This window comes from Xiphophorus hellerii, chromosome 14 (assembly GCF_003331165.1).
Source record: "Xiphophorus hellerii strain 12219 chromosome 14, Xiphophorus_hellerii-4.1, whole genome shotgun sequence".
Lineage (NCBI taxonomy): Eukaryota > Metazoa > Chordata > Actinopteri > Cyprinodontiformes > Poeciliidae > Xiphophorus > Xiphophorus hellerii.
The window spans coordinates 21,519,204-21,660,641 of NC_045685.1; the positions used below are offsets into that span (position 1 = coordinate 21,519,204).

Sequence of the window (141,438 nt, forward strand, 5' to 3'; positions counted from 1 at the left end):
AAAGCAAAAATTTCTGCTCGAAAAGTAGAAAATCTATTAGAAAAAAACATTTTTTGGATTAATCACAGAAATGTTTTAGAAAAAAAGACCTGGAAACATCTGAGCTTGAGAAGTAAAACAAAAATTGCATGAAACAATGTTGGAAATTTCTGAGTTTCATAGAAATTTCAAACGTAAAACATGTTTGTTTTACGTTTGTAACTTACAGGTCCTTTTTTTCCCCTCAAATTTCTGAGTATAATCTCAAAATGTTGTTTTTTTTCTTGCAAATCTTTTACTTCTCAAGCTCAGAAATTTTCTCAGAAAAGTCTAAAATTTGCTTGAAAAAAAAAAAATTAGAAATTTCTGAGATTAATCTCAGAATTTTCTTTAGTAAAAACAAGGAAATTTCAATTTGAAAATTTGAGAAAGCTCAGAAACTAGTTGGGAGATTACCATAAATAACTAAAATAATCCAAATCTTGTGGATTACATTTGTAATAAAATAATCTGAGGTTATTTTAAAGCTGTTTGTGCAAACCTGAATTAAAGACAAAAACAGACTTTATTAGAATTTATACTTTTATTTATTTCCAGAGATGCATCATGAAAAGTTGATCACTTTCATGCAAAAGGTAAACAACCCCAGCCTCAGAGTCAAAGACTGAGCTCAGAAATGTGAAAAACATCCTCCACCAGTGAACTATGACCTCAACTGTGAGCCTTTAAAAGGCTCATTAAGTCTAATTCCACTGCAATCTTCACAAAATCCCCAAAACATCAGTTAGATTGTCTCAGCAGCGACAGCCAATCAGAGCTGCCCGTTTTTATGAACTCATACTGCAATCACATCTGGCTTGGAAAGACGCCGAGACGAAAACGAATCATAAACATCAACGCATGCGGATCAGAATATATTTAGATATAAATCTGATTTATAATCATAAAAGACAAGAAAAAGTGCATCAAAATTTTGCCGTTTGCCTGCAAAAAACAAAACAAAAAAAGAAAAAACAGTGTTTTGGTTTATGAAAACTACAACGTAGCCCTTTAATCACAGACCTCATGCATAGGTTTCTGCGACGTGTCACAGCACATGACAGGCATTCCCACAAAGTGCACGTCTTAAATCTCACTTTTAGATGACACAGTAAAAAACAAGTAGAAGCCACAACAACTAAAAATATAGATTTCTTTGAACAATAAATAATTTGCAGTAGTCGTTTTCTTCTGGTTTAAACAGCGAGCGCTCGTAGCTACTCCGTTTGGATCTGTGCGAGTCGTTGCACAACCAAAAGCTAAATTTTTCACCCCAACAGGCTCGTGTTCCTTCACACAACAAACCAGCAGAGAATCGGTAACCTTCGTCGGACACGTCCGGCCCATCAGCAGTAGCCCTTTTCAGAAAAGAAGCTTTGAAAGAAATCCTTCGAGGTACAGAGATTCATTTATTCACAGTCTGAGCGAAGTTAAATAGACACTATGTACAAGCAGGGCTCCGTTCAGGCGGCGCTAAAAGAGCCGGGTTGGAGCCATCAGCAGCTCCAGAGGACACTTTGGACCAGGAGCGCTGACTGGAACGGGTTTCTGGCACTTCTCAGAGATGAAGCTAGGAGATGGGCGACAGGGAGACGGGGCACTGGCCGTTGTTGTTCATGAGGTCGTCCAGGTCTTCGTCGTCCAGATCCACTGTGGAAAAAGAGCAAGACATTTTAACTGAGCGAAGCTACTTGTGTTAGCTTCAGAGACTAGCTTACTAGCCATTAGCTTGACTCTAAGAAGACACAATCTGGATTTGACGCTATGTGTTGATGGTGTTAGCAAATATCTACTTCAAATCTAATGAGATTTTAGCCTCTGCAGTTCTGCCTACTTTGAGCCTCGTCACTTTAGATGTAATTTAATTACATTTATTTGATTAGGACAGTGCAGATTAATCAACATTACCACAATTTATGCCAGTGTAAATATGGAGGAATTAGCACAGCTACATTTCATCTTTTGTCCTAAAACAATTAAGCACAAAAACAAATACAGTTAAAGAAATAACTAGCCAACAGACAGAAACAATATGAAACAGGACACAACACTCTACACTATCAGCAGTGGAGACATTATAAATGTGTACATAACTGGTTTGTTTCTTTTTAAAAATTGCATAGTTTTCAGCATTTCTGATATATTTTGGTTGTCCACTCAGTGAATGTTCGCCTCTAATCGACGCCACCTTCTGGCTAAACTGTGCAGTACGCCTCAGTATGTTGCAGACTCCTCTGGGTTGTGCTCCGTTTTTTATTTTATGATCCATACAGCTTTAAAACCAGCTGACTAAACATCCTGGAGTTCCGCCTGGGTTGCTAGGCAACGGGCTGGGCTTGGCTGGGGGTTGCTAGGTAACGGTGCAGTGCCAGTTAATTTTAACTTAACAGGTTAAAACAGCTTATTTTCCAGACACCAAAAACATGAACTTGTTACCAAAAAAGGTTTTGTTAAGCACTTGGCGTGGTTTTTAGAAGCAGTTGAGACCCAAATGGAAGTACAAAAACATACAAAACATGAATTTTTCATAATTTCTTCTTGAACTTGACAAGTTTGGTCAGTATGAAGCTTGTAAACAAAAATTGGACTGGTTTCCAGTTTGGATTTATGCTTTTTTTCCTGGGAGGTTTCAATGGAAAGCTGTCTCCGTCATTCAGTTCACCACATTTGCATGAGGTGAGTTCAGAAATAGAAACATCTCTGTTGCAGAGTCAGATGAAACACAGCGATTTAAAAAAACTGCTGGCTCCACAGCAACTCAGGAGTTTTACTCTGATTCTTATTACGCATTTTCTGCTGAATGTTGTGGTTTTTTTATGCAGATGCCTTCATTTTCTTTCCCAGTACCAAAACAATCCAGGTGGCATAAAAAAGGAATAAATCTGTGGGGAAGCCCTTTTATGGCAACTACAAAGAATGACAGAGGATTGGTGATGCTGTGGGCCTGTCAAAAGAGAGAATATTACCTACCATATTTTTATGTTCTTTTTAGCTACAAGCTTAGTCTTTTTATAGGATTATATAGATCAGGGACAAAAAGTCATGTTCCATTTTGAGTATTGTGTATCTATATCTATTGTAACTAGAGAACCAAAAAAACAAATCAGACTTACAAAATATTATATTAGAATCATGATGAATAACTGAAATAATTTTACTGTTGTAGACAGAAAAAAAGTAGCAAGCAGCATTTTACATGCAGTTATTGACTATTGAAGCAAAAACAACAAGCTTGTCTTCACCAAAAACTCACATCTGCAGCTTTTGTTACAGCTCCATATGTTTTATATTGAAAGAAATTGACTTGGAAAAAATTCTCTTTTGCGTGATTTTGTTACTTTGTAATTATTTTCATTTTTAATCAACTAAATGCTAAGATTTCCACATAACTCTATATGGTAAATGAAAAAAACAGTAAATTTCTGTCAAAAAATTCAAATGTTGAGTCTAGGAGTTTGTCCTAGATGTTTTAGAAAGCAAACAAAAAACAAACAAACAGAAATTTCTTAGTTTCATGTAATTTTTAAATATTAAAAAGATGTTTCAATCAGTTATTCAGTACTTGAGTCGCCTTGAGGCACATTGAAGTTTCTCTCACCTTTTTTGGACCGGCCGATCTGACCCAGTTTCGGAGCCCTCTGTCCGAGCCTCTGGGGGTTCGCCCCGCCGTCGTGTCCGTCTGCCTGCGGGTGTCCCGGGTTGAACTGCCCCGCCGGGCCGGGCTGCCGGGGCGGCCCGCTGTGTGGGATCAGCTCGGGGATTCCTGAAGCTCCGTACATGCTGCGGTTCTCCGGTTCGGCCGCTAGGTGTCAGCACAGACCCGAGCGTGTCGCTGTCGCGTCGAGGAGAAGACTCACTACTTCCGCAATGGTTCTCAACACCGAAACGTGTAGAGGCTGAAAAATACAAATAAAACGCCACCAAAATGTTGGTAATAACAGTTGGAAAAGCCCCAAAAGCCCCGTCGATGAAAGTAGAATCGACCGTTAGGTTTAAATCCGGGGCGGTTAAATCAGCGTGTGTGTCATAAAACAGACAGTTACTCGATGTTTTAAAACAGAAATAACCGAAACTATTACTACTAACAGGTGTAAAATGATTTCATCTGCGTCACACCGACAGCTAACATAAAAACAACACATTTTCACGTCGATCTGTGGGTCGAAACACTTAATTTCCGTTGGATTCTTTCTCAACAACTCTCCACGGATCCGTCCTAAATAACAACAAACAACAGCTTTAGCTCACCCAGGTTTTCCAAGCGCCGCGGTAAAGAGCTGAATCAGTGAAAATGTGCCCGCTGAGAGCCGTGGCTGTGTTGTTGTTGTTGTTGTTGTTGTTCGGAGCTCTCAGTCTTTTCTCTGCCTCTCTACCGTACTTGGCACCCTACCAAGGAGGAAGAAAATGCGTCGATTTAAAGGGGCCTCCCGTCTCTTTCTCTCTCTGCCGTGGGGATTTCCTCCCGTGGAGTCGTGAATCACGTCACAGCGCGGTCGACACGATGAGGACAGCTGTGATTACAGACTAGTTTACCCGGTGGAAGGGAGATTTTGCGCTGCTACGCCTCCTTATAATGACAGAGTGAGTCAGAGGCCAGCCAATGACAGACTCTACTGTCAACCGCACAACAAGTTGGTGAACTTTACGCAACACCACAAGCTCATTTACAGAGATGCAAATGAGCTGACTAGTCATGAAAAACTTCCCGAGTAATTTCTTTGTTGTCACTTGATCAATGGTCCGTTAGTCTTGTTAGTCCTCATTTTCAGACGTTAACACCGATTACAGAGGTTAGAAATGAACCCAGAAGCAGAATTGTCTTGTGATACAACATTAAAGCTGCTGTATGTAATTTAAATTAAAATATATATATATTTACATGTTTGTTAAATCTGTCACCATGTTGTGACAGTTTATTGTGAAACAAATAATCTGTGAAAATGCCAATCTCCTCCACCCCCTCCTGGAGCTACTTTTGCCATCTGAAGAAATGAACCGCTCCCAACCGAAAGCAACCAATCAGAGCCAGGAGGAGGGGCTTAGCGCCGTCAATCAAAATCATGTGCTAGCTGCTAAATGTGGTAATGGAGGAGAAGCAGTTTACCTTTACAGGAAAACTGTTTATACACCATTATCAGTGCTATACTAACTAGAATTAGCATTAATGACAGGCTAAGTAGCTGCAACATAGCAGAGAGCTAGGAGGGGATGAACTCTGGGTCAAGTTCAAGACTTCAAAAAATTATGCAAAATTAATATTTTGCACAATTTTATACTTACATTTGGGTTTCTACTGCTTCTGAAAAAACATCCTAATCACTGAGGAAAAACCCTTCCTGCTGTTTGTTAGTAACAATTTGTTTTTTGGTTTCCAAAATGTCCCTTTTGCTGAGTCAGACCATGTCGTTACCTAGCAGCCTCAGTCGAACCCTGATTGTTACCTAGCAACCACAGTGAAACTCCAGCGCTTTCGGACAGTTGGTTTTATCTCTATTTGTTCCGATGTACAATGGCTGCTGGAAAAGACAACTGTTTTGTTGTTGATGGTCAATTCACCCCTTCACCAATTTTGTCCCTTCCTGCCAGCCAGCCAACCAACCAACCAACCAACCAACCAACCAACCAACCAACCAACACTTTATCCCTTGTGGGGTTGAGATGGGTGCTGTGTGCCTGTGTTTTCCAGAGTTACATTTTATAGCACAGAATGGTGTCTGTTAACTTCAATTGTTATAAAAATGCTAAAAATATCAAATATGACTAAAGAACTTTGACTTTGTAGTTAAACACCTTTAAATTTTGTCTCTGTCTCTTTAAGAAGCTCCTGCTCTTTCTGAAACTCCACCTTCAGGAAGTCATCACAACATTGCTCCTCTATTAACCCTTTAATGTTTTTATCAGTATTCCACTGAGAAGTAGCTTGTACTGTACATTTCACCAGGTGTTTGCTAATTGCTGCTGGCTAGTCTGAAGGAGCAGAGTGGGGGAGTTGGTGCTCTATGAGGCGGAAACTCAGAAAATGCACCTCCAGGTATGTTTTCAATGAGGTAAGAACACAATAGCATGATGTAAAGCTCAAAAAAGTTACATTTATATAATACCGCCCCTTTAAATAACCACACATTTTAGGATTTACAACCTTTTCCTTCAAGACAATCTGACCACTTTAATTCAAATATTACAACTTCAGTTTATAGTTAGTCAAGTAAGTATAAACAATCCATTTTTTAAAATGAATTTAGTTTTTTAAAAATATATACTTTTGAGCGTGTGAGTAATTTTGACTTGATGATTTTGGTCTATGTGACAAAAAGTTTGGACACCAAAACATAAACATTGTAATATTTATAATCTGAAACGGTTGTTTAGTAATTTGTCTTTATTTGTTGACTAAAATGAAACCTCACTACCACAACCAAACAGAATTATGCCACAATAAATTCAGACCCGCTCATCCAATAGTTGTTTTTCGAAGCTGTTTCTGTTGTATATCCATTGATTCTTCCACATTTAGAACATGCAACAGTTAAATATAAATCATTAAAAGACAAACTTTAATCTGACGTTCATCCAATAATGGATGGATGTAAATGTATTTGTCAGTAGAAGCAGAAGTTGGCTGGTTTTGCCGTTTCTGCCTCTAAACAAGTCCACAGATCGCAAACTTAAAGTCGGTCCTCTGAGTGGGATGATGCTGTCAATAAGCTGCAGACCGAGCTGAGAAAGGTCATCTGAGGTCGCTGAGTCTGAAAAAAGAAACTATATGGATGCAATGTTAGTGAGCGAACGAACAGTAACAGAGTTGTGGAGAGGTTTAACGTGAACAGTGGTGGTAATTTATCATGAAAGGTAGATATTACAGGAGTCTTTATGTAGACGAAAACTTTGTGTTGTACCTAAAATTTTCCATCGCAAGGTAATTTTAATTTGTCTGTTATCTGGTAGCGCCACTCACCAGAGCCGTAGCAACGCAGCTTCACAGAAAACTGAATTAAAACAGTTTGTAAAAAAACGCAGCGGCACCTGCAGAAAAACATGACGTCATCAACATCCGTTCAAAATAACACAGTTTAGTTGTCAAAATAATTGTTGTAATGTTCTTAAAGGGCCGGTTGTGCCAGAATATTTTGATAAAACTCATTCACAACTTGTTAAAATATCAAATAATTATTCAGCTTTAATAATATTGAATATCCTTTCAGTCCCTCCAGGGTTTTATGATTGGTTTGTGATTTTTTGCAATGAAAGTCAAAGTGTTGATGGTGCTAATTTGGAAATATTAGCGCTTGTTTATGACGGTAAATGCGACTTTTTTACTACTCACTGTATAGATCATGGACTATAATCTGACATCAACTAAAGCTGAGGCAGCTGATTAGTACAAGTAAGAAAGTTTTTGACAAAAACCTGCAATAATCTCCCAATTATGTATTAGTGAAAAAGCAGTGCAGGGATTTGTTGATTTTGTGTGAATTTCCATGATAATTCCCAAGAAACTGGGGGGACTGATTGATGTAATTTGGAAGTAAATGGATAAAAACTGCATTAATTTGATTGATAACATAATATTTAAGCACACTTAGTGTTTAGTCTAGAATCTAGAGGGCCAAAGAACAGCTATGGCGGGCCGGATTTGCCCCACAGACCTCAGGTTTGTGACTCATGGTGTAGAGGAATGGATGTATTTAGAGAAAAACTGAAAATAGAAACCTGATCATGTGTTTGCGTTTTAAAAAAAAGCCACGTTAGGGTTTGATCACCATGTAGGTTCAGTTTCTCACCTGTTATTTCTGCGTCCTGCGAGGTGAAATTCCTGTTTTTGCTCAGTAAAGTGAAGGTTTGTTCCGGCGATAATGTCATGTTATTAGCTGGACACGTTTGCTGCGTTTCATCCTGTTTACTGATGGAAGTTCATCAGAACTAAGTCATGTTTGTGCAGGAGTTTGCACTATCTTCAGGTTCATCGCATTTAGCAAACAAACTGAAGAGATAAACTCTGTTCCCAAAATAAAGGTTCATCAGACGTGTCGCGACCTATCCAGGACTCTGCAGCCAAACGGACGAGGAAACTCTGCTGCTATAAAAGTCAGGATTTCCAGATTTATTCAAACCATTTGGAGCGACGATGGCTAAGATTATAGCATCAACTCTGCTGCTCGTTGCTCTGACTAATTGCTTTTCCGACAAAACGGGTACGTCCGAAAGAAAAAAAACAACTTCTAATGCTAATTTTCTACTATATCTCACTAAAAACATTGTTTAAGACGTTTAACTTTGACTACATATTTATGTTTTTACAGCTTATTGTGACGAATTTCACTCTGCTGGATTTACAACCAGTGAAATCCGAAGATGCAGATGCTCAAGTGAGTAAACATGGTTTATTTTTGTTGTTTTTTTTATCAAAAGAAATGTTTATAATTATATGTTTGTAGATTTCAGAGCAGGTGTTGATATAAATGTTTTTTCCATTGCAGCGATTTCCCCTGGCATAATAAAGTGTCCCTACCCACTGATACCCACTGATTGTAAAGAAAAGCAGGTTAAACTTTCTGGAGGAAATGAAAATGGTGAGTAAAATTAATCGAAATTAATAATTAATTACTTTAATAGCATTGTTAATACATCTAAAAGCATTAATCCTGACACAAGAAATACTTGAAAGCTGTTTTTTTTAAATTTAAATTAATGGTTTAAAGATGTTTTTTATTTAAAATTTCATCTGGATTTCTAATTTTCTTGTATCAAAACTGATACATTTACTATTTCCCAACCAAAATGATTAGATATTTTATCAAAATAAAAAGGAAGAAATCAATTAAAAAGCTTGAAATATCACAATTTATGCACACATTTTCACCAGTTCTTTCCTACATAATTGATACTGATGTTGAGTAAAGTTGCAGTTGTTCAAGAGGTCAGAGGTCGCAGGAACATTCTTTTGAAAAATGATACATTTAGAGAAGGAGTTTAGCAAAACAACTATCAACCCCTGTTCCTTTTCATTTCTTTCAGGTTTACTCAAAGTTAAAAAATATCACCAACCACAAACAGGCAAATATCTCCAGGAGGAAAAGCAGACGCTGAAGCTTTGCCTCTGCTGCAGGATAAAGGGAAACCCGAGACAGAGTAAGTCCAGCTGTCTGCGGACGTTTTCACTGGAATTTATTTTAAAATGAATCAAAATGTACAAAGAGAAGTCATTTGCCGATTGTTTTGTTCCTCTGCAGGATCCAACGCCATGAAAGCGTACTGCGGCTTCTCGTGTTTTCCTTCAACGCCATTATAAACGACGGCGCCATTCAATCAAAGTCAGAGACTTTGATTGAATGGCCTAATCAAAGTCTCTGATTTTACATCTTTGTTTTGTTTTTCCATTTTCCATTTTGCTTTAACTATTTTTATTGTATTTCAGTACAATGTTTGTGCCTCAGCAGTGGTATGAATGAGGGCGGCAGCCGGAGTGAAACCATAAAGATGTGAATAGATCAGAAAATTTAAAGTCAGCTGAATATACAAGATAAATGGTGAGAAATTTGTTACTATTACAAGCTACAAGGCGTGAATTAGTCAGATGTTGTTGTTTTTTTATAATCAACTTTATAAAAACATTATAAAACATTTTAGCAAACAACAGGCTTTTCTTGACCAGAGACCAGTTCACTTTACAAAGTTTGGTGGAAAAGATGGTAAAACTGTAACTTTTCTTCCCGTCTGCCACTGATTAATTAGACGAGCCGCTAAACATTTCTCAAACACATTCAAGTCGAGTCAGTTTAGCTCATACCAGCAACAAGGAAGTTAAAAGTTTAAAAACAACAAATAAAAACGAAACTTTGCCTTATAGTGGCAGAATAAAGAGAAGTTATTAAAAGGTGAAACCCAGGTTAGAATTAATGGATGTTCCAGTTATTATTAATCAAAAGTAACTCTGAACAGACGGAGTTCAGCTTTGATTTAAAGGAACTCAGTGTTCCGGCAGGACTGAGTTTTTCTGCATCAGTGATGCAGAAAAACTGAATGCTGCTTCTCCATGTTTGGTTCTGGTTCTGGACGATGCAGAGCGGAATAAAATCAGAAGACCTGAGACGTCTGGAAGGTTGAAACAACAGCAGCAGATCTTTAATGTATTTATTTGGTCATTTATAAACTAACGGAAATATTTTAAAGTCTTTAAATCCTGGAAATGTTCTCCAGGTGATAGAAGACTGACTTTGCAACCATCTTTATGTGTCTCTGAATGTTCAGTCCATCACTATGTTCAGATTTCAGGCCTGATCGCTGGTTGACTCTGGATCGTTCCTCTATAAAATAATAATTACTTCAGGTTTATTTCTGTTCAACTGGTGAAAGTTTTTGCAGACTCTCAGCATTTAAAACATTATTAAGGTTCCCAGAGATTCAAAAGATGCAACGTTTGTGGGAAATTATTGGTAATGTTAGCTTAGCTGTTGCAGAGAACTCCAGCTTAGATGATTCAAAACATTTACTTTACGTTCCCCGAAGGTAAAAGTACAACATCAGTGGAAAATATGTGTGCATGTAAAAGTAATAAACAGTTTACCAACTATTCAAGGTTAAAGTTTATTTCTAAAGCACATTTAAAATGAAATAGTTGCACAAGCTATAAATTATCAGAAGAATAATCACTAAATTTAAGTAAAAGTAGATTAAAATCTTAAAATAGATCTAATAAGTATGAGAGTTAGCACAATAAAAGCTAAAATAATCTACTAAACTAGAACTATGTTACACTGGCAGCTGGTTTAAAGTGTTTGTTTAGTAAAAGTGTTTTATGTAATTAGATGGTAATTTGTTACTGTTTTTTATGTTTTCTCTCTTTTTGATCAACTTTGTGCTTCTTTTATTGGCTGATGTGACTTTCAATAAAGATGTATAAAAATTGGTGTTGCATAATCTTATGCAAAAAATAAATAAATAAAATATTTTCCTTTAAGTAGGAGGGGAAAAATTACACATTTACTGAAATACTAAACAATTCCCTTTATAAACAGCATTTTAAATCTAATCTATACTTTTGTGAAATTATTCATTGTTTCTAGAATCTTCTAAAATTATTTCACTCAGACCAATTTCGTTTAACCACTCTTCAAAATGGGAAAAACAGGAAATCATGGTCTTAAGACAAACTTGTGTTTATCTTAAAGCCAAGAAATGGCAACAACAAAAATCCCTGAAGTTTACTGATAGAGAAATTTATTACTATGGCCTTTGAGGTCAGAAATAAAAACCATAATCATATAATAATCATGATTATTAGTGGTAAACATGGAGCTAACTGCTACAATAACATTTTAACAGGATATGCTGGAGTGTTAAGGATTTGCTAAGAAAATAAAGTCACAAAACTACAAAAATGTAGTAAAAGATTGACGAGAATAGTCGTAGACTTTATTCTTGTACGACTTTTTTTCTCGTAATGTTATGACTTTATTCTCATATTATAACTGTATTCTTATAATACAGACTTTATTCTCGTAATATGACTTTATTTTCACATTATTTCAATTTTAATCTTGACATTCTGGTTTTGACGTAGTGTCAGAGTGTGGCTCCAATACTCCGTCGTAGCTTAATGATGTAGTTAAATTAGATAAATATTGAGCTTTTCAGCAGAAAACAAAACAAAACAAAAATTGCAGAAGGGCTTTGCACAAAACTAAGTATGACTTTCTGGAAAATCAAGGTTTATTTGTGTAGCAGATTTTAGCAACAAGGCAGTTCAAGACGCTTTAAATCATGAAAACATAAAAACAAAAAGTCACAAAAACATCATACAGTCACCAATTTGAGAACAAACATTACATTTTATGGAGCGCCATCATCAAAAACATCTTTAAGCATCATATATGTTGGTGAATATCCCATTAATTATGGTTCAAAGGCAATTCTAAACATCATACCAGCCATGAAGTACGGTGGAAGATCTGTGATGCTGTGGAGCCGACACAATCTGTGGAACAGCATAAGATTGGAAATACTACAGTGACCTCTATCTGCAAGTTTCTGTTTGTAGCTGCCAGTGCTTTGGCCAAATGATTAACAGCACAGATGATAAATAATTTACATGCTTCCTTTTAGATCTTGGTTGAATTTTATAAACGATTCAAAGCAGAGATTAGAGATTAACGCCCCGACTTCCTCCTGCCTCTTCCAACATACCAGAACTAATCTGAGAGACAAACAACTGTAGAAACTTTCGGATAATTAAATATATAGTTAATGGTATTATTCTATTTATATATATGTATTTAGTAATGAAACACGTTGTTTTTATGTGCTTATCACTTTTTTCCCACCACATTTTCATCAGTCTGCTCCTGTATCTAAGGGTAAATACGCTATAAATGATTTAAAGCAGAGATTAGAGATTAACACCCCGACCCCCTCCTGCCTCTCCCAACATGCCAGGACTGATCTTAGAGACCAAACGGACCCGGATGTGTTCTGGTATAAAACAGACTGAGTTGGTGAGGTTCTGCAGAAACTTTCAGTCACTTTGGAGCGAAAACAGAAAACATGGCTAAGCTTGTAGGAGCCGCTCTGCTGCTGGTCGTCCTGATCGACTGCTTCTCCGACAGGACGGGTAAAAAATCCTGACTTATGTTAAATTTTGTTCTGTGTATTTGGAAAAGCACATCTCATAACTCTTGTTTGTTTTATTGAAGATGCACTGAATTATTTCATGTATATTTTATGTGTTTTTTTTTTTGCAGCTCATTGTGATGAGTTTCATTCTGTTGGATTTACTAAACGTGACATAATTGACTGCAGATGCACAGGTGAGTTAGGACCAGTTTTGCAAGTTTTCATTGTGTTGCATCTGTTTTTTTTATTTTATTTTATGTTTTGGTTTCGTTTTATTGTGCGTGTTGCAGATGTAGTCCATCCTCGCAAAGCAAAGAAATGCCCAAAGCGACTCATCCCCACAACTCACATGAAAAAACAGGCCCTGAAATTCTGCCTCTGCTGCGAAACAAACAAAAATAGTAAGTGGAGCACAAACATGTTTTGTCTTTCTCTCTTTAATATTGTCTAATTTTTTTTTCTCTAACTTTGCAGAAACCCAGGAGATGAAAAGTTTCTGTGACTTCCCTTGTTCCAAAGCAACGGTTCTGTAGATGAGGGGGATTGAAGTGAGAGCGATGAAAACAAAACATTAAAACTATTTTAATCTATTTGTATTAAAAGCTATAAGCTGTAGGAGCAAATTAAGGATTTTCTCTTAAAGTAGACAACAGTTTTTTCAAAAATTCAATGATTGTAAAAGAAAAAAAAGCATCCTTTTAAGACTTTTTCAATGCTTTAACTGTTTTCAGTTTGTTTTTACTCGTTTTTGTAAATACTTTTATGATACTTGTACTTCATTAAATAATACATTTGTAAATTTACCTTTTCAATACAAATTTATTCTTAATTCTGACTCTGCTAATTGTTTTATCTGTCTTATTTTTATATTATTGTTAATAAAAACATTTTACAGAGACAAAATGAGTGCCTTTTACTTTTTTAGTCTATAGTTTGAATATAAACATGTATGTAAGCTAAATAAAGAAATATTATTTAAAAATGAGCGAATTGTCCAATTTCTATTTGTACAAAGTGAAAATATTGTTTCTTCACCAAGTTTTTAGATAAATTAAATAAAAATGATCAGAAAACACCCATCATGGTATTAGCCTCGCCTAGCTTAGCATACAAACGTAGCCTAGCCTAACAGTCCTGGTTGAAGCTAACAAAGTTCACTCAACATCTGATGCAATACTAACCACAACACACAACATCCAGTTTGTTGTCATTTTTTATGACATTTTGTAAGCTAGCCGTTTCCCTGCAGCTGTAGTGGCTAATAATGCTAACAGTAATATCTCCAGCAGCTGATATTTTTTTCCCGCCACTTTTACATCAGTCTGCTTCTATATATAACATTACATATGAACCAAAAAAACAAAATTATTTTTAACAATTCCCAAATAAACTGATATAAGCTTTTCCCATTTTGTTGAAAAGAATTTGGTAAAATAGCAAATGTTAGCTTAGCTTAAAAACCTTTGCTAGCTAATAAATGTGGTATCATTTTACCACACGTATTGGTAAAAACAATAAATGTTAGCTTACCTTAGTATAAAGACTTTTACTAGCCACAAATGTATCATTTTACAACACATACATTAGTTAAAATAAGTATTAGCTTAGCTTGACATAAAGACTTTAGCCGATAAGTGTATAATTTTACCACACTTACATTAGTTAAGATAAGTGTTAGCTTAGCTTAAGATAAAGACTTTAAGTCTTTAACAGAGAACCTAGACTTAGCTAACAAAATCCATTCAACAGCTGATTTAAAGCTAACTGGTTATTGTCTATAAGGAGTAAAAAGGATGCTAACGATCTAAAATAATGGATTTGTATGAAGATAAACCAGCTGTTATCATTCTCTAGATAACAATTTATGCTTCACTAGTGAGAGTGGGGTCATTTCATGAGTATAGCTAAGCTATTTAGCAACGTTTTGTTTATAAAATAGGCAGATCAGACATATTTGCTTCAAAGCGGTTTCCCTGTTTTTCACATGGCATGTAAAATCAGTCCACATTATTTTCTGCTACCTTTCTGCCTTTGACAGTTCGGTTTAAGTAATCAGTGCCTCCATTTGAGAGGACATGTGAACCATGCTTATCTCTGCTGTGTCATGGATGGCACCTCTGCAAATCTATTGCACAATCCTTTGTGTCAGTTCCAGTCCTTATATTTTGGGTCAGCTGAATACGGGTGAGATTTCCCTGACTGCGTCTTTCCTCTGATAGCTGCTACGCTTGCGTTTAAAAGAACAACGAGAGATCAGATATGTCCAGGCTGCGATGTGTTGTTTATGTGAAAATACAACTGTGAAAATGTAATTCAGAGTTCAGTTGATGTCGTTGTGACAGATCTTCCTACTTTGATGGTTTTCCAACTGTAAAAACACAAAATCTTACCAAGTATTTTTGTCTTGTTTCTTATGCAATATCTTAGTACACTTTAAATATGACAAAATTAACTTACAAGCAACTTTTCAGCAAAATATTGGAGCTTGTTTAAGTCAATAATAAACAAAGTTAAAGAATTATTTACTTGAAACAAACTGCTATATCTTGTTAAAAAGCTACTTGTAAATTAATTTGTCTTATTTCAAGTGTACTAAGATATTTACATTAGAAACTAGACCAGTGTGACTAAAAATAATAATTTCCCTGTTAATTATTTAAAATATTCCCTATTCTGAAGTAAGCAGTTCCTTGAATATTTCACATGGTTAGTTAACAGTTATGGGAACGTGGCGCCGTGTTTACCGTCTGACTGTTTTGTATTTATACCAAAACACAGAGAAAGACGGAGGACAGAAACAAGAGACAGTCGTTTATAAACAAGAACCAAAACTGTTCCCTGTTGGATTTCAGGACATTCCAGCTCTTAAAACGGGTAAGTCTAAGTTTAAGACATTAAAATGTTGGTTTTATATTTTCGGTTTCTGTTTGGAGAACTGGGACGTGAATCATTTCTGAGAGAACACCAGTTTGACCTGGACCCACATGCTTGGACTCTTTCTGTCCTTTCATTTTGATTTGTGGCTAAAAACCGGAACTAAAATGTAACTTATGATGGAAAAAAAAAAATCAGAATTAGCATAAAATCCAACATTTACATTTTCTACTTTTGACTTCTCTGTAACTGGAATTAATGTTTATTGGTCTTAATGGGTTACTTGGATAAAACTTGCAAATTCAAATATATTCTGCTTACTTCCTGTTTTCTTTTTAGCTATAATGCCAAATGTACGATTTCTCCTTTTATTGAACCATTTCACACTATGTAGTCTTATTGAAAAGACCGCCAATACAAGTTAATGTGTGATGCAAATTCCTGATTTGTTTCTTTAAAAACACCACAAAAGGTTTGGAAAGTTAAAATACACAAAAATTCACTCTAAAAATGTTTAACTGTGGTCTAATTTATTTAAAGGGGCAGTATTATGTGTTTTTCAGCCACATAGTGCTATTTTACAACAAAATGTGTTACCTTCAGTTGTTATAAAAATGTTATTTACATCAAATATGACTTAAAGAAAATTTACTTCATAATTTAAAACCTTGAAATTTGGCTTCTGTCTCTTTAAGACGGTCCTGCTCTTTCCTAAGCTCCGCCTTCAGGAAGTGATCCAACATGGCTCCTCTATTAACCCTTTAATGTTTTTCCCAGCGTTTCACTGAGAATATCTCCCATAGTGAGGTCAGCTGATAAACAGTTCCACCAGGTGTTTGCTAATTGATGCTGGCTAGTCTGAAGGATCTCTGTAATGCAGAAGCTCTGAGGAGGAGCTGCGTCTAGAAGGCGGGGCTAAGTACAACCAGGCGTTTTGTACAGCTAAATGGACATCAAATGATTTCTAAAACATGCAAGAAAGAATCAGAGTAAAACTCCAGGTTTGTTTTTAAGAGGGATTAACATTAAAACATGACGTAAAGTTAAATAAAGCCAATTTTACATAATTCAGCCCCTTTAATGGCTGTTGTGCTCGGTGTTTAAATCACTGACTGCTCTGGGAAAACAATGAGTAGGTACCATAAATAGCATTTGGTATAACGCAACATCATTTCAATCTATCAAGCTTTTCACATGAATGTTATATTTTATGTATATTTCTGTGGTAGAGCAGCTGCACCATGTCCAGACATGTGGTGAGTGTGCAGCCAAAGAACCGGGTCAAAGAGGCCGGAGCCTGGAGCACCGGACTGTGTGAGTGCTACAAAGACATCGGAGACTGTGAGTGAACAACATAAAACCAGTGGGATTGTTGGGATGTGTGAGGAGACTCAGCGGGGTGTGTGTGTGTGTGTGGGTGTGTGTGTGTGTGTGCAGGCTGCTTGGCCTGCTGTTGCCTCCCGCTGTTTACCTGTAAGGTAACGAACGCGGTCGGCGCCTGGCCCTGCCTGCCTCTGCTGGACTGCATCAGCTGCGTTCCTCCGGCCTCTCTGGCCATGAGGGCTTCGGTCAGGGAACGCTACGGCATAAAGGTACCACAACTCACATAAAAACACATTTTATAGCAATTTACAGTTTTATAGGCTGACATCTCCGACAGCGAATTACGGCCATTATAAACAGAAAAGCAAAAGGAATAGATTTCTGCCAAAAAACTCAGAAAAATTCAAGAAAAAACTTGAAAATTTCAAAGTTTGAACAGTTGAACATGGCCTAGAAAACAATTTCTGAAGTTTTGAGATTAATCTCAGAAATTTTCTAGAAAGCAGTTGAAAATTTTAAAGTTTATAATTTTCTATAAAAGAATCTCAAATTTTGAGATTATTTCCGGAATTTTTCTAGAAAAAAAAAACAAGAAATGTTCTGAGATTGAAAAGTCCAAAATTGGCTAGAAGAACTTGGAAATTTTCTACCAAAAAAGAAAATATTTCTGATTTTGAAAAGTCAAATACGTCCTAGAAAAACGTAGAAATTTTGAGATCTAACATTTTCAGAAATGTTCTACAAAAACCCTGAAAATTTCAAAGTCTGAAAAGTTGCAAATTTGATAGAAAAATAAAACAGAGAAATTTTGAGAATAATCTCTAAATTTTCAAGGAACAACAAGAACATCTTGGTCAAAACTTTAAAAGAAAAAACTCAGATTGATCTCAGAATTTTTTACGTGAACGTCAAACATTTTCTAGAAAAAAACCTGAGAATTTCAAACCTTGAAAAGTTGAAAAATTGGTAGAAAAAAAAATCAGAAATATTGACTATAATATCAGGGGGTTTCTAGAGAAAACAAGAACATTTCAGAGTTTCAAAAGTTTAAAATTTGATAGAAAAAAAAAATCTTATTTTGAGATTAATCTCAGAAATTTTCTAGAAAAAATACTTGAACATTTCAAAGTTGAAAATTTCCTAGAAAAAACTCAGATATTTTGGGAAAACATATGTAAAGTGCAAATATCATAAAATATTTTTAAATTAGCACCACAAAATCTGTGATCATTAAATCCAGGATGGACTGATCTGTGTGAAAAGATGTTCAGTATTATTTAATTTTAAGAAACACTTGTTGAACACTGAAACAAACAGCTGTTTATTGATATTTTAAAAGTTTAAATGGTTTTATCAACACAACCGGACCTTTAAGAACATTCATGGTTTTGGTCCAAAATGAAAGTTTGACAGCCGAGAATGCAGAGAGTTTATCAAGTAAGAGTAGCAATTATAGTCAGACGAAACTGACTTTATGTTAAAACGCCTTGCCATACACTCCATCCAACTTTCTACCAGTATAATTTAATTAGAGATATCTTAGTATGTCTAGTCATAAATAACTAATTCCAGATATCTGGAATCATGTAACACTGATTTTATGTCAAAACGGCCTGCCGTAATGCGTGACCAGAGATGATAGCCATCAGCTCTCCATGCAGATGCTTGACATGCAAATAGCAAAAAGCTGGTCAACGGCGCCGGGTCCGCGCTGCAGAAGCGCAGCGAGGCATTTTTTTGTTTTTATTTTCTGGGAAAGTGAGGAGGACAGATAAGGCTGAAAGTGTTTGCAGGCCGGGCGGAGGCTGGAGCGCTGCCACGAGAGAAGGAGGCTGGAAATGTTGGCTCCTCCGAGGGCGGAGTGGGCTGACGCTCGCTGCAGAGCGATGCCAGCACTTCTTCTGAAAACGGGTCCAAACCTGTAGGTTGTTTGTTTTGTAAAGCAGCAGATTTCCCACCAGAGGAGAAAAGCAAAAAGCCATCACGGCGCGGATCCTGTGAACAAAGCAACAGATTTATATCGTTGCTTGTTTTTGAGCAACATTATCACATAAAAGTAGAGGTTCATTTAGCTCCGGTATTCAGAACATCCAGAGCTAAATATTTCATTTACTCAGTTACATTTACTTTTGTGTACTTTTAGGAGTATTTTTTACTTTTGGATAATTTTATTATGAAGTATCGCTACTCTTATTTGAGTTAAATTTATGGATTTTCTTCCCACGGAATGAAAAACAAACATGTTTTAACCAAACGTTCACCAGACTCACACCTACATTTTCTGCTAAAATTTCATAAGTTTATAAAAAAAGATTTAGAAACATTTAATTTAGCCTGATTTTTTTGTTACTTATATGAATTAATGTTATTTCTTTCTTTAAAATACCAAAATTTCAATTTAACTTTATATTCTGGTCCGTTTGGTGATGTATTTTTTAAAATATTAAGTAATTAATAATTTGATAATTTACTCAGTACTTGAGTAACTTTTTACCAAATATTTGTGGATTTTCTACCCACTGAATGAAAAACAAAACTATTTTACACAAACATTCACCATACACAAATGAATTATTGTCATTTTGGTCCTTAAGTGACTCAAACTTCCACTCAACTTTATAATTTGGTCATTTAAATGTTAAATTATTGATAATTTAGCTTTGTAGCTATTTTGATGTCAACAAATTGGGCTTTCTGACGTTTTGAATGAACAGAAATGGAGGCTGATATCAAGATGAGATCCTTCGGTGGTCATTGATCCAACATGGCCGCCTTATTTTCTTCATTTTTTTAGACGAAATGAAGCAGTTGTCTTTAAATCACTGGACCTGTTGCTGTGTTAGTGGGCGGTGAAAGTATTCTGGGTGTTCATGTCACCTCCCACATGAAATCACAGCGAGGGTCGACGCTTTTACATAACGCTGGGAGTTTGTCACATTCTGTGGACGTCTTTAATGTGGACCAGCGTGTCCACAGGAGACGGGTAGACATGGGGAGGAGGAGACGGAGGAGAAGACGTGTCATGGTGGAGGTGAGAAGTGACTAAAAGAGGCTCAGCAGGTGGAGAGAAGGAGAGAAAGAAAGAAAAGATTCAGCTTCATCCAATCAGCCACCAGAATTTAGATCAATTTAAAACACTTTTACCAAAGTACGTACGTCCGTCCGTCCGTCCGTCCATCCATTCAGTTGCTCAAATTTAAAGAGACACATAGAACGATATTTTAACACACGTTTCAAGAACATAACTTAAAGTACAAAGCTGTGTAACAACATCCCATAGTATTATCCATAATATCCAACAATCTAATATATAATCACACCCGCCTGTATCATTAGGCAAAGTAAACGTAGCCTATGTTTTACAGTGTTTTACGATGTTTAGGTACGGTGATTCCTGCAGATCAGATCTGTGTTCATCTGAACCTGCAGACATTAAAATACCACAGAAGAGATTTTAGCACAACTTGTACTGTTAGTAACAGGACTGGTGGTGTTTAATAACAGGACTGGTGGTGTTTAATAACAGGACTGGTGGTGTTTAGTAACAGGACTGGTGGTGTTTAGTAACAGGACTGGTGGTGTTTAGTAACAGGACTGGTGGTGTTTAATAACAGGACTGGTGGTGTTTAATAACAGGACTGGTGGTGTTTAGTAACAGGACTGGTGGTGTTTAGTAACAGGACTGGTGGTGTTTAATAACAGGACTGGTGGTGTTTAGTAACAGGACTGGTGGTGTTTAATAACAGGACTGGTGGTGTTTAATAACAGGACTGGTGGTGTTTAGTAACAGGACTGGTGGTGTTTAATAACAGGACTGGTGGTGTTTAGTAACAGGACTGGTGGTGTTTAATAACAGGACTGGTGGTGTTTAATAACAGGACTGGTGGTGTTTAGTAACAGGACTGGTGGTGTTTAGTAACAGGACTGGTGGTGTTTAATAACAGGACTGGTGGTGTTTAGTAACAGGACTGGTGGTGTTTAATAACAGGACTGGTGGTGTTTAATAACAGGACTGGTGGTGTTTAATAACAGGACTGGTGGTGTTTAATAACAGGACTGGTGGTGTTTAGTAACAGGACTGGTGGTGTTTAGTAACAGGACTGGTGGTGTTTAATAACAGGACTGGTGGTGTTTAGTAACAGGACTGGTGGTGTTTAATAACAGGACTGGTGGTGTTTAATAACAGGACTGGTGGTGTTTAGTAACAGGACTGGTGGTGTTTAATAACAGGACTGGTGGTGTTTAGTAACAGGACTGGTGGTGTTTAATAACAGGACTGGTGGTGTTTAATAACAGGACTGGTGGTGTTTAGTAACAGGACTGGTGGTGTTTAATAACAGGACTGGTGGTGTTTAGTAACAGGACTGGTGGTGTTTAATAACAGGACTGGTGGTGTTTAATAACAGGACTGGTGGTGTTTAGTAACAGGACTGGTGGTGTTTAATAACAGGACTGGTGGTGTTTAATAACAGGACTGGTGGTGTTTAGTAACAGGACTGGTGGTGTTTAATAACAGGACTGGTGGTGTTTAATAACAGGACTGGTGGTGTTTAGTAACAGGACTGGTGGTGTTTAATAACAGGACTGGTGGTGTTTAATAACAGGACTGGTGGTGTTTAGTAACAGGACTGGTGGTGTTTAATAACAGGACTGGTGGTGTTTAGTAACAGGACTGGTGGTGTTTAATAACAGGACTGGTGGTGTTTAATAACAGGACTGGTGGTGTTTAGTAACAGGACTGGTGGTGTTTAGTAACAGGACTGGTGGTGTTTAATAACAGGACTGGTGGTGTTTAGTAACAGGACTGGTGGTGTTTAATAACAGGACTGGTGGTGTTTAGTAACAGGACTGGTGGTGTTTAATAACAGGACTGGTGGTGTTTAGTAACAGGACAGGTGGTGCACATTAAAATGACTGCAAACAGATGCGCAACTACTGTACATGTTTGAAAAGCACCAGTAGAGCCTCCTGAACAACCAAGGAGAATTCAGCAAGTGTTTTCTGCATGGTAAAGTAAGCAATAAAACACTTGTCTTTCCAGCAGCCATTGTACACCACCAGTTAAACTAGCTGACCAAACGTTCCGGAACTCTGCTTGGGTTGCTAGGTAACGGGTTAGGCTTGGCTGGGGTTGCTAGGTAACGGAACGTGACTCACCAATTATAAGGTTTTTGAAACGGCTCAAACAAAAAATTATAAATTATTACCATTAACACAGCTGGATGCTTTTTCCAAGCAGTTGAGACTCAAACTGAAGTATAAAAACGGGCACAAAGTTAATTTTGCATAATAGATCCCCTTTAATAGTAAAATATTGTTGTTGAGGGGCAACAAAAGCTCGTTTTCAGGTAACCAGCAGAAGTGAACGGTGGTTCTGCTGCTTTATAAAACAAGAAAAATGTGTCTTCTGCACCTGAATGTAAATGTTCACCTTTCTGCCTGGGCCTCCCACTGATGTTCAGCTCTCTCTCTCTTTCTCTCTCTCTCTCTCTTTCTATCTTTCTATCTCTCCGTGAGCAGGGAAGCGTGTGGAGCGACTGCCTGTACGGATGCTGCTGCTACACGCTATCTTGGCTTCAGATCTCCAGGGAGCTGAAAAGAAGAGCAGCATCCCACGCCGCCTCCTCTCCGCCGGCCTCCTCCACAGTCAGATACACTGCTCTGACCTCCCTGCAGGGGGCGCACTTGGTCTAGACGCCTCGGGGAAACTTTCTTTCCCTGATGGCAGGAAGTCAGGATTTAATCACACTTCATTTGGCCTGCAGGGACATAACAGACAAAAGTCCAGTTTGTTCAAATTATTTAAACTTTATTTAAAGTCTTTCTGTTTTTTCTATACTGTTTGGATTCTTTATAGCAAAAAAATTTTTTTCTTTGGTCAAAGTGTCTCTAATAAATATTACTTGTGAATATATTGCGTAAGTAGTCTGCAAATAAATATGCAGAACTATTTTTGTTCCTAGTAGCAGGTTCATAAAAATGTTCACTTTGTTGCTTGAAAGACCGAATCAGGTATTTGTGTTAAATTTATTCTTTAGGGAATTGCTCTGCTCTGAAAACTCACAGAAACTGTTTTTATTTCAGGAATATGCTTCAAATCTTTGTTTGCTTAATAAATTTTTTTTGTCTCAATTTCAGTTTGCAACATATCTTGAAGCTGTAATAAAAACCTTGATTTATACAAATAATGCAGAAAAAGAGGCTAAATGTTTTTGTAAGCATCTGAAACAATGATAGAAATTGAATTTTAAGATTTTACCCTAGTTTCTAATAACAATGTAAATAAATATAATCGCGTCGGTGGAAAACTCTTTGAACAAAATAGTTTTTGTGTCAAACTCAGTTGAAGTTGAGAGATCAGTTGTTGTGTGGAACAAAAACCATGAGTTGTTCTGGAAGTTCATGTTTTACTCAAACACGTTTCTCCATATTGTGTTCTTGGTGTAGCAGGGCTGTTATGGCGCCCCCTTGTGCTGGCGGAAGTCTCTAGCAGTTCAACTCGGATCTAAAGTGTTTTATGTTTGTCACTACCTAAAGGATTTTACTTAAAATATGGTTAGCAGAGAAACTGAGACGGACATAAATAAAACTAACAAACTGAAGCTAAATGTTCAGATATTTCTGTCCCAGTTAGACACTGATGCAAAGCTAGCTAGCAAGTTATAAAAATAGCAGTTTAAAAGTCACACAAACTTCAGGTGCTTCAAAAATTATGAGCATGTTTACTATCGGGTTTTGATGGGACAAAAAAAAATCTTGCAAGCTAGTTATTTGTTAGTTTATTTCCTTAAATGTTTGAAGTTAAACACATAGCTGCTACAAAATTACTTTTTGTTGTACGTGCAAATGTTAGCTCTCCGGGACAATGCAGCTAGCTGCTACGCACAGATAAGTCCCATTTTTAAATTCTTTAATAACAGCAGATATGCCACAGGTAGTGGTGACGTACTTCTGTTTAACTTTGCGCCACATAGATGGTTTCCGGTACCGCTTGCTCCTACTGTTGTTAGCCATATATGCAAGAGCTGTACCACGAACAAAACTTCAAATATCTTCGAGCTACTGGTACAACAACTTTGTTGTGTTGTGTTCAGTAATTAGCCGGTACCATCCGGTGTTTTCAGCAAGATCTTTTAACGATTCTGGCTCCTGTAAAAAACCGGCCTTGCTGCTTTGGAGAGGGAGAGCAGGGTAGGACGTCACACTTGGTGTTTACTTCTCATAAATGTAGACAAATCCCCTTTCATGAATGTCTTGCTTGCCGTGGCCACCTGCAGGCCTAACACCGTCGTCATCAGCCTTGAATATCTGTTGTCCACGGATCAGGTAGGTGTGGAACTGGGTCAGCTCCGAATCACAACAGATGATGGAAGAAAGATGGTACAGCTGATTTCCACTTTGTCCGGGCACGTCAAGCGTTGCATTTGGAATCACTGTTGGACTCCAAGACCTGGCCGACTGTCGCAGGAACAAGACTATCGCTTCATTGTTACTTAGGAAGTGTTTCCTCTTAAAGACTGACTTGCAGTTTGAACAGTGAGTTTCCCTACTGTTATCCATCCAAAACTTAAACAGAGAGGCGATGTTGCTGAAAGGAAGTGCAGGCAGAATAACAAGGGGACTGCTGTTCAAGAGGTCTAGGAAATCTCCCTTACACTTTACGCAGGTCTTCTCACTGTTCATCAGCATATCCATGTTTCTGTCGCTTGAATTTAGCCAGTCTAAAATAGCTTCCAGTAAGTTTGAAGTTTGATAGTCTTTACCCAAGTCAGACGACAGTTCACTTTCTCTCAGTTCCACCTGAACCCGGGACATTTCCAGTGGGGAAAAATATTTCCCCGGATTGTGAACGGCTGTAGAGATGAGACTGGCACATAACGGTGTGGCTGATGAAGATTCAAAAAACTTCTGGGGATTCTGAGAAAGGCACTTTCTGGTAAAATTCAAGTTCAGTATTCCTTGAAAACTGGCGTTAATCCAACCATTTTTTGAAGAGTTGGAAAACGTACAAAAATTGTCAATGTCACTTTCTTCATTTTTGTGGACTTGGTTCTTTAAAACATCTGTTGTTTCTGAGAGAACTTTCTCATCGACAGAGCAAGCAACCCCAGCCGGGGAAGTTGGTTCCATTGAGAGATTGGAGAAATTGTTCCCTTGGTCAGCGCTCTCTTCATGGGTACTTTCTTCAAATGTTGCCTTCTTCAAAGCAAAACTTGACTTTTCAGACTGGCCCGCCAGGCTTATAATGCACTGGGGGAAATCCTGCTGTATATATATATATATATATATTATTTTATTCTATTTTTTTCAGAAAGGATGACATGTTAAACTTACTGTTTCATAAAAGATCTTTGCAAACTGACTTATTGCACTATTTTTGTTATTTTTAGAAGGCATTTTAAAAAGTCAGAAATAGTCAAAATTGTTGGAACAAGGCCAGTTTAAATGTTGGCTAATAGCTTTACTACATTTCCATCCAATAGCTGCAGCATCAAGCTACTTTAGGTGGGATTATTTTGATGCACTCTTCAGACACAAATGTACAAACTGCTTTTTTTTTCGAACAACTACAAACAAAACATCAGCACTGATGTGAGAACACAATGACGTACAGTAACTCCAGATAACCTCCTTTTATCACTGTTGTGGATGCCATGATGGTGGAGAACATTGTTTTCCACTATCAGACATCTTTAACAATGAAGACAGTAAGATGGGTTAAAGCTGTGGCTATTTAAAAAGAACAAGATCTCTGAGATTACAGTTAAAAATACTTCGACGGTCTCATTGTCTGACGTTGGACTGTCATTTTGATGATCTCTTTCCAGCTGGACAAACCAGTCATTAACAGGCTTCCTCTGCCACATGTCATGTTTTCGTCTCAGGTGTAAGACTTTCTGGACCACAGGTGAGGTAAGACTCAAAGAGAGTAACCTTACATTTCTGAATCAGGATTAGGCTTTAGATTATTTCTGTGTGTTTTGGATTAATACTTGGAACTTCTGCATCTTGTTTGGTAATAAAAACCCTTCAGAAACAGAAGTTGTTGGCACAAACAGTTTTAAATGTGTTGGGTTGTAACTTACCCTCAAAGGGCAATTATGTTTTCAAATAAAGCCAGGTTGGTTTGGGTTGCTTCTTTAAAAAAAAATAAAACTGCTGGTCTGATTTTTAGTTAATCTGATGTTAACATTTGTTAGGTTACCTGAAATTTTAAAGAGACAACAGAACAAAAAGTAAGCTAAACTATTTACTCTACAAATAAAATGAATATAAAGTATGTCTCCCATTTATTGAGTTAGTCTGCAACATGTTCCTACACATGAGTAAAATGTATTTAGAAACTTAGGACTGTTATTTCCTTTTTATTTCCTTTTGTCAGGAGCAGAAGACATGTCTGCCGACGTCCAGGCGACCCAACCCCGGGCGTACACCATGACCTCTGCGTCCAAACAGTGGTCCTCTGGCATCTGTGACTGCTGCCAGGACAGCGCTCTCTGTGAGTACGAGTCAATAAGAGTAACCGCTAGCTCAGCGTGTTTAACAAGCTGAAGATTTTAATAAACCAGATAAACCAGAATTAAAACAGAATGGTAACGCTGGAGCATGCAGCTAACACATGATGCCAACCAGGCTTTTTCCCTTAGAGTCAACTTGGCTGAGCAGAAAGTAGAAGTTATTTTATCAGTTTCTTTTCTTTGACAAAACTTGGTTTCTGATAAAAGTGTCACTAACGATACAGAATGAAACATCAAACTACGAGAAGACGGAGGACAAATAATGAGCTCCTTTGATTTCTAACCACATCAATACAAATGTTGAATTTGGGAAGTCAAACTGAAAGTATCAAAAGTCTGAGGAGAAATACGGAGACCTCCAAACCTAAAGAGCAAAGAGTGAAAGGATGGATTAATGGACGGACGGACGGATAAACTGATGGTTGAGTTGTTAGACAGACCGTCTGCTGACTCAGCTTCCTCCAGACTGATCTGGAATCAGGGCGTCCATCTTTAGATGATAATCAACCCGTCCTCATCTGAGGACAGAAGCGTCTCGTCTCTGATCTCTGAAGTCATCTGTAACCTCCTGGGTTCACCCAGCAGCCTGACCTTTCACCCCGACATCATCAACCCGCCTGTCCTTCCTGCAGGTTGCTACGCCTGCTGGTGCTTTCCCTGCTTCGCCTGCCGGACAGCGAAGGAGGCTGGAGAGTGTCTCTGTCTCCCCCTGCTGGACGCTTTCGGACTCATCCCGCCCATGGCCACGGCACTCCGGGCGTCCATCCGCCAGAGATACGGCATCGAGGTTTTTCATTATAATTATATTGCATGTCTGTGACTTTTTGTTTGTCTAATACAGTTAGTTTATTTAGTTTTTAGAGTGTCTGCTAGTTTTTTATTAAATGTTATTATTAGTTTTAGTTTTTTTCAGAAAGGTCAAAGTATTGTGATTAGGCATTGATTGGGTATTCAATATTCAACAGAAGATACCATTAAAAAAAATGTATTCAATTATTGTTGAAAAACAAACTGCCTGGTTTTTCCTCCCAACCTTTACTGCCGCCATTTTGTGGACTAGCGTCTTTGCCGCCAGGTGGATTATGGAATGCCGTAAATTGCCGACAGCTGACGTAAAAAATTATTTCACATCAGTACGAAAGGCTAATAAACAGATTAATAAACACAAAAACAATGGATATTAATCTATAACTTCAGTATGTTTTAGTTAGTTTCATAAACTCATTAATTATTTACCGTTTCTATTTACCCCAGTAAATGGAAATATTCTCTCAGTTTCAGTTTTTGTTATGTTCTTAGTTTTAGTTAACTATAATGACCTTGAACTCATCCAGCCTCTTTAATAATTTGTTTATTTACAGAAAAGAATCAAAGTGTTCCCGAGACGGCGGCAGTGTTTATCTGACCTCAGATAATCTGAAACCTGTTCCAGCTCACATCTTGAACTCTTGTAAACTCTTTCTGCTGTGTGGTTTTTACATTTTGTTCTCCGCAGGGAAGCGTTTGCAGCGACTGTGTGTATGCGAGCTTCTGCGGGCCCTGCACCTGGTGTCAGATATCCAGAGAGATCAAGACGAGACAAAACCCGGTGGTGTTTGTCAGCGCGACCGCCTGATCAGAACTAATGGTCCGCTCCCTCATCAACAACCCGAGAAGCTGACGTCACGGCCGTCATCGGAGAGAGCTGGCGCCCAAAGAGTCGCCACGCTTGATTGGATTAAGAGAGACTTTCACATGTTTCCAGGAACATCTGATTGAACATTGAGTGAAAAGGAACAAAGGATGGAAAATAGGGAAATATTTAACTATCAGCCATGCATTCACATTTTTTTCTCTTTATTGTAGAAAATACTGCTTTCTTCCACACATTTACTTCTGTTTACCATTTTTATGTAATGGTTGAACAAATATGCATGTATATCTGGAAATATAAGGCCTATTCTTCGCCTTTTAAGTTAAAAATATTCAATATGCAATCGTTTGAAACTGTGTATATATCCTAATAAAAACTGGAAATAAATATGAGTTATGTTTCTATCAAGATTTAATATGTACACAATAATCCTACGTCCAACCCTACAGACTCCTCACTGACATACCGACATGACATCGGTATGTCAGTGGGGTCAGAGGTGTCTTCCATCCAGGTTTCTGAGGTCCCTAAAATGCTGAAGGTGACAAACCAATCAACCCTACCTCCAACCCTACAAACCCTCAACCCTACACCCAACCCTACCCTAAGCCAACCAACAGACCCTTGACCCTACCTCCAACCTTACAAACAGACCCCAACTCTACCGACAAACCCCTGGTCCTACCTCCAAGCCTACAGTCTCCCCTGACCCTACCTCCAAGCCTACAAAAACTCAACCCTACCAGCAAACCCCACCTCATACCGACATGACATCGATATGTCGGTAGGGTTGGAGGTATCTTACATCCAGATTTCTGAGGTCCCCCAAACACCGCTGACTGCTGAGCATGATCTTAGGCTGTATTTCGTTTTTTGAGTGATGGTGCCAGAGACTTGTGGGGGTTCTGGTGTGTTTCATTTAACATGTAACCAAGTCACAGTTCATGCCTGGCGTCTGAGTCAGCTGTGTGAAGAGCGATATGGGAGCTGAACCGATCCGTTTCATGATGCTGAACAATTAGAGGAAGGAAAAGCCTCAGAGCTGAACTGAGTGTCTCCAGGGAGATTTGCTCACATATCTGGGCTCTGTGTCAAACTTTGTGCAAGGTGTGGCAAATATGGAAAGAACCGCTTGAGGAAAACAGTAATGATTGTTTTTATTTGCAGGCCTTCCTTTGATTGAGTAGTCACCATGGCAACAAACATGTACGAGTGCTTCAGTTTCCAGTACTTCGTTATGAGACTTTAAATGTGTGAAAATGTCTCATTGGAAGACAAAAACATCCTACAGAAGAAGAAACTGGCGATTAGAAGGAAGTTTAACAATTTTTACCTATTAAATAAATTGTAAATTTCATAAAATTGGAGATACATCATAATAAAACAGTTCAATGAAACTAAAAGGTAGTTTTTGCAGTGCAGAGTTTTATCAGTTTATTCTTGGTTTAATCTTAAAAGTTTGACGTGAAGGAATTTTATCAACTTTCTATTTTGGGAGTTGCGTCGCCTCTCCAGCAGAGGGCGGCGTCACAAATCAGCAGCTCCGTCTCAACTTGTTGGGCCTTATCTGAGGAAAAGATTAGATTTTAAACATATCCTCACAAAAAAACATGATTTAAAACAAACTAAAGGTGTTTTTAGATGCAGTGCTGTGAAAATCTGTTCTATTTTTGCTTTTCTGTCTCACATATTTCAGATAATCAAACCATTTTCAAATCAGATAAATATAATCAGGGTGAACTCAACATGAAGTTTCAAAAATAAGAATTTCAAATATTAAGTAAGAAAAAAACAACTTAGACATTCTTCTCAGAATTGATTTTATTCAAGTCAAGTCAGAACAAAAACAGAAGAAAAGCATCAGATTAGGGGTGTCCAAAGTGTGGGTCGTGGGCCATTAGTGGCACTTAGAATGATTTTGTGTGGCCTTTGACCTCAGTTCAGAAATGGTACAAATTTAGGTCATGGTGATGCACTTTAAAGAAATTAGGATAAAGTTTTTATGAATCAAAAATGATGCAGACAAATTAATCTTTAATTAACCAGAGTTTTGGGGTTTTAATTTTAAAAACCCAGAAATATTTACACAAAAACAGACTTAGAGGCACTGATATATCTGATTAAATTAAATGTTCTCTTTTTTTAAGAGTTCTAATTCTTGGGAATAGAGCTATATTTATTTCTCTCCACTTAGAAATGAGACTGTAACATTTCATTAAAATATTTTGTATTTAGCATTTTTTACATGTAAATAATAATAATAAAGAAAGATAAAATTCTGTGTTGGCTAGATCCTTTTCTGCAGCCCGGTGTTGGATGGATGTAGCGATCCAAACATGAAAATGATTTTTAATGATGAAATTCATCCTTTAAGCCTGACTCATTGTTGAGAGGAGGAAGAGCTGCAGCCTTCACAAGCAGCTCCCACTTCTTCTCTGAGCTGCAGCTATTTTTACTTCTTATGCAAAATGTCAGCTTGCTCTGACTGTGGATTATTTTATGGCGTCTAGATTTGATGTGAAACTTTGGATTACACATGCACAAACTATCCATGCTGTTTATGAAAACTATTTGTTCCTGTGGAGAATAAATAATGATGCAACTTAAAGTGAAGACTGAGTAGTTTATGTTGTATGTTTAGTGGGAGAGTTGTAGTAACTGGTTACATTTGTTTTAGTAACTTTTTGGAAAAAAATAAGCTTTACTACACTATGCTTTTATTTTTACTTTAATTTCTTTTTATAAAGTATCGCTATTCTTATTTGAGAAAAATTTCTGGATCCACTGCAAAAACTCAAAAACTTACTAAGAGATTTTTATTATCATAGCAGATTATTTCACTTATAACAAGACATTTTCCCCATGTTATAAGTGAAACAATCTGCCAATGGAACCAGTACTTTTTTCATCAATATTAAGGAATTATTGACTTAAAACAAGCTGCTATATCTTGCTGAAAATTTACATATATGTTAGTTTTGTCTTATTTAAAATGTTTTGCACTAGAAAATAGACTATTTTTAGTCTTAAAAACATGTTGAAACTTTTGCTCGAGTACAAAACTGTTACATTTTCCATTTCTTTGTTTTGCATGTTTATTCCCATTTCCATCCACCAGAGGGTGCTAAAGCTCCCACCACACTCAAACTCACCCTTACCGTTGATTCAGTACCAGTTCCTGCTGTAAAGGGAAGAAAGGCCTACGCTTGAAACATCTGTTTAAAAAACTGAACTGCATGACTAAAACTGATTACATTAGACCACATTTTGTCATTATTAGTTAAATTTTTAATGTTCAAACAGTAAATGACACCTACATGCTGACTATTTTCTTCATAGATGCTTCTTTTAAGCTGATTTAAATCACTAGTTACATTTACTCAGTTTCACTTACTTGGAAAAAATTTACTTTTAGGAGTATATTTACTAAGCTGTACTTTTTACTTTTACTACAGTAATTTTATTACGTATTGCTTCTCTTTAATTTAGTACATTTTCTGGATTTCACTGTGAATAATTTCAATGAATGAAGGACAAAACATATTTTAACCAAAAGTTCACCAGACACACACCTGCAGTTTTTGTTTAAGTTCCATAATGATCTAGAAAAATGTTTCTTTTGCCCAATTTTGCTATCTATATGAATTATTTTCATTTTGGTTCCACATAAATGTACATTTTTATCGATCTGATTATGTAATTCTTAAATATTAAATAATTTTATCAAATACTTAGGACTTGAGTTGTGTTCAAATACTTTTTTACTGTTAAGTAATTTCTTGGCTACTTTTTACTTTTATTTTGTACTAGTGCTTTTCTTACTGACTACAATTCTTACTTCACAGTAACTTGAAATTTCTGCATAAGTTTTATTTCTTAAAAAATCACCATAGCTTTAATAATTACTAAAATTACAGTAAGTATGCATCCTGTACCTGTAAGATGACAGATGCTAATGCTAGCTTCTCCTCAGGGTTAATAGTTAACCGTAAAACCTTTACAGCAGCCACCTTTTTATGATCACCTTTGTCCCACTCTTGTTGTGGTTTGTGTAAATCCTCAGAGGGCGAGCGAGCGAGGGGAGGGAAAGGCTGCGGCTCGCTGATATGACTGAGCTGGGACTCGATCTATCGCCGTAATCACGAACGCCCGTGTTATTTTCCCTCCGCTGTATGACCTTGCTGCTTCCTCCTTCTCTCTTTCCCCTGCCACTCCCGTCTCTTTGGAAGGTTTTTGTTGTGTTCCAGAAGCATTTTTTGTGTGCAACCAAAAAGGATGTAAGAGCGTGCTTTGGATTCAGTGACCAGTTTGGAAAAATACAGAAATATAACCTTCCAGCAGGGCCGGCCAAAGGTTATATAAGGTCTGGGGGTAAAATTTGATTTGGGGCCCCTCTTCCTTTTCAGAGCATGTCTATCGCTAACAGTGTCCCAGAACCTGGGAGAGGGGGTGTAAGTTACATTTTCTGAGTTGCCTTTGATTAATGTTGACTGAAAAATAATAAATTTTAGTCTATAGTCCAATTTTTCTTTATTTACCTTTATTATCCCATTGCAATGTATTGTTTTTGTTTTCATCCTGTAAAGCACTTTGAACTGTCTTGCTGCTTAAATGTGCTAAACAAATAAACTTGCCTAGTGTACTTTTTGTGCTAAGTTCATGCACATCATTTTGCCAACCAATGCAATTTTCATGATAAGTGTTTGTGTCTTACCTTTAACCCAAAGACTGGACTTTGTTTCATTCAAGGTGTGTAAAAACTGAGTTGTGTGCAAATTAATTCAGCCTGACAAACTGAACAGGCTGACTGGGGAAATAACATGAAACAATAAAATACACAACACCTACTAACTCAAAGAAATACTCCTTTATCAAATCTCAAAAGGAAATTAGTGAATAAATCCATTGAACTACCATGTTCACGAGTAATATTTGATGTTAAACGTGCCATGAACTCTGATGACTTCACCTTTAATCTACAAACTGGACTTTGATTACAAACTGAGGTCATCTTTGTACAAAAGCTCAGCTGTCTGAAAATAAGTATCAAATATTATCCTGGCTCACCGAGGACTGGCAGCACAAATTATACTCTGGGAATCGGGTGCAACAACAGTCAGGTGAGTTAATTAACGAACCCTTTATATGTATAAACAAACAGCACTAAACCAAACTGAGTACTGATCAGTTATGGATCAATTATGCTTTAAAATTTACTATTTTTCCATATTCACTGGTGTGTATATTGTGTGCTGTGTTTCTTTATAGTAAATTTTAAAAATGTAACAATTACAGAAATGTAAGAAAAAAACAGAATATTTTAAAAAATACACATACATACTGGTTTTTGGCACTGCTTATGACCCATGAAAAGGAGGTGCATTACAGGCACGTGTGTTTGTACGGTCTTAGTTAATAAATTACGGTAGGATAATTTTGAAAAGTTAATTTATTGTATTAACTAAATTCACTAGAAATGCATTATATAGATCAAGGTTGTTCAAAGTGAGGTTCGGGGGCCATTTGCGGACCTTGATTTTTTTTTGTGGCCCACCAGACAGCAATTTAGAAAATTAACTAAATAAATTAGGACAAAGCTACGACTTTTAAATTTAAATCACAAAGCGATCACTTTTTTCAAGCCTTCGGGTTTTCTTCTGTTGTCATGGTAACTAGGACCAAATCTACTCATTGACATGCTCTAAAATTATACCATGGTGCACCTAAATCTGCTTTTAATTGCTCTATTCAAACTTTTCAGAATACACCAAGTGTCTTCAAACAAAAACTGACCTAAATTTTGTTTTTACTGCTGAGAATTGACAAAATAGGTTTTCACTTTCTTCATACTAATCCATCTGAGTTACAGAGTAATAACATTCACCTATATGACTCAAGGCAGGTGACCTAGCCTTGTTCCAAGTGGAAGTAAATGAGATAAACAGATAAGTTTGGTTACTCCGTTTACAGCTGTTTTACCAGTTTTAGCTGTTTGCAACTTCCCTCCTTTATGGGGTTCTCTATAAAATACTTGTAATTTGATAGTTCTGATGTTTCATACAAGATAGAAAAACATATAACACAAAAGCTTTTCAAAATAATTCATATAGGTGAATTTTTTTAATTTATTTGTTTAACTAACAACCTTGGTATTTTTCTACCTCATTTGTTCACTTTTTGTTTACTTGCCACTTACTCAAAGTGTCTGCAAAAAGACAACATGAGGAGAGGAAACAGAACTGCTGTGTAAACAGACTCCAAAATAAGAGCATGAATATAAGCGTCTAACAACTCGAATTATTAACAGTCAAACTTCAACATAGAACAACACAACTTGTTCTATGTTGAAGCAAGTAAATAAGCAATTTAGAATTTATCTGGAAAATTTTAATTGGGCAAGTGCACTAAACATTTTTAAAGTTAGAAAATATGCTAAAAGCTAAACAATTAATTAGCTCTGCTATAGCATATTATTGGAAGTGCGTCCACCTCTACATATCATTCAAATATAATAGAGCTATAGATAAAATGTGCTACTATTTGACTTTTAAGGTTAACTAACAATTATTTCATTTTGTGCCTTTTTTACCCCCAGGAAATGTCCACCACTGCCTCTGTATTCCTGGCACTTCTCTGCATCTTGTTACTCCCATCCACTTACTGTGGAGGCAGCAAGATACTGGTGGTGCCTGTTGATGGCAGCCACTGGATCAACATGAAAATAATCCTTGAAGAGCTTCACTCCAGAGGCCATGAAATCACAGTTCTACGCTCTGCTAAGAGTTGGTACATCCCCAGTAACTCCTCCATTTATACCTCCATTAATGTTCCAATGTTGGAGGATGACGCAGACAGAGACTTTTACATTACAATGATCCAGGATGTCATGTATCGACGAAGCTATCCCAATTTTATACGCACATTTTATCAACAACACTTGCTCACATCTGCCTTAGGAGATGGTCATACGATTCTGGCAAAATCAGCTGGTAAAATTTTGGAGGATGTTGTGCTAATGAAGAGGTTACAGGATACTAAATTTGACATAGTATTGACAGATCCAGCACTTCCTTTAGGCGTGATTCTTGGTAGTTACCTAAAGCTTCCAATGGTCTATAATGTCCGCTGGATGAATACAGGGGAAGGTCATCTAACTATCGCTCCATCTCCTGTCTCCTATGTTCCTATATCTGGAAGTGAACTTCACCATAACATGGATTTTCAGGAGAGGATAAAGAATATGTTGCATTATCTCTACAGTGTTTATGAACAGCACTTCATCATTAACCCAGCCTATGCAGATCTCTTCCAGAAATACTTCCCTCCTGGGACTGACTTGTTGTCTTTGGAGCTCTCAGCTGATATTTGGCTTTTCAGGGCAGATTTTATCTTTGAGTTCCCTCGGCCCACCATGCCCAATATGGTTTACATAGGGGGCTTCCAGTGCAAGGAGGCTCAACCTCTGCCTGATGAGTTGGAGGCATTCATGCAGAGCTCTGGAGAACATGGGGTGGTGGTCATGTCACTGGGAACACTGGTGTCAGCTCTGCCTCATGGGATCACAGAATCCATTGCTGCTGTTTTTGCTGAGCTCCCTCAGAAAGTGATTTGGCGTTTTGTCGGTGACAAGCCTTCATCTTTGGGCAAAAACACCAAGCTGGTGAAATGGCTTCCCCAGAATGATCTCCTGGGACATCCTAAGACTAAAGTCTTCATAGCCCATGGAGGAACCAATGGCATGTATGAGGCCGTCTATCATGGTGTTCCTGTTCTGGGTTTGCCCCTCCTATTTGATCAATTTGACAACTTACTCCGACTGAAAGTTCGCGGAGCAGCTAGGGTGGTGGAGGTCCGATCGCTGACCAAAGACAATTTCCTGGAGGCTCTGAAGGACATCTTGGAGAATCCATCTTACCGTGAAAACATCCAACGTCTCTCTCAGCTACACCGTGACCGACCAATGTCTCCATTGGACACAGCCATCTTCTGGATAGAGTACGTCATCAGGAACAAAGGAGCCGCCCACCTGCAGTCCGCAGGTTTCAGCCTGCCTTGGTATTCCTACTACTGTCTAGATGTAGCAGTCTTTGTATTGGCCATAACCGGAAGCTCCATCTGGGGTTTCATCTTTGTCTGTAGGTTACTCTGCTGTAAGAGGTCCAGCAAGAAGATCAAACCAGAGTAATTAATCAAATTACTTCAGTTTTTATAAATATACAATTTTGCTACAGGGTTCTGCCTGTAGCTGAAGTAAAAACAACAAGTTGTGCAATATACCAACATTTCTTCCTCATATTCAATGTTGCGTTAAGATCATAAAACTCATCTAAACTACATTAAAATGTTAATGCTGGACATATGAATTGAGAAAACTAAAGTGATTTTGCCACTGATCTGTTACTGAAACAAAAATAAGTGTTTTCTCCATATCCTTATTTGTCAAATCTGAAATTTTAAATTCTAATTGATTACAAAAAATGTATTGCGGAAGATTTTCTGTCCACAACTAATTAAAGATGTTGAATTTAATACTTTTTTTGAGTGTGACGATTCTTTCACCCATATTATTTGATTCTTCAAGAGCCATTCTAAAGGCCTTTCTTGTTCTCATCCATCACAGGAACATAAATTAATTCAAATTACAGCATGAAATACTGTCCCTTCTGTATTCAGTAATTTTGTTACTCCTCTGTGGAGATCAAGCCTCCTTCCTGCCTCCTGGCAGCAAACACATAGCCATAAATGTGTGCACCAATTTAAAATGGACATATGAGAACAGAGAGCAGTGAAAATGTCAGTAAATGCATACAGGTACGCTCTGTAATTAAAACAAACACCATGTCAGCACAAGCAATAAAATCTTTGTAGCTTACCTTTTGTACACATATTGCACTTTGACCCACAAGCTCAGACTTGCTGGTTGAAACGTGAGCTGAGTGTCAAATACAATCCTGCTTCCTGACGACGGGCAGCTCAAGGCAAACATCTGGAATTGGATTAATCAAGATTCAGGTTTGATTTTTCAGTTTACCTGAAGAAAACACAACTTCATATTCATTGTTTTCATTTTTTATTTTAATCTGAGTGAATTAAATATGTTTGGACTCTGACTACTCTTTTTTTTTTTACATGGTTGTTAATGTACAATGAATGTTTCATCATATTTGGAGTACACCAGATACACAAGCTGAAGATAAACATGCACATCAGAAGCTTATCAACACAGAGGAGTGAAAAACCTATTAGTAATTCTCATGTTTTATATGGAGTCCTGAAAATGGATACAGTATTCTTTTTTTTTGTTTTCCAAGAAAATTGGAAAATATTTGCTGCTAAACTCCAAATACCTTTGGATTTTATGTAGAGATAAACAACTACAAAAGAAAAAGTCAAAGATATTAATAAAGTTGATGAAAGAAAATTTGTTCAGTTATTTTAATTCATCCAAATTTTTTGGATTGTTTGTCTCACTGCCAGACATAAAATCATATTAACCTTTTCCTGTTTTCGATCAAACAGAATTACTGGAATGATTTCCATCTGAAAATTTTTGAACAACAGGGAATTTTTTTCCCTTCTTAGTTTTTTTATTTGCGAAGTTGGCATAAACTAAGACTACTATTGCTTTATATAATTTTGGGAGCCCAGGTGATGACTGGATGAGATATATAAAGTCTTCAAATCCATAAAGTTTCATCAAGTCTTTATAAGTCTTGATGAGACTTTGCAAATCTCATCAAGACTTAAAAAGTTCTGATGACACCAAGACTTTTTAAGGCAACACCTTTAAAAATATTTTGTGTGACATTAATCAACTAATTAATTGATTAGAAGACGGTTCTCCACAAATCTGGTTCATTATTTGGTTACTAATTCTAGACACTGTAAAATTATACGTCTTACTGGTCAAACAATTATATTCAAGTATAAACAAAATGAGAATTTTTAGTCATCATTCTGTTCAGAAAGGATCCTAACATATTTTTGGTGTGAAATGTGCAAATCAACCCGGAACAAAAGCAAAATACCTTCTTATGAAAAGTTTGGTAAGACAGCATCGTTTTCTGTGTCTTGTATTGCCATTGGCTGAAAGGTCACTCAGAGTGGAAGAGGCCATTATTTTAAAAGCAACATAAAAAGCCACATTACAGGTTCCAAATGAGAATGGGAACCTTAATTTTTGGAGATATATCCTTCGGTCTGATGAGACCAAATGCAATTGTTTGAGCATAAAAACTATTGTTCCATTTACAGAAAAGGGGAGAAAGCTCATCAAATGTCTTAACTTTAGTCTCATTGATCAAAAGGACATTCTTCTAGAAGAGGGACGAAAATTTATCCTGGAATGTAAAGTCTGAAACGTTTAGTGTACTCTATAGAGACTTAGATGAAACGTTTTGTTTTTCCTTTGCAGAAAATGTCCAAGACTATCTCTGTATTCCTGGGAGTCCTCTGCTGTCTGGTGCTCAGATCCTCTTACTGTAAAGGCGGTAAGATCCTGGTGTTGCCCCATGACTGGAGCCACTGGATCAACATGAAAGTTATCCTGGAACAGCTTCACTCCAGGGGTCACAAAATCACCGTTTTGCACTCTGATAAAAGCTGGTACATCCCCAATAACTCCTCCATTTACAATTCAGTTCATATTCCATCACTCTTGGACGACCTGAACTCGAACTTTTATGTGACAATGATGCAGGATGTCATGGATTGTCGTGGACATTCTACTTTTATACGCTCATTTTGTCAACACAGTTTGATTACACTGATGTTAAAACATAGCCATAAGAGTTTGGTGAACTTGGCAAGTAAAGTTTTACAGGATAAATTACTAATAAAGAAGCTCAAGGATACCAAGTTTGACCTCATGTTGACAGACCCTGCGTTTCCTATGGGGGTTATTCTTGGTGGTTACCTCAAGCTGCCAATGGTCTTTAATGTCCGCTGGATCAATAATGGAGAGAGTCATCAATCCATAGCTCCATCTCCTGTCTCCTATGTCCCTGTATCAGGAAGTGAACTTTATGATCAGATGGATTTTCTAGAGAGGACAAAGAATATGTTGCATTATCTCTACAGCCTTTATGAGTTGCACATTGTCGTTAACCGAGCATACGCAGATCTCTTCCAGAAATACTTCCCTCCTGGGACTGATTTAGTTTCTTTGGAGCTCTCAGCTGATATCTGGCTTTGTAGAGGAGATTTTATCTTTGACTTCCCTCGGCCCACCATGCCCAATATGGTTTACATAGGGGGCTTCCAGTGCAAGGAGGCCCAACCTTTACCTGATGAGTTGGAGGAATTCATGCAGAGCTCTGGGGAACATGGGGTGGTGGTCATGTCTGTAGGGACAATTGTGTCAGTTCTGCCCCCTGAGATCACAGAAGCCATTGCTGCTGCTTTTGCTGAGCTCCCTCAGAAAGTGATTTGGCATTTTGATGGTGACAAGCCTTTATCTTTGGGAAGAAACACCAAGCTGGTGAAATGGCTTCCCCAGAATGATCTCCTGGGACATCCTAAGACTAAAGTCTTCATAGCCCATGGAGGAACCAATGGCATGTATGAGGCCGTCTATCATGGTGTTCCTGTTCTGGGTTTGCCTCTGCTATATGATCAGTTTGACAACTTACTCCGACTGAAAGTTCGTGGTGCAGCTAGGGTGGTGGAGGTCCGATCACTGACCAAAGACAATTTCCTGGAGGCTCTAAAGGACATCTTGGAGAATCCATCTTACCGTGAAAACAGCCAACGTCTCTCTCAGCTACACCGTGACCGACCAATGTCTCCAATGGACACAGCCATCTTCTGGATAGAGTACGTCATCAGGAACAAAGGAGCGACCCACCTGCAGTCCGCAGGTTTCAGCCTGCCTTGGTATTCCTACTTCTGTCTAGATGTAGCAGTCTATGTATTGGCCATAACTGGAACCTCCATCTGGGGTTTCATGTTTGTCTGTAGGTTACTCTGCTGTAAGAGGTCCAGCAAGAAGGTCAAACCAGAGTAATTAATCAAATTACTTCAGTTTTTATAAATATACAATTTTGCTACAGGGTTCTGCCTGTAGCTGAAGCAAAAACAACAAGCTGTGCAATATACCAACATTTCTTCCTCATATTCAATGTTGCGTTAAGACCATAAAACTCATCTAAACTACATTAAAATGTTAATTCTGGACATATCAATTGAGAAAACTAAAGTGCTTTTTGCAACAAATCTGTTTCTGAAACAAATATAAATAAATGTTTTCTTCCTATTTTTAATTGTCAAATTTGAATCTTTAAATTCTAATGATTACAAAAAATGTATTGCTGAACATTTTCTGTCTGCAACTGATTAAAGTTGTGACTTTAATACTTTTTTTGAGCATGACAATTCTTTCATCCACACTACTTAACCCTTCAGTGCCGCTGATTGTGACATCAGCCGCTCTCCTCTTGACTGGTTGCAAATATATAGCCATAAATGTGTGCAACAGTTTTAAATGGACATATGAGAACATAGAGCTGAAATGACAGTGCTTGCATGCAATAAGGTGACAAGGCAGCATTTAACCATAACTTTTGAGCTTTTTTGTGTCCATCGCTGTTCTATGGCATAGCGGTACGCACTTTGTAATGAACATGGCAATCAGTCAGATTTAATGAGGAACTCATTATGTCGTAACACAGACATAATGAGTTCTTGTTTTCTGATTATAAAAAATGACATGTCCAGGAAAAAGGGATATTGGATCCCCTAAATTATGTTAGACAAAATAAAAATGACATTTGTTGGGTATTTAAGAGATTATATGAAAAAGAAAACACCCACAAATTATCGACTAAACTCATACAGATATGCAACGTAAGTAAAACAAGCAGCCTTTCAGCACAAGCACAAATGTTTTGTAACTTACCTTTAGTACATGTATTGGACTTTGTCCCACATGCTCAGGCTTGCTGACTGAGACGTGAGACCAGTATAAAATACAATCCCGCTTCCTGACGATGGACAGCTCAAGGCAAACATCTGGAATAGGATTAATCAAAATTCAGGTTTGATTTTTCAGTTCACGTTATTATGAAAAACATATTTCATTTTGTTCATTTTCTAACTGCTTTTTAAGTTGATCTGAGTGTGATTAAATACATTTGTCTTCTGCCATTTTCTTTTACATTTCTGTTAATAAGTAGTCAGTACTTCATCGTATTTGGAATGTAACAAAGACCATTACTCTAAAAGCAAGATAAGAAGCCATATTGCAGTTTGCAAATGTAAATGCAGTCCCTAATTTTTGGAGTGATATTCTTTGTACTGATGAGACCAAATGTAACTGAGTATAAAAACCATTGCTAAACTTGTCAGAAAAAAAGAGCTTGCTAAATATCTCGCCTTCATTGATCCAAAATACATTTTTCCAGAAGAAAGAGGAAAATTTCTCCTGGAAATTCCTAGAATTTAAAACATGAAAAGTTTAGTAAACTCTTCAGACACTTAGATTAAACTGTTGGTTTTTTAACCCTCTGGGGGACTTAAAAGACCATGTCATTGGACCCAGTAAGCATTTTACCCTGTGAGGGATCTGGAGGGGTCATACTGATACAGCAAAGGTTTTTCTTTGTGGGTCATTTCGCAAACTGTCGGTCTGATGGGAAAATCCTCCCGCTTCCCCACTGTCTGACTGTGACATCAGTCGCGCTCCTCTTGAGCGTCACACTTACCTTTTCAATCTGAAGTAAATAAACATAAGTCATACCCTTTTCCAAAATTCATCTGCGTGATATAAAAAATCGTTTTGTTTTTCCTTTGCAGAAAATGTCCAAGGCGGTCTCTGTATTCCTGGCAGTCCTTTGCTGTCTGGTGCTCAGATCCTCTTACTGTAAAGGCAGTAAGATCCTGGTGTTGCCTGTTGACGGCAGCCACTGGATCAACATGAAGGTTATCCTGGAACAGCTTCACTCCAGGGGTCACGAAATCACCGTTTTGCACTCCGCCAAAAGCTGGTACATCACCAATAGCTCTTCCATTTACACCTCAATTCATATTCCAACAGTACTCGATGAGATGGACAGGAACTTTTACATGAAAATGATGCAGGATGTCATGGACTGCCGTGGCCATCCTACTTTTATACGCTCATTTTGTCAACACAAATTGATTACAATGCTGTTAAAAGACATGCATAAGATCACATCTATAATGACTAATAATATTTTTGAGGATGAAACACTAATGAAGACACTCAAGGATACCAAGTTTGACCTCATGTTGACAGACCCTGCGTTTCCTATGGGGGTTATTCTTGGTGGTTACCTCAAGCTGCCAATGGTTTGTAATGTCCGCTGGATCAATAATGGAGAGAGTCATCAATCCATAGCTCCATCTCCTGTCTCCTATGTCCCTGTATCAGGAAGTGAACTTCATGATCAGATGGATTTTCTAGAGAGGACAAAGAATATGTTGCATTATCTCTACAGCCTTTATGAGTTGTACGTTGTCGTTAACCCAGCATACGCAGATCTCTTCCAGAAATACTTCCCTCCTGGAACTGACTTGGTGTCCTTGGAGCTCTCAGCTGAAATCTGGCTTTGTAGAGGAGATTTTATCTTTGACTTCCCCAGACCCACCATGCCCAATATGGTTTACATAGGGGGCTTCCAGTGCAAGGAGGCCCAACCTCTGCCTGATGAGTTGGAGGCATTCATGCAGAGCTCTGGAGAACACGGGGTGGTGGTCATGTCTGTAGGGACATTTGTGTCAGTTCTACCCCCTGAGATCACAGAAGCCATTGCTGCTGCTTTTGCTGAGCTCCCTCAGAAAGTGATTTGGCGTTTTGATGGTGACAAGCCTTCATCTTTGGGAAGAAACACCAAGCTGGTGAAATGGCTTCCCCAGAATGATCTCCTGGGACATCCTAAGACTAAAGTCTTCATAGCCCATGGAGGAACCAATGGCATGTATGAGGCCGTCTATCATGGTGTTCCTGTTCTGGGTTTGCCCCTCCTATTTGATCAATTTGACAACCTACTCCGACTGAAAGTTCGTGGTGCAGCTAGGGTGGTGGAGGTCCGATCACTGACCAAAGACAATTTCCTGGAGGCTCTAAAGGACATCTTGGAGAATCCATCTTACCGTGAAAACAGCCAACGTCTCTCTCAGCTACACCGTGACCGACCAATGTCTCCAATGGACACAGCCATCTTCTGGATAGAGTACGTCATCAGGAACAAAGGAGCTGCCCACCTGCAGTCCGCAGGCTTCGGTCTGCCTTGGTATTCCTACTTCTGCCTAGATGTAGCAGTCTTTGTACTGGCCGTAACTGGAACCTCCATCTGGGGTTTCATCTTTGTCTGTAGGTTACTCTGCTGTAAGAGGTCCAGCAAGAAGATCAAACCAGAGTAATTTATTTAAAAATTACTTCCGTTTGAATAAATATACAGCTTTGCTACAATGTCCTCCCTGTAGCTTAACCAAAAACAACAAGCTGTGCAATATACCAACATTTCTGCCTCATATTCAATGTTAATACCATACAATTGTTAACTATCTTACATTAATATGTTATTTCTGGACATATTGAATTTAGAAAAAAAGGGATTTTGCAACAGACCTGTTTCTCAGTAAAATACAACATTAATACTAACATTAGAAGATGGTAGTATTAATGTTTATGAAGGAGGCCTGTCAAGAAAAGATCATAGGAAAAAGCCACTGGAAAAACATCACACTTTCAGGAATATTTGACTTTTTATATTAAGGGGGGTTACTTTTAACAAAAGCTTTTTCTCTGTGTAGTTGATCGCTCCTCTACAACTTCTATGACATTTTCTGTACACAACTTATAAAAGATGTTGGCTTTAATCCTTATTTGAGAGTGGCAATTCTTATACCCACATAACTTTGAGAGTATAATTGAGAACGACTTTCTTGCCCTCCAAGGAGACTTAGTAATTTGCTTCTTTGCTCAGAGAAGTACAGGTTCAAAAATGTTTATGTAATCTGAGTTGCGAAAAGAGGGTATAAAGATCTTGTAAGAGTAGCAAGGCCTAGAAAAACTGTCTTGTATTCTTGAGATCTGTGTTCATTGCACATCGTCCTGAAAAAGGTTCTGCTGTTGCACGTTTTTACTTCGTACTAATACATGATTGGCCTGTGGTTTTCCCAACTGAAAATGGTTGTACAATTCTACTGATTTTATTCGGTATAGTCCCGAAACAATGGAAAGTTAAATACTGTTCAATATGAGTCTTCTGTAAATTTGTATACAGGGAAACAAAAAAAGTTATGTTGATGGCTGAGATTTAAACGCAAGACTTACATGCTGAAAAGCAACCTGAATTTTTTTTTGCCTCTGTCACAATAAATCAGTCTTTGCAGTTTCTCTACTTATTGTCTTGCTGTCATTCTCTGACTCCCGACTGGATCAAACATTTTGTTCTTACGAAGAGGACATGTCAAGGAAAAAGGGATGTTGACTCAGCTTAATTTTGTTAGGTAAAATAAAACTCAGATTTGGTCTTTTAGAGATAGTGTGAAAAAAAGGAAATGTAACCACACTTTCCGCAGCCCAGCTATTGACTAAACAGATACAGATATGCTACATAATTATACCAAACAGCCTTTCAGGACAAGCAATAAAACTTTGTAACTTGCCTTTAGTACACATACTGGACTTTGTCCTACAAGCTCAGACTCGCTGTGAAATGTGAGGCGAGTGTCAAATACAATCCGGCTTCCTGACAATGAACAGCTCAAGGCAATCATCTGGAATAGGATTCATCTAGATTCAGGTTTGATTTTTCAGTTTACATTATTATGCAAAAACAACTCCATATTGTTCATTTTCTAACTGCTTCCCGAGATGATCTGAGTGAACTAAATATGTTTGGATTCTGCATTTTTTACATGATGATAAATGCATAATTGATACTTCATCAAATTTTAACATAACAGAGGCAATTACTCTAAATGCAACATAAAAAGCCATACTGCAGTTTGCAAAATGGGGCAGACACCTTATTTTTTGGAGTCATATCCTTTGGTCTGACGAGACCAAATGTAATTGAGTATAAAAACCATCGTTAAACTTGTCAGATAAAAGAGAAAAAGCTTGACAAATACCTTGCCTTCGTCGATTCCAAGTAAATTCTTTTAGAAGAGGGAAGAAAATATCGAGTGGCAACTCTTGAATTTTAAAACACAAATGGTTTAGTGGCCCTGCGACAGACTTGCGACCTCTCCAGGGTGTACCCCGCCTCTCGCCCGGAACGTAGCTGGAGATAGGCACCGGCAACCCTCCCGACCCCATTAGGGACAAAGGGTGAACAGAAAATGGATGGAAATGGTTTAGTGCACTCTGTCTTAGATAAAATGGTTGGCTTTTAAGCCTCCTGCAGTCTTAGGAGACATGGTCCACTGGACCGATGAGCTTTTCATTATGTGTGCAGTCCAGCAAGGTTTGACCCCCGAATACACTTTTACAAGGTTTTTCTTTGTGTGTCGTTTCGGGAACTGATTGACTGATGGGACGACACTTAACCATTGTCTGACGGTGACATCAGCCGCACTCCTTCTGGGCGTCATGATAACACCGTGGGAGGGTTAAATGATTGTTCTTACCATTTGTATCTGAAGTAAAGAAATTTGATACGTTATCCCCTCTTTTAAAAGTTCATCTGCTTGGCATAAAAAAACCTTTTTGTTTTTCCTTTGCAGAAAATGTCCAAGGCGGTCTCTGTATTCCTGGCAGTCCTCTGCTGTCTGGTGCTCAGATCCTCTTACTGTAAAGGCAGTAAGATCCTGGTGGTGCCTGTTGATGGCAGCCACTGGATCAACATGAAGGTTATCCTGGAACAGCTTCACTCCAGGGGTCACGAAATCACCGTTTTGCACTCCGCCAAAAGCTGGTACATCACCAATAACCCTTCCATTTACACCTCAATTCATATTCCATCTTTCTTCGATGAGGCAGACAGGAGCATTTTCATGAAAATGCTCCTGGATGTCATGGATTGCCGTGGCCATCCTACTTTTATACGCTCATTTTGTCAACACAGTTTGCTTACATTGATGTTAAAACACAACCATAAGAGTTTGGCACGATTGTCTAATATAATTTTAGAGGATGAAGTGCTAATGAAGAAGTTAAAGGACATGAAGTTTGACCTCATGTTGACGGATCCTGCTTTCCCTATGGGTGTTATTCTGGGTGGTTACCTCAAGCTTCCAATGGTCTTTAATGTCCGCTGGATCAATAATGGAGAAAGTCATCAATCCATCGCTCCATCTCCTGTCTCCTATGCCCCTGTATCAGGAAGTGAACTTCATGATCAGATGCATTTTCTAGAGAGGACAAAGAATATGTTGCATTATCTCTACAATCTTTATGAGTTGTACGTTGTCGTTAACCCAGCCTACACAGATGTCTTCCAGAAATACTTCCCTCCTGGGACTGACTTGGTGTCTTTGGAGCTCTCAGCTGATATCTGGCTTTGTAGAGGAGATTTTATCTTTGACTTCCCCAGACCCACCATGCCCAATGTGGTTTACATAGGGGGCTTCCAGGGCAGGGAGGCCCAACCTCTGCCTGATGAGTTGGAGGAAATCATGCAGAGCTCTGGGGAACATGGGGTGGTGGTCATGTCACTGGGAACACTGGTGTCAGCTCTGCCTCATGGGATCACAGAAGCCATTGCTGCTGCTTTTGCTGAGCTCCCTCAGAAAGTGATTTGGCGTTTTGATGGTGACAAGCCTTCATCTTTGGGCAAAAACACCAAGCTGGTGAAATGGCTTCCCCAGAATGATCTCCTGGGACATCCTAAGACTAAAGTCTTCATAGCCCATGGAGGAACCAATGGCATGTATGAGGCCGTCTATCATGGTGTTCCTGTTCTGGGTTTGCCCCTCCTATTTGATCAATTTGACAACCTACTCCGACTGAAAGTTCGCGGAGCAGCTAGGGTGGTGGAGGTCCGATCGCTGACCAAAGACAATTTCCTGGAGGCTCTAAAGGACATCTTGGAGAATCCATCTTACCGTGAAAACAGCCAACGTCTCTCTCAGCTACACCGTGACCGACCAATGTCTCCAATGGACACAGCCATCTTCTGGATAGAGTACGTCATCAGGAACAAAGGAGCCGCCCACCTGCAGTCCGCAGGTTTCGGTCTGCCTTGGTATTCCTACTTCTGCCTAGACGTAGCAGTCTTTGTACTGGCCGTAACTGGAACCTCCATCTGGGGTTTCATCTTTGTCTGTAGGTTACTCTGCTGTAAGAGGTCCAGCAAGAAGATCAAACCAGAGTAATTCATCAAAGATACTCCCTCATTCAACCACAAGAACTGTTAGAATGCCCCACGTTTGGAGGCCTTAGTCCTCGACGCGGACATCGCGGGTTCGACTCCCGGTCTCGGCGACCTTTGCTGCATGTCCTCCCCCCTCTCCTCGCCCTCTTTCCTGTCTGCCTACTGTCGCAAAAAATACGAGCCCATAGCGCCGCAAAAACTCTTCGGAGAAAAAAAAGGAAAAAAAAAAAGAAAAACGAGCCACCAAAGCATCAATGACGTCTTGTTGGTCTCAGAGTGACTTTTTTCGACTTAAACAGCGACTAGTCCAGAGATTTTTTAATTCAGACAAGTGATGTAACTATGATAGACACACATCTGGAGAAATCTATTAAGGCGAGTCCTGATTTTATACCAAGTCTTAGATTTAGATAAAAACTTTAATCTCAACATTAAACCATAACACCTCATTAGATTCCCGAGGGATCAGTAAATTTAATTAAATTGTGTTTTGAGTGTTCATTTGCTCATTATTGAACTATTTACTTCTTAAGTGTAAATATAGAAAATAAATTGTAAATCTTATTGTGCTTGCTTTTTTTGTTTAATTATTTAATCATTGTGTGGTAAGTTTGATTATTAGTAACTGTAATTATTAATAGTTGCTTCCGTTGATTCTTCTTACTTTCTCAGCTAAAATGAAATTATCTTTGTTGTTTTAAATAAATCCTGAGAATAACAGGAAATCTTTGTGTGTTATATGCTCCCATGCAATGATTAGTCTTTCTGGTGTTTAAAAACTGGACATGGCCAATTATAAACAAGTTATTGAGATCCATTGTTGTCCCTAATATTCCAGGAAATCAGACGGTTTGCTCCTAATTCAGGCAGAAATCAGCTTTCTGACCTCAGTTTGCACAGCTTTTAGAGATGAACGCATCTAATTTTAAAGTCATCAGGTCAGGAGAAGATAATTAATGATGAATTTGTTTACAACGCTCAAGTTTGTACAGTTTATGAAGGGACAGAAAGACTTAAATGTTATCTATATGAATTAATTATAAACATAAGTACAAAGTGGCAGCAACTGTTGAAAAAAATACAACAGGGAAAATTATTCAAAGTCTAATCGGAAGTCCAAGAATGAAGCTAGAACATGTTATTAATGATTCATTCATTCTGAAGATAACAGAAGATTTTAAATGAAATACATTTTGACAGAAGTACCTCCCATATTTAAATAAACTACTAGAAACGGTTTGTCTTGCTGTCGCCATGCCGGGTTGGACTCGAGGTGGAGGTCACATTCAGGTGGCTTCCTGTTTAATCGTGTTTATGTCCGACTGCAGGCTGAGCGAGGTTCACACCGGGGAACAGAGGGAGCTGGAGACGGGTCGAAAAGTCTCACAGGACTTTCGGCTCACTAGGTACCAACTGGGGTTATTCAATAAATCAGAGATCTGTGACATTTAGAAGGAAGCAATCTGAATGGCCCTGCTCCCGTTGAATCTGCGTGGTAAAAATACAGCCGCACACTTATTGTCTCAATAAATCCATTCTCCACTCAAACAATTTCAATTGTCTGGGATGTTTTTCCTCCTTTTGGTGAGAAAAATTACTCAGGACAGAAATTTAGCTCACACAGTGTCTATAAAACTGTTTTGGAGCTAAAAATATTAATAATTACTGCTTTGTTCTCAAGCAGGTTGAACATTAATCAATTTCTGAGGTTGGACTTGTACACAAACACACCACAGCTTTCATTTTTCTATGTTTCATCAGTCTGAGTTGGGTAGTAACTACTTACATTTACTCAATTACATTTACTTGAATAGTTTTTAGGAGTTTTCTTTATTATGCCTTACTTCTTACTTTTACTTGAGTAATTTTATTATGAAGTATCACTGCAAAAACAAAATCTTACCAAGTATTTTTATCTAGTTTATATTGCAAATATCTTCACATATTTAGAATTAAACAAAATTAACTTTGAAGTAACTTGTCAGCAAGAAATTTGAGCTTGTTTTAAGTTTTAAAAAATTCTTAAAAGGGACCTTATCACGCAGAATTCACAATTTGTATTTCCATTTGAGTCTCAGCTGCTTCTAAAAGCAGCACCGGCGCTACAAAGAAACACCCAGCGTTTTTTTGGCAATAAGTTTATGTGTTCTGATGTTTGGAAAATGAGGCATTTCAAAAACCGTCCCAACTGTCACAGTCAACAGGTACCGTGCCGTTACCTAGCAACCCAAGCTGAGCTCCAACATGTTTGGTCACCTGGTTTTACTGCTGGAAAAGGCAGCAGCCATTGTTGTTGACTTATCCAGAAACCACTTGCTGCATTCTTCTTGGCTGTGCAGGAGGCTCCACTTCTGCTTTTCAAAAATGTACGGTTGTATAATTGCGAATTTGCGTTTCGACTCCCACGGTTACACTCACATGCAAGTGTAAACAGTGAGCAGTGAGGGGACGTGGCAAGCAGCAGCTAATTTGTATTTAAAGCAACAAGAGGCTCTAAAACAAAACTGAATAGACTAAAATCTAATTATCTAAGAATGATTTTATGCAAAACCTGTAATAAGCATGTTTTCTATAACTCCTAGACCTACCCTAACCTGCTCAAAAAAGCATATTAGGCCACCTCTTGAAACAAGTTCCTTTTGCTGAAAAGTTACTTGCAAGTTAGTTTAGTCTTATAAGATATTTGTATCTTAGTTTCTTAGAAACGACGCCAAAAATGCTTGGTAAGATTTTGTGTTTTTTCAGTGAGGTCAGGATGTCTCAGCGGTCCACCTTTGGTGATTGTGACTACAGGGTGGCAGAGAAAAATAGAGAGAGCGTATGTTTTTGTTCTGTGGCAGAAAGGCGTTCTCCTGCCTCAGGATGTTGCCTTTAAATCTGAAGAAGTGAGCTTCCTGTGGAGGAAGCGATCACAGAATAGACAAGGCCCAGGCAAGACACCGTGTTCCCAGCGTTTCTCCGGCTCAGGTCACCCATCTGCAGAGTGCAGAACTCAGACTCTGACACAGAGCTGTGGGAGGTGAGTGGAAACTATTGATATTTATTTCTTTTCATGCACCTGCAAGTATCAAACTATCTACACTGCAAAACAAACAAAATCTTATCATTTTCTTCTAGTTTCCAGTGTAAATACACTTGAAAGGGGATAAAACTAACATACAAATAATGCTTGAATATTGATGAAGAAGTACTATTTCCACTGGCAGATTTATAAACTTATGACCTGGTTGTGTCAAACTGTCTGCACTGCAAAAACACAACAGTCTAGTTTCTAGTGCAAATATCTTTTTATACTTAAAATAGGACAAAATTAATTTACAAGTAGCTTTTCAGAAAGATGTAGGAGATTGTTTTAAATCAGTAATTGTTCAATAATGATTTTTAAAAATTACTAGTTAAACTGACAACACAGGAAAAATGTCTTGCTCTAAGTGTAAAAATCTACCAGTGAACTAGCAATTTTTCATCAACATTAAGCAATTGTTTCCTGAAAATAAGATTATATATCATGCTGAAAAGTTACTTGTAAGTTAATTTTGTTTTATTTCAAGTGTACTAAGATGTTTGCACTTAAAACAAAAAAAAATATTTTGTAAGATTTGTGTTTTTGCAGTATAGATAGTTTGACAAATGCTGGTTATAAGTGTAGAAATCTGCCAGTGGAGATGGTACTTTTTGATCAATATTAAATTATTATTGACTTAAACATTACCTTTTAGTTAATGTTGTCTTATTTTAAGTGTATTCATACTAGAAACCAGAAAAATATAGATAAGATTTTGTGTTTTTGCAGATACTTTAACAATAAGTGTATAAATCTGCTTATATGATTCAATAATATGAAACAATTATTGACTGAAAACAAGCTCATATTTCTTATGGAAAAATTACCTGTAAGTTTTTGTCCTAGTTTAAGTGTATTTACACTAGAAACCAGCCAAGAAAAGATAATATCTTGTATTTTTGCAGTGTAGTGCTCACAGTGTCCTCTTTGCAGGATTTTTATATTTGTGGATGGATCCAGGAGGCTTTTTGAAGATGTTTTTTTTTTTCCTCTGCTGGGTGGATTTATGAACATTTCAACATGAATGTACTAAGCAGCTTTCTGCCTTGAGTGAGTCCGTCGTCGTCTCCAGTGTTCCATGTCCGGACCTTAACCAGCAGAGACATGTCCAATGACACCTGCAGCCTCCCTCTGGACACAGATGTCTTTGCCCTGACCTGTGTCTACAGTGTCATCTTCTCCTTGGGCCTGCCCAGCAACCTGCTGTCTCTTTGGGGCTTGTACCACCTCGGTCGCTCGGGTAGCGGGGGCTGCCAGCTTGTTTACATCCTCAACCTGCTGCTGTCGGACCTCCTCCAGCTGCTCACCTTGCCCCTGTGGATCCTCTACCTGCAGGGCGCCCACCGCTGGCCCTACGGCCGGCTCACCTGCGAGCTGGTCGGATACGTGTTTTACGTCAACGTCTACGCCAGCGTCATGTTCCTGTGTCTGATCGCCATGGACCGCTGCCTGGCCATCGTGTACCCGCTGAGCAGCCGCAGGGTGCGGACAGTGAAGGTGGCGGCGGTGCTGGGAGTGGCAGTGTGGATCCTAACCTTCCTGTTCTGCCTGAGCGGGTTGCTGCCGTCCGTGTTTGACTCTGAGCGGCAGCTGTGTCTGGAGAAGTACCCGGTCAGCCCTAGATACGCTCACTTTAAGATCATCACTGTGCTTCTGGGTTTTCTGCTGCCATGTACCATTCTAGGGTAAGTTGGTACTTCTAGTTATGGTAACAGCGAGTTTTCACTGTTTCACATGTTTCTTATGGCTGCATTCACACTGCAGCCTGAAGTGACCCAATTCCGATTTGACGAGGTCTTTCACACGTCCAAATATATGCGACTTGTATGTGATCTCCAGTGTGAACTTCTAAAGACATGCACAGTAGAGGAGCAATAACATCACATAGAGCATGCTCAGTGTTTCACAAACTGCCATAAAAAAGAAGAAGCAGTGCTCAGTGTTTGCAGAAGTAAACATGGATGGTAACTTATTGTTCGACCAGAGCCAGCACAGCAGCTTAATCTTTATCATAGTCCACCACGGTTGTTGTTTTTCTTCCTGCTTGCGCGCATCAGGACGCAGGATAGTGACGTTTGTTGAGTATCAATGACGTTCAGGTCGGATGAATGTGACCTGGGCGAACAGATTCGTTTCACATTTGAAAAAATTATAAACGTATCGGATATTCAAGTGGCCTGGGTCGCATTTGAAATAAATCTGATATGTTGTCAGACTGTCACGAAAAGATCGGATTCAGGTCACTTTAAGGGAAAAAATTTAAATTGGGTCACTTCAAGCTGCTTCTACTATCACTTTTAAATGACTTTATTCTCTGTAAAGTCATAAAGTATGATTTTATAGTAGTATTAAGTTACTACTATAAAGTATGACTTCATAGGAGTATAAAGTCATACTACTATGACTTTATTCTCATAAGATTATCACAACACAATTTTATTCTTTTAATTTTTATTTCTTGTTCTCATAATTTTCTTTTGTTTTTGTATGGTCCTAATCCTCCGTCATAGCAAATATCTCAGTACACTTCAATAAGACTAAACTAATAAATAACTTTTAAGCAAGATATAAGAGCTTGTTTTAAGTCAATGCTGAATATTGATAAAAAGTGCTAGTTCCACTGGCATTTTTTTTTTACTTATACATTCTGACTTTATTCTTGTAATTAAAAGAAATAAATCTTATCCTGCCCTGGCCCTAATATTCCATCATAGTGAGTTGAATTATTAGTTTTAAATAAATAAAAGCTTTAAAACACACTTGTCAATAAGTTGATAGCCCTAGATGTGCTAACATCAAACCCAAACCCCAAAATTTAATATTTTAAAGCCAAAAATGTGATTATTTGATAATACATTTATTGTCCAGTCTAAATTAGATGCTTAAGTTTGTTTTTTCAAACTGGGATTGTGTGAAATAGTTATGATCAGTCATCTTACCTGCAGCCGACAGCAGCACTCACTTTATAAAGTAATTTTATGACTTGTAGGCCACATCTGGCCGTTAGATGTCCGTCAGTAGCCACATAAAAATATGAAATTAAAAGCTACGTTCCTCCACAAGTACACTAATGTCTAATCATCTCACCGATCGACCCAGAGTCAAGCTAACCGCTAATCTGTTGTCGCGCCCAAGCTAACAGCTAGTCATAGTCAAGCTATGCAGAAACAAGCTAACACTTGCTTAAAGTTTAATAACTAACAGGAACTTCTTTTTAAGCTAATTACTAAACAATCATACACAGAGGTATGCAGAGACAATCTAACGGTTGAGCAATAGAGCTACTTATTGTAAAGCTAACTGCTCGGTTATGCTAACCGCTACGTGGAGAGCTGCTCAATCTCAGCAAACAAAACAAATAAAACTTCTCCTACTTTGTTTTTAACACATTTCTACTCTGTTTAGACAAAACTGAACTCTATAAACATTTAGGCAAATAATGCATGATTTTATTTGCACCTCAAGCACAGTATTTTACACTCTAATATTAAAATAAATCCACAAGAAAGTTTCTTTTTCTCTAACCAACTGCACTTCTGTGTATAAAATGGCTCATACCATATTCATTCAGTCAAAAACAGCACATTACAATTCGTTTTTGAAAAATATTCACATTAGCAATAGTAACGAGGAACATAAACAAAATGATGTAAAAATGACAAATAAATGTTTTTGTTTGTTTCACTGTGTACCTGGAGAAATTTTGCTGTTTTGTATGACAGCGTACTAGGCAGTTGAATATTTTCTAGAAAAAACAATAAAATTTCTGGATTGAAAAGTTGAAAATTTGCTAGAAAAAAAATTCAGAAATTTTTTGATTAATCTCAGAAAATTTCTAGAAAAAACAAGAAAATTTCTGAGGTACTTCTCTGTTAACAAAATAAAAATTATATTAATCTCAGAAATTTTCTAGGAAAAGATTTTTGTCACAGATTTAGAAGAAACTCAGAAAATTTCAGATCAATTTCAGAAATTTTCTAAAAAAAAGAAAAACAAGAAAATTTCTGAGTTTGAAAATTTGCTAGTTTATTAGAAAATCTCAGAAATTTTTGTATTAATCCCAGTTAGTTTCAAAAGTTGATAGCTTTCGACTTTTGAAACTCAGAAACCTCTTAAAATTTCTGCATTTATTTGCAAAAGTGGGGAAAAAAAGCTCTTTTTTTGTTCTTTTACATTGTCAGAGCTGTATGCTTTATGCATTTAAACAAACAGGTTCATGTCTGATCTGAATCTCTTCTTCTCCCCCCCAGCTACACCTCAGCTCACATCGGGGTGACATTACGCCGGTCTCCATCTCTCTCCAACCACGAGCGCTACAAAATCGTTGGCATCCTGGTCGTGATAACATTCAACTTTATTGTAGTCTTTGGACCCTACCACCTGGTAGGCGGATACAGGTTTGTGTCCCTGTTGGAGACCGACGAGCCGTGTCTGTTTGAGCAGTCCATTTTCTTCGTCTACCGCCTTTGCTACGGCCTGACCAGCCTCAACACTTTACTGGATCCCCTGTTTTACATCTTCCTCTGCCCTGACGCTCGGCTAGAGCTGCAGAGATCCCTACCCTGCCTGAGAAGAGGACAAAAAGGCCATAAAAACATGAGCATGAGCACCAGATGTCACCTGGACAAACAGAGGGAGAATGAAAACAGACATAGCAACTTTGTAACAATCTAAACCGGACTGAACAGGTGTAATATCAGAGCAATGGCGCCATCTAGTGGAAAACTGCTGCTGTTTCAGTATCCTAATGAAAACATGAATATGCTCCAGTAAAGTACAGAAGACTTGTGGAAGGATTTTGTTTCAATTTGTACCTCCAGCACATTTATTTAGACTGCAGATATGCTTTTGACTAGATTGGAGGATTTTTTCTGTAAAGCTACAGTATGTAACTTCCATAAATATATATATATTTTCATATTTGTTAAAACTTTCACCATGTCATGACAGTTTGCTATGAGACAGATAATTTGTGAAAAGATCGATCTCCTCCACCTTCTCCATGACCAACTATTGCTGTCTGAAGAAATGCACCAAAAACAACCAATCAGAGCCAGGAGGAGGGGCTTAGCGCTGTCAATCATTCTCAAGTACTCACTGCCAAATGTGCTAGTTTCGGAGAAACAACTTACTGTTACAGGAAAACAGTTTAACTGCCGTCATGCTAACTAGCCTAGCAGTCATAACAAGATCTGCTGACGGGGAAAAGCTGCATTAGAGGGGGATGAGCAGAGCTGCACGAGATTGATTGACAGCACTAAGCCCCGCCTCCAGGCTCTGATTGGTTGTTTCTACTTAGAGACGGCAGAGCAGCTTGATTATTTGTGTCCTACTGTCACCACATAATGACAGTTTCAACAAATATGTAAAATATATATATATATTTTTTTATAAACGTTAAATACTGCAGCTTTAAGGATACACCACGTTAAAACTTTGACTAGACCACTCAAAAACTTTCAGGATATTTTGCTGGCGTAAGAGATGAACTTCTGCTGCTGCATTATCCGATTTATTTTAAAGTTAAAATGTTTCGGTTTCCAGTTGTACTTAAAAACAGAAATGTTGTGCTGTTATTCGTTGTGTCGCCTCGCAGCAACACAACGGCATCAATCTCAGCTCCGCGGAAATGTCTGTTTTCTCCATCTACTCCGATTTCCTCCCACAGTGAAAAACATCAGTATGAAGGTCGTTTCCATAAAGCTGGTGTAGAAAATGAATCATCTCCAATTGAAACACATTGCTGTTTCCTCTTTTTTATTTTTTACAGTATATATTTATACATTTTCTTTTTAACACTAAAAACCATACAGAAATATAACATGATGCAGATTTACGGGCAGATTCTGAGTCATCCATTACAAAAAGACAATCTATTTGAAAGAAACTTTATGGAAAAAAAATCAATTGCATAAGCACCAGCAACCCTGATAAGATCTATAATGTGACATCTACACACACACAAAAAAAAAGCACATGGTAGTTTTGACTCAGCAAACCAAACCAATAAACATTCAAAACAAAATGAGGAAATGGCATGATGTTTCTCTTCGGTACAATAATAATGAAAGATTTAAGTACATCCTGTACAAGACTGGAGGCACCATTAAGTATCAAAATAAACTTTTTCTTCCTTTGAACAGTAAAAAGTACAAAAGTAAGGAACGCCACACATCTATAATGATTAAAATGTTTTAAACCATCACTAAATATGGGCAGGCTTTGTTAAGTTTTTTAAAATGTCTTCATCAATAGTTATCCAATGTTTCTGAAATGGTTTCCACAGAGTCAGAGAAAAAAAATGTTCGAGATCAACTCTATGGAACTAAATTGGTGCCATAATTTCGTTCAAAAGAGAGAAAAAATGAAACTTAAGATCTGAAACTGAAAAAAAACTGAGTGGTTTCTTCTTTTCATCTTTAAAAATTCACATTTCAGATCTCATCTGAGGTGCTGACATTTTCTGCCTGGCCTTTCGGATTTAACGCAGAAACTGAGTATTTCTTCTTCATGGAATATTCAGAGTTGCTGATGGAGCTGCGAACGGTGCTGCGACGCCGTGCCAACTCGGCCAGATCCTCGGCAAGGACGCTCTCCATGACCGCTCCGAGGGAATGTTTGATTTTACGACACAAGTCAGGGCAGCTGAAGACGTATAGGATGGGGTTGAGGACACTATTGAGGAAGCCAATCGTTGCTGAGATCGCAAGGGCGTTGGTTGCTACTTTCTTCGCAGAACTGTCTTTGGGAGCCATCACTTCTATAACAATGAAAAGGTGGTACGGAGCCCAGCAGAGGACAAAGGTCACCACCACAGCTATCACAAGTCGAACAAATCGGAAAGATCTGCGACAACCTCTTTGTGCTAAGCTGGAATTCACAACGACATAGCTGAGAATGATGATTGTGAGAGGAATCAGGAAGGCAAAAAACAGCTTCATAAAAGCCAAACCCACTTTGCGCTGCCTACATAGAGCTTTAAGGTCAAAGGGTTCGCTTGGGAGATACTGGGAGTAACTGTAGTAGCACAGACACTTGCCTTTTCCAAAGGTGATGGTGTCACGGAACATAAAGAAAGGGATAGTGAAGAGTACAGCTAAGGCCCAAATCACGCAACAAATCTTCCCCACTAGCTGTGTGCTTCGGTAGTTTTGAGCCCAAACGGGTCGCACCACCACCAGGCAGCGGTCCAGAGAAATGGCGGCCAGCAGGAAGGCGCTGACAAACATGTTGAGGAAAAAGACGGAGGAATAGATGCGGCAGAACGTCGAACCCAGGATCCAGGACGCTCCGCAGGCATGGTAGAGACTGAAGAAGGGCAAGGTAAATGTGGCCAGGAGGTCCGACGCTGCCAGGTTCAGTATCCAGATGCTGATGATGGAGCGACTGACACGGAAGCCCACTACTGCCAGGATGAGGAGGTTTTCTATGATGCCGATGACAGACACGATTCCAATGAGAGAGGAGGTAAAAATGTGCATTGAGGTCAGGTTTTGTGCGACACATGTTTGGCTTGGTATAACAGAGTTGTTGGGAGGAAGGCAGGCCATCTTGGAAGGAAGAGATTACTTGGAATTTCCAAGAACTCTAAAATAAAAAACACAAGTAATTAATCACGAGAAGTGGTCACATAGTTTAAGCTATAGATTATGTGACAAAAATAAGCTTGCATTACTTCTGAATACAGTCCGTACAAGTTTTAGATTTATAGTTATAGTAAAAATGCATCCATTGTCTTCTGCCTAGCTAGGGGTGTTTTTACACCTGATAGTCCGGTAGACTCGGTTCGATCAAAATTCCAACATTGCTACATTTTCAGCTGCTGCAGCTCATTTTCACAGCACACTTTGAGCAACCTGCTTTCCCTGTCACCTGCACCAAGAAGCACCGAACGAAACGACACAAAAGCCGCAGATGAAGACACAAAGAGAAACGTCCTTCTTCACAAAATGTAAACAAATGGAGTAACGTCAGATTTTAGCTGTTGTAGGATTTCTCTCTTGTATTTGGTAAAAGACCACAAGTCAATTCTCCTGCTGTCGCTAGACTCACGTGTTTGTTTTGGTTGTATTTACCCAGAATGCCCTGCTCTGTAGTTTCTGGTTTTGGAGCGGTCTCCGGCCAACTTGGCATTCACATATGCCTTTGAATCGCACCAGAGTTCACTTCGACCGAATCAAGAGCTAGGTTTGTAGAGAGGCCAGAGTTCATCGCTCAAACAAACCAGACTTTCTAGGCAAACGAACACGAAGTTTGACATTTGTGTTGAAGTTTTAAGACTATTAAGAGTTTTTCAGGTAGTTAAACATTTATATTCATGCTCTTATTTTGAAGGGGTGAAGACTGTTTATGCAGCAGTTCCATTTCCTCTCCTTGTTTTCTACCTTTTTCTCCCCAATGATGTTTTTTCAAACAGAAACTAAATAAAACATGGACAGTAGAGAACAAGATATAAAAATAAATAGAATATCTAAAGGTATTTCAAAACATGTAAATTATAAACTCAAAATTAAATTAACACTAGAGGGTTGTAGTCTTTTAAGAGCAGATATAATTTGAATGGTTTTCGTATTACTTGATATTAATAATACAATAATAAAACGTAAAAGTTCTGTATCACTAAGGTCACATGTTTCTGTACCCAGAATGCATTGCTGTAGAGTCGCACCATGTAGCTCTAAACTCTAAAACTGAAAGAGGGTGTACTTTCTTTTTTTGCTGTGACTGTATCCAATTCTATTATTGAGTTAATTTAGAAATAAGAACAATCAGAGGGGGACAGAGTATCCAAAAACAATGTACGCCATGTAAAAGTAGTACTATTTCAACATATTTTTACTGAAGTAAGAGTAAAAAGTAGCCGTCCAGGAAATTACTCAAGTATTTGGTAAAAAGTCTACATAAGTACTAAGAAACTGATCAAATTATCAATCATTTAATATTTAAAAATTACATCATCACACGGACCAAAATATAGTTAAGTGGAAATTTTGGTATTTTAAAGATCAAAATTACAATAATTCATATAAGTAACAAAAAAATAACAAAATCAGCAAAATAAAATGTTTCCAAATCAGTTTATTTCAATAAAAAACATCGTATGAAACTTTAACATAAACTGCAGCTGTGTTTCTGTGTCTGGTGAGTTTTGGGTTAAAACATGTTTGTTTTTCATTCAGTTTGTAGAAAATCCAGAAATTTTACTCAAGTAAGAGTAGAAATACTTCATAATAAAGTTACTCAAGTAAAAGTAAAAAGTACATTGTAGCAAAAATACTCCTAAAAGTACTTTTTTTTTTCTTCAAAAAACTTATTCAAGTAAATGTAACTATTTACTACCGAACTCTGAAATAAGAAGAAAACTGAAATAACACTGTAATAAACATGACATAACACATGTTAACACATGAAAGAGTCTTTATAACTGTTGTCATGACGTGTGACTCCATAAATAATAACTTTTTAAAGCAAAGTTGTATTAAAACTTGCATTAAAAGTCCATTAAAAGAGTCAACTTTGCATTAAAAGTGTCATTATTTACCGAATGAAACTTCCTGACAACAGTCATAACCGATCATAAAGAGTCCTTCATGTTCATGACTGGGGTTATATCAGATTTATGACAGTATTATGTCAATCTTATGCACATATAACAGTGTTTAGTTTTAGGTTGTAGAATCCCACTTGCTTTCTATGTATCAGTGCAATGGGGAAATAGCGCCCCCTCTCTGTGTGGCTGGTTAAATGTTGCTGGCCCCTGTACTCAGTGCCAGTCTGTGAAAGCTGCACGAGAAGTGAGTTGCATTCTTCAGCACAAAGTGTAGAAAAGTGTTAGCAACATAATAAAACATCATTTTTACTAACTTAGACAAATGGTGTGTAGTGACTATTTACTAGATGTTTGCCTGGCACCAATTTTTGTACTTTTAGTTTAGTTAATATTGTAAAACACTTCGTGTGCTAAGTTAAAAGCTAACATAACGCTCTGTTATAGTGTGCTGAGTGAAGCAGAGCCGTTGCACTGATTCGAACCCCGATATGTTTTTATTCAGGAAATAAACTGCCTGATCACCCAGAAACTCCTCGTCTTCATTAAAAAAAAATCTACACAACGCAGAGTCAAGGGGTAACTTGGGCCGGCCTGGTACAGTGGAGTGAAGCAGAACCCGGTTACACACACCCCTTCAAATAAATGTTACCAAATATATTCTATAGCTTATATATATTCTATACTAAAATAAAGCGAGGCAGAGATGTGGTATAGGTATAGAAACCACAGGAATGACTTCATCAGAGATGTTGTCTGTTCTTAATTTCAGATAATATTTAACCTTCAGCTTGGTGTTTCACAAGCGGCTTTGTTATCCTGACCTCAACTTTGAATGAACAAAACATGGACAGGAAATAGCATCTGCCAAAATAACCCGATGAATGATGGACAACTTTGGGTCAGAATTAAGAAATGATAATAAAAATAATAATGATTGTTGCTATAAATGACACACAAATGAAAAGATTTACTGAATATTGTTTGTATTCTTTGTAAAATCGTTTATTTCACTTAGTTGTGATACTTACAGAGTAAAACTGAATGATCTGGGTTGGGATGAGGCTGATCCAGTCGCTGTGAAGATGAAACATAAGCTGTGATGTTCGCTCAACGAATGTGGTTAATCACTATCTCTGCAAACCACAACATTTAGTTTTTTAGTCTCAGCTTTAAGAGGGGGATTTGTTTCTGCAGAAACGTACAAAGCCTTGCAGGCTGCTCACATTCTGAGGGGTCGAAACCACAAGCCTCAGTTTATTTACGATTATATTTGATAGACAAAAGTGGTTGGGTAGAGGAAGGAAAGTAAGACATTTGTTCTTTTTCTTGCTGACGTGGTTTTGTATTCAACTTCCCAACTCAACTTCTGTTTTTTGAAATTCAAAATGTTTGGATATTTTTCTATAGCTTCCCTGAATGTCCCTCCTTAAAAAAATTAAAGCAATCAGCTGCGATAAACCAAACAGCAGATGTCTGCCACGATAAAATGCATGATGCATTCATCTCCCGCAGGTTTTCTCTGCAGCTTTACTCTGGCTGGGCATCCTCTGCAGCCGAGGGGAGAGTTGATGAATTCATTAGCTGCTGGTGCCCTAGCTCTTCACATGTTCATCTCTCACTTTACCCGCATCCTCTCAATATTTATTCACAGCATAACAAGGCTTTGTGTCAGGCAGACCACAAAGTAAGAAATGCAATTTATATAACAGCCTCGCCTTTTGTCTCAAAGATCTTCTGTTAACACACATCGAAATATCAAGGAGAAGCTACGTATGAAAAAATATACATGTTAAACAGATCAGACTGCTAATTGTGTTGCTACTATTATAGCATAAACCAGATAAAAGTACAAAAAAATGTAAGTCTGAACTACAATTAATTGAAATAAATAGAAATTATCCTCATAAGTGATTCTGAGAGGGGCTGGAAATCATAAGAGTTTGTATTTTCTACCTGCTCCTATTCAAACAAATAATGTAAAACTGGCATGATAATTAGCTTTATTTTTAATTTTTTTCTGTTTTTTTATATTTTTTCTGTCCAAAATAAATAAATAAGTAATATAGTCTCATTTCCAGGATGCATTTTTCAAAATTCAGGCCTATTAACGACACCAGGACGAATATTTAGCTGTCATCCCATTTGTTTTCACATAAGTGTTCAAGTTCAACCTTTTGTTGTCATAAGCACAGTAGCAAACATTTTTAGCTGTCTGCAAGAATGCCTGAAAAAAAGTCAAAAAATAATAACAGATAAAAATATTGCTAAATACTTTCTACGAACACAAATAAGCAAGAGAAAAATATGCATACTAAATACTGCAAATAAAAAATGAGCATAGTTTTGTTCGTGGGGAAGAAAGAGTCGCCTCAAGCTCGTCATGCAGGTAAAAATTTAATTAAATCATATCAATTAAAATGCCTCACCGGTGAGCTGTGTTTGCTGCAGCGCCTGCTACAGAGTGATGCAGCGACTGATACTCGCAATGGGTGTAAATATGTAAAGCAATAGGAAATCTAAAACCTCAAGAGGAACAAAATTGTCACAGAAGACGTGAAACCAAGAGTCGAGGACGTTCAAGAAGAAACTAGAACTGTTCGAGCTGAAGCAGGATGGGTGTAAAAAGAAATTCAAAGTAGTTTTAAAAATATGTTTCACACTAATTCCACTTCCTGTTGATACTGATCTCAATGTTTTGTTCTTTTCTGAAGCTGCTTAAAAGTTCACTTCAAATACTCTTGACCATTGCTGTGCAAAAGTCAAGGGTTTGTTTAAAAACTGATTGCATGAATTTGTGCAGAAATCGAACGAATTGCTTCGTTCCAAAAACAGGATTGAGGCAATGTGTTGTTTTTCTTATACTGGAGACAAGCAACGCTACAAAGATGCTGATGTCAGAAAATATTCAACCACAGAAATGTGTTTGTCAACCTGAGTGCTGATGCATCACCAAAGGTGTTACTTGAGTTGTGTAATTGCAAGAATGCAAAGTTTCTGCTGAAGAATCGATGAGTAGCTCAAGTTTCTTGATTTTGATCCAGCTAGCCGTTATGGTCTGAGCATCTTTGCTGCTTTCTGCTTGCTAAGTTGGCATTTTTACGTTCTATCATTACTAGACTGCTTTTAAAATTTACAACAGGGTTTCTCAGGAGCTGATTGACATGAATTCAGTATTTGATCTAGGTGGATTCGTCTATAAGTTGCTAGATGGGAGCTCCACAGGAACTTGACTGGGTCACCACTACTTTCTCAGAGCAGCACTTCTCAGTTCAGCTTCTGCTTTTTACCCTTTAAGTTATGGTTTAACAGTTTTTGTAAGGTTTTGTTTCAAAACTCGGAATAGCTCGTAACAATCAGCACATCACTAGAAGTAAACTTGGCAACTGTAGCCTGGTTGGGGACTGTAGTGAGTTTGATTACATTTGAATCCTTGGAAAACACTAAATCCCATGTTGCTCCATGAATCTGTGTGTGTGTGTGGGGGGGGGGGGGGGGGGGGGGGGGGGTATGTGTGTGTGTGTGTGTGTGTGTGTGTGTGTACATATGGAGTAATGTGATTTTTTTTTTGTACAATCTGTTTAGATTGTGCAAAAAACCCCAAAACATTTATTTGTATTTTGATTTGTGTACATATGATAGCAATACCACCGTATTTGACAAAAATATATTTAAAAAAAACTCTTCAGGAACATTCTAAGAGAAATATTAATCAGAGTGAAGTTTACCGTAAATCAGAATCAAGCTAACAGCTAATCAAAGTCAGGTTACCTGATAATAAAAGCCAGGCTAGCAGCTAATCACGATGACGTTTACAGTAAATCAGGGTCAAGCTAACAGCTAATCAAATTCAGACTAGCTGTTAATCTGAATTAGACTAGCAGCTAATCAAAGTCAAGCTAACAGCTAATAAAATTTAGGCTAAAAGCTAACCAGAGTGACTTTAACAGCTACAGTCAGGCTGGCAGCTAATCAGAGTCTGCAAGTCAAGAATGGTACAAATGTGGCTCATCTGCCCAGACAGTTAATGCAGATGGAAAGATTTAAAAAAGGATTTAGGTGAGATTTTTACTGCTAAATAAAAATGTTATAATGATAAATGTTAGGTGCAACACAAACCATTAGCATTTTAATAAATAGATTTAATTGATTGATACCCAGTAGATTCACAATATAAATATCACGTTGACTCAACAAACAGAAAGACACATAAGGAGTGAAGGTGTATCAGAGTAAGAGGGAATCTGAACAGGACATACAACACAAGGCAGAGATGAAGTTCAGTCCTCACGTTCACTGATGCACCGGCTAGTTTTCCAGTGATATGCATTTTGATAGAAGCTGCTCTAACAATGGTTTTGTGGTGTAAACTGAAAGCACTGCTGCAGTTCGTGACTTGCAGTCAGTTGAAAACGAGCAGACTCGATGATGACATTTCTCCGTTGCACTTTGGCTTATGCTGTGTCGCAACTTTAAAGACTTCAAGAAGTTAGGAAACATGAGGTACAGCAAGACATCTACATGATCACAGACGAGTATTGACAGTCCCTAACATTAACCTGTTGGTAAAAAAACAACCTTTTGGGCTGGATGAAGTGTGGGAATCACACTGCCACCTGCTGTTGGGTTGGTGTATTGACACCACTAGGACTGTTGCCTTTCTGAGGTACTCTGTTTTCTTCCAAATGTAGATTATTTTACTTTCCATTGAAAAAATGTCATAAGCATAAGAATTAAGTGTTAATGAGAAAGAACATTTGAAGGCTTTACTTCTGCTTTGAGGCGTGCTGCAGTTTATTTTGGGGTATAAAACTGCAGCACTTGCTGACTGTAAGAGCTCTTACACAATGCAGAACAGGAATTAGCCACTACCCTTTAATTTCTCTCAGTCACAGTGTCAGCCTGCAGACGCTGTTACTGTCTGCAGGCTGCTTCGAGGCATGCTGCAGTTTGTTTTGGGGTATAAACTGCAGCACTTGCTGACTGTAAGTGCTGCAGTTTATTTTGGGGTATAAACTGCAGCACTTGCTGACTATAAGTGTTTTTACACAATGCAGGATAGGAATTAGCCACTACCCTTTAATTTCTCTACTCAGTACACTGTGACTGTCTGCAGGCTGTTGAACTTTGGTCTCCTCCCCCAGCACAGCGAAGCAGCTGCACTTACTCTGACTTTAATAAAGCAACATTGTTAGCGCCATATGTGGAGACGTTTGAGAAAACACCAATCCATCTATATATTTATGTTTTTATTTAAAAACATTATTATCGATGTGAAGTTTGTCCAAATTGGTTTATTTACTCTTCAAATAAAATTTGCCTAGTCAAGAAGTTATTTTCTCCTGATTTTATTGCTGTATAAGTTTTGTTTATCCTGCTTTTTGGCAGTTGGTGGCTACCGTAGCAACCAGTAGCTGACAGCTCCACCCACTGTGGTCTGTTGCCGTTTGAAACTGTGGTCTGTTATCTCTTAAGCAGTATTCAGTTTTGAAGTACAGTACATTTCAGACACATTTAATTGTATGCAGAGTTCCATGTTTGATTTTGCTATGTTTTGTGTCCATTTTTTAAATCGTTAAAATTAATGTCAGCTGTGTTACAACAACTGCTATCTGCCATCAACTGCCGAATGGGAACCATTGATCTGTAGTTTGCTCAGGGTTATTTATTTTATTCTACTTAATGAGAGACTGGGCAAAAATAACATGTTAGCAGCCGCCATGACAGTGAGTTATGGTACCTACCAAGATGGCCGTCAGCTACAAAGCTCCTTGAAGTGTGACGTCACTTGTAGTGTTGTTTAGATTTGCTTTTGAACCATATTAAATGGAACATTGACCAACATATCTGATGTTTGTTGATGATTGTGATGATGGCAGTCAGCAAAATGTAATATTTGTTACTGGTTTCTCAATTGTTGTTTTTATAGCTTTTTAACAGAGCAACTTAACTGCTTTGTTGCCAAAATGTGCTATACAGATCAACTTGATTGGTTGATTAATTGTATTTTCTATTTACTGAAGTTTTTATCATTACAAGTATGTTTTTTCTTGTAAGTTGATGTTTTTATTATGCTAATATTCTGGTAATAAATAACAGACACTCCATCGTGGATTTTTGTATGTTTCTTGGGTGATAAATTCAAAACAACACCAACAACACTGTTCAGAGGTGATTTGGGGGGGGGCGCAGAATTTGGCGGCCCCTGTTGACCCTCATTTATCCGAGAGCCGCCACTGCAGAAAGCTACACACACATTTACACTGAGCAATACACAGAGGAATGTGGAAGGATGTCACGGTGACACGCATGCGGTAAGAAAACACGCAGACTCCACAGAAACAGCCGAGATTTGTAGAAGCGGAGTCGACAGATTCCAGCCTCTTTCACAACATTTTATGACCGTGAGATAATTAATAACACAGCATAAAATACCAGCAGTAAAACAGCTGTAAATATGAGCTATTTGGCATGTAACGCAAATAAAGTAAAGCTAAACCTCCAATGTCCCCTCGGATGAAGCAAGTTAAAGTTTGACTTACTGCAAAAACTCGGTGTGATGAAAGTTGGAGGACTCGGGTCTTTCCGCTTCAGACTGTCTGCGGGTTGGTGTTAAAAAAAACAGGCGTTTCCTCAAAACTTGCTGATCATCCAAATAAAGGTTCTACTGAAGGGAAAACGAGGGGAAAAGGTGTTTTTTTCTCCATGTTTTTCCAATAGTTGATTCATAGATAAGAGGAGATCTTCCTGCCTGGAGAGAAGTGAGGAATGTCAGGAGAAATTGCTGCAGAAATCATTATTTCTGCTGTTCAGCTCAGACGTTCAGCTCTTCAACTCTAATTTTGGTGCAGAAGATGTTTAATGACAGCAACCCCTAGGGTAGCCCCCAGGGGGCGCCACAGCTGCATCCATCTCACCCTGTCTGCACATCTCTACATATCCAGCTTGATCTAAACATTGACATTCTCATATTATGGATAAAAATTCTTCTTAATTGATATTTTTAAGTGATCAGAGAATTGTCATTTTCCTCCTTTCCTGCTCAGTGTTTGTTATATTCTTTCTAGATGACTTTTAATCAGGCAGGGGTGTCCAAAGTGAGGGTTGGGGGCCATTTGTGGAGCTTGGAACTGAATCTGTGCGGCCATCGAAATTTGTAGTTCAAGACCGCTGCAAACTTGGCACTCTAGGCGAAACTTTTCATCAGTGATAAACTTAATTATTCCATAATAGAAAGCATTAGGCACAATTTTTTTTCTTTTATTAGCCGCGTTTTCTTTTAATTTCATAGTAAATGAATGTCCAGCAAGTTTCTACTTAAACATAATAAATAGAGCATATTTATTGTTTTAAACCTGGATAACAGAAGAAGCATTTCTTTGAAGGAAGTTCTTATTTTTGTTGCTGGGAATAAACAAGAAATAACTGAAAATGGTTAGAAAACAGTCCAAAAAAAAAGCTGAAACTTTGTTTCATTAAAATATTACATGCTTAATTTATTGATAAGCATAATTTTCTTTTAAAAACAATTCACAACCAAATTATTTTTCTTCCATGACAGATGGTACACATCTCACGGCTTTTGTGGCGTTCGCCATGGCTTGCATGATGACATATCCCATGATTTGGTAACATGATGGAAGACACGGCGCATGTCCAAAACCAAGGCGTACATCACAAAAGCCGTCTTATGTCACTACCACGGTTTGAGTTTGGACCTGCTGCATTTTATAACCTGCCAAGGGGCTGCAGATGCAAATTAGTTTATGCTATAATCTGGTACAGCACATTTATGTTTTAGCTGCATTATCACTTTCTAAATAAAATTTATATATATATATAAAAAAAGATGCTGCAGAAAACGCTCCATAATGTTCTCAAATTAAACACACGTCTGAACACATATATTTCTATTAACTGTGACGTCATGAAAAGTTCATCTTTATCTTTCCATTTTCATATAAAACAACAATCATTTCCATAATTGTTTAGTTCCAACTTTAAGTCGCTGTCCATAGTTTGAGGTGAGCTGTAAGATTCTTTAAAAACAGAAAAAAGCACTTATATTGGTTTGTGTTTGGCTTCCACTGGAAAACACCAGTCACTACAAAGAAAGAGCAGTGCAAAGCGGAAACACGTCTCACTTCTGCTCTCCTTTACTTCCAGACAATAAAATCAACCCAAATGGTTTTGTCATTCTTTCACCCAAAGGAAACATGACTCTCCATATTTAACCTGAACTTCCAGCTTTATATGTCTGCATTTCTTGCCGCAGAGAAAAATGAGACTTACCTAAGATGTTAACTGGCCCTCACTAAATGCACAAGAGAAAACAATTTCTCACAGGTGTGAGCAGCTTGTGCAAATCTCCAAAAGATGAAAAGCAATTTTAAAAAAGAAAAACTACACAGGAACGCAGAGAGGAAATCTAATCCAACCTTGACATGCTCACAGGAAAAATAAGAAGCGTTCGCTTGTTTTTTCCTGCTATTCAAATAGGAGTTCCCTAGAGAGCTGAAGTTTGAATAAAAACCCACCAGAACATCATGCAGCCCACCGTAGACTTAGCAGAGAAGAGTTAAAACAAACTCATTTTCTAAGTTTTAAACAGGAAGCATTTCACAGAACCTTCTTTGCGCTGTTCTCTGTATGAATTGTGACTAAGGATTTTCATTAATGCCGTAAACTTTAGCAGCAGTTTGTCAAACGTTTTTGAGAATCGCTGAGGGAGGCGCAGCACTACTTCCATCTATTTTTACTCCAGCAGAAAAGTTATAAAACTATGCAGATGATACACAAATCTGTTACAATGTCTCCAGGGGACCACGAAGCCATTCAAGCGCTGAAAATGAAGCACCATAAAGTTTTTTTTACCTCAATAAAAACAGAACTGAAGTTATTATCTTAAGAGGAACAATCTAGAGGAACATCTGTCAAACTCAAGGCCCGGGGGCCAAATCTGGCCCGCCGTGGCTTTTTATGTGGCCCTTTAGACTCCAAATGACATCAATAAGTCCCTCCAGTTTTCTACAAATCTGCAAAATTCACACAAGATCAACAAATCTCCAAGTTTTGTTCTGATTTTGCAGCAAATTTCTCTCAAAATTGGTCAAAAACTTTGAGTTTAAGTGACTTGGTGATCAATTAAAAAAAAATCACATTTAACATCTTGCAAACATTTCTAAATTGTCACCACAAAATCTGCAATTTTGATTGCAAAAAAACACATCCTGGAGGAACAGCTACTTATTGATATTTTAACAGTTTAATTGGTTTTATTAACATATTCTGGCACAACCGGCCCTTTAAGAACATTCAAATTTGTGAAATGGCCCAAAATGAAAGTGAGTTTGACGGCCCTGATCTACAATCAGCGCACAGCTTCAGTTATTACAGCTGGAAACATCCAGAGCCACATAAAGATGGTTACAAAGTCGGCCTTCTGTCGCCTGAAGAACGTTTCCAGAATTAGAGAACTGAAGTCTCAGAAAGATCTAGAGAAACTCATCCGTGTGTTTATCTTTAGTCGCACTGATTATTGCAACTGCAACAGCGTCTAAAACAAAATCAATCAGATCCGGAACGCTGCTGCTGGTGTTCTCACTAAAACCAGGAAGATAGAGCACATAACACCAGTTCTAAAGTCCCTACACTGGCTCCCTGTAGCTCAAAGAATAGACTTTAAAATACTGTCAGTTTATAAATCACTCAACGGCTTAGCACCACAATACATTAAAGATCTGCTGTTGTCATAGCAACCTTCCAGACCGCCCAGGTCTTCTGATTCTGGTTCTGCTCGGCGTCCCCAGAATCAGAACCAAACATGGAGAAGCAGCATTCAGCTTCTATGCACCACAAATCTGGAACAAACTTCCAGAAAACTGCAAAACAAGCGAAACACTGAGTTCCTCTAAATCTAGACCAAAAACCCACCTGATTAGAGCTGATTTTGAAACATCATAAATTAAACATTAATCAATATATTTGATGCTTATTGATGATTTTTATGATGGTATTCCACAAAATATGTTTACTTACTACATAATTAGTATATTTGTATATTTTCATGATGTAAATCACTTTGAACTGTGTTGTTTCTGAAATGTGCAACACAAATAAACTTGACTTATGACGCATTTTTCCTCTGCTCCCTCCCTGCCCTGCTTGCTCTGGTTTTGTCTTTTTCTCTATTTTTGGAACTTTTTTCTGCACATCTTCCAAATCTACAAATTATGGATCTGGCCAACCGGTCTCTCAATGCAGTGGATGAAATTTTCTCGACGAGAAGACTGGGCACAGGAGAGCCCTGTTGTCCTGCGGTTTACACACCTGGCAGGATACACACCTGGCAGGATACACACCCGGCGGTTTACAAACCCGGCGGTTTACAAACCTGACAGTTTATTCATGATCACAGGATTTCTGCTGTTTGGAGCTTGCAGATTCCTGGCTTATCAACACATTTGTGACAGACTCTAGAGACTCTAGTTTATTAGATTATTAGTCACTCTTTAGCTTATATTTTAGAAACTGTACTCACTATTTAGATCAATATTAGGTTATTTTTTTAGATTATTATGCAGAGAGACGCCTATTATTGCAGCCCAGAAAAGGAATTAGAACAAACTTAGAAACTTAGCAACTACTTTAGACCAGAAAACCAGAAAAGGAATTAGACCAGAGATACTTATTTGCACTTATCTACCAACCCTGAATAAAAGTATCTAGATTATTTACTTTGGATCAACATTAGATTATTTTTCTTCCTTTGCTCTTTCCTTTGGTTTGTTATTTTGTTTGTATTTCCTTTTAATTCCTGTAAAGCATTTTGTATTGCCTTGTTTCTTAAAATGTGCTACATAAATAAAATTACCTTTATAGAAAGCCTTTATTATTCAGGTGTTTCCTTCGCTGCGTTAAGAACTACATCTCAGAAACGCTGTGTCATCACTTTTCAGAATTACTATTATGAAATTAAAAACGATTTCAGAAGAAATTGCTCATTTCCTCTTTTTTCTTTTGTCCAGTTGTTTGAGGAATCATTTCTGCTGCGTCCCAGTGAACTGCAGAGTAAAACCTGGAGCCCTGATGATGCAAACCTCATTGCAGCTGCAACCCGCAGGCCCAAATCTCACAAAATACACAAAATGTTCATTTGGTTGTGATTTTTTAAGTGAAATAAAAATGAATTGACTGTTGATATTAAACGGCAGGAAAGGCAGAAGGAGAATTTATATTTTTACTCTGGGTAGCATTTTCACCAACATAACGATACGAAACTAATTAAAACTAATATTTTAACCAGACTATTTTACTGAAAAACTGACTTTTATTCACACACATAAGCTTTTATTTAATTTATTAAACTTGATTAAATATAGAAAGCATTCTGACTCTGTTTTTACAAGTGAGAATAAATTTGTGCAAATTTCTTTCAATACAGCAAACATGCAAAATCATTTTCACATTCTGGATCAAACATTAGTTTCCTTCAAAACTGGGTAACTTTATTTGCCTAATTTTTGTTTTTTTTATTATTATTTTATTAGCCTGTGCGTTCTTTTACTTTAACAATGAAAACACTTGGCAGTGTAAATATGTAATATCCTTTAATTACTGCATTTAGTAGTCTAATTTAATTAATTACACAACTAACTTTGTGCAAAATCTTTTGTTTTTGGGCTTTATTACAGTTTAACGTCCTATAAATGCCAAACTGCACAAACTTCTGATTCCTGAAGTTTTTCTGACTTAGATTCAAATTCATAATGAGAATTATTTCACAAGTGAAGATGAGGAGATTAAATTAATAACCACTGCGCCTGATGTATAATTTTTCACCTCAAGCAGTTTCACAATATTTACCCACACTGCAAAAAATAAATATATATATATTACCAAGTATTTCTGGTTTAGATTCCAGTGCAAACATCTTAGTTCACTTGAAATAAGACAAAACTAACATATAAGTAACTTTTCAACAAGATAGAGGAGCTTGTTTAGAGTCAATAAATCCTTAATATTGATGAAAAAAATACTTATTGCAGTTGTAAATTATTTCACTTAAAACATGAGAAAAATTTCTTATTTTCAGTGAAATAATCTGTAAATGGAACAAGTAATTTTCCCATCAAAATTAAGAAATTACTAACTTAAAATAAATTCTGTGAACAGAAAATGGATGGATGGATAAAATAAGTTCCTATATCTTGCCGAAAAGGTATTCATGGGGTAGTTTTGTCTTATTCCAAGTTTACTTAGATATTTACACTAGAAACTAAAATTACTTGATAGTTTTTTGTTTTTGCAGTGTACTGGTAATTTAGCTCACCAGAGAAAACTCTGGATTATTCAAATCTCTTGGCTCTGACATATAATGTTGGCATTGAGCAAACAAAGATGAGTTTAGTTAAGTTTTCCACTAAATTCACGGTACTTTACTGTTTTATTTATTAACGTCTATGTTCAAAATGTTCAAGAGTTTCACTGTTTTACTCAGATACTATGAAACACAGAGACTGAATGCACAGTATGACAGATATTAATTTACTCTAAACCGCCATGCAGCAGATCCTCCATTTGATAAATATAACCCGTCAGAAGTGAAGAAATGTAAAATACTTCTGAGAAAATTTGTGAGAAAGCAAAGTTTTCCCCTACCATTCGTTTCAGCAGTGTGAGCTCATGACTCAACAGAGGAAAAGGACCGTCTGTAAACTGATTCCTTTCTTAATCAGCCGTATCGGCTCTAGTTTCAGTTCCCCAAATCATATGTTGGAAAACTTTTTACAAAAACCAACAATCAAATGTTCGGTTTTCTGCTTAGAAAAAAAGAAGACAGGTCTACATCAATATATCAACAACTGTTTTTGTACATATAGTTTATGAGAAAATGAGACGTCTAGTTTCTGTTGGATCTGTAAACCTGTAATTCATTTATTAAAATGCTTATTAACAATTAAGAGTATTTTTTATATATTTATATATAATTAATGATATATTGATTAATACACACATTGAGTACAGTCTTATTTTGATAAAGAATTTGCAATATATTTTTTACTCAAAAGTAATCTGGTTAGAAAAGTTCACTTAAAGTGGACAGTAGTAAAATCAATGTCCATATTCACCCAGCAGGTGGCAATACTCAATTTAGATGTTTAGCTTAAATTGGATTTTTTTTTTCTTTTCCTAAAATATATTGTGGAAAGATTGAGGTGATAATTATTATTAATAATTTATTTATTTATTCATTCAAGATCACTTTTGGCAAAAAAGAAGCCATTATTTTAGGAAGATACATGAATTTCCCGCCTCCGACTTCTTCTGGCGCAAAACTGAAAGGTGTCTGACGTCAATAACGTAAAAGTCGGATAAAATGGGACATTACCAATCAGACAGCAGATGCTTTAAAAACTACAGGACATGATACGAAGTGGCTCAGATCGGAATTGGGCCGAGAAAAAGTTGAACATGGGGAAATTTTTATCGTTTACTCTCTTTCTACCCTATTACAGATTCAGGGATGATCTTATTCATTTACAGATTGTGAGAACTTCTTTTGTACATCTCGATGTACAAAAGCAAAAAAAAAGGATAAAAAGTGACAATTTAAACATCAGAATGCTTCAAAATCAACTTTATTGGTGCAATACTGGGAAACATTTCTAAAGTTCTTTATACAAGTTTACAAAATTAATGTTTTAAAAACCTACTAAAACAGAGCAGCATTTTTAAAATGAACATAAATGTAAATATTCATCCTTTAAGTAACTTCATGTAAAGACGGGAGTCAAAACATGCCATGATGGAGACAAATCCGAGGCAGATCGTTGGGATCTATAGAGCTCATGTGAGCGCTCCTGGAGTACAGTACAGCTGATAAACTGTCCTGCTCAGAGCTGGACCCAGATTTCTGAAACATAAATTATTAAACATGTTTAATGTTCCTAAATTAGTCGCTACGCATTCTGTCTGGATCATTTTTAACCACCTCTTAGTCTCACAACAAAAAAGAAAGCTTCAAATAAAAATCACTGCAAACCTTTTTAGCTTTCCGTATCGAATGCAGGAGAGGAGTTTCTCTTTCTCAGATTCACTTCCACACTTTTCATAAGCTGCCAGGAGACTGAGGGAAAAATAAAAGATGAACAGCAGCAAATTAAGGATAAAATAGAACAAAATCCAGACCAGTGAGGCAGTTGAATCCTCATCTAAAGAATAAATAATCTGCCTTTTGATTGGTCATAACTGTCACCATACCGTCAGTTTTATATATTTTTGATTCGTTTCTGTTATCGGAAGTTGAGCATTTTTCTTCTTCTATGGTTTTGCTTCCCTTTTGATTCGCAGATTTTTCTCTACACAATCTCTACTCACGCTTTGGTCCACTTTTCACCAATTCATTCTCAAATGGTTTAAAATGTTTGAACACCAATACTCTGCTGTCTCTTTAAGAAGTTATTTAAAGGTTTTGACATACCTGTGGGGCGTGCCGTACTGCTCCAATATGGCGGCTGCTTTGTGTCCAGACAAACCGCTGATCTGCATCAGCTGCCTGGCAAACACTTCCCTCACCGTCTGACACTGCAGAGGAAGAGGATGTGTGAGTTTACAGACAAGACAAATTCCTCTTCAGATTGTCGACAATGTGACGGTTTCACCTTGTTTTTGACGGCGCCGTGGTTGAACTCTGCAAAAGAAATGAGGGAGCAGGAGGGGTTCCCTCTCTCCTCTTCATCGCTCGGTACGTCTCCCTCCAGCTCCCTGGAGCGACAGACCAGCGTTTGGTTCTGGGATTTAAAAAAATTAAATAAATAAAAGCAAACTTTATTTTACAGGCACCCGTCTATTCATGTCTTATATTGTTTGTTCTGAAATGTCAATTTCCCCTCTGTGGATTAAAAACGTAAATTAATTAATTCATTCAAAAAAAGACGACAGAGTTTAAAGCAGCTCATAAATTCAGGGCTTCATTATTTTTCTCCACAGTTAAAGACGACAGTAAGATTTTGAACTTTCAGGTTCTTTCATATGCAGATATTTGTAGTTAAAATGTTGGATTTCTACAGACAAAGGCAGAAATCTAGAGCTGCAACTAATGATTGTTTTAGTTATCGATTAATCTATCAATTATCTAAACTGATACCTTGTCAACAGTATTTCAAATCTTAAATTTCCACTTCTTAAATTAGCATTGCCACTGCCCTTCTTTGTCAGACTGATGGCATTTATATATATTTCTATTGTTTGTTTTTGTTTGTCTTGTCTATTTGTTAAAAACAAAAAGAAGTGAAGCAGACAGAAAGATGCTTGTTTAACTGAAAGTGAAGAAGAAAGCAGGTTTTATCAGTTTGTTTCCCACCTGGTAGAGTTTGCTCAGGTAGCGGGTCATGACTGTGAGGTAGGCGGCCGACTCCCGAACGTCCTGGACTCGTTTTACAAAGAAGCCATCAAGAACCTAACACAAAAAAATTTAAATATAACAGCAGAAAGCTTAAAGAGTGACCCCAGATTAACTTTTTTTTTGCAGATAAAGTGTATAAATTGATTCTTAACAGTTCTATCTTTATGTTTCTGTGCAAATTCTGACATTTTCATGCAACTTTGATGTAAATATTTGAGCTAAAACAGCCTCAGTGCTGCCCCCTTCGGGCTGAACAGTGGCTACTGCAGCTGAATTTTCCTACCATTCATAAAAGTAATAAAAGTAAAAAAAAAAACAATAGAAAAAAGTCACTAGATTTGAACAAACATTTTAAATAAGTTTGACCTGAAACAAAGTGAATATTCAGGGAAAAACATTTCCATAATCAGTTTCTCTCTGAAAGGCTTTGGAAACCTTGAAGCACTGAGCACAATAAATATTCTCAAATAATCAATTAAATTTAAATAAAAACATGGCTTCCTCTTTAAGAAAACTAAAAATAGGTCATCATTGGGTTTTTCAGACAGATATGGATAAAAAATGGGCAAAATAGTTTGTATTTATGTTCATAATATAAAAACAAGTCATTTTTGTTTCTATATAGTTCAGATCTAACATAATAAAAACTTAATACTCTATTTATAAGCCCTGTTATTCACTATCTGTTACTAGAAAACATTTAGTTTCAGTTTCTTTCTTCCGTCTCACCTGTGTGTTGACGATGGCCTGCTGCAGAGTCGCTTCAGGTAAACTCAGGTGAGCCGCAGACGAGCTGCTGCCCTCCACCAGGTAGATGGGCCGACGAAGACCGCACCGCTTCAGCCGAAACTGACAAGAAAATCACAGTTTTAAAAACAGTTTACGCTCATTTATTCTTGATTACATGTTCACTTTAACTTGACGCTTATTTATGAAAGACGCTGAGCAAAAACAAGCAGTGTGAAAAAAATATCTGAACTTCTTTGGGAAACGTTGATGGATCCACATTTATCACTTCTGATATCTGAGGTTTTAGGATCGGATAAAAACAGCTGGATTCACTTAAAATGTTTATTTTTTTAAAATCCAGACATGAACATACATTAATACAGATTTATTTGATAACTCTACACAAGTGCAGCTCATTTAAATACACCGATAGTTTAGTCAAAGATGTAGAAACAACTTTAATTTGTTGAGTCAGTAGATAATTAGGAGGAAAACAGCCAATATAAAATAAATAATAAACTGACAAAACAATAAGATGCATGTAAAAATAAACTTTCCTTCAAATGGTTCAGAAAGTGGAGGTAAGAATAAATATTAAAGCATAGAATTAGACTGAATAGATCCACCCTTACGGATCACATCGTCACCGATACTCAATCTAGGTTTTCTTTCTAGGACCAATACAGATATTGATATCGGATCACTGCATCTCTAATGTAAATACTATAAAAGTTGATTTTTCCACATTTTTACGGTTCAAACTCAGTTTAAAACGTTTTCATAAAACACTAAAGAACAGAATAAAACTTGAGTTTTAACAGAAAAGAAAAAAAGAAACAACATTTTATTTTGGAGAAACATATTTTAGTGTTACCGGTTTTCAGAAAAACTCGGTTTCAATAAAAATAAACAAACAAATTTTTAAAAAAAGACTCTTTGTGGGTTAAAATGTACATAAAAACAGAGATGGAAACAACATTCCTGTGCTCACCTTCTGCTCCCTGAAGCGTCCGTCGATGATGCTCCCACACAGGTCGTCCATCCTCTTCCTCTCTATGATGTAATCCAGGACGAGCTCTCTGGCTGCAGGCGCTCGCAGCCGACCTGGAGGTGAAGATGAGGAGAAACCAACACTAAACAAAGACTGAAGCATAGAGAGAATAATAACCTACAATCCACTACTGACATTCATTCTTTTAGAAAACGGTCAACATTTTGAAATTAACCATTTTTAATTTTTTATTAATTTTGGGGTTTTTTTTTGCAACTAAAGTATTTCAGTCTGAAGAGACAGATATTTATCTTCTTAGAGTCATAATTTGCTGTGCTTCAGGAAGTGCATGTGCTTCAAGGTCAAACCAGTTAATCGGACGACTTTTGGCTGAAAAATTCATCAATATAAAAGTGTTTTGTATCAGTCGATATCGATAATTATTGATCTGTTTTCTTTGTTTGTTTTAAATATCTGAAATGCTGCCAAACTGGTGGTTTTGATTTTTATCCAGTTTTCTCTCCATGCCGTTGTGTTTTTATTTTAAGCAGTTATGAGACGAAGTGGGGGAACTTTAAACTGCTGCTGCGGCAGCTACTTAACAAGTTGTTGCTAGGCGACCACTTGAGTGAGTTGCTAGGTAACTAAAGAGTGAGTGAGTCGGTTGATTCTACCAACCGCTTATAGCTTCATTCTATACATTAAATATTCAATTAGACGTATTTTGCTCTTTATTTATTGTCCAGCTCGACTTGTGACTGACGTAAAATTGCAAACATCGTTCCAGAATTAGTTTTTGTTTATATTTGATTTGCTTTTCCATATTCAGTAAGTACATATACTTATTTTATTGTTAGTAACAATAAATATAATACAATTATATTAAATATGACAATATTTACATAGCTAAATATTTTTTCTATTAAAAACTGAATTAAAAAAATTACTTTTCAATTATAAAAAAATGCTAATACTTTTTAAATATTCTTTTTTTAAATACATTTTTTATTAAAATGTTTTTATATTGCTATTATAGCATAATAATCAATATTGTGTAATAACAACAAATTATTATTTATTATTAAAATATTGTTATTTTTATTGTAAATTAATACAGTAACTTAAAAAATAGTAGAGTTGTTAAATTTTGCTCTATAGTTTGAATTTTTTATGTAGTAAAAATAATTTTAAAGTGCATTCTGAGTTCATTTTTGCTCTGGTGTTTCGTGCGTTACCTGGAACAGGTGCGACCTTTTCCCGCGCCACCCACAGGAAGTCTCCGACGTTCAGCTTCCTGACGTCGAAGCCGACTCCGTTCCGCTGCAGCTCTCTGACGAGCTCCTGCTTCCTGTAATGGCTGCCGCTGCACAAACCAGGGCGGGAAAAAAAACATAAGTAATAAAACAAAACAAAAAAAAAAAATCACTTTTCTTTTTTCTTTCAGCTGCACAAACTTTCAGAACAATGTTTCTCACCCTGTCGTCTCAATGAAGTCAACACACAGGACGACATCGTAGGTTCCAGGTAGGAGACAGTCTCTGTTTGGCTTCCTGCTCGTCGTCATGGTAACCTGTGTTTTCCCCGGTAAAGACAACCGGCCGGCATCGCCGCTGGACTGAGTTTCACCGCTGGCTCTTTCTGGCAGACTCTCACGCTCCTCCTCTTCCTCATCATCACTTGCGGTCAGATCAACCACGGCGTCGTCCTCTTCGTCCTCCGGTCCAGCTGCTCCCCTCCTCTCCTCCACCGGGACGTTTCTCCTCTCCTTCTCCACCGATTCAAGTCGCTCGGCCAAAGCGAAGCCCTCATCCGTCAGAGAATACCTACAGCAGAGAGAGACGCTGAAATCTACAGGCTGCCATGTTGAATCCAACTCTAGTCTGTTTGTCGCTACCAAGGATGCAAAGAAACTTTTACAGTGTTTTTATCCACTATTCAGTTATTATTACATTTATTTAGAATAAATGTTGCCTTATAGTTTGGGAATTTAGTTGGAATTTATTACCAGACAATAATTTTTTTTCATCCCAATTCATCCATTAGATTTTAAGAAAATGTAACATTTTATATGAATCACATCATATTTTATTTTCAGTTTTTATGGGACAGTTCCTTTGGTCTTTTTCTATTTCCATGATGAATTTGATGAATTTGACTGACAGCCAATCAGAAAATGAGCATCAGAAAAAGATTTTAAATTAATTATTTTAACGTATATTTTAATTTTAAAAAATTATTGAAAAACAGTAAAAAAAAATAATTTTTTGAATTTTTTTCCTCCTCTTCCCTCTAACTTTCTGAGAAGGTGTCCAAAGTGTGGGCCGCGGGCCATTTGTGGCCCTTTAAATAATTTTATTTGGCCCCTGACCACAAGTCAAGACAGATAAAACTTTACACAACAAAATGGAGACAATTAATGACCAAAAAGTTTGAGAATTTTCTGTTTTTCTTTTAATAAGGTCACAATTCAAAGCTTTTTAAAAATGTTTGGATCTTAAATGATGTATAGATTTTATAAAAATGTTTTTTATGAAAAGAGATTAATAATTTTGCCATTTTTAATTTAATGAATTTTGTCCATCAGTGCTTTAAATTTGCCATTTTGCCAGGGCCATCCCAACATTCATGTGTTGGAATGGCCTAGTCAAAGTCCTTCCATAGCTTCAGATATTCTGCAAAGTGGAATGAGCAAAAATGACCACATGAGATATAAAAACAGGCCACACTTTTCAGCTTTTACTCAAAAGCTCAGTGAAATGCGCAGAACTTTGTTGTTTTAATGTGACAAAATGTGTAAAAACCAAATGTTTTGAATAATTTTACTACAAACTGAACATTTAGTATGTAGTTTAGTAACCTGGCAGGATTGTGAGTCTTTATGAGCAGGTTTTTCTGGATCAGAGTGCTGACTGAGGACCAGGCGGTGTACTTGCTGCCAAGATCGGGCTGCAGACAAACACAAAGAGGGGAAGTTTTAGAGGAGACAGGCGGAGGAGCAGCAGCAGATCTCATGAAAACACTCACCACAGAAAACGATTTGTCACAGAGAGGCTGAGCTTCCGACTGCAGCTCCATCTTAAACATGTAGCCTTTACTGCCAGGCATCTACAGGTGGATAAAAGAGTAAAAACTGGTCCAGGCTCAAAGTATTTTAAATTAATTTAACAACAGAATGGTACCTGCTGCTGTCTGTAAAGAGCGAGCAATACAGCAAATCCTCCAGATCGCTGCAGCGGAACGTACGCCCTCTTCTTCTTCTTCGTTCCTCCATCTTCTCCTCTGACCTTCCCTGCATCATTCCTCTTTAACAGATTAATTACATGATGGCTTAATTTGAAGTTATAGCATTTAAATAATCATTATAAGTGTTTTTATATACATTATATTTAATTTAAATATTATTTTAACGATTTAAATTAAATATAATTATATTAAATATTTAAATTAAATATTTACTTTAATATTTAATTAAAATTATATGTTAATTTAATTGTTGATTAAATTAACTAATTTAATATTAAATGTTTAATATCTAAATATTTAATTTGACATTAAATACTTAAGCTGAATATTTAGATTACGTAATTTAAATTTTATTTTTATTATTAAATATTTTTTGGATTTAAATAAAAAATATTTAACATAGTACTTTAAATATTTTAAGTATATTTAAAATCTTAATTTATATAACTAAAACGCCTTTTAATGCGCATCAACAGAAAGCTGATTAAAAATGTTTCTAAGCTTCAATTTATTTATTTGCCGACAGGAGAGAAAATGGTCACACGGCGCCCTCTGGTGGACGGCAGAGGACATGCACCTCAATATTTAATATTTATCCCATTTAAAGCTTTTATTTCCTATGGGAGACGATTAGGGCCACTGAGAAAAAAACAAACAAAATAAGAAAGTCAGAATTCTCAGATTAATATCAGAAATCTGAGAATAAAGTCGCAACTTTGAGAAAAAAGTTGTTTTTTTTAGTGGCCCTTATCCTCTTCCATATACTTCAAACAGTGTAAATTATGTTTTCCTATCTGTGTGTTCAATATTCTGTGTGCTTTAACACAATGTTTCATATTTCATCAGTCTGTGAACACTATTTTCCCATTTATGTAAAAATATAAACAAACCAAAATATAAGAAAGTTGTTTTAATCACCTTCCTAGAAGGAGCCAGAGTGTTACTGCTGTTGTTGTTGTTGTATGTTCGGCCAGGAGGGGGCGCACCTTTGGGCAAGCTGTGTATTGAAGCGTTGGGACCTGAAAGTACAGAAGTCAGTAAGGAGAGAGAAGCAAGAGCTTCACTTGTATTTGATGAAACATTTCAACCAGAATAGCATTTTGTACATTTTTATTCAGTTCCTATAAAATTTTTATATGTTTCTGTGTTAATATTTAGAAAATATTGCTAGAATGTCCCTGTTTTAAACACTGATACTTTTTAAAATATTATTTTTCTTTGCTGTGATAATGTTTAATGTTTGAAGAAACAGAGGATGGAGCGTAAATATTTTTAACTACAGTGAACTCAGTGAAACCTGCAAGCTTGGCTATGATTTAACATTATGTTTTCTTTTTAATCTACAAATCCATTTATCTCTTTGCCAACTATTTACCAAATCCATTCATTTATCTATTCATCTGTCAATCATATCTGACATCATGCATTAGGGCCTTTGCAGCTAGAAAGAGACGTAAATTTCCACCAAAAAACTTTTAGATTAATCAAAAAAGAAATTTCTAGAAAAAAGTCAAAAATTTGCTTTTGTTTGAAAGTTTGTTTCAAAAATAAACGTTTGAAACTCAGAAATTTTTATGTTTTTTTTTTAGAATTTTTTTTTTCAGATTAATTGAAAATTAATTTTTTTTTCTAGCAAATTTTTGAATTTTCAAACTCAGAAATTTCCGTTTTTTTCAAGAAAAGCTCTTAGCTTAATTGAGTTTTTTCAGGCAAATGTTTTCTTAACTTTTCTCGCAAATTTTTGACCTTTCAAACTCCAAAATTTTCACATCTTTTCAAGAAAATCTCTGACATTAATCTAAGAATATCAGCGTTTTTTGGTAGATTTACTTTTCAGTCCTAATACACCATCCTCCAATCAGTCCGTACTGCTTTTGGTCTTCCTTTCGTCGGCCCGTGAATCCAACCATTCATCCCTCCACCTATCCTTCCATCCGTTCAACCATCTGTCCGTCCCTCCACAGACCCAGCCCTCGCCGTCTGTTTCTTACCGTTTTGTCTGTAATGTCGCTGCAGTTTGTCATCCAGTATTTTGCAGATTCCGTCTCCAAAGTTTTTAAGGATTTTTGCCTCTTTAGCGTTTTTTAGTGGAAGTGGATATTTATTTAAAGAGTCGATAGCCTGAAAGAAGACAACAAACAAAAGTTATTTGAATCAAATATTTCTGTGCAAACATCTCTTGCAGTTTTACAAAAGACTTTGTGTTTGTAGTTATTCTTTTAAATAAATCTAAAGTTTTCATTTTGGTTGACAAAGAAATTACATCATATTATTTCTCTTTTTTCTAGTAGCACTGATCAATCACAATTACACAGGCACATTTTGTTGATTTTTTAAAATTGACCTACTCAGTTGCACATTTCTTTAACTCTGAATATCAAGTTTTTAATAACTGGACTGTATTTTTTTCTAATGTTATACTTTTTTACTAAGCTACATGCTTCAGCTTTCCTGTCATTTTGCTGCTGGTATTGCTGAATTTCTCCACAGGAACAATGGAGGTTATATCTAATATTTTCATTCACTCATTCAATTTTTGATTGTTTGCTTTCCTTTAAAGCAAACATTTGGTTAGTAATGCAAAAATTAACCATTTCTGAAAGTCTTGCCTTTAAAAAAATGTTAACTTAAATCTAGCAAATAACGGACACAAGACCAGAGAAATGGATCTTAATCACGTCCAACAGGAAGAACTTTCCCCTAATGAGCCCGGTACCTTCTGGTAGGTGTACTGGATCTTCAGGCCTTTCTCCTTCGCCTCGTCTCGGAGCTCGGTGAGCCACTGGAAGAACAACGGGTTCGGACAGGACGGCAGGGCGCGTTTCCGTCCGAACCGAACCGGCTCCGAACCGGGCATCCCTGTAGAAACACCAACAGGACACGGATACTAGCGGTAAACTCACTGAATAACGCGAGAACAGAGCGAGGAAACACGGTTTAAATAAGCTACGCTAACATTTTAGAGTATTTATCTGAATGTTTTCACAAAGAAACAACAAGCTATTGAAGTAAATACCAGTAAAAACATACGTTTTATCAGAAAAAGTTCTAATAAGATAGTTTTGTGTCTGTTAATGTTGCTCACCGTGTTCTTTTCTTACTTACTAAGCTGCTGGCTGGCGCCTTGTTTTCAAACGTACCGAAGCACTTCCTTATTGACGTCGGTCACGTGACCCACGGCGCTGTGGCGCGCAAACGGAAAACAGCGACACCAAGCGGTGAGGATGGTCTGATACCGCCGACAAAACCCGAAGATGTTTATGTTTTCTAAAAGAAATACTCTTCTGGGTTTTTCTTTTTTATGGCGATGATGTTTTGTTGTTCTTGTTTTTACGTCTTTTTGTAATTTTTGTTATTATTCTGCATAATCTCACTCTAAAAATGGCTTATATGCTTACGTATATGCAGCGAAAAATAAAATCAAAGGCAACAAACGTAGCTCAAGCATTATTTTTGATTTATCATTGAATATATTAAACTGAGAAGAGTTGTTGGGAACTTTTAATCAATAATCAATTTAATTCACGGCTTCCTGCATACCAGGATGTGGTCTGTTGGTCTTAGCTTCTGTTCAAACATGGCAAAGACAAGAAAACATAAAATTCTGATGCAGCAGATGTGATTATGACTTGTCAGAAAGCTGTGACAAGAAAACCTAATACGTTAAACATCAACAGTCAGATCAAGTGATTTGAGTTTGTTACATCATCAACTGCTGAGGATGTCAACGTGCAATAACAAAAAATCACCTGCAAAAAGATGACCTGCTGCTGAATATGCAACATAGACTGAACCATAATCCAGGAGTTTATCCAGCATTTAGGACAATAGGATGTGTCATTTTAAAATTGTCCAAACGCCCAATCAGTGCAACAATTTCCTCAGAAATGGGCCACACCCAGTATAAGAGTGGGCAGGTCGCAGTTTGTGTTTTTGTTTTTTTTATATTTCTTAAGGCGGAATTTATTTTTCTATCACTGAATACATAAAATTATATTAAAGGTTGGATTTTTGTAATTTTTTTCAATGTGAGTTTAATGAATGAATTATTTATTTTAGGTCAAAGGTGCTCAAAATGTGGCCTCGGGGCCATTTGCGGACCCTGGATTGATTTTGTGCGGCCCCTCAGGCCCTAGGCCACAATTCAAGGATAAGTTAAAGAAATTAGGACAAATACTTAAAAAAATATTTTTTTTCCATTTTGTCTCCAAAGAGTTTTTGCGGCACTAGTGGCTCGTATTTTTTGTGACAGTAGCAGACAGGAAAGAGGGGGAAGACACGCGGCATTTTAATGCACCTAAATCTGCTGGTAATTACTGTATTAAAACTTGGCTAAGTACAGCAAGTGTTTTCAAATTAAATCCTGTTTTTCTTGATAGACTAAATATTTTTTTCAGGTTTCTTTTACCAAGCCTAAATTAATAAGAAAACTACAGTTGCCTTTCATTTAACAAAGAAAAACGTGCAAATATTTTGAATCTATGAAAAAACAAAATCACGTTTTTGGTGATTTACATTTTTAAAATAATATTTTTTGACTCTAAAGTACTTCTGAGCTGAAGATTTTGGCCCATGTGACAAAAAGTCTGGACACTGCAGTTTCTGTCTGCTATTGTATGTTTTGCAGTTTAAAATGACACAAGAAAGAAAGTCCAAGATAATCAGAAAACCTTCTGGAAACATCAAGAAAACGCTAATTTCATAAAAACAGTGCATAAACCTGATTAAAATACATTACTTTTGAATGATTCCATTATTTTCCTACACCGTCTGTGTCTGTTACCTTTCACAGACCGTTATCCGCCTGGGTTTTCCTCCCTGTATCCCCGGGCTGACAGCAGCTGGAATCCTCCGACAAGACTCGACAGGGATCAGGAATCCAACCTCTCCCCCCAGCCGCAGCCCTTCTTAGACACACAGTCAGTCCAAAGCTTGGCGAGAAGCAGGAGAATGGGAGGAAGAAACTCAGGAGAGACAAAGACAGAGAGAGAGAGAGAGGGGAACGGGTTTGGGGAGCAAGAAAAGAGGCAAAATAACTCTTCACTTTCTCTGACTGCAGACCGCCTCGTCAAACAAGGAAAAAAATTCTTCTTTGCTTCTTTAAAATAACTTTAAAGGTGACATATTATGCTTCCTTTAACAGGTTAGGATAGGTCTATGGTCTATCCAGAACATATTTATTACATTTTTCTTTGCACAAAATCATTCTTAGACATTGAGATTTTAGTCTGATCAGTTCTGGTTTAGGGGCTTTGTCACTTTAAATCCAAGTAAGCTGCTGCTGGCCACGCCCCCAATTCAGTGTTTATGCTCACACATGAAAATAGCAACAAACTGATGCACTAACCACAGTACCTCTTTGAAAAGCATTAGTAGAGCCTGCTGCACAACCAACAAGAATGCAGCAAATCGTTTCTGGATGGTAAGACAACAAAAACAAAAACAGCATACAGAGAGACTGGAAAACAAAACAAAACACATTCAGCTACAGTGCATACTCACAATAAACATAAACTTATAAATGACTCAAGTAAAACAATTACACATCTGCAACTCGCCATACTGGGATCTATCAAAGTCTTAAATACATTCAAAACAAAACATTTGTCTTTTCCAGCAGCCATTGTACAGTGCATTCAGGGGTAAAACCAGCTGACCAAACATGCTGGAGTTCTATTTGGGTTGCTAGGTAACAGGCTGGGCTTTGTTGCGGTTGGAGTTGGATTCTCGACACCAAAAAACATAAACCTGTTGCCAAAAAAACGACTGGGTGGGTTTTTTTAAGCAATTGCTTTTAGAGGCAGTTGTGACCCAAATGGAAGCATAAAAATGTGCAAAATGTGAATTTTGCATAAAAGATCCTCTTTAAAGTTAATGTAGCCTCTGTTTTCTTGACAAAATGGTTCAAAGAGGCTGGATGTTTTGTAGAACCACATTTTTATCGCAACCTCAACTGAAAGCCAAAATATGTGAAAGTCAGTCATTTTGGATTTGGATCTGGACTTTGACTAGGCCATCAAGTGGTTTTTGGACTTTCTACAATGGCTCATAATAACTTTGGCTAAAAACGATAAACGACCAAGTGAACTAAAACGTTTGTTAAAATTAAGAAGCCAAACTTTTTTCTTGATTTTCTTGGAACAACTGCTTGGTCAGAAACATTTAACCTTTAACCCCCTGAGGAGTGAAATGCTTCAGTTGGTGTTTGTTTTACTCCGACATCGTTGTCAAACATGCAGTTATGTGTCTAAACATGATCTAAACCAGGACTGTGTGTGTTAATCCAACTCTGAACGGGAGCAGATAGGATGTTGAAATGTTGGTTTCTCAGAGAATACCATCTGACTCAGGCTAGCATCTTTAACTCCATATTATGCACTGCAAAATCACAAAATCTTACCAAGTATTTTGGTTAAAATATCTATAATTGACTGAAAACAAGCTTGTATTTCTTGCTGAAAAGTCACTTGTAAGTTAGTTATGTCATATTTAAAGTGTACTAACATATTTGCATTAGAACCTAAACTAAAGCTACTTTGTAACATTTTGTGTTTTTGCAGTGTATCATAATGGCTTAACATCTTCAGTGACCAATGAAAATGTTGCAGTGACCAGTTTAACGTTGCTGCTTTGCTGTGAAAGGTCAGTTTTTAAGTGTGTGAGGTGTTATTTAATTAAAAAGCCAAATTTCTCACCCTGATTATTTGTTTATATACTTAGAAATGAACGAGTCAGCAGAAACAATGCTTGTTGGGTTCATTTGAAGATTGAGAATTTGGAGGTACTACTCACTTCTTCTTCTTTATTCCACTTTGTGTGACACACCAGAACCACCAGCGATGGCACAGACCCACCATGAAGCTGCCGCCACCATAATTACCCATAATTCCTACGATGTTCTCGTTTTTAAAGCCTCATCTTGACTCATCCAAACGTTTTCAGCTCGTCGTTGCCTATTAGGTCAATTTGGTCATCAAATTTTCCAATTAGAATAAATGGACGGTGCTTTATGTTTACGCCAGGACACCAACATTTACATGAACAAATGTAAATGTGTTCATATTAGTGCGGCTGAGACCCAGTTTGAATTTGAAAATCCAGAATAAATTGAAACCTGTTCATCCAATTCATCAGTTGTATATTGAATTACCATTTTAAGTAAAAAATAATAATTTTTTTTGGTTTTAGTAGTTTATTGCAGTTGGTCTGTGTTGATTTTTTTATATTATACTTAAAACAAATAAATATATACCTTGGGTCGGCAACCATTTCAATTCTAGGAGCCACTTCTGTCCCCACTGCTATAGAAAATATTACTTAAAAATGGTTCTACATATTTAATATTATTATTTTAAAATGGAATGAAACTAAAGTAAACTCAATGTTTTCATATTTTAGAACAAAAATGAATCATTAACTTACAAAGGAGAAAAATATGTTTATTTTTTACAACAAGGCCAGTCCAGTAGCCCACTTAAAAATATAAAGAACACAGTTCAAAGCTAGAAAATCTATTATTATTATTATGTTAAAAGCTTTGTACCATTGGTTTCCTTCTATTGGAGATATTTTATGTAGGCATTACATAAAACCACACAGAATAACTGCTAAAATACCTTTTATTATTGCCTTTAAAATTAAATAAACAATTCTTACTTGGTTTAGTTAAAGCCACGTGCTCAGAGTTACACAAATAAATTAGTATTGGACTGAAATTCATTATTTTTCTATCTTGAAATAATAAGAAATGGTTTAAATTCAGATGTTGGAAGCCCAGAATTTAAAATTCTGACCCATTTTCTTCAAGATTTGCTTCATTTCTGTCAGATTTTCCTGTATTTATTTAGCATAATCTTAATCGATGCTTATCCAGCCTTTCTGAAGAAACTTTTATTCAAGTTACTTTATTGTTTAACAAATTTTAACACACAGAGCGTATTGCTGTTTATTTATTCTTTTAAAAAGTCTCATTAGACGGGTTGTTAAACTCCTGAGCTGCAAATGTAAAAAACAAAAAAGAATTTATTTAAAAGAACGAACAAAATCAAGTCGATGTTATGTAATATATTACTTGCTTTAATAATAATAATAAAGTTTTTTCCATTAGAAAAATTAATCTCTTCTGTTGCACAGGGAAACCCACTGGTAGCATAGTGTCATACAAAAATATAAAGATGAGCCAAAACATAATGAGGTGAACAAAGTCTGCGTAGTTGGATGAAAGGTTCTGATCCGGAGCGTCTTCTGAGAGGGTTCCACCCTGTTTGAGGTTCTTCTTGGAGCGATAAAATAAAAATGAAAAATTAATCCCTGAGGATGAAAGTTGAGACGTCATAATGTTTTGACCCAGTCAAGTCAAGCTTACTCTTCTTACTGCATCAACATTTTACCAATTTTCTTACAAAACAAACCCAAATCCAAACCCTTTCCATCAATATAAATATAGAAACTAAACACTCTACATGTCCGTGAGAGAACACATCCCTCCTTCATGCATCCTGTCTGAGTTTTTGGCGGCGATCTACTGCCCGGCTGACCCGTTGGTGTCGTCGCTGTCGGCCTCCCGGGGCGAGCTGGGAGGGGATCCTCCGACGGAGCCGGTGGCCGGCGCTCCCGGCCCGCCGGCCCGCCGCGCGGCCTTCCCCTTCAGCAGCTGGCTGTCCGGGTGCAGCGAGTGGAGGTGGCGGACCAGCTCGTCCTGAGTGCCGGCCGTGTGGCCGCACTCCTCGCACACGTACAGCTTGTTGCGGCGCTCCTTGTAGGCGTACTTCAGGGTGACGCTGTGGATCTTCTTCATGTGGGACTCCAGGGAGCAGCGCTGGGTGAAGGCCTTGTCGCACAGCGAGCATTTGTACGGGCGGACGCCTGGAAAACATCAATCAATCAATCGAGTTCATTTGTATCGCACATTTCAGCAACAAGGCCGATTAAAGAGACGAAACTAGTAACAAACATCACATTTTGTCTGTACACATCAAATATATTAATCAATGTTCCATTTATTATGGTTCAAAAGCAGTTATTTAGTGTTCATGTGGTTGAACTCAGTGTTTCAGCTGTTTGCGTAGCTGAAAACTGCAAAATCACAAAATCTTACCAAGTATTTTTGGTTTGTTTTCCAGTGCAAATATCTTAGTACACTTAAAATGAGACAAAACTAACTTGCAAGTAACTTTTCAATGACATATATGAGCTTGTTTTTGAGAAATTTGCCTCATAATTAACTTTACAATGAATAACACCAGGGAAAATATATATGGATGATGCTTTAAAAATGTTTACGCCAGGAAATCAATATGATATATCAATCACTTATATCAGCAAATGTTGAGACACAACATGAGACAAGACTTATAATTAACAATTTTATAAAACATGAAAAATGTCTTGTTTTATGTGAATTAATCTGTCAATGTAACTAAAACTTTTTCAACAATATTAAGGAATTATTTACTAAAACAATCTCCCACATCTTGCTACAAAAGTCACTTCTAAGTTGGTTTGTCTTATTTCAAGATTAATGAGATATTTGCACTAGAACCACTAGACCAAAAATATTTGGTAATATTTTGTGTTTTTGCAGTGAATTCTGCTTCTCCATGTTTGGTTCTGGTTCTGGGGATGCAGAGCAGAACCAGAACCAGAAGACCTGGGAGGTCTGGAAGATTGCTATGACAACAGCATATCTTTAATGTATTGTGGTGCTAAACTGTTCAGTGATTTATAAACTAACAGTATTTTAAAGTCTGAGCTACAGGGAGCCAGTGTAGGGACTGTAGAACTGGGTGATGATCTCTAACTTCCTGGTTTTAGTCAGAACTACAGCAGCAGCGTTCTGGATCTGATTGATTTTTTAGGCCGAAGTGTGAAGAAACTGTTGCAGTAATCAATGCGACTAAAGATAAACGCATGTTTGAGTTTCTCTAGATCTTACTGAGATTTAGACCTCTAGTCCTGGAAATGTTCTTCAGGTGATAGAAGGCCGACTTTGTAACCGTCTTTATGTGTCTGTGAATGTTCATGTTAGAGTCCATTACTACTCCCAGATTTGATCGTTCCTCTTTAGGTCCAAAGATAATAACTTCAGTTTTGTTTCTGTTCAGCTGCAGACAGTTTTGGCACATCCACACATTTATCTGTCCTATTAACGCTTTGATGGGTTCAGAGTCACCTGGTGACATCGTAATGCAGAGCTGTGTATCGTCTGCGTAGTTTTGATATCTGATCTTACTACCTGTCATTACCTGAGCTAGTGCGAGTTTATAGATCTGTTTAAAGCCTCTTAAACCTGGATACTGCAGGAAAATCAAAGCGAGCCAGTACCTGTGTGCGTGCGGACATGTCTCTTGAGGTCAAAGGTGTCGTTGAAGCCTTTGCCGCAGAAGTTGCAGAGGTGTCTCTTGGTGTCACTGTGGCACTTGACGTGTCTGTTCAACATGCGCTGGAACTGGAAAGTCTTCTGGCAAACCTGAAACCAGCAACAGTTTATAGACCCATAATTTTTACTGAATGTCAACCTGACAGGAAGTCAACTGAGTTCTAGACTTAAAGGGTGTGTGTTGACACAGATCAACACACACCAACGCTGGATGTCACGGTGATCTTGCCCTGGTTTAATTCAATTAAATTAAAAGATAATTTATTGATCCAAATTCTTGTAATATTACGACTTTATTATCAGAATTTTATCTTTCAATTTTTTACATTCTTTTTATATGGCCCTAAAACGAAGTATATAGAATGACATAACTTTAAAACATGTATTGCTGGTTTGGAAGAATCAATAATGAATGAAATAATGAGATTAATCACTTTAATCGTGCCATCATACCTGGCACACAAACGCTCCTGCTGGTGTCGGCGCAGTGTTCTGACTTTGGCCCGCTGGTCGGTTCACCATGGATGGCGGCTCCGATGGGGCGGGGGTTTGTTTGGGGGCAGCTGGCATCACAGCGGCTTGTGGAGGTAGAGGTTGTGGACTGGGAATGGGAATGGGAGGAAGAGTTGGAGGAAGAGGAGTGGGATCAGGAGGCAGCTTTCCTGTAGTTACCTGTTAGAGAGAGAAAAATGCTGATCGAGCTGAAATGAAGAGGCGTGTGTTTCTGCTAATGACGTTTTAGCTGTAAGAAGTTTTCCTGTGACAGAGAAAATGTTTTATTCTGGACATAACTCTAGATATTATTACGACAACGTATCAGGGCGATTCTAGATAGAAAAAGAAAAAAAAGAGGAGTATATTTCCACCAATAAGATCTGAAAGTTTGAGATTAATATCAGAAATTTTATTGAAAAGAACTTGGAAATTTCTGAGATTGAAAAGTCACAAATAAGCTAGAAAAACTCAGAAATTTTTAGATTTGTCTCTGAAAATTTCTAGGAAAATATATGGAAATTTATGAATTTTCAAACTCAAAAAATTTCCAAAGGTGGAAAATATTTGACATTGAAACTTTTTCTCAAGAAATTTTCTAAAAATATTTTGAGTCATAGAAATTTTTTTTCCATTAATCTCAGAAATGTCCATTTTTTTCTAAAAAAATTTCTGAGCTTGAAAGGTAAAAAAAAATGGACTTTAGAAACTGAAAATTTCAAAAGTAGAAAATATTTGACTTTAAAACTTTTTATAGAAAGTTTCTGAGATAAATCTAAAAATTTCTAGCAAATTTTTCACTTTTCAAAATCAGAAATGTTCTTTTTTTTTCTAGAAAATTTCTAAGATTAATCTTTCTGGCATAAATCTGCTCCTCATGTTTTTTCCATCTACAGTGGCCAAAATCTTGTTTTTTTTTTTTTAATATTGTACAGTGGAAACTGCAGTTGTGTCTCCTTTCTCACCTTCATTTTGGACCGGACATACAACGACCCGCTGTGTAAGCTGCGCCTGATGTCCGACCTTCCCGGTGAGCCACTCGGACTCCGCGGTTGTCCGAGCGCGGTGCTGGACGGCAGCTGGGCGTGGTTGTCCGATGAAGAGTGTTTGGTGAGGCAGAGAGGAACGGTCTCCGCAGGACTCGCCTCGACTTCCGTCATCAGAACCGAGTTCGGGAAGATGGAGACTGGATGGACAATAAGGGTAAAAAATGATTATTTTACAATAACATATTCTAATATGTAAGATATAAGCATTTCATATCAGTCAATATTGATCATTATTGATCCGTTTGATTGTTTTAAAAATCTGAAACACTGCCAGACTCGAGACGTTTCCTGTTTCATGCGTAGTTTTCACTGAATGTTTTGTTATTTTTTAGTAGTTGTGAGGCACAGCTGCGTAACTTTAAACTGTTACATTGTTTTATTTTACCCATATACATATTCATTTATTTAACTGTTTTTGCTTTATTTATTCTACTTTGTAGATTGTGAGACTTTAACACCAATATTGTCAACGTCTGTGGTTATTTTATATTAGTTTTATTACTGAATTCTCATATTTCTCATTATGTTGAAGATCTTCTATGCCATGTTATTTGTTCAAAATAATGTATTATTAAAAAAACAACAACCACCATCAATAGCAAGGTTGAGCAGGTAAAGTCTTTCCTCTGCCTACGTCTCCCAGAATGCAGTGCGGTTCTGGAGTTATATTCTATTGATATTAATGTTGATGCAAAACCTGGCAATGTATGTTTAAAAAAAAAAAAAGTAAATCTGGTTTTAAACTGGCAGATGTGAACTGGAATACTGTTGACCAAAGGAGTGAGAGACAAACACAGAAAATTAAAAAAGAAAATTACTGCATTACTGGGTTTCACAATAAGCAGCCATCTTGCACCGTGTCCTTATTTGCACAATTGCTCTGCTAGCAAACACACAGAATTAAATAAGTGTGTTTGCGTGGTTAGGTGTGCTCCTGTTTGGGCTATTGTCGAGTAAGACTCGCTTTGCACGCAGACACATGCCTGGAAACACACACACACACACACACACACGCTCGCGCACACACACCAACCTATACAAAGACATCCCCATTACAGTTAGACTTGCTGAACCAGACGGTCTTGCAGCACCAGCTCTTTACCTTCCTCAAACAATCCACCTCCGCAGGGCTGAGCGTCAGGGTTTCTGCGTTATGGTAAAGGTGTTCACCAAGCTTATTACAGTTAACTACAGCTAAGGAAATAACTGAAATTGAGAGAACATTTTCATTAACAGATATAATACCCCTCGTTTTTGTGTTTATGAATTTATTTATTAGCCTTTTTTCCCCCCACAGAAGCAGTTTACATCTGCTGTCGGCAAATTACAGCACTCCACAATCCCTCAGGTGACACGTCGGCTAATTGGCAAAAGTTGTGACAAAGCTCCAGAGATAGTTGGTTGTTCAACAATAACTGAATAACTTTTTAAAAACGGTATCTTCTGGTGAGCATTCATTAACCAATTCGTGTAAACATAGTCACAACACAATACTTTGACCATTTTGAATTATAATCTGCACCTAAAAACCAACCAAGACACGAAAAACTAAAACATTAAGCAGTAAAAACATAAGTGAAACTAAACAATATTTAACTAATAAAAACTAACAAATACACTCTAAAAATGAACTAAAAGTAACTGAATTAGACAAAGAAAATGAAATAAAACTAAATTATAACCATGGTGTGCAAGAGCAGAGCATAACAGAAAATGTCAAAGAAAGCAACTTGATTGACAGAAAAAGCCAACGGCATGTTATAAAGGCGTGCTTGTGTGTGTGTGTGTGTGTGTGTGTGTGTGTGTGTGGGTGTGTGTGTGTGTGTGTGTGTGTGTTTCAGGTGCCCATTGGCAGGTGTGGCCTGATAGAAAACAAGGAATCAGTTTAGTTTGTCAGGCTTGAATCTGATAAAACCCAAATGTAAATGCAAATGAGGCCCCTGCAGCTAGCTTTAAAGATGAGAAGACACAAAAGCTGATCTATAAACTTACAGAGCTAACGGTTCGCTGTGACACAGTGAGGCTCTGTGCCGCCTCGGCAGCATATTTGCTAATGAAATGTCAGTCATGGAGCCCCAGTGGATCTCTGGGTTTACAGAGACGCCATCTGGTAATTATGACGTCCGGTCAACAATACTAAGTTACGACTTAGCTGGGTGATGTGGACTTAAAGTTTTATCACGATATTTCTGTCCTCACAGCAATCATCACCACAAAACAGAGACACACCTCTTGAAAAACATGATTGTTTAGAACAATAATCACATAAAGAAGTGCTGTTTGTATCACTAAACTGTACAGTTAATCATATTTATTCATGGAGGAATAACATCTGATTGTTATTCGTTTACTGAAGATTACACTTGTTAAACGGATCTGTACCACAAGTGGAAAAGTAAATAACATTTCCTTGAAATGGCCTAAAAGTCTTAATTACCTCTGTGCATTGATAGTTTCTGTGGTGACTGCTGCTTGTGGACATTTAATCTCAACTAGCATTGTTTGCTCGCCCCTCCTTCCCCCCATCACCAATGAATGAGATGTGTGTATGTCTGGGTGTAACTGGATGACGGGGTTCAAAATACCCAAAGTTCTTTCATTTCATGCTGAAGTGGAAGGAGGAACACCATGTTTGCATATGTTTTAGCGTTTTATTTTTTTATTTATAGCATTGCTCAGGTGAGAGAAAGAGTCAACAATCAGCAGATAACTTTATCAAACATTGGGTGTGAGTCAGGGTGTGTTTGCTAAAGGTGTATTGTCTGCAGCAACCGGCTGTTCATTGGGTCCGTTACATTTTCCTCCATTCAATAAATATTAACCTTCAGGCAGCTTTAGCACCGACACTGAAAGTAGATCCCAGAATACACACAGGTCATTTAAGACCCACTGATTTAACACTTGGGTCATTTTAGAGCCAGAATTTCCTATTTTTTACAGTTTCATGTTTGCTTTATAAATGTAAATGGGCAATAGTTAGCATTCGTTAGCCAGGTTTAGCATACAGGATGCCCATCAAATGTAGCTCTTTTAAACATGAGAGCAGCACAGATTTAACCTCTGAATGTATAACATTTAAAAAATCAATATAACAAGTTACTTCAATTGTGTACCTCAGCTCAGTTTTTTTTCCTTTACAAAAAAGCTAAAATTATATCTGCTTTCCTGTAAATTTGCTGATGCTACTGAAAGAAGCTAACTAGCTTGACTTTGCTTTACTATGCCTAGCATTACAACTAGTAGCCTACTTTATCAAATATAGTTTTTAATTGTAAAACAATACATTTTAAATCTCTAAAATTCAAAGAAATACGCAAGAGACTAAAAACTGCATTGAAAACAATCCAGCAGTAATAAATAATTTTTTAAGATAAGTTCAGAGCAAAGCTAACTGGTTTGGCAAATTGTGGTGAAAATAATAAAATAATATATGAAACTTTCAGTGATTGTTTCTTCTACTCACTTAAGCTGCTACTAATCTTACCTTGGCTAAGTTTAGCTTAGCATGATGGAAGTTTCTACTAATGAGGCAGAATTTACTAGCTGCCAAGTTTATGCTAGTTAGCTTAGCTTAAGTAAGTCCGGTTTGGAATGAGAACTGAAACAAACATGTTTTAATGGTAATAATCAGTTTCTCACAATGTAAAGATCATATTACATATGAGATGAGAACATTGAGATTGTGTCCCAAAACTCAAGCTTTAAATGAGACTTTTTCTACAATGTTTTTAGCTTATAAAATGCTAATCAGTGAAAATCTTATGTGCTTGACAAAAATACTTCAACTAATGTAGCTAAAGTTCTTGAAGTACTTTTTTGTTTTTATAAATTAATGGACCAAATGTGTTGCTTCAAACAAAAATACTTTAGTTCTGTGTTGAGTGACAAAATTTGATCCCTTAAATGTAAAACTGAAAGAAGAACTGGATACAAAATCTAATTTTATAAATAAAAAAAGGATAATTACGCCTTAAGTAGTAAGGTGAAATCATGATAAGTAGAGACTTCATTTGATTAATATTTCTACAAACCTTTAAACAGATTATCATTTTTTTAAGGTTTGCAGGAGCTGATGCTGGAAAAGATTAGTTTTTAAAGAAAGTTTAGCAGGACCTAAACTTTTATAAATCAGATTTTTAAGATATATACTTTATGTGAAATTTAGACCTCATCTTACATAGAAAACACAAAATCACAACCAAATCTTGTTGGTGTTAAACAGAGTGATACATCCTGTTTCTTTTTCATATCAGCTGGTCACAGTTAAAGCTACAGCACCTTATGTTTTCATTTTGCTGGTGGAAAACCCAGAACAACAACATGTATTTCCTTAAACACGTCACCTTTCACCACATATTTCTACCACTGAAATAAACATTTGACATGTTTAACCAATGAATTGATATAATTCCGAATATATCATTATGTTGTAGAGAAATACAAATGAACTAAAAGAGTGGGAGTAACACTAAAAGCAGAATAACTGGCTCTACAGGCTTTCGCTGACGTCTTAAGAAAGGCAAATTTAAGATTTTTTTTCATGTAGTTGTGCTTTACCTCTAAATAAAACCCAAATTAAACCATTTCCCAATTAAATATTGAATGGATAGTTAAATCTGAGCATTGATGTGAAGGAAAACTGCATGTTTTTGTTGCTGTCTGTAACATTAATACTCCTGTTACTCAACTAAACCCTCATCAGTTGTGTGTAATCTCAGAGGTGGGCCAAAGCAAACTGTTTTCACACCGATGATCCATCAGAAACTGGTCCTGGCACATGTTTGTGGATTATGAGATAAAAATAAAACTCCAACACACACATAAATACACACCATGTGGAAATTTGTCCAAACTGATGGCATCCTGTGGCTTATAACAAGCATTCAACACGCCTTCCACTCTCTTTCCGTCTAAGGTAATTATCATACCTTTGTCTGTGCGTGTCGGCGTGTGTGTGTGTTTTCATTTTGACTGTTCTTTTGTAAGTGTGTGTGGACGCCAACGCAATCCAGGCAGGTACATCAAGTAACGGCACATACCAGAAACTGTACCAGAGACCGTTGCTGGGTTTTGTTCAGGGTGTTAACGATGCGTCACTGTGTACAGGTGCCGCAGGTTTAGTTTTTGACATGTAGTCCTTAAATTTAAATTATATAATAGGATCTTCTACCTTTGCAGTGACTTTTTAGTAAAATTCAAAATGAGTTTGCAGGCGGCATCTTAAAAACACTTATAGTAGTGGGTGTTGATGTGGGTACCGTGGCTCTTTGCCCGGGGCGTAACTGTGTCCAAGGCAGACATGAGCATTCCAAAAAAAATTAGCATGCAGCTAGCACTCAAAATGTAAAATAACTGATGACCTTTGAACTGAAATGGACAGAAATTCTTCTTAACGAGTGAGTTTGGTAGTCCTAATACAAACTTGTTGTAACATGGGACAAAATTGGCAAAGAAAATGAAATGAAAGCTAAAGACAAGTCAAGGAATAAAATGCTTTAGTCATCACAAATCCAAAACTTTAAATAGATTTTTTTTTTACCTTTACTGTGTTAGAAGAAATGCATCTAGTTTTCAAACTTTTTTCAGCTCAATGGAACAAATTTATTTTGTATAAGAATTTAATTTGGGCCACTTTCTTTCAAAACTTTCGCTAATATTTGGCCATTTAATTGATTGAACAAAAGCTAATTCAGCTGCAGCAAAGTCGACTTTTAAGTAAAATCGCTGGTTATTAAAAAAGACTTGGTTATAAAGGACGAATAGTACGAGTTTTACTTAACATTTCCTATCGTAAGTAAATGCAATGATTTTGTCCAGATTTAAAAGAAAAAAAGAGAGTGAGACAAAATGACAAAAAGAGGAAAAATGCTGGTGCTGTTCCTCACTACTGGTCAGAGTTAACTGGAAGATGGAGATTTCAAGGATGGCAGCCCAGTTAGTGAGAAGTTAGAGAACAGAACTTTTCCAAATAAAGATATTGGTCACAGCCACGTTATCAGACGTTTAGAGTCACATAACATGAACCCGCAGGTCATGATGCTGCTTTTAAGGCCAAGTGTTTCTCAGAAAGTCAAAGGTGTTGGCATGGCAGACATTTAGAGTTTGGTGACACGTAAAACAGTAAAAAATAATAATAATTTTTTTTTTTTTTGGAAAACACGGCAGTGAAAAGGAAGCAAAGATCTCAAGCTTTGACATTTCGACTTATTGGGCAAAAGTCGCTGGAAACAAAGTTTTACTGAAATAAAACTGGCAACATAGGAAAAAATAAGGATAATGTTTGTTTTGATTGGATTTAATTGCTTTTAATAGATGAGAACCCAAAGATTAAGTAACTCAAGTAAGAGTATCACTACTACTTCAACAACCTTTACTCAAGTAAAAGTAAAAAAGTATTTGGTGAAAAAAATGAAGATGTTAAATTTAAAATCTGATGTTTTAAAGAACAAAATAAAAAAAATGTAAACAATTTTTTAATAAAAATGTTAAACTAAAACTTACAGTAGGTCACATATAAAAACATGTGTATGTTAGAAAGGGGTGAAGTACTTTCAGTGACAGTATGTGATTTTACTGTATATTCACCTGGTAATAAATAACAGTAGAAAAACAAAGATTGTTTCCAAACAAGAGGTCTCACTTTGACATAAAGTCTAAAGGTGTATTGGTGAATTTCTGGTTAAAATCTGTTTGTTCTTCATTCAGTGGAAAACAAACTGAAGGAAGTTTATATAATTATTTCTGTGCAGTAACCAGAAATGTCTAATTTTACTCAAGTAAGAGCAGCTTTCACGTTTACTCAAGTTATAAACTCCTAAAAGTACATTATTTTCAAAACGTTAGTCAAGTAAATGTAACACGGCAGTAGCCCAGATATTAAAGTTTTGGGGGGAAGCCACATAGGAGCAAGTATTTGAAAATTATGAATTTATAGTGATTTTTAAGGGGAAACAACACTAATGGACACATTAAACCTGCCATCATCAGTTGGTATTATCAGTTCATAACTAAATATGTATAAAACCTGGGCCAGATTTTAAAAAGGGCTTACAGTGGCTGTCGCCCAGGGCTCCAATTTTTGGGGGATGTCAACTGAATTGTTTGTTTTTTAAAGAATATTTTACAGACATGTACTTTATATAAAAGTGACAGGCCCAAATCAGGTGAGTTGCAATAATATTTTGGGTTTTTTTATGAATATAAGCAACAGTAAAGTATTAAATAGAAGAACTTATAGTACTTTTTGAGGTAACAACATGGATTTACTGTTTATCATCAGATCATACATAATCACCTATCAGTGAAGTGTCATTTTAATAATTTAAAGCATTTATCAAGCTGAATAAATGCCATATTTAGCATATATATTATATTTGAGGCATTCATCGAGCTGAAATCGGGTTTCCTGCTGCTGTTGTCGTCTCAAGCAGCCATGGAGGAGGATGTAGAAGTCAATGATTAAAAGTTAACGGGAGAGAGGAGAGGAAGACGCACACAAACAAACCCAGTGAAGAAGGAGCGGGGGAAGGGTCAGAGAGTGGAGAGGCTTAGGGTGTAGTCCGTTACTTGTTATCTGATACCGGCGGCCTTTTACAATAAAAACTCCGCCGACGGCAACAATGGGGATTGTTCTCAAAAAGATGAGGAGGGGGACCGGAGGCGGTGATGGTCCCCAGTTGGAGACCGTGACAGTAAGAGTGTCACTTCATTAATCCGGGTCGCTTTGCCTCTGAATTTGAAGTGTTTTCTGTTTATTTGTAATGAATCAGCAAATGCCAGGAAGCGAGCCAGCCTGGAGTTTTATAAGTCGCAGCGACTGAACAAGGAAGGAGGGCAATCAGGGGTTGAAGGTCGATCTGGGAAGCAATCGGAAAGGCCCGTTGCGAAAGGAGGCAAACATTTAATCATTATATAATTTGTTTATGTTCATTTTGATTGAATGATCTATGCTCAAGCCGATCTGGAGTTGATTTCTATGCGCAAACAAAAATAAGTAAAGCAGTCGCTGAACCCGAAGGCTCTCCGGGGGCCCCGCCGGGATTCCCGTTATTCGCATCCAGACTCCGGACCCCCTCCGTGCACCACCTGCCACACCGACACCGACACCAGCACTCCCGGTCCGACCCAAAACCCCGCCTAAAACATCCTCCAATCTGTGCGTAAAGGCACCGAGTCACGCGTTTCGAGTCTCCGGTTGCGTTCATGAAGCAGCGAACATGGCTCATTACTGCAGCAGCGGACTCACCTGGGATGTAGACGTCCCCCCGCTCATGGTCGGGCAGCTCGCTCCAGTTCCGCTTTCCAGGCGAAACGTTCGCCTTTTTCACCAGAAAGGCCCGCGGCATGCTCGATCACAGCCAACCAGTCCGTGTTGGGTTATTTGTTTTTTTTAATTTAGCGCAAGGGAAGTTTTCAGAAAAGTAGCGACGTCAGACCAGGTAACCGTTTAAAAGCAGGAAGCTGAGGGGGAAAATGGAAAGAGTGGATCCTCTTCTTCTTTTTTTCCCCCCTCTTCTTCTTGCGCTTTTTCGTCTTGTTTCCCCAAGCGTTATCTTCTAATATCTTAGCACTTTTCTTTCTCTCAAAGTCAGATTTCCAGGTTTGAAGAAGGTCCGGACAGGTGAGTCTGCTCAGGTAAGGCAGGTAAAGTCAGCGCGGACTCCGCAGCGCCTTCAAATAACGGGAGAGTGGGTTGAGAGAAAAGAAAAAGAAAACGGCAGATATCCCCGATCACACACACACACATTGAGTCACGACAGAGGTGGGTCAAACGGGAGCTCAGGTGCTCATTTAAAAGGAGAAAAAAGCAGGAAACAGGCGCCAGCACGCATGCGCGGCAGAAATAACGGTGACAACAGGCTGGAGGGAGACTGGGTTAGGCCTCAGTATACCTGCTGAACCGGTTTACCCCTCCTCTCCCTGTCTCCGTCTTTCTTTTTCGCTCTCCGTATCTCCACCTCTTCTCCATTCCCCTTTAAGGTGGGGAGCCGTGAGAAAAGACGAGCTGCAGGAAGAAAGTCACGGTTTCAGCCGGATGAAAACGTCCGAAACACGAACTGGCATAAGATTTCTGATGAAATCCTCATTAAAATGTATAAAACAGCATCTATGTTTACTCTGAAACACAGTGGCTGCTTCTAACGGGTCAAATGGGCAGTTACCCAGGGCGGCACAGGAAACGGGGTGGACACTGCAACAGCAAAACCTTACAAAGTAATTTGGTTTAGTTTCTAGTGCAAATATCTTAATACACTTAAAATAAGGCCAAACTAACTTACAAGTAACTTTTCAGCAAGATACATGAGCCAGTTATAATCAATAATTTCTTAATATTGATGAAAATGTATTTGTTCCAATGGCAGAGCTGCGCAGTAACTAGTTACATTTACTCAATTACATTTACTTGAGTACCTTTTTTGAAAAATATTACTTTTAAGAGTATTTTTTACAATTGTTTACTTTTTATTTTTATGATAACTGCATTTCTTTGCTTTGTTTTGTATTTATTGTTTGTATTTTTTGTATTTATTGGCAGAATTTTGTAGTCCAGTCATTTGAACCTTGTTTGTTTTTAGGAAGAGAAATTAATCATTTTCCAGGAACAACAGATGAAAATTATGGCTGAATACAAAAAGTGTTTTCAAATGAAAACTAACCTGGATCTTGTTTTCACTTCTGAGAACAGACTAAATATTTTTTACATTTTCTTTACTTGAGCCTATAATAATGTGCAAACTGGATGCTTTTCATTTAACAAAACTTTTTGAAGTGTCGGCTCTACTGCCCATTTCTACAAAAAGTTGGTGATTTCAGCGTTTAAAAATAATATTTTGGCCTGTGAATACTTATTAGCTGACAATTTTGGCCCATGTGACAAAAAGTTTGGACACCTTTGGTTTAAATTACACACAACAGGAATCTGTTCATCAATTACTTAACATAATATTTACTTCTGAAGGCATTTGGTTGGACTGAATTTTATTTAGAGACCACAAATACATGTGTGCACTACATTTTTCATGCAAACTTTAAAGGCATTTGCTTGCACTGAATTTTGTTCAGGAGAATCAAAATAAAGAATTAATTTCAAATGCAGGCCACACTTTACAGATTTTACAGAGGTATAAAAGTCGTAGTGGGGGAGGATTTCCAGTCACGAAACGGGATTTCTGGCTTTGTTTACATTTATTCATATCATTAAGAGTTCAGGGAAAGTAACTGCTACATGAGTTTAAATGACACAGCTACACAGTTTGAGGAGACACTTTTCATAATTAGTTTGGCTCACTTTTGCTATTCCAAAATGTATAATTTAGCTAATCTCCTACAAACATCTGTAATACTCAGTCGCATTAAGCTACATTTTGGGGAATTGCTGGGGAAATATGAGCGGAACTACAGAGGGCAACACTTTTTCCCTCTAATATTTAAATACATAAAGGGCTCTCTGTTTATCTTTGTTTAGTATTTGAATATTATTGGGGCCGATAGCTTGGCGAGAGCATAAAACTCTACTGTGTCATACAGTTAATAAATACCCAAATGAAGCATGACTCATATTTGATGTTTGTTTGTAGATTTACCTCTCGTTAATTTAGTACAATTTTGTGTAAAATTTCCACATTTTTAACATTTCGTTTTTCAAATCAGGCTGGTTTAACGGGTGAATTTTAAGGTCCCTATTAGATCATAATTATAAAAGTTGAAGTGTTTAAATGAATTAATCCAAAATTAATGTTTCAAATAGTAGATAGTATTTAATTTGTGAGAGTCCATCACTTAAAAATCACTGTTTGTGTTTAAATAAGTACCTGCAGATTTTAGTAATAAATAAATTAATAAACAGATCAACACAGATTTGCTGTCAGTGAGTGAAAAAAGTTCTAGCATATGCTTTTTTAAGTATCTGTGATAAATATTAATATAATAATACATCTGATAGAATATTCAGTATATGGATTTCACTCAACTTTGATCCAGAACCGCACAGCATTCTGGGAGATGTAGGCAGAGGAAAGACTTTAGCCTCTCAACTTCTCACAGCCTGCTAAGCTAGGTTGGTGGAATCAACTCATTCTGTTCTTTGGTTACCTAGCAACTCATTCATTCTTCGGTTACCTAGCAACAACTTGTTGAGTAACTTGCGCAGCAGGAGTTAAAGGTTTTGCCACCGTGGCTGAAAAATACACAACAACGTCGTGGAATGAAAACTGTGGGTAAGAGAGGAAATGTCACGCCACCAGTTTGGCTGTATTTCAGATGTTTAAAACAAAATAAAACTTATCAGTAATTATCTGCATCGACTGATTAGAAACATTTATGTTGTGATATGTTTTTCAGCCATATTGTCCAGCCCACTCGTTTCGGTCCGTAAACTTAAATGAGCATTAATTTTATTTTTTCTTTAAACTGGTATAATGTATTTGTGAATGGTGAGTATTTTTTGTCTTTTTAATTCCTTTATTTGGTTTATTGCAGCCATTTTTACTTTAGTTCAGTGCTGACTGTAAAGACAAAACAGTTAGATGAACACTTATTTTATATTTTCTTTAAATTGTTTATGTTTAGGAGTGATTCTAGCAATAATTCATTGTGAAACAGTTGCTTTTCACATCACTTATTTCAGATTTAGTTCCAAAATGAGGGGTTTTCATCAATTGGAGAACATGTTGTGTTATTTTTCTTAGCTAAAAAGTGTTTTTTCCTCCAATAACAACACTTATAGTAAAAGTTTCCCTTTCTACTCTACTCCAGCAACTCCTTTGTGGTTGGATTCAGATTAACACAATCTAGATGCCAAAATAAGGTTGTAAATAAAGGTGTGAACAGCCTATCAGTAGAGCAGAGGGAGCGTTGGGTGTTGGAGTTCATCTGAAGAGGAGTGGAGGAAGGCTGAAGGTATGCTGCCCGGGCTGTTGGAGCAGTCTGGCCAGATGTGCCTCCTTCTCTTTCCTCCTTCTCTGTCGCTAACACTGCAACACTTTAAATAATTAGAGGTGCCGCCTACAAGGTACAGGGCAAGAGAGTGCAAAGGACGGAGGCCACAGCCCCTCTAAATAAAGATTAGGAAACAGGAAAGGATGCAAAACAGTAAAACTGAGCTAATATTTACAATATTCACCCAGAGAAAAGGAATCTATTAGGAACTGATGGAATATAAATCTAAAAACTACAAAAACGTCAAAAAGACAAATCCACAGATCTATGATAGAGTGTTAGGTCCATGCTAAGAAAATTAAAAATATATAAATTTATGTGAATAAAGTCATAATATTCCCAGATTAAAGTTGAAATAATATGAGAATAAATTTGTAGGAGATCCAACTTTATTCTCATAATACTATGACTTTAATCTGGGAATATTATGATTTTATTTTTGCATTATTTTGACATTATTCCCATATTAATTTCTTTATTCTGCTAAAGTTATGATTTTATTCTCATATGAGTTTATTCTCATAATATTACAACTTTAATCTGGCAACATTGCAACTTTATTCTCACATTATTTTGACTCTATTCAAGTCATATGGGAATATAATAGATTATTATACTACCATGTATTAATTAATTCTCATAATATTACAACTTTATTCTCATATTATTTTGACTTTAATCAGCCAATATTCCGACTTTATTCCTGTATCATTTCAAAATGTTGGAATAACTTAACCAAAGCGATTCGGTTTTAAATTTACAAAGAAAAACTCTGATAGTGTGTGATGCAGATGAAAACAAAACATTTTTGTTCTTAGTCACACAAATAAAATAATGTAATTTTATTTTTGGATTAAACTATTTCGGTTTTTAAATAGTTTAAAACTGGGAGAATAAACTGGTGAAACATAGAAAAAAAACATTAAAAAGAAACAAAAGTTGCCACTATAAGACAAAATTGATATGAAAAGAAACTTAAATGCACAAGTAGCCCAAAAAATAACACAAAACAAATCAAAATGGTGGAAAAACTGAATAAAAAACTATCAAATAATGGAAAAACAGCCATAAATTGATGTTAAAGAGAGATAGAAAAGTAAATATTTGACATAATGTTCACAGAAAAAGAACCACAAAACAAATTTACCAACCGATTGATTGATTGATTGATTGATTGATTGATTGATTGTGACTTTTACTGTATTAAATCCTCTGTGATCATTTTCTCTCCACCTCCGTCCATAAACCTGCATGGAGAGCTCGACTGGTTCCCAGCTGAAACTGGGAAGGAAACAGTTGAAAAGCCAGCAGAGAGGCCATTTAACACCAGTTGGACCTGATCTGCTGACCCGTCTCCTTGGAAACGCTTTGCTTTAATTCCTGCGCCAACTTCCTTTTCGGCAACCTCACACCTGATAGGAACGATGTAAACAAAACAAAAACAAGGGATTTAATTAATGAGCTTTATGGTGAAAAGACATAATCTGAGAATCTTCAGTGATAATTTTTAGATTTTAGTATTTAAGTATCAAACAATAAAATAATGTGAGCCGTTCTGGATGTGATTAATGGAGACAGTTAGTTGTCAGATGTTTTTAAGTAATTAAGGATGAAAGAGGAAAGTGTGACACACGGATCTGGAATGAGAAACATTTTTGCCTTTGTTCAACCGAAACCGAACAGTTCAGACCAAAACTGAACCCATTAATAAAAGTAACTAATGCTGATTTAAATGTGGCCTTTATCTTTAATATAAACTATTTCACTGTCCATATTTTAGTTGCCTTTCACCTTCCACCCGAATACTTTGGGTTTTAGTTTTTGTTTCCTCAGCAGTGGGTGAGAGTACTGGTCAGGTAGCATATCTGCACCTGTGTGTGTGTGTGTGTGTGTGTGTGTGTGTTATTTTAAACCTCTGCACACAAAACTGTTGAAAGATGGAAACTTAACTGGAACTGATTTGTGAATCTGTATCTAAAAAAACTGAGTTTTACTTTAAAAAGCCACTAAAACTCATGTGTTGATGATTTAAATTAGATATTTTCGCCGCCTGTTGGTGTTTAATTGTTGACCGATTGATATGATCTGCAGCAAAGATTGTAGTTTTTTCTCGTTGCATAGCTACAATTAAAGATTTTACAATTTGCAGCATAAATGTAAATATCATAACAACAAATTAAAATAATTTCTGCCAGCAGGGGGCAACAAAAACTATAAACTTAAATTTTGTTATATGTAGCTAAAATTACAAAAGAATATTTAAAAATGTTATCAGTAAAATGATGAAATTTAATTAAATTAAATTTAACAATAAAATAAATAATTGAATAATTTGTATAACTTTTATTGCCTCATTGTTTTGTTTATTACATATTTAAATCATTACAATTTAAATTATTTCATAATTTCTTATACAACATTGGCGAAATACATGTTTTATTTCATTGTTTCACAGGTGTGTTTTGCTGCATTTGACCAGTTTCTTTCATATGGTGATGCTGAGGCTGCAAATCGGGAAGCACTACATCCAGGACAAGAAAAGGCATGAAGAGAAATCAGGTTTAATCTGACTAAATGAATGTTGATCAGTGTTTCTTTGATGGGTGATGTTGAAAAGTTTCCATATTCTGTCTTCTAGCTGTCATGGTTCTCTTCCTCTGGGCTCCACTGCTGGTCAGCTGTGAAGAGGTCAAAGTGCAAGCTGACTGTAATGACATCCACAACGAGGACCAGAAACTTCCCAGTGGAGTAAACACCATCTATCCAAGTAGAACTACTTCAGGTAAACTTTAAGTTTGGGTTGTTCCTAAGAATGAAGGTGTCTAAAGGTTTGCCCGGGTCAGCCAATCAGATGCAAGTTTGTTTGCAGAACCAAAGAAGTTTAAATTACTTTATGACTGACATATATATATAACTCTCTATATAATTTTAACATAGACATAATTGTAACCTTTGTTAATGTTAATATTTGTTTGGTAAATATAATATATATATTAATAAATATTCTGTTAAATAATGTAATTAATTATTTTATATTGTTCATTATGTTTCTTAATGTTAATGTTCTACAGGGACCCAGTTAGGAAAAAATTACATTTACCAATGCAACATGAAAAAGCTATAAGTTTTTCAATGATTATTGAAAAATATAAACTCCTTATATATTGTGTTGAGGTTTTTTGTGAGAAGCTTGTTTCTTTTACATTAAGAAACACATTTCTTTCTCAAATCCAAATAATATAACCAATTATGAAATATTTCAACTGGTCATATTCAGTAAACTAGAACTTTAATTCCAACAGTTTGTCAGATTAAATATACCTTTTGAAAATAACATAGTCCAATTTTCTGCATTAAAAATATTGTTTTTTGTTGGTAAAATGTAATATTCTCTTTTTAAATGTTTCTTAATAGATGTAAGTGAAACATTTAATACCGGAAAGAAAAGTGTTCTAAATGTGATTTAATAAATAAATTACCTGTCAATAACAATCTTTTTTCAGTCGTATTTCCAGAGCTGGACAGTAATTAGCTACACCTACTTGAGTAACTTTTTGGAGAAAAATTTACTTTTATATGTTGTCCTTTTTACTTTTACTTGAGTGACTCTATTATGAAGTTAATTAACTCTTTACTCTTACTTGAGTAAAATTTCTAGATATTAACTTCACTGAGTGAAGAACAAAGGTGTTTTTAACAAAACTTCACCAGACACACACCTGAATGTTTGTTAAAGTTTCATAAGTTTTAAACTGAAAGAAACTGATTTGGAATTTTTTTTGTCTGATTTTGTTATTGTCTGATGATGTTTATATGGAATATTTTCATTCTTCATCTTTCAAATACCAAAATGTGAACATATGTTTACATTTTGGTCCGTCTAGTGGTGTAATTTTTAAAATGATAAGTTACTCTCGTTTACTAAATACTTTTTGCTATTATTCAAGTATTTCTGTGGATGGTTATTTTGTACTTTTACTTGAGTAAAGAAATGTTGAAGTAGTTCTATTCTTGAGTACAATTTTTGGGTTCTCTGCCCACCTCTGATTATTTGACAGTTCACAGGAATATTACATATTAATTTCTGTTGCAGTTCCCATTCTACACCACATGGTGGCGGTGCAACCAAAGCAGTATTAGTGGATCAATGTTTTATTGGATAAAAGATTTTCTACAAGATAGATCAATACAAGTAAGAATTTGTCAGAAAGGTTTTTTGTTGAAAATGGTACACCTCAGGGAAGTATAGTGAGTCCTTTGTTTTTTTCTATCATGATTAATGATATGTTTGATAATTTGGAGAGAGGAATGGGATTTTCTTTATTTGCTGATGATGGAGCAATCTGGTAAAAATTTAAATTTTATTGTTAGAAAGATACAAGAAGCAATTAATAATAGAAGATTGGTCTTTTAAATGGGGATTTAAAATTTCTATAGAGAAAACAAAGACTTTATTTTTTACAAGGAAGAAAGTATCTAACAATTTAAAACTGCAGATATATAATCATGAGTTAGAAAGGGTAAAGGAATTTAAGTTTTTGGGTTTATGGCTGGATGAAAAACTTACTTGGAAATGTTAAGTTGCACAAAATTTGAGACCAAACTTTAGCTTTAAAAGAGCACAAACACAGCTTTAATTAACATTTGCAAATGGAGAAAACATACAAAGCTCACATCTCAGTGAGAATCAGATGAGTTCTGACTTGGGGCTGAACGTCCCCTCATTTACATAGGATACATCACACATTACGTAGTCACACCCCCTGGCTCAAGTGTCAGGTAAAAATCTATAAGTTATTTATCTGTCAGTTCCAGTGGAGCAGAGTTGCATACACATTCACAGCTCAACGTAAGGCGTTTCTCCAAGAAGGCCTCTCTGCTGATGGCTAAACAGATACTAGAAACTGAACTTCTACAACCTAGGCTTATCACCTTAGCCATGTCTCACATTTCTAACTGCTGAACACCCTGGTCTTCACTTATTTGAGGAGGGTCAGAAGAGCATATGTCCTGTTGAGCTGCAACTGAGTGCAAACCTTTAATAAAAACATCATAAAGTGTACATTCAAATTTATTTAAACATTGTTACTAAATTTTTCCTTCACAGAAAATTCATATTAAAAAAGTATTGGATAAGTGTAAGAGAGTTTTAAATGTAATGAGATGTTTGGAGTGAGAAGGGTGCTGAGAGAAAAGCATTGAAAACAATATATACTGGTTTAATAAGGTCTGTTTTTGATTATGGTAGTATAGCTTTTGGATCAGCATCAGAAACTTTACTCAAAAAATTAGATAATATTCAGTATCAAGCTTTGAGGTTATGAGCTGTCAGAACAACTCCAACGTCAGCCTTACTGGTAGAAATGGGAGAGATGCCACTTCATCTTAGAAGATTAGAGTTAAAGAAAACTTATTGGTGTCATTTAAAGGGTCATGATGGAAATCATTAATGTCAAGAAATTTTAAAACCTAGTTGGAAAAGGAAAAAAAAGAATTTAAATTCTTTTGGATGGGAGATAGAAAATATTGTAAAAGACTTTGATTTATCTCATATACAGATGCTTCAAAAAGTTCAAATAGCAATAATGGGGTGTCATTCACCCCTTACCCAAGATTTTAAACAGTTTATTTATGAGCAGGATGAGCTTTGGATAAAACCAGGAATAGTGCTCCAGGTAAAGATGAAGTGTGTTATATTATGTTAAGACATGTGAGTGATGACGTTTTAAATAAATTAGTAATTTTGTATAATAAGATTTGGAAAGAGGGGAGACTGCCTTGTAAATGGAAAGAAGTGATTGTTATTCCAGTAAAGAAACCTGGGAAAGATCATAGTAATCCTGGAAACTACAGACCAATAGCTTTAACTTCTAATATGTGTAAACTGATGGAAAGGATGGTGAATGAGAGACTAATACAATATTTGGAGTCAAGAAATATAATTGCTCCTTATCAGAGTGATTTTCATAGAGGGAGAGGAGAAATAGATCCTGTTTTATGTTTAGATGATATTAGAGAAGCTCAGATTAACAAGGAAACTGTTGTTGCTGTGTTTTTTGATGTGGAGAAAGCATAAGATATGCTATGGAGGGAAGGGTTAATGATTAAATTACATCAGATAGGTAAAGGAGGTAATATGTTTAATTGGTTATGGGATTTTTTTTATGTGATAGAACTATTCAAGTCAAAATAGGACCTCATGTTTCACAATCATGTAAAATAGAAAATGTAATTCCTCAAGGAAGCCCAACATTATTCTCAGTTATGATTAATGATATTTTTAAACAATTATTAATTAGTTTTGGTAAGTCGCTTTTTGCTGATGATGGAGCATTATGGAAAAGGGGAAGAAATGTAGGTCATCTTATTTTAAAACTTCAGGAAGGCATAGATAAAGTGGGTAAGTGGGGGGACAGAGGGGCTTTTAAATTTTCAACTGAGACGACAAATGTAATGTTTTTTACAAATAAAAAAAATTGGGGTTGATAAAATGTTGTATTTATATGGGAAAGAGTTAGAAAGAGTTGATTGTTTTTGTTTTTTGGGAGTAGTTTTTGATAAACTAACTTGGGAAAATCACATAGAACATATTATGGAGAAAAGTAAAACGGTTCTTAACATTATGAGGTGTTTAGCTGGGTTGACATGGGGTGTAAGTTTTGAATCACTTAAAAATGTTTATGTGTCACTAATTCGGTCAAGAATAGATTATGGGAGTGTGGTGTATGGTTCAGCGGCTAAATCTAGATTTAAAAAACTAGATGTTATTCAAGCCAGAGCATTGAGAATATGTTTAGGGGCAGTTAAACCAACTCCAGTATGCGCTTTACAAGTAGAATCAGGAGAAATGCCATTATGTATCAGAAGACAACAGATAATGGTCAATTATTGGATAAGTTTAAAAGGACATAAGGAAGGTCATCCAGTTAAGAAAGTATTAGAAAACTGTTGGGAAAGAGGAAAGGAACAAATTAATAGTTTTGGGTGGGTTGAGGATGATAGAGCAAAATCATTTAATGTATATAACAAAGAATTTAGTCCAACAGTAATGTGGCTTTTGAGACCTACATGGACATGGAAATATATTAATATAGACAGATCATTATCAAATATTAAGGAAAGAAATATAACAGACATCTGCCAAGAATTTTATAATCAAATAGAGAATAAATATAATGATTATTTGCAATTTTTTTTCTGATGATTAGAAAGACCAAAAAATGAAGCAACTAGTATAGCAGTAGTGATTCCTGAATTAAAGATTAATATTTCAAAAAGAGCATCTAATTATCTCAGTATATATGCAGTAGAATTAGGTGCTATATTATTAGCTTTAGAATGGGTGGAGGATACTAATATAAATAAAATAATAGTTTGTAGTAATTCATTATCTGCATTGTTGAGTATTGGAAAAGGAAGTACAAATAATCATCAAAATATATTATATGAGATTATGGCTGTTCATCATAGAATATGTGAACAAAATTAAAATGTAATATTATTTTTGACTCCTGCTCATGTAGGTATTTTGGGTAATGAAAGAGCAGATAGGTTGGCTAAGGAGGATATTAAAAAAGATGATATTGATATGCCAATAAAGTTATCTAAATCTGAAGGAAAAAATATAGTTTGGAGAGAAAGTAAGAAGATATGGAAAATTAGGTGGGATAATGAAATAAATGGAAGACATTTATATAGGATATAAAATACAGTCGATGTAGAAAGGATTAGAGGAATAAACAGGAGGGAAGAGATAATTATAAATAGAATAAGAACTGGTCACATTTTTTTAAATGGAACTCTTTTTAAGATGGGGAAACACCTCACTGATTTATGTAGTTGGTGTGATGCTGTAGAAACGATGGAACATGTTTTTATTAGTTGTAGAAAATATGTAAATCAAAGAAGATTATTAAAAATGGAATTAGGTTTTAACAGGGAATTGAAATTTGAGAATGTGGTTGATCAGTTAAATAGTATCCATCCATCCATCCATCCATTTTCTGTTCACCCTTTGTCCCTAATGGGGTTAAATAGTATTGAAGGAAAAATACGATTTTTCGTTTTTTTTTAAAGTACTGGGCTTATTATGAGAATTTGAGGTAAAGATATTAGGATCCAGTAGATGGCAGTAGTGCAACAATAATGGATACAAGCTGCCGTTAAAATCTAAAGAAGAAGAAGAAGAAGAAGGACACCTATAAATGGCTTTGTCCGTCTTCTGATTCGGATCGACACCTCAGTCATTATCAGACCGTATTCGCGTTTGGGTCCCGAGTCCTGACAAGAAGACTCCATGGCTGCCCGAAAACAAGAAGAAGCTGGGAGCCTGAAGTATCCTGAGGTCGGACACGTAGCGGCTCTGATTCTGGCAAGAGGCGGAAGCAAAGGCATCCGGCTGAAGAACATCAAGCTGCTGGCCGGGGTTCCTCTGATCTGCTGGGTGCTGAGAGCCGCCATCGACTCGGATGTGTTCGACAGGTAGATTTTAAAGTCCATACCGGACTTTAAAAGAAACATAATCAAGCTAGCTTCACTGCTAGCTTTACTGCAGGGCCTGTCCGAGGTAGAAAGCGAACAAAGCTGCTTAAAAATGAGAATATCATTAACCTTAATTCAACTGTTTCAACAAAGATGCATTAAAAGTGTCAATTTTCTTCAAATAAAAGTTTAGATTTAAGCAGAGTTGGCAAGTTTACTCTTTAAAAGTGTAAATAATATCTCTATAAGGAGAAAAGCAATCTATTTAAGTATACGTTCAATAGGCTGCATTTTCCTGAAATGCGTTTCTAATCTTATCAATTGTAATATGTTCTATTATGTTTTAAATTATAGTTTTGTGTTTGAGCTTGGATTGTTTACAGATGGACTTAAACAAATAACTTAATATAAAAGTTCCTTTTTGTTTTTAAACTCATATTTTATTAGCTTATTTGATTTAATTGAGTCAATTAATTACTTTCATTTTTCTATTTGTTTGTTTTCAAAACCAGTTTCTCTTGTAAATGAGATCTCGGGTGTCAATGAGACAACCTGTTTAAATTATGGTCAAATAAAAAACAATAATTAATAAATAATGATGCATTGGAACTGCTCACAGTTGTAAAACTAGTACCTTGTTGCCATGGTTACACATCACAACAGACCAAATCAGAGCAAAAATCCTGCCAGCCACAAAATGCTTGAATTTGGCCAAAGATCAAAATGTTTATTTCTTAATAGAGAATGAGCAAATTATGTTTAATTTTATGTTTTCAGTATCGATAATCTAAAAGATTTGAACATTTATTTGGTAAAAGTGTAAAAAATAATCTTCACAGTGTGGTTGTTTTGTTACCATGGTTACTGTCTGATATATTTTCTTTGTGTTTGAGCTCCTGTTTGTCCACAAACACATTTCAACAAAATAATCAGCAGCTTTAAGCTCCGCCCCCTTTTCCAGATTCTAGATCTAAGTCCAGTTGTGTATCTGTGATCAGATGTGGAAATTGGTGATTTAGATGAAAAAATGTGGCAAATTTAAGGTTGTAGCTGGTAGATTAAGAACCCAAATCTCATATTTATTTATATGGAAAAATATTTGTTCTTTTTCAATTCACAGCTAAACATGACATAACATCTCTAAAGAGTAGCAATATTACTAAATGTGGAAAAGTTCAAGGTGTATGGATACCTCTGTAGGACACTATGTATTATATACTAACTCAGGGTTTATAATACATAGACAAGACGGCTTATGATTGTTTTGGGGTTTGACCTGAACCTTCAGAGACACATAAAGACAGTTACAAAGTCGGCCTTTTGTCACCTGAAGAACATTTCCAGCATTTAAAAATGATTCCAGGAAACTTTTTCAGTTGCATTTATTACTGTAGCAGTGTCTTCACAGGTCTGAATAAAAAATCCTCCAGATGCAGCTGGTCCAGAACGCTGCTGCTGGCATTCTGACTAAAACCAGGAACATAGAGCACATCACCCCAGTTCTAAAGTCCTTCAAGGTCCACAGCCAGAACCAAACATGGAGAAGCAGCATTTAGATTTTAGGCTCCACTAATCTGGTACAAACTTCCAGAAAACTGCAGAAACATTGAGTTCCTTTAAATTAAAACTAACAACCCACCTGTCTAGAGCTGTTTTTAAGACATTGTAATGTTTGTTGTTGTTTTTTATCATATTTAATTCTTTTATGATATAAAACACTTTCTGCTGGACTGTCCTACAGCTATAAATAAACATAACTTTTTGTTTGTTTTTTAGTGTTTGGGTGTCAACAGACCACGATGAGATTGCAAAAGTTGCAAAATCCTGGTGGGCCAAAGTCCACCGGAGGAGCGAAAAAGTCTCCAGGGACGACTCCACTTCCTTGGAGACAATTCAGGAGTTTCTCAGGGAAAATCCAGGTAGGAAAAGCTCAGCTGGACACAAGTTGACCCAAATGTTGAGGATGGAAAATCACAGATGAGTTTTTCTCCTGTTCAGAGGTGACAGTGGTCTGTAACATCCAGGCTACGTCTCCATGTCTCCATCCATCTCACCTAAAGAATGCCCTGAAGAAGATCACAGAGGACGGATACGACTCCATCTTCTCCGTGGTCCGGAAACGCCATTTCCGCTGGAAGGAGGTCGAGAACGGAAGTGAGTTCACCAAACGCCTGCTATTCCCCAGTTTGACTGTAATTGGACTCAATCAGCGTTCAATTGTTCTGTTCAGCTTCAGAGAACCTACAGCAGAACATGTTCGTCCTTCCTTACAGGTTTCACTGAGCCGGAGAATCTGAACCCTGCGAAGTGTCCAAGGCGTCAGGACTGGAACGGAGAACTGATTGAGAACGGTTCATTGTACTTCGCCAAAAGACGCCTCATCATGAAGAAAAGACGGCTGCAGGTAGCTGCTCTGAATGTTTAGCTCTCAGTACTGACAATTTGATCCAAAGGTTTCCCTGAAAGCCACATCTGTGCCAGAAAACCAACAAGTTTAAATGAATTCTACCAAAAAGTGGTCAGATATTGAGCCAGAATTAGACCAGAAGCTTGTCAATGACGACAAGTTTGGATCCAAGGTTTGACTTGGGGACGTTTGTTCAAGTGTTATTATTGATCTATGTATGTATTTGAGGATGTTTGTATAATTTTGATCTTGTTTCTCTCTAACTTTGTTTTTATTCCTCTGTTGACTATAGTCGTGAATTTGCCTCAAACCACCAAAGAGTACTTTGTCGCCATCTAGTGGTCAGAGTTATACCTAATTCACTACAAAACCTGAATTCATGTCTGTTACATTTAAATTAAATATCTATTTTTCAATTCGTAAAAACTGAATATTCAGGCAGTAATAAATATATTAAAATAATTGTTTAATTAAATTATTGGGTGATGAAAATTAGAGGCATTACTTTGCTGCCATCTTGTGGTCAGAGTTATGCCTAGCTCACCAACTTTCACACTAAAAACTTAAATTTATGTTTGTTACATTTAAATAATAAACCTATTTTTACAGTTTAGTGGCAAAAACACAAAATTCAGGCAGTAAGGGGCAGAAAATGTCCAATAATAGCTGTTTTATTAGGTGGTGAAAATTAAAGGCACTCTGTCCTATGATGAGCAGATGTTTCTCTAGACCTGTGTCCATCAGTTCCAGATGTTTGGAGGTTTTCTGATGTTTGTGTCGGACTCTCTGCAGGGCGGTCGGGTCGCCTACGTTGAGATGAAGCCAGAGCACAGCGTGGACATCGACATGGACATCGACTGGCCTGTGGCAGAGCAGAGAGTACTCAGGTGAATTTAAACCGACTGCATGTGAAACCTAAATGAATGTATACAAATGTGCAAAATGTGAATTTTGCACATTTGTATACATTCATTTAGGTTTCTACTGCTTCTAAAAACAGCCCAAGTGCTTAAAAAAATCTGCCCAGGCGGTTTTTGGCAATAAATTGTATTTTTGGTGTCTGGAAAATGAGCTGTTTCAAAATCCCATGGAATATAACATCACAAATCAGCAGGCAATGCCTGTTACCAGGCAACCCCAGCAAAGCCCAGCCCGTTCCCTAGCAACCTAAGCAGAGCTCCAGCACATTTGGTCAGCTAGTTTTACTGCTGTACAATGGCTGATGGAAAAGACGAGTATTTTGTTGTTAACTAACCGTGCCAAAACCATTTTAAGCTTTCTTGTTGTTTGTGAAGGAGGGTCCATTTCTGCTTTTCAAAGATATACACTTGTATAATTGCTCATCTTTTTGCAGCCATTCTGGCCAGCAGCAGCTGTGGATTTAAAGTGACAGGACGCCCTAAAACAGAACTGATCAGACTGAAATCTCATTGTCTAAGAATGAATTTGTGCAAAAAATGTAATAAACATGCTCATACCTATCTTAACCCATTCAAGGAAGCATAATAAGTTACTTTTTACTCTTAAAAAAAAAACTAAAATATTTCAGATTCTTGAGATTTTACCGTTGAACCTTTTATTTAAATTTTTCCCTTTGTTTAATTTTAGTACTTTTGTCCATCTGGACATCCTGCTGAACTTTATGTTTATGTTTGGGTTCTCTGCTTCTCCCAACAGGTACGGTTACTTTGGCCGGAGAGTAACCGTACACCCCAGACTGATGTTCTGTGAAATTTCCGGATGTTTGACCAAAGGACGGGGCCACTTGTCTGGGTCCCTGGACAGGCCTGGAGTGTCCTTTGCTGGTGGCCCGTGTGACACTGATTCTGAAGTGTTCTTTGCTAACGTGTCCGACTCTGAAGTGTCCTCTGCTAAGAGCAGAGACACAGAAGGATTCAGTGTCTCCATCCACAGCAGAGACACAGAAGGATTCAGTGTCTCCATCCACAGCAGAGACATAGAAGGACTCAGGAATCTGCAGGAAGACGATGTGCAGGTCGGATCTGTCGCCTTTATCAACGTCAAAGGAGAAACTTTGACCTGTGTCTTGTAACGCCTTACACCTCCTGTCCTCCAGGTGGTGCTGATGATCTCCAAGGAGGACGTCGCGCTCCAACATCCTCTGAAGATGATGACGGGCTGGGAAGTGATGGTAGTCGAAGAGGATCCACTAAAAGCTGTGCAGTCGATGGTGGAGAAGAAGAAGCTAAAATGGAAGAATGTGGCCTACATGGGTAAAAATCTGGACTTTTTAAACTTTTTTTGACTTTTGTCTGGTTGGTGTTTTCAAAAATACTTAATTTTCAAGAGAAAATTTTTGTAGAAAATCAATATTATACCTTAAAGCTTAAGGTCATCAAACGAGCTGCTAGTGATAAGATTAAGGAAATTTGGTTATATTGATCTAAATAGACTGGAAACTGTAGGACAGATGTGTCAAGTCGAGGCTCACGTTCATATTTTAACAGTTTGTAGCAAAATTTATTAATAAAACTACCCAATAACTATCAACCCTTTAAAGTCATTCTTGATCAAAATAGAAATGAGTTTTACATCCCTGCTTTTTTGGTGTTACTGGGTAGACTGGGTTTCCTCCAGTGTATTATAAGCCTGGTGGCCCGCCAGGCTTCACTTGACCCCCCACCAGGCTAAGCGTTGCTTGTTTTTGTTTTTGAAAAAAAGTCCCTTAACATGTTTTTTTTCTTTAATAATCCAGACTGCAAGTTTCTGTTGCTTTGAGCGTTTCACTGGCAGAGCAGAATTATTCCTTATAGTTGATGCATTTAAATGGTCACAAACCCAGGAGGACCAATCACAGAGATGGCGCCTCTGCGTGTTGCTGTCGCTGCTTGATGTCTGAAGTTTGCCTCCTTTCACTCAAACTGAACAGCAGCTGACCTGCACTGATAATGTTTTTGTATTTGTTCCCAGTTTGTTTGTGGTGAAGCCGTTCAGCCGGTGGAGGAGTTTTTGCGCTCGCCTCGTAGTCACGCAGCACACTGGTTTTATTTTATTGTTTTTACAGTTACACATCCATCAAACCATACCAAACGCTTTGTCTATTTAGTCAGCCAGAGTTAATGCGCATGGCCGCGTGGAGATTTATTAAAAGAAACTCGTCCCATAAAGCTCGGGCAATCAAAACGGTTTCTGTGGCGCTTATTAAAAACTCAATAGACAGCAAATGGAAGAGCTACTGAAGCCACATAAATTAAATCTCCCGTTTGTCCTTCTGTATCCAGCAGCAGCTTTAACTCATCATGCAGGGCCGGTCCAAGGTTGCATGAGGCCTTGAGCAGAATTTGATTTAGGTTTGTGTTAAAATATTAGCATTTATTGGTCTCCCAGCAACCAGCAAAGCCAAGAGAGCTTAACATTTAGCTTCCAATGTGGGAAAATTGATAATGTTGCTTTTTGAGTATTAATGCGGAGTAATTTATTCAGTTAAGCACAGAACAGATTATTTTCTGCAATAAATAAATATTTTACTGGGTAAAAGTAATTTCTTATGTCTCAGCAATCTGGAAAAATGTTTAATTGAAATATTTTTCAGGTCTGAATAACTGGGAAAAAAATAGATAGAAAACTATTTGATTTTATTCTTTTCCAGTTAAAAATGTGTTAACTGTTTAACCTGCTTTAACATGATTTTTTTCATAGAGGGTGAGTGTAATATCTTTTTTTTTTTTCCTGGGGTTAAAAGTTATATCTTTTCTGTTAAAGTGGTTATTATAATTGGCTAAAATTAACAAAATAACAAGACACAAACTAGGGTTTTTATGCTCGCCCTCTACTAACAATCATGTTCTAGCATTAAGTATTTGCTATTAAAATTATTTTCATACAAATAAGGCCTGTAAGCATAACATTTTAATGCATTTATAATGTTTTAAGCCATTTTAAATTAGTTTAAACAGACAGACGTAGGAAATCTGTGAAATGAGCTAGCCTCCTAATGGCCGTCCTGTTGGTGGAGCAGTAAAGTAAATATTTACCTTCGTTTTTCCTCCCAGGCTGTGAAGCAGCGTCTGCCAGATGTCTGCAGCTGGCGGGCCTGAGTGCGACTCCAGCGGATGCCCATCCCAAAGCCATCAAAGCCCGCATGTTTCACTGCAAGCATGGCGGCGGGGCGGGCGCTGTGTGGGAGTTTGCTGAATACGTCCTGCTCCGGAAGCAGCAGGCCAGGCTCCAAAAGCAGAAGGCAGTGCCCACGTCCGACCGCGTCCTGCGGTCACGGTCCGCCGTGCCCACGGCCCACTACAACCTGCGGCCACGGCAACAAAGTGGATCATGAAGGCAAAAGACGCCAAGAAACAACGTCAGTACTTGTTTAAAAATTAGAATAGCTTGGGTTTACCTCGGATTTTCTCCACAGCAGCCGTTCCTGTTGGTTGTTGACACTAAAAGCCACATTTTTCTTGTTTCTGCACGTCTTAGTTCAGTTTACTCGTTAGATTGTTGTTCTAAATCTGGTGGCTGGTTTTCATAAAAAATCCTGAGGCAATATGGTGAGATTACACTTTAAAATAATGAGAATCAAGCTATAAATTACTGAATAAAAAGACAGATTTCTGAAGTTCTTCCACTAATTCATAACATTTCATTGTGTTTGTTGTACATTCGGCTCATAAACTCTTACCGATAGTACTGATTATGTTTCTGGCGCTTTGCTGCTTTTACTCTGTCCTGATGATCGATCTGATTTGTTCACCCACATGCCCTGGACATAACATGGTTTTGTACCAAATTGCAGTTGTTGATTTCTGTCTGCTCTAATATTACTGTAATAATATATGATATAGATGAATAAATACATCTATATTTATTCATGTATATAACTATTATAACACTGACAGGAAAATTAAATGTTTGTCATGGAGTAGCTGCAATAAACTGATTATCAATAAAAGATTAAATGAGAATAGATGTGTGGTTTTCCTACTTTTTGTGTCCAACTAGATTTTACAAGAGGTGCTAGAGAACAGAAGGATGTTTGCACAAAAGGCGGCAGTCATTAGTTATGGCAAATTAAACCTAGGCGCAAATTCAAACTGGAAGACTCTTTAGCCCCACCTGCATCATCCAATCGGCGCGTCCTGCTCATCGCCACTGACCTATCAACGCTGGACCAAGCCACGTCACGTCCAATCGCCGACCAAGGCCCAGTTGATATGAACCTCCATCCATGGCATCTTCCACTTTCCAGCTGCGCTCAACCCTCCTCCACCCCTTCTCCACCTCCACTCTTCAGGCTCGCATCCTTCACCGACCTCCACCACCAGTGTCGGGTCCCGGGGGATGACATTCCTAACCTACATCGGGAATGCTCATCCAAGCTGATCGCAATTCACAGCTCAATGTCCTGAGCCGGGGCCAGAGCGCCAAAGAACTTTAAATTCATGCATGTCAATAAACCTTTTTAATCGCTGATTTTTCCGTCTGAGTCTCTCTAGATTGAAATCAAGATGTAACCTTCCACACAAGTGCAGTGTGTGTGTGTGTATAGAGGCAGAGCCTCACCTGTCATCATTTAAAAATAATATATAATGATAAAACAATTTATATTGCTATTTTCATCCTGTGGTTTCTACTATAAAGTACCTTTTATTTTTCATTTAGCTTAACCAATTCTGATTATTTCTTCAAAATCGCTGAATTTTTGCATTTTCCCATTAAAATGCAGGTGAGGCAGCAGCGAGCTGAGCCTCACCTGGGATGGAGCAGCTTCTCTATCTGCAGATTCTAGGTGGATAAAACAAAAGGTCGAAAATTAACGAGGCGAAAATTAATTAATAAGTTATATATATTAGGACATGATCAAAAGAAACACAGTGGCAATCTTTTCTTTGATTAGTTTCGTTTTTTGGCAAAGGATTGTAGGCATGTGTCTGTCACTCTTAGGACCATCCAGTTATAAAAAGACTTCAGTATATAATACAAGTTGCATTACATACTGCCATTATGCAACAGATGGAATCACTTCCTCATCCAAGCTCACAGCTGCTTCAGACTTTCTAACAGACCATTTTGTTGCTGGGAAAAACAGGAACTATTTTGAGTTTCTGTCGCCAAGTCCGATTATTATAAACAGCTTTGGGCTTTTATTTTTTCTCTTTTTTTTTTAAAGTCGCTTGCAAATTTAATGAGTGGCGGGTTGCCCCTTTTTGGGCTCGTTTTTGAACGTGAAGTTGCTCCTTTGGGCTTGGAAATAAACAGAGACTCATAATAAATCCCAGAATTTGTCCGTCATTAAGGGAGTTTTAGTCAGGCTCTCCCTGTCCATCATTTCCCAGATGATCCGTCCCGCTGTGTCTTTGTTAATGTCAAGTTAATATATTACTTGTGAATGACATCGAGCAGGCACGTGCAGAGGGGGCCGGGGGGGGGCTTGAGCCCCTGCCCTTTTTATCCTTGATGCCCTTAGTGCCCTTTTTGAGTTTTTTGAATTTTTTTTTTAATCTGTATGTCAGAAGGCCTGTTTGTGACCCTCAGCAATAATATTTAGCTAAATATAATAATTTAGTAAAAATAAACTACTCTGGCTGCCCTCAGTCTAATAATGACTCTCAGAGCCTCCATGTTGTTCAGACTCCGGGTCCATGGTGAGGAGGGGGGCAGATCTGTGTCTCTAACTATCAAATTATGGGCAAGACTATTTTTTCATCCACTGGTTTGTAAATAAAAACGTAGGTCTGATGTTTACGTTAGAAAAACTGTTTCTATTTATATTTTTATAATCGTCCTTGCTATAGCGGGACAAAACCCGCCTCGCCCCTAAACTCAGAAATGCTGCAGAGAAAACTTCTGACTTTAACTTCATCATTCTGCTAAAAGCCCGGTTCACTATAGGGAGCTTGAGTCGGTCCCACTGACAGATAGAAAGAATATCAGTCTTTATATCAGACATCCTGATATAAGACACGGTACCGACTGTCACCGCGAGTCGCAACGCACCTCAAAGCCCCGGTACCACCCGGTACCACCCGGTATCACCCGGTACCACCTGGTACCACCTGCTCTCTGTTCGCTCTGCTTCTTTTTAACGTTTCTACCAGGCAAGTTAAAGCCGCCGCTGACAGGATCTGGGCTGGAGGTTCTGGGCTGTAAATAGAAGTTATTGCAGAACCTCAAGTGTTAAAGGAAGATTCGGCCCATTTAGAGTCACAAAATAAACATCAGAGAAAATATTGTAGCAATAATTAGAACCGCAGCAAAAAGCCAAACATGCCACAATGAAATGAACCAAAATGTCCCCAAAGCATCGGCGGACTGACATAGGGGCCACCGGGGGATTCCAGGTAGATTCCAGGTGGATTCCAGGTAGATTCCAGAGATGCACATCGCAGTGGCTGTTCCTCCAGGGCCGGCCCAAGGTAATATGGGGCCTTAGACAGAACCCCCCGTCCTACTAAGAACCTCAGCATCACTAACCTGTTTAAATATAGATCAGGTGAATCTGTGAGAGGGAGACCAGGTTTATTGGCAGAGTTAAAAATCAATCACTGATTATTGGTTATTTGCTGTGATGTATTTGTGAACAAACCCAATTCAAACACAAAGATTACACCATATTGTAGCCATGGTAACACAACAATCAAACTATCAAGACGATTCTTTAGACTTTTACAAATTAAACGTCCTAATTAAATCCTAAATGTACAATTTATTTTTCTCAGCTGAATGCATTAAATAAAATGTAATAACATTGTAATTCTCTATAAATGATGCTACAGGTTTAGATCTATGGTCTGTGTTACAATTAAATCATTTCTAAGGGCCCCTGAGTGTCTGGAGGCCCCTGAATGGCCCCTACCAGCAGCTACTGAGTTTTATTTGCCTTGATATCCCAGTCTTATAATTCTAGATCTAGAAGTTTAACATCAAACTATTATATAGAGTTAACCCCTTTGAGCTTTTTGATCTATAAATCAGTCTGCAGCCAGGTTGTTCTAGATGCTAAATAGATATTATTAGGGCTTCATTAGTAAAATGGCAGCAAATTAGCTTATTTCATAACTTCATAACCTTTGACCTTCTCTCCTCTGATCTGTTTAACAGTCTCAGATCAGCTCAGCCCTCCAGGACTGTCAGCAGCAGAAACAGAAACTTTATACCTGTTGGGGAAAATATAGACTAGATTTGCTTTGCATTTCCCTTCATGATGGCAATGATATAGTAGGATCCAATTAGATTCTTGATTAATATGGGTTGTTGCTGTGTTGTTGTACAGAGTTTTAAAATCTTGTTCAATGTGCCCTTTTTTAACTTTGAGCCCCCGCCCTTCCGTAGGTCTCTGCACGGCCCTGACGTCGAGCTTCGCTTTGCGCTCCAGAAAGTTGGAAACATCGAGACTAATTTGATCAGCGCAATAAACGTGAAAACAGCCACGAATGAACGAGTCCGTAAAGTTGTGCAACTAAACGCCATTATAATTATTAATATTAAGATAAGTGTCAGAAATTTGTACATCCATCTGAATTGTGGAGCTGCAGGAGGAGCGCTGCGCTCTGACACCAAACGCAGGGCCGTAACGCACAACCTGGAGGCCTGGGGGGAGAAGCGGGGGCTTTAAAATCCTTCTTAGAGTTTTCCAGACAACAATGGACCACACAAACACACACACATTACTTACTTTCTTTTTGTACTGTTGTAACCATTAAAAAATCTCCTCTTCAGTTCAACCTTATGAGTGGAGACACATGGTTGATGTTTCCATTATAAAATACGGTACAATTAAATATTGGCAAAGATCAATGTCATTTTCACAGGTGGTGGAGCGTTGTTTTAGCAGCTGCTGAAAGTAACTAAAAAGTTACTTTTAATGTAACTTAGTTACTTTCCAAATCAAGTAGTCAGTAATCTAACTAAGTTACTTTTTCAAGGAATAATCAGTAATCCGATTAAAGTTACTTTTTCAAAGTAACTTTGCCATCACTGCTGAAGAGATATCTGAAAGTGTATTTTGGAAAAGCTAAAATTCCTCCTAAAGTATCTCCAGCTTTTCTTTTCAGATATTTTTAATAATTATTCTGTCAAATCATCTATTGTTTATGTAGCATTTTGAAATTTCATTGAAAAAAAAAAATTATAAAGCATTTTGAAAAGGCACAACTTTCACCTTGAGAATAGGTTGACAGGAGCACTTTGCGATCTTCTAATCTGTTTTTAAGTGCATAGCATGTACTTAAAAACACAATGGTTTTAAGTGAGAAAATTGGAATATTTTTGCAGATTTATGAAGCAGTCTTTAAGTATGTGAAATTCTCCATATGGCCCACACTACTGAGCTATTTCTAAATTGTGAAATCTAAAGAATTTAACAAGTCATAATTAAGCTTAAGATATCTTAAGTTACAATTGTGTGAGCTTTCAAATTGTAAATCATGCTATTTAATATTTAAGGTCTTGCTTAGATACATCAAAATGTAACAGAAGATATATTGAATTGTTATTTTTACAAGTCAGAATGGAAATGGAAATATCCTAAATTACTATTCAGAATAGTCAAAATGTAGTTCTTTATAGATATCTATGTACAGTTAAGCGGACAAAACCGATTATATATTAAAACGACCTGCCATAGGATTTCTTACCTGGAGAATAAACCTGTCTTGTTGCATTGTTAAAAAAAACAGACAGGAAAGTTTCACTTTCACCTGTTTCTGTTGCGCAGATTATTTTCTATCAGCCTCCAACGGAAGGTAAGATAATCCTGTCGTTGCGGACGCAGCTGTGTAAATAATGATTAATCTATCAATAGGATTCCTCTTTATGATTTATTCCATGTTACAGGACCAGCAGCAGCCGATCAGTTCAGAGGAATGAGGAGAACGGCTCAAGAAGCCTCGTTAATTTTCGACCTTTTGTTTTATCCACCTAGAATCTGCAGATAGAGAAGCTGCTCCATCCCAGGTGAGGCTCAGCTCGCTGCTGCCTCACCTGCATTTTAACGGGAAAATGCAAAAATTCTGCGATTTTGAAGAAATAAATAATCAGAATTGGTTAAGCTAAATGAAAAATAGGTACTTTATAGTAGAAACCACAGGATGAAAATAGCAATATAAATTATTTTATCATATTATTTTTAAATGATGACAGGTGAGGCGCTGCCTCTATACACACACACACACTGCACTTGTGTGGAAGGTTACATCTTGATATTAAGCAAGTAGTTTAATTTGCCATAACTAATGACTGCCGCCTTTTGTGCAAACATCCTTCTGTTCTCTAGCACCTCTTGTAAAATTTAATTGGACACAAAAAGTATGAAAACCACACATCTATTCTCATTTAATCTTTTATTGATAATCAGTTTATTGCTCTGAACAGTTACTCCATGACAAACATTTAAGACTTTAACTCAAGTAACATTTCAGTCAGTGACTTGGACTTTTACCAAAGTCATATTTTGGAGAGGTACTTATACTTTTACTTGACTCTGAGATTTCAGTACTTTATACAACACTGTTGGTGATAGCGTTCGGTGTTAAATGCGACTTAATTCGGAACATGACGACGTTGGATTTGGAAAGAAGAGACTGTAATAGTATGGAGTGTAGTGACGAGGAAGGAAGGAGTGGTCGGAATGAAGATAAAGAGTGGAAATTGGTGGGAAAGGGTGGAAAGAAGCAGCGAGCTGCTGAAAGAAAGAGGAAAAAAGGAAATGAGGAAAGCACTGAAGACACTGATAATGAAGGAACTGAGGAAGGAAAAGAAGCACCAAAAAGACAAAATCTGAACATTATAATAAGATTTGATGAAGGAGAAGGAGTCAAGAAGATTGATCCACTTAAACTAACAAAAGCACTTAAGACACATGTTGGGGAAATTAAACATGCTAAAGTACTGAGAGACGGAAATCTTTTGATTGGCTGTAATTCTGAAGGTCAGGTTGAAAAGGCGAAAAAGCTTGGATGGGTGTGTAAAGTCAAAATTAGAGCAGTTGTTAAAGTGGGTGAAAAAAGAAATAATGAAAGCAAAGGAATCATAACAGGAGTGCCGTTAAGTGTTGACATGAAGGAATTAGTTGAAAATCTGAAAGAAAGAAACAAGGAAGTAAAAGGAGCACGAAGAATGACAAGGGGTACAGAGAAGATTGAAACAGAAACTGTGTTGCTGGAGTTTGAAACAAAAGAAATGCCAAGGGAGGTTTTCTTTGGCTTGATAAGATTTAGTGTCAGGGAATATGTGCCCAAACCAGTGAGGTGCTTCAACTGTCAGGAATTTGGCCATATTGCAAAAATGTGTAAAGGAAAAAGGAGATGTGCCCGTTGTTCTGGAGACCATGAATATGGTAAATGTGGAGTTGGAGTTAAACCAAAGTGCTGTAGTTGTGGAGGAGAGCACAGTGTCGCTTTTTGGGGATGCGAGGTAATGAAACGACAATCAATGATACAGAAAACAAAAGTTACGCAGAAAGTAACGTATGCAGAGGCGTGTAAAGTAGTTGAGAAAGAGAAACAAACTGGGAAATCTCTAACAGGAGAAAAGCAAGTAATTTCAAAAATTATGGAAATGGTTGAAAAGAAAATTGAAGAGGAAAAAAAGAAAATGGTGACTTTTATTGCAGGAGTTATAAATGCAACACCGGATGTGAAATCAAAAACGGAAAGGATTCAGATTATTGTAAAGGCAGCATGCCATAGTTTAGACTTAAAGAATATTCGGTGGGAGGACATAAGGGGGGAACTGTGTAGTCAGGCAAGTCAAGAAGGATAGTCTCAATATTACAATGGAATGCGAGGAGTCTTCTGTCAAATGGGCAAGATTTTAAACAGTTTATTTACAAATTAAAAGAAAAACCTGATGTAATTTGTATACAGGAAACTTGGCTGAGGCCTTTTTTGGATTTCAAATTAGATGGATATATTGCAGTTAGATATGATAGAGAAGAAGGAAATGGGGGAGGGTGTCTTTCTTTGATTAAAGAAGGTATTCCGTATAAAGTTATTGGAAGAAAAGGAGATTTGGAGTATGTTGCAACTGAAATATGGGTGGAAGAGAAGGTACTGTTGGTTTTAAATTTTTACAATCCTTGTAAAAAGCTTGAGGTAAGTAAACTTGAAGAGATGGATATGAAAGGAAATGTTATTTGGTGTGGAGATTTTAATGCACATCATTCATTATGGGGTAGTGAAAAAATAGATTATAATGGGAACATTTTAGAAGAATTTCTAGATAGTAATAATTTGGTTTGCTTGAATAATGGAAAGAAGACAAGAATTGATATAAATTCAGGTAAGGAATCTGTACTAGATCTGACATTTGTTTCTAGCTGTTTAGCTCCACTATGTGATTGGCAAGTTAAAAATAAGTCATTTGGTAGTGATCACTACATTATAATCAGCAAAATAAGGATGGGCCAGGTGCATAGGCCTGAAATGATAGGAGGAAAGTGGATATTTGAGAAAGCAAATTGGGAGGAATTTTATAACCTATGTGATAGGAAAATTTTAAATGTTCAAAATGATCAGAGTATTGAAAGTATGAACCGAGTGATTAGTCAGGGTATTTTAGTTGCTGCAGAGGAGGCTATTCCAAAAACATCAGGGAAAAATAGGAGTAAGTTAGTTCCATGGTGGAATGAAGAGTGTAGGAAAGCAGTTAGAGAAAGAAATAAAGCATTTAAATTGGTTAAAAGGTCTCATAATTTTCAACATTTAATTGAATATAAAAAGTCATAAGCCAAAGTCAGGAGAACAATAAGGAGCACAAAAAGAGAATACTGGAGAGGTTTCTGTGACACAATTGGCAGTAGTACAAAACTAGGGGATGTTTGGGGGATGATCAAAAAAATGGGAGGAGATAGAAGGGAATGGAGTTATCCTATACTAAATAAAAATTATATAGTAGCTGTAACTGACAAGGAAAAGGCTGATATGTTAGTGAGAACATTTGTGGAGATACATAGTGGTAAAAATTTATTAGATAATGAAATGGAGGGAAGGGAGAGAACTAAAAAGGAATATGATGGAATCTTAAGAAGAAAGGAGAATAATAATGATCTGATGAATTATCCTTTCTCTATTGGAGAGCTAAAAAGAGCTTTGGATAGAACTAGGAATAGTGCTCCAGGTAAGGATGAGGTGTGTTATATTATGTTAAAACATGTAAGTGAGGAAGTTTTAAATAAATTATTAATTTTATTCAATAAGATTTGGAAGGAGGGGAGACTGCCTTGTAAGTGGAAAGAAGCTATTATTATTCCGTTGAAGAAACCTGGGAAAGATCAGAGTAACCCTGTAAATTACAGACCAATAGCTTTAACATCTAATCTGTGTAAACTGATGGAAAGGATGGTGAATGAGAGATTGACACAATATTTGGAGTCAAAACATTTAATTGCTCCTTATCAGAGTGGTTTTCGTAGAGGGAGAGGAACAATGGATCCTATTTTATGTTTAGAGGATGATATTAGAAAAGCTCAGATTAATAAAGAAACTGTTGTTGCTGTGTTTTTTGATATGGAGAAAGCATATGATATGTTATGGAGGGAAGGGTTAATGATTAAATTACATCAGATAGGTATAGGAGGTAATATGTTTAATTGGTTATGGGATTTTTTAAGGGATAGAAATATTCAAGTTAAAATAGGATGTCAGTTTTCGGAAATATGTAAAATAGAAAATGGAACCCCTCAAGGAAGTGTGGTAAGTCCAACATTATTTTCAGTTATGATCAACGACATTTTTAAAGAATTATCCATCGGTTTTGGTAAGTCACTTTTTGCTGATGATGGAGCATTATGGAAAAGGGGAAGAAATGTGGACCATCTTATTGTTAAAATACAGGAAGGTATAGATAAAGTGGGTAAGTGGGGAGTAAAGTAGGGCTTTAAATTTTCAATTGAAAAGACAAAAGTAATGTTCTTCACAAATAAAAAAATAGGGGTTGATAAAAAGTTGTGTTTATATGGGAAAGAGTTAGAAAGGGTTGATTGGTTTCATTTTTTGGGAGTAGTTTTTGATAAGAAACTAACTTGGGGAAATCAGAACATATTATGGAGAAGAATAAAAAGGTTCTAAACATTATGAGGTGTTTAGCTGGGTTGACATGGGGTGCAAATTTCGATTCCCTTAAAAATATATATGTGTCTCTAATTAGATCAAGAATAGATTATGGGAGTGTGGTGTATGGATCAGCAGCTAAAACTAGGTTAAAAAAGTTAGATGTTATTCAAGCCAGAGCAATGAGAATATGTTTAGGGGCAGTTAAATCAACACCAATATGTGCATTACAAGTAGAGTCAGGAGAAATGCCGTTATGCATTAGAAGACAGCAGCTAATGGTCAATTATTGGATAAGTTTAAAAGGACATAATGCAGATCACCCAGTTAAGAAATTATTAGGAGAGTGTTGGGAAAGAGGAAAGAAACAAATTGATAGCTTTGGGTGGGTTGGGGATGATAGAGCGAAAATTTTTAATGTATAGTATAAGGAATTTAGTCCAACTGTATTGTGGCCTTTGAGACCTACATGGATTTGGAAATATATTAATGTAGACAGATCACTAACAAATATTAGGAAAAGGAACACATTAGATACTTGCCAAGAATTTTATAATCAAATGCAGAATAAATATAATGAATATTTGCAAATTTATACAGATGGGTCGAAAGACCCTAAAAGTGAAGCAACCAGTATAGCCGTAGTGATTCCTGAATTAAAGATTAGTATTTCAAAAAGAACATCTGATTATTTGAATGTATTCGCAGTAGAACTAGGTGCTATTTTAGTAGCTTTAGAATGGGTGGAGGAAACTGATAGGAATAAAATAATAGTTTGTAGTGACTCTCTATCTGCGTTGACGAGTATCGGAAAGGGACGTACAAAAAATCATCAAAATATTTTATATGAGATTATGGCGGTTCATCATAGGATATGTGAACAAAATAAAAATGTTGTATTATTCTGGACTCCTGCTCATGTAGGTATTATGGGGAATGAAAGAGCAGACAGGCTGGCTAAGGAGACAATTAAAAAAGATGATATTGATATGCAAATAAAGTTATCTAAATCTGAAGGCAAAAGTATAATTTGGAAAGAAAGCAAGAAGATATGGGAAGCTAGGTGGGTAAATGAAATAAAAGGAAGACATTTATTTAGAATACAAAATACAGTCGATGTAGAAAGGATCAGAGGATTAAACAGGAGGGAAGAGATAATTATAAATAGAATTAAAACTGGGCATAGTTTCCTAAGCGGAACTCTTTTTAAGATGGGGAAACACCTTACTGGTTTATGTAGATGTTGTGATGAAGTAGAAACAGTGGAACATGTTTTGATTAAATGTAGGAAATACGCAAGTCAAAGAAGATTATTAAAATCAGAACTAGGTGTTAGTAGGGAATTGAAATTTGAGAAGGTGATCGGTCAGCTGAATAGTATTGAGGGGAAAAAGAAGATTTTTCGTTTTTTAAAAAACACTGGGATTTTTAAGAGTCTTTGAGGAGTAGGTGGTAGGAGTCAATAGAGGGCAGTAGTGCAACGTAAATGGATGCAAGCTGCCGTTAAAATCTAAAGAAGAAGAAGAAGAAGACTCCTGGCTTCAGGTGGCCCATCACTACCGGACCGTATTCGCGTTTGGGTCCCGAGTCCTGACAAGAAGACTCCATGGCTGCCCGAAAACAAGAAGAAGCTGGGAGCCTGAAGTATCCTGGGATCGGACACGTAGCGGCTCTGATTCTGGCAAGAGGCGGAAGCAAAGACATCCCGCTGAAGGACATCAAGCCGCTGGCCGGGGTTCCTCTGGTCGGCTGGGTGCTGAGAGCCGCCATCGACTCGGAAGAGTTTGACAGGTAGACTTAAACTCTGAGGTCTATGGACGCGTTTACGTATATTTTCTGAGAATGTGACAGGAAATGAGCTTCCAAACGTAAAAAAAAATAAACGCATATTTTTTATTTTTGTTGTTATTTAAAATCTCACATCTTCACCAAATAATTATGGGCTGTATTTTGTTGCTAAGAAACGAAGTAAAGTTGCTCAAGTTACGGTAAAAGCAGTGAGATCACGGAATGGATGCAAAGTTTTTATATCGGGGCGATCGGTGGCATCCACTTCGTAACTTGTTTAGTGGTTTCTGTTCTGTATAAAAGGATTATGTGAAGAATGAACACGCAGCATGTTCATCTGTTTTGAGCCGGAAGACGAAGAGGGGAAACCCGCAGCCGAAGTCTGGGCGCAATGAGGATTGTCATGGTGACGATCGTGGATCGATCATTCTTATTGGTAACTGACAGAGTATCAGAGACTGAGAGTACGATGAGATCCTGGCAGTCTGAGAGGCAGCTACTCACAGATCCAATCAGGATGGTGGTGCTGCGATCACTATGGGGTTAGGTGGAGCCGCTCCCCCAGCAACTAGTAGTAAACAGCTTACAGCCACGGCTAACTCTGGGAGCCAAGGTTTTTTCTATAGTCTATTTTTTACCTTGTTCCCCCAAAGAATTACACATTTATTCTCATCTCGTTTTGACCTATGATATTTTTTCAAAAATTGCATAGAAACGAATGAGGTATTGCCTTAATTTTCATGCTAATAATATTGTAAAGCTGTGTTGTTTGCAATATTTTTACATCAGTTTAAGACATTTACAGTATATATTGTAATTCTAAATGATAAAAATCATTTCTTGTGAATATTTGACATTTTCACAGTGAAAAAAAAATCCAATTTTTCCAAATGGGATTTTGTTTTTCTGTGACTCAAGGTCCAAAATGCTGCCACAGTATGTCCAAAAGTAAAAACTAAGTGTAAGTTCATAAATTTCAGATTATCCTGAAAAAAATGATGCCACATAAGACAATATTATATATAATATAATGATTTCTATTAAGGTAAAATCAGAATTGGTCAAAAACGACCATATGTACCTGGACTCCTAAGGGTTAAAGTCCATACCGAGTCCATACCGGACTTTAGAAGAACAAAATAAATCAAGCTAGCTTCACTGCAGGGCCTGTTCACCTTGGCGAACAAAACTGCTGCTTGAATTCTGACACAGCTTGACAATGAGAAAATCATTAACCTTATTTTACTGCCATAATTTTAGTTGACATGTTTTATTTTGTATTATGCACATTTTTTGTTATTACGACTCTTATTTTGAAAGGTTAAAGTAGGAAGTGGAATCCAGCATATTGCTAGGGAACCAGAAAAAGAAGATGCATGCGATATGAAAGCATAGCTTTAGCAAGTGACTGTAAAAGGGTCATTTAAGTTAAAGAATTTATTTAATAACCTCATTTCTACCTCGAAAGGAAGGGTCAGCCAGCGAGGTATGTTTATATGTAATTATATCATTTTATGTTATCGTACTCATGACACCGTCTCACTTAAGTTTATGTTGTATTTTAGTTTGACGGTGGTGTTGGTGTCAGTGGGTCAAAGTGAATTGTAACAAGAGCAACTTTAAAGATTGACATTAAAGCTGACTTCACACCAGCAGTACAACGAACTCTTTATTGCCATTAAGAAGAAGAGGTGGGAGTGACAGTCGAACTCGGAGCTGCATGATTCTCGCATGGTTGCACCGAAGACCGGACGGTTGCAAATGTTAACGGACACACGTTCAATGGCTACTTCTTCATAAAGACGTCCAGGAACCAGACATTTAAGTTCATGTTTGGAAAGTGACACAAGGAGGGAGTAACAAGGAACTGTGTGAAGCCTGACAACAGCGCAACAAGGTAAAGAGAAGGGAAGTAATGCAACGAAGCTCAGAGTTAATTTAAGTCAAGTTAAAAGGAGATTTTCACCAATTAAGAAGTCCATAACATTTCAAGTAAAACAAAATGTCAGAAACAAATGACACAGAAATAGAAGTTGCCAGTGCAGAACAAGCTGCCGAAGCAGAGCAAGTAGATGAAACCTCTTTAGTGCAACCTGGGCAAGAAGAGCTGCGTAGAAGTGAAAGACCTCGCATGCTAACAGGAAAAGGAAGAGAATTTCATAAAGAAAAACTTAAAGGGCTTCAACGTCACTTTGAAAGTACTTATGACAGATGGAAAGCATTAATTAAAGTTGCTAAAAAATCTGTTATTAAAGGAGATCCAGTTGACATTCTTGAAGGTCACATGGACATTGTACAAAGAGAACTAGTCGCTCTTAATGATATTTATGATCAACACAGAGCAATAGATGGACCACCTCATGATATGCGTTCCAAGTTAGACAAATGTATATCAGTGACTAAGGTAGTTTTGCAAAACATCCAATGCCATGTTGAGGGAACAAATAAGGAGATTGTTTGGCCTGATGCTAGTTCTGTATTTACATCTTCTAGCTCAGCTAGTGTCTCAGTTCATAGTCATTTTAAAGCCAGTACAGTTATCTCTAATGGCTCCTCTGCCAAAAGACAAGAAGCTGCAGCAGAGTAAGCCAGCGAGATATGTTTATATGTAATTATATCATTTTATGTCGTTATCGTACTCATGACACCGTCTCACTTAAGTTTGTTGTATTTTATTTCGACGGTGGTGTTGGTGTCAGTGGGTCAAAGTGAAATTGTAACAAGAGCAACTTTAAAGATTGACATTAAAGCTGACTTCACACCAGCAGTTCAACGAACTCTTTATTGCCATTAAGAAGAAGAGGTGGGAGTGATACCTTAATTCAACTGTTTCAACAAAGATGCATTAAAAGTGTCAATTTTCATAAAATAAAAGTTTAGATTTAAACAGAGTTGGCAAGTTTACTGTGTAAATAGGCCTGTCACGATAGCAAATTTTGCTCAACGATTAATTGTCTCAAAAATTATTGCGATAAACGATAATATTGTTTGAAGATCTTTTTACACTGATTTAATGGAAATGACGTAATAATGCATGCAATTTCCTGCCAAAGTTAGATACACTTTATTTTCAAAAGAACACTAAACACTGGAACTGATAAACAAAATAAACAAAACAACCAAAAACAAAAATAAAATGGATTCTCAGTCTCCATTAACAAAAAACTCACTTGAAAAAAGAAACTAAACAACATAAAGTAAAAGTGGAAATAAATACTGCATTCAACCAAAAGAGTGCAGATTATGAAGTCTGTATACTATGTTGCCCTTCAGTTATAATTAGATTTAAATAGAGAAGATGGGCACATCGACTACCTGATGCAATAGTTCACACTACATGATTTTTTGCTCCTATTTTTCCCCTTACAACAATCTTAAAACGTTGGTCTTTCTAAGATTGTGTGGTGTGTTACGGTAGATCGTCGTTGCCGCTCCGATCTAAATCAGGGTTTTTCCCGACTGGGATCTTAACGCAGCCTGTTGAATGCGACAGGCAGCCAATCAGAAAGCCCGGATTCTCCTCCGCGCTTTCTGAGGGGAAATTACGGAGGGGAATCCCAAACAGCTGAAACGGCGCAACCGGAAGTCCAGCGGACATTGGAGATGATATGTGGAAACAACATTAATGTTTATTCAACATGCAAAGAATATAGAAATGACAAGAGGAGGAGTTGGAGCGAAATTGCTACCGCAGTTGATAAACCCGGTAACTTTTCAGCTGTTCTTCGTTAACGTGACGTCAATAGGTTCTAATGATTTTCATTCAGTCAGGACTTTACGCTGACACTAGCCACATGCACTGCAGGTAGATTGTAGTAAAGCATTGATTAATACCTGGTTTTAAAATTAGTTCACTGAACTTGCAGCCATTATTTTGTGCCCATTGTTGGACACCACAGGGCAGGACCGAACCCGATCGAACCGTTATACCTAGGATTTCTGTCGGCTAATGTGTGATCTGTCAGGTTTTAAAAATGGGCCGACAATCGGCGACAGCTCTAAGATCGTGTATTGTGCGCTGGGCTTTACACTGAGGAAATGAGGAAGGGAGGGTCAGTGGAGAGCACCGGAGTTGAGCCCGAAAAAGGAGCCCCTTTTTCATTCGGTGTCATCAACAGAAAGAGAAAAAGGCTGGAAGAGACGATAATGCCGATAATTAAAATGACGTCGATAGTTTTAATTTATCGTACGATTAATTGATTTACCGTTTATCGCGACAGGCCTATGTGTGAAAGTGTAAATAATATCTCTATAAGGAGAAAAGCAATCTATTTAAGTATACGTTCAATAGGCTGCATTTTCCTGAAATGCGTTTCTAATCTTATCAATTGTAATATGTCCTATTATGTTTTACATTATAGTTTTGTGTTTGAGCTTGGATTGTTTACAGATGGACTTAAGCAAATAACTTAATATAAAAGTTCCTTTTTGTTTTTAAACTCATATTTTATTAGCTTATTTGATTTAATTGAGTCAATTAATTACTTTCATTTTTCTATTTGTTTGTTTTCAAAACCAGTTTCTCTTGTAAATGAGATCTCGGGTGTCAATGAGACAACCTGTTTAAATTATGGTCAAATAAAAAACAATAATTAATAAATAATGATGCATTGGAACTGCTCACAGTTGTAAAACTAGTACCTTGTTGCCATGGTTACACATCATCACAACAGACCAAATCAGAGCAAAAATCCTGCCAGTCACAAAATGCTTGAATTTGGCCAAAGATCAAAATGTTTATTTCTTAATAGAGAATGAGCAAATTATGTTTAATTTTATGGTTTCAGTATCGATAATCTAAAAGATTTGAACATTTATTTGGTAAAAGTGTAAAAAATAATCTTCACAGTGTGGTTGTTTTGTTACCATGGTTACTGTCTGATATATTTTCTTTGTGTTTGAGCTCCTGTTTGTCCACAAACACATTTTAACAAAATAATCAGCAGCTTTAAGCTCCGCCCCCTTTTCCAGATTCTAGATCTAAGTCCAGTTGTGTATCTGTGATCAGATGTAGAAATTGGTGATTTAGATGAAAAAATGTGGCAAATTTAAGGTTGTAGCTGGTAGATTAAGAACCCAAATTTCATATTTATTTATATGGAAAAATATTTGTCCTTTTTCAATTCACAGCTAAACATGACATAACATCTTTAAAGAGTAGCAATATTACTAAATGTGGAAAAGTTCAAGGTGTATGGATACCTCTGTAGGACACTATGTATTATAAACTAACTCAGAGTTTATAATACATAAACAAGACGGCTTATGATTGTTTTGGGGTTTGACCTGAACCTTCAGAGACACATAAAGACAGTTACAAAGTCGGCCTTTTGTCACCTGAAGAACATTTCCAGGGTTTAAAATGATTCCAGGATTCCAGGAAACTTTTTCAGTTGCATTTATTACTGTAGCAGTGTCTTCACAGGTCTGTATAAAAAATCCTCCAGATGCAGCTGGTCCAGAACGCTGCTGCTGGCATTCTGACCAAAACCAGGAACATAGAGCACATCACCCCAGTTCTAAAGTCCTTCAAGGTCCACAGCCAGAACCAAACATGGAGAAGCAGCATTTAGTTTTTAGGCTCCACTAATCTGGTACAAACTTCCAGAAAACTGCAGAAACATTGAATTCCTTTAAATTAAAACTAACAACCCACCTGTCTAGAGCTGTTTTTAAGACATTGTAATGTTTGCTGCTGTTTTTTTATCATACTTAATTCTTTTATGATATAAAACACTTTCTGCTGGACTGTCCTACAGCTATAAATAAACATAACTTTTTGTTTGTTTTTTAGTGTTTGGGTGTCAACAGACCACGATGAGATTGAAAAAGTTGCAAAATCCTGGGGGGCCAAAGTCCACCGGAGGAGCGAAAAAGTCTCCAGGGACGACTCCACTTCCTTGGAGATAATTCAGGAGTTTCTCAAGGAAAATCCAGGTAGGAAAAGCTCAGCTGGACACAAGTTGCCCCAAACATTGATAATGGAAAATCACAGATGAGTTTTTCTCCTGTTCAGAGGTGGCAGTGGTCTGTAACATCCAGGCTACGTCTCCGTGTCTCCATCCATCTCACATAAAGAAGGCCCTGAAGAAGATCACAGAGGACGGACACGACTCCATCTTCTCCGTGGTCCGGAAACGCCATTTCCGCTGGAAGGAGGTCAAGAAAGGAAGTGAGTTCACCAAACGCCTGCTATTCCCCAGTTTGACTGTAATTGGACTCAATCAGGGTTCAGCTGTTCTGTTCAGCTTCAGAGAACCTACAGCAGAACATGTTCGTCCTTCCTTACAGGTTTCACTGAGCCGGAGAATCTGAACCCTGCGAAGCGTCCAAGACGACAGGACTGGAACGGAGAGCTGATTGAGAACGGTTCATTTTACTTCGCCACCAGAGACCTCATCATGAAGGAAGGACGGCTGCAGGTAGCTGCTCTGAATATTTAGCTCTCAGTACTGACAATTTGATCCAAAGGTTTCCCTAAAAGCAACATCTGTGCCAGAAAACCAACGAGTTTAAATCAATTCTACCAAAAAGTGGTCAGATATTGAGCCAGAATTAGACCAGAAGCTTGTCAATGACGACAAGTTTGGATCCAAGGTTTGACTTGGGGACGTTTGTTCAAGTGTTATTAGGGATCTATGTATTAATTTGAGGATCTTTGTATAATTTTGATCTTGTTTCTCTCTAACTTTGTTTTTATTCCTCTGTTGACTATAGTCGTGTATTTGCCTCAAACCACCAAAGAGTACTTTGTCGCCATCTAGTGGTCAGAGTTATACCTAATTCACTACAAACCTAAATTCATGTCTGTTACATTTAAATTAAATATCTATTTTTCAATTCGCAAAAACTGAATATTCAGGCAGTAATAAATATATTAAAATAATTGTTTAATTAAATTATTGGGTGATGAAAATTAAAGGCATTACTTTGCTGCCATCTTGTGGTCAGAGTTATGCCTAAATCACCAATTTTCACACTAAAAACTTAAATTCATGTTTGTTACATTTAAATAATAAACCTATTTTTACAGCTTAGTGGTAAAAACACAAAATTCAGGCAGTAAGGGTCAGAAAATGTCCAATAATAGCTGTTTTATTAGGTGGTGAAAATTAAAGGCACTCTGTCCTATGATGAGCAGATGTTTCTCTAGACCTGTGTCCATCAGTTCCAGATGTTTGGAGGTTTTCTGATGTTTGTGCTGGACTCTCTGCAGGGCGGTCGGGTCGCCTACTTTGAGATGGAGCCGCAGCACAGCGTGGACATCGAGGTGGACATCGACTGGCCTGTGGCAGAGCAGAGAGTACTCAGGTGAATTTAAACCGACTGCTTGTGAATGTATACAAATGTGCAAAATTCACATTTTGCACATTTGTATACATTCATTTAGGTTTCTAGTGCTTCTAAAAACAGCCCAAATGTCTTAAAAAAATCTGCCCAGGCGGTTTTTGGCAATAAATTGTATCTTTGGTGTCTGGAAAATGAGCTGTTTCAAAATCCCCTGGAATATAACATCACAAATCAGCAGGCAAAGCCTGTTACCTAGCAACCCCAGCAAAGCCCAGCCCGTTACCTAGCAACCTAAGCAGAGCTCCAGCACATTTGGTCAGCTAGTTTTACTTCTGTACAATGGCTGATGGAAAAGACGAGTATTTTGTTGTTGACTTATGTGAACTCGCACAAACTCTAAGGATGAGACTGAGACCAGCAAATATGCAGAGAGCAAATTTAATTTCATCAGCAGCTGATGGAGAAACAGCACACACAGCAAACTGCAGTCTGTTCCAACTTGGGGCTGAACACCCTCACATTTTATAGGATACATCGTACTTTGCGTGACTACACACCCCGGCTCAGTGTCAGACAAAAAATTTATAATTTCCTTATCTGTGAGTTTTGGGCAAGCAGCAGGTTTGAATGCAGATTCAACTCAACTACAGAAATATGCTCTGTGTTTGTTTCCCTTAGGTTTATCTGACTAAACATATTAGATAACTTCTGCTTTCTTTCTGTGTCATGACAGTTTTTTTCCCCATAGTGGCCTCTCTGTGGGTGGCTAAACAGATACTGAACTCCTGCAAAATAGAAACATCACCTTAGCAACGTCTGACATCTAACCACTGAACATCCTGTTCCAACTTATTTGCAGAGCATATTTCCTGTTGAGCTGCAACTGAATGCAAACGTTTTAATAACACATCAGAAACTATACATTCAAAATGATTAAACATTAATTAATTGTTTTCTTCCACACTTATCGTGCCAAAACCATTTTAAGCTTTCTTGTTGTTTGTGCAAGATGCTCCATTTTTTCAAAGATGTACACTTGTGTAATTGCGCAACCAAGTGTAAACGCTGAGTTGGGGGCGTGGCCAGCAGCAGCTGTGGATTTAAAGTGATAGGACGCCCTAAAACAGAACTGATCAGACTGAAATCTCATTGTCTAAGAATGAATTTGTGCAAAAAATGTAATAAACATGTCTTTCCTAGCTCATACCTATCTTAACCTGTTCAAGGAAGCATAATAAGTTACCTTTTACTCTTAAAAAAAATAAAATACAAATTATTTCAGATTCTTGAGATTTTACCATTGAACCTTTTATTTAAATTTTTCCCTTTGTTTAATTTTAGTACTTTTGTCCATCTGGACATCCTGCTGAACTTTATGTTTATGTTTGGGTTCTCTGCTTCTCCCAACAGGTACGGTTACTTTGGCCGGAGAGTAACCGTACACCCCAGACTGATGTTCTGTGAAATTTCCGGATGTTTGACCAAAGGACGGGGCCACTTGTCTGGGTCCCTGGACAGGCCTGGAGTGTCCTTTGCTGGTGGCCCGTGTGACACTGATTCTGAAGCGTCCTCTTCTAAGAGCAGAGACACAGAAGGATTCAGTGTCTCCATCCACAGCAGAGACACAGAAGGATTCAGTGTCTCCATCCACAGCAGAGACATAGAAGGACTCAGGAAGCTGCAGAAAGACGATGTGGAGGTCGGATCTGTCGCCTTTATCAATGTCAAAGGAGAAACTTTGCCCTGTGTCTTGTAACGCCTTACACCTCCTTTCCTCCAGGTGGTGCTGGTGATCTCCAAGGAGGACGTCGCGCTCCAATGTCCTCTGAAGATGACAACAGACTGTGAAGTGATGTTAGTTGGAAAGGATCCACTAAAAGATGTGCAGTCGATGGTGGAGAAGAAGAAGCTGGACTGGAACGATGTGGCTTACATGGGTAAAAATCTGGACTTTTTAAACTTTTTTTGACTTTTGTCTGGTTGATGTTTTCAAAAATACTTAAATTTTCAAGAGATTTTGTAGGAAATGAATGTTATAGTTTAAAGATTATAGTCATCAAACGAGCTACTGGTAATAAGATTAAGGAAATTTGGTTATATTGATCTACATAGACTGGAAACTGTAGGACAGATGTGTCAAGTTGAGGCTCGGGTTCATATTTTAACAGTTTGTAGTAAAATTTATTAATAAGGGCATGCTGTGGTGGTGCAGGGGCAAAGCAGGACCCACATATTGAGGCCTTAGTCCTTGTGGCAGTGGTCGCAGGTTCGATTCCCGGTCTGGCGACATTTGCTGCATGTCGTCCCCTCTCTCATTACCCTGTTTCCTGTCGAACTACTTTCAAATAAAGGCCACTAGAGCCATCAAAACCTTTAAGAAAATAATAATAATAAAGAATGTATTAGTAAAACTACCCAATAACTATCAACCCTTTAAAGTCATTCTTGATCTTGATGTTGTCCAAAATAAAAATGAGTTTTACATCCCTGCTTTTTTGGTGTTAGTGGCTAGACTGGGTTTCCTCCAGTGTATTATAAGCCTGGTGGCCCGCCAGGCTTCACTTGCCCCCCCACCAGGCTAAGCGTTGCTTGTTTTTGTTTTTAGAAAAAAAGTTTCCTAATTTTTAATTTTTTTTTCTTTAATAATCCGGACTGCAAAAGTTTCTGTTGCTTTGAGCGTTTCACTGGCAGAGCAGAATTATTCCTTATAGTTGATGCATTTAAATGGTCACAAACCCAGGAGGACCAATCACAGAGATGGCGCCTCTGCATGTTGCTGTCGCTGCTTGATATCTGAAGTTTGCCTCCTTTCACTCAAACTGAACAGCAGCTGACCTGCACTGATAATGTTTTTGTATTTGTTCCCAGTTTGTTTGTGGTGAAGCCGTTCAGCCGGTGGAGGAGTTTTTGCACTCGCCTCGTAGTCACGCAGCACGCTGGTTTTATTTTATTGTTTTTACAGTTACACATCCATCACACCATATCAAATGCTTTGTGTACTTAGTCAGCCAGAGTTAATGCGCATGGCCGCGTGGAGATAAAAAAAACTCGTCCCATAAAGCTCGGGCAATCAAAACGGTTTCTGTGGCGCTTATTAAAAACTCAATAGACAGCAAATGGAAGAGCTACTAAAGCCACACAAATTAAATCTCCCGTTTGTCCTTCTGTATCCAGCAGCAGCTTTAATTCATCATGCAGGGCCGGTCCAAGGTTGCATGAGGCCTTGAGCAGAATTTGATTTAGGTTTGTGTTAAAATATTAGCATTTATTGGTCTCCCAGCAACCAGCACAGCCAAGAGAGCTTAACATTTAGCTTCCAATGTGGATTTATTTAATTTATTTATTTAAGCACTAACAGATTATTTTCTGCAA

General features: G+C 37.1%; 13 protein-coding genes across 23 annotated transcripts in view; 9 read left to right on the forward strand and 4 right to left on the reverse strand.

Annotated features, from left to right (window-relative positions):
• Positions 1 to 543: 543 nt before the first annotated feature.
• Positions 544 to 4,584, reverse strand: LOC116732949 (calcium/calmodulin-dependent protein kinase II inhibitor 1-like). Its single transcript, XM_032583565.1, has 3 exons — positions 4,267 to 4,584; positions 3,617 to 3,914; positions 544 to 1,668 (listed from the first exon to the last, which is right to left on the reverse strand). Exons 2-3 carry the CDS (start codon positions 3,795 to 3,797, stop codon positions 1,589 to 1,591), a joined length of 261 nt encoding a protein of 86 aa, XP_032439456.1. The 5' UTR covers positions 3,798 to 3,914; positions 4,267 to 4,584; the 3' UTR covers positions 544 to 1,588.
• Positions 4,585 to 15,270: 10,686 nt separating this feature from the next.
• LOC116732183 (placenta-specific gene 8 protein-like) lies at positions 15,271 to 23,527 on the forward strand. Its single transcript, XM_032582176.1, has 4 exons — positions 15,271 to 15,501; positions 16,736 to 16,842; positions 16,939 to 17,093; positions 22,345 to 23,527. The coding sequence occupies exons 2-4, from the start codon at positions 16,743 to 16,745 to the stop codon at positions 22,516 to 22,518; spliced, it is 429 nt and encodes a 142-aa protein (XP_032438067.1). The 5' UTR covers positions 15,271 to 15,501; positions 16,736 to 16,742; the 3' UTR covers positions 22,519 to 23,527.
• A 1,641-nt stretch (positions 23,528 to 25,168) lies between these two features.
• On the forward strand, positions 25,169 to 28,365 carry LOC116733045 (cornifelin homolog A-like). The gene is made up of 4 exons (XM_032583704.1): positions 25,169 to 25,737; positions 26,207 to 26,323; positions 26,975 to 27,129; positions 27,838 to 28,365. The coding sequence occupies exons 2-4, from the start codon at positions 26,218 to 26,220 to the stop codon at positions 27,955 to 27,957; spliced, it is 381 nt and encodes a 126-aa protein (XP_032439595.1). The 5' UTR covers positions 25,169 to 25,737; positions 26,207 to 26,217; the 3' UTR covers positions 27,958 to 28,365.
• A 4,189-nt stretch (positions 28,366 to 32,554) lies between these two features.
• On the forward strand, positions 32,555 to 36,504 carry LOC116733010 (UDP-glucuronosyltransferase 2C1-like). Its single transcript, XM_032583640.1, has 2 exons — positions 32,555 to 33,095; positions 34,571 to 36,504. The coding sequence occupies exon 2, from the start codon at positions 34,574 to 34,576 to the stop codon at positions 36,158 to 36,160; it is 1,587 nt and encodes a 528-aa protein (XP_032439531.1). The 5' UTR covers positions 32,555 to 33,095; positions 34,571 to 34,573; the 3' UTR covers positions 36,161 to 36,504.
• A 1,990-nt stretch (positions 36,505 to 38,494) lies between these two features.
• Positions 38,495 to 40,262, forward strand: LOC116733014 (UDP-glucuronosyltransferase 2B31-like). Its single transcript, XM_032583652.1, has one exon. It carries the CDS (start codon positions 38,510 to 38,512, stop codon positions 39,977 to 39,979), a length of 1,470 nt encoding a protein of 489 aa, XP_032439543.1. The 5' UTR covers positions 38,495 to 38,509; the 3' UTR covers positions 39,980 to 40,262.
• A 622-nt stretch (positions 40,263 to 40,884) lies between these two features.
• LOC116733009 (UDP-glucuronosyltransferase 2B20-like) lies at positions 40,885 to 44,339 on the forward strand. Its single transcript, XM_032583639.1, has 2 exons — positions 40,885 to 41,009; positions 41,767 to 44,339. Exons 1-2 carry the CDS (start codon positions 40,962 to 40,964, stop codon positions 43,354 to 43,356), a joined length of 1,638 nt encoding a protein of 545 aa, XP_032439530.1. The 5' UTR covers positions 40,885 to 40,961; the 3' UTR covers positions 43,357 to 44,339.
• A 113-nt stretch (positions 44,340 to 44,452) lies between these two features.
• LOC116733011 (UDP-glucuronosyltransferase 2B15-like) lies at positions 44,453 to 47,386 on the forward strand. 3 transcript variants are annotated; one of them, XM_032583641.1, is made up of 2 exons: positions 44,453 to 44,744; positions 45,670 to 47,386. In XM_032583641.1, exon 2 carries the CDS (start codon positions 45,673 to 45,675, stop codon positions 47,257 to 47,259), a length of 1,587 nt encoding a protein of 528 aa, XP_032439532.1. In that variant the 5' UTR covers positions 44,453 to 44,744; positions 45,670 to 45,672; the 3' UTR covers positions 47,260 to 47,386. The 3 variants fall into 3 exon arrangements, with proteins under 3 accessions (XP_032439532.1, XP_032439533.1, XP_032439534.1); XM_032583642.1 differs by lacking the exon at positions 44,453 to 44,744 and adding an exon at positions 45,490 to 45,587; XM_032583643.1 differs by lacking the exon at positions 44,453 to 44,744 and having other exon boundaries at positions 45,779 to 45,860; positions 46,151 to 47,386.
• A 2,714-nt stretch (positions 47,387 to 50,100) lies between these two features.
• On the forward strand, positions 50,101 to 56,062 carry LOC116733013 (G-protein coupled receptor 4). Its single transcript, XM_032583651.1, has 3 exons — positions 50,101 to 50,277; positions 51,256 to 52,007; positions 54,573 to 56,062. Exons 2-3 carry the CDS (start codon positions 51,427 to 51,429, stop codon positions 54,994 to 54,996), a joined length of 1,005 nt encoding a protein of 334 aa, XP_032439542.1. The 5' UTR covers positions 50,101 to 50,277; positions 51,256 to 51,426; the 3' UTR covers positions 54,997 to 56,062.
• Positions 54,785 to 72,575, reverse strand: LOC116733012 (prostaglandin D2 receptor 2-like). 7 transcript variants are annotated; one of them, XM_032583645.1, is made up of 4 exons: positions 72,530 to 72,572; positions 66,412 to 66,620; positions 60,901 to 60,946; positions 56,453 to 57,909 (listed from the first exon to the last, which is right to left on the reverse strand). In XM_032583645.1, the coding sequence occupies exon 4, from the start codon at positions 57,870 to 57,872 to the stop codon at positions 56,757 to 56,759; it is 1,116 nt and encodes a 371-aa protein (XP_032439536.1). In that variant the 5' UTR covers positions 57,873 to 57,909; positions 60,901 to 60,946; positions 66,412 to 66,620; positions 72,530 to 72,572; the 3' UTR covers positions 56,453 to 56,756. The 7 variants fall into 7 exon arrangements, 6 of the variants coding, with proteins under 6 accessions (XP_032439536.1, XP_032439539.1, XP_032439535.1 ...); XR_004341929.1 differs by lacking the exons at positions 56,453 to 57,909; positions 72,530 to 72,572 and adding an exon at positions 54,785 to 54,888 and having other exon boundaries at positions 66,412 to 67,086; XM_032583648.1 differs by lacking the exon at positions 66,412 to 66,620 and having other exon boundaries at positions 72,530 to 72,575.
• A 916-nt stretch (positions 72,576 to 73,491) lies between these two features.
• On the reverse strand, positions 73,492 to 83,420 carry mus81 (MUS81 structure-specific endonuclease subunit). Of its 2 annotated transcripts, none has more exons than XM_032582000.1 (16): positions 83,344 to 83,420; positions 82,955 to 83,097; positions 82,230 to 82,359; positions 81,157 to 81,257; positions 80,175 to 80,297; positions 80,020 to 80,100; positions 79,853 to 79,941; positions 78,471 to 78,818; positions 78,231 to 78,358; positions 76,996 to 77,108; positions 76,005 to 76,124; positions 75,234 to 75,329; positions 74,533 to 74,661; positions 74,352 to 74,455; positions 73,914 to 73,997; positions 73,492 to 73,784 (listed from the first exon to the last, which is right to left on the reverse strand). In XM_032582000.1, exons 2-16 carry the CDS (start codon positions 83,093 to 83,095, stop codon positions 73,718 to 73,720), a joined length of 1,854 nt encoding a protein of 617 aa, XP_032437891.1. In that variant the 5' UTR covers positions 83,096 to 83,097; positions 83,344 to 83,420; the 3' UTR covers positions 73,492 to 73,717. The 2 variants fall into 2 exon arrangements, with proteins under 2 accessions (XP_032437891.1, XP_032437890.1); XM_032581999.1 differs by having other exon boundaries at positions 83,324 to 83,417.
• Positions 83,421 to 88,108: 4,688 nt separating this feature from the next.
• On the reverse strand, positions 88,109 to 101,418 carry ovol1a (ovo-like zinc finger 1a). The gene is made up of 5 exons (XM_032584070.1): positions 100,403 to 101,418; positions 92,074 to 92,294; positions 91,070 to 91,288; positions 90,562 to 90,706; positions 88,109 to 89,103 (listed from the first exon to the last, which is right to left on the reverse strand). The coding sequence occupies exons 1-5, from the start codon at positions 100,500 to 100,502 to the stop codon at positions 88,760 to 88,762; spliced, it is 1,029 nt and encodes a 342-aa protein (XP_032439961.1). The 5' UTR covers positions 100,503 to 101,418; the 3' UTR covers positions 88,109 to 88,759.
• Positions 101,419 to 112,357: 10,939 nt separating this feature from the next.
• Positions 112,358 to 119,908, forward strand: LOC116733437 (N-acylneuraminate cytidylyltransferase-like). Of its 2 annotated transcripts, none has more exons than XM_032584293.1 (9): positions 112,358 to 112,575; positions 114,352 to 114,494; positions 114,574 to 114,729; positions 114,849 to 114,979; positions 115,775 to 115,869; positions 116,660 to 116,978; positions 117,060 to 117,216; positions 118,996 to 119,165; positions 119,226 to 119,908. In XM_032584293.1, the coding sequence occupies exons 1-9, from the start codon at positions 112,391 to 112,393 to the stop codon at positions 119,274 to 119,276; spliced, it is 1,407 nt and encodes a 468-aa protein (XP_032440184.1). In that variant the 5' UTR covers positions 112,358 to 112,390; the 3' UTR covers positions 119,277 to 119,908. The 2 variants fall into 2 exon arrangements, with proteins under 2 accessions (XP_032440184.1, XP_032440183.1); XM_032584292.1 differs by having other exon boundaries at positions 118,996 to 119,156; positions 119,217 to 119,908.
• Positions 119,909 to 130,571: 10,663 nt separating this feature from the next.
• Positions 130,572 to 141,438, forward strand: part of LOC116733436 (N-acylneuraminate cytidylyltransferase-like) — a 12,261-nt gene continuing 1,394 nt past the window's right edge. The window contains exons 1-7 of the mRNA XM_032584291.1: positions 130,572 to 130,779; positions 136,571 to 136,713; positions 136,793 to 136,948; positions 137,068 to 137,198; positions 137,993 to 138,087; positions 139,477 to 139,765; positions 139,847 to 140,003. Coding sequence (XP_032440182.1) covers positions 130,595 to 130,779; positions 136,571 to 136,713; positions 136,793 to 136,948; positions 137,068 to 137,198; positions 137,993 to 138,087; positions 139,477 to 139,765; positions 139,847 to 140,003 — 1,156 coding nt within the window. The 5' untranslated portion in view covers positions 130,572 to 130,594. The remainder of the gene's footprint in view (positions 130,780 to 136,570; positions 136,714 to 136,792; positions 136,949 to 137,067; positions 137,199 to 137,992; positions 138,088 to 139,476; positions 139,766 to 139,846; positions 140,004 to 141,438) is intronic.

Coding starts and splice junctions, on each gene's coding strand:
- LOC116732949 (XM_032583565.1), bottom strand. CDS start 3,797: ATGTACGGAGCTTCAGGAATCCCCGAGCTGATCCCACACAGCGGGCCG. Junction 1,669..3,616: donor GATCGGCCGGTCCAAAAAAG/GTGAGAGAAACT, acceptor CTTTTTCCACAG/TGGATCTGGACGACGAAGAC.
- LOC116732183 (XM_032582176.1), top strand. CDS start 16,743: ATGTCCAGACATGTGGTGAGTGTGCAGCCAAAGAACCGGGTCAAAGAG. Junction 16,843..16,938: donor CTACAAAGACATCGGAGACT/GTGAGTGAACAA, acceptor GTGTGTGTGCAG/GCTGCTTGGCCTGCTGTTGC. Junction 17,094..22,344: donor GGGAACGCTACGGCATAAAG/GTACCACAACTC, acceptor CTCCGTGAGCAG/GGAAGCGTGTGGAGCGACTG.
- LOC116733045 (XM_032583704.1), top strand. CDS start 26,218: ATGTCTGCCGACGTCCAGGCGACCCAACCCCGGGCGTACACCATGACC. Junction 26,324..26,974: donor CTGCCAGGACAGCGCTCTCT/GTGAGTACGAGT, acceptor TCCTTCCTGCAG/GTTGCTACGCCTGCTGGTGC. Junction 27,130..27,837: donor GCCAGAGATACGGCATCGAG/GTTTTTCATTAT, acceptor TGTTCTCCGCAG/GGAAGCGTTTGCAGCGACTG.
- LOC116733010 (XM_032583640.1), top strand. CDS start 34,574: ATGTCCACCACTGCCTCTGTATTCCTGGCACTTCTCTGCATCTTGTTA.
- LOC116733014 (XM_032583652.1), top strand. CDS start 38,510: ATGAAAGTTATCCTGGAACAGCTTCACTCCAGGGGTCACAAAATCACC.
- LOC116733009 (XM_032583639.1), top strand. CDS start 40,962: ATGGACAGCTCAAGGCAAACATCTGGAATAGGATTAATCAAAATTCAG. Junction 41,010..41,766: donor TAGGATTAATCAAAATTCAG/GTTTGATTTTTC, acceptor TTTCCTTTGCAG/AAAATGTCCAAGGCGGTCTC.
- LOC116733011 (XM_032583641.1), top strand. CDS start 45,673: ATGTCCAAGGCGGTCTCTGTATTCCTGGCAGTCCTCTGCTGTCTGGTG.
- LOC116733013 (XM_032583651.1), top strand. CDS start 51,427: ATGTCCAATGACACCTGCAGCCTCCCTCTGGACACAGATGTCTTTGCC. Junction 52,008..54,572: donor CTGCCATGTACCATTCTAGG/GTAAGTTGGTAC, acceptor TCTCCCCCCCAG/CTACACCTCAGCTCACATCG.
- LOC116733012 (XM_032583648.1), bottom strand. CDS start 57,872: ATGGCCTGCCTTCCTCCCAACAACTCTGTTATACCAAGCCAAACATGT.
- mus81 (XM_032582000.1), bottom strand. CDS start 83,095: ATGCCCGGTTCGGAGCCGGTTCGGTTCGGACGGAAACGCGCCCTGCCG. Junction 77,109..78,230: donor AAAGGTCGCACCTGTTCCAG/GTAACGCACGAA, acceptor CTTCACCTCCAG/GTCGGCTGCGAGCGCCTGCA. Junction 74,456..74,532: donor ACGGCGCCGTCAAAAACAAG/GTGAAACCGTCA, acceptor CTTCCTCTGCAG/TGTCAGACGGTGAGGGAAGT.
- ovol1a (XM_032584070.1), bottom strand. CDS start 100,502: ATGCCGCGGGCCTTTCTGGTGAAAAAGGCGAACGTTTCGCCTGGAAAG. Junction 91,289..92,073: donor ATGTCCGGTCCAAAATGAAG/GTGAGAAAGGAG, acceptor TCTCTCTAACAG/GTAACTACAGGAAAGCTGCC. Junction 89,104..90,561: donor ACATGTCCGCACGCACACAG/GTACTGGCTCGC, acceptor GATGTTTTCCAG/GCGTCCGCCCGTACAAATGC.
- LOC116733437 (XM_032584293.1), top strand. CDS start 112,391: ATGGCTGCCCGAAAACAAGAAGAAGCTGGGAGCCTGAAGTATCCTGAG. Junction 112,576..114,351: donor GACTCGGATGTGTTCGACAG/GTAGATTTTAAA, acceptor TTTGTTTTTTAG/TGTTTGGGTGTCAACAGACC. Junction 114,730..114,848: donor GAAGGAGGTCGAGAACGGAA/GTGAGTTCACCA, acceptor CCTTCCTTACAG/GTTTCACTGAGCCGGAGAAT.